The sequence below is a fragment of the Ochlerotatus camptorhynchus genome, unplaced genomic scaffold (assembly GCF_037179485.1).
Source record: "Ochlerotatus camptorhynchus isolate MF236.1 unplaced genomic scaffold, CSIRO-AGI_Acam_v1.1 ptg000031l, whole genome shotgun sequence".
In the NCBI taxonomy this organism is placed as follows: Eukaryota; Metazoa; Arthropoda; class Insecta; order Diptera; family Culicidae; genus Ochlerotatus; species Ochlerotatus camptorhynchus.
The window spans coordinates 705,939-827,947 of record NW_027040522.1 but is presented as its reverse complement, the minus strand read 5'-3'; the positions used below and the strand labels follow the sequence as shown (position 1 = coordinate 827,947).

The window sequence follows — 122,009 nt, the reverse complement described above, 5'->3', positions numbered from 1 at the left end:
TAATAATGGTTATATTACCAAGGAAAATGTTCGAAACTTCAAGGCAAATTAATAAATTTATGTAAAATTGCGGGTTCCTAAAAACTACTAATAAATTCAGGGCACTGTAGAGAACTTTAAAGAAATTTAGTAATCGTTTAGGCACCAGGAAAGTCTAGACTATTGAAGAAGATTTAAATTAGTGTCGATAATTTAAGGAAAGTGTTATGAACTTCAGAAAAAAAATTTCGAGAACTTCAGTGAAAATCAAAGAACTATATTAATTATTTCGTTCTAATTCCATGAAAATTGCGAGACCATAAAAGTTCCAGAAAATTTAGAAAAACTTCGAAAACTTCACAGGAAGACAGTGATCTTCAGAAACATTACTTCATAGAAATCTTTGAAGCTTAAGATTAGATCCGCGAACTTCAGGAAATTTTATGAATATAAGCAAAATGCGGGAGCATTTGAAAGATGTTTAGTTAGCTCCGAAAATTGGAGGAATTTCATGGGGAGGTCAGTTCCATTAGTTTAAGAAAATTAGTGGGGAATTTAAAGCAGTTCCCAGATGTTCAGATAACTTCAAAGACGTTAAAAAGTTATTTGAGGTCTTCGCATAAGTTCAGAAGTTCACTGAACCTTAAACATTTTTAGAACGATTTAATTAAATTCAGTGCAGTACAATAAGCTTCATGAGAACTGCAAAAACTTTAGAGAAGAACAGAAAACCTAAGAGCAGTTCCGTTAAAGAAGTCACATAAATTCTAAAGAAGTTTAGAGAACTTAAGTGAATTGTTAAACATTTAAAGGAGATCCATGATCGTTAGAAAAATTGAAGAAACTTTAGAAAGTCCTATAAAGTTCAGAATTTGAGGAGAAGTATTGTGAGCATCAGGCACTTCAATTGTGTCGAAAATTCCAAAAAGGACAAAATTATCATTAATACAGTGCACGAACTGACATTACCTTGCTTTTACTACATTTTTTTATTTTTGTGGACATAAAAATTACATGAGATTTTTGACATGATTGAAGTGCATCCTCTTGGATGTAATATTAAAATCAATTTTCAAATATTCAAACAGATATTTTCCGATCTCGATCGGGTTTTTAAGAGATATCTTTAAAAATCTTCTTTGTAAAAGGCACAAAAACACAATGTTTGGTGTAAACTTACATACCTTATATGCTGAAAATACGTGAGACAACGTGGGTGTATACACTTAAAAACATTGCAATGAAATTTGTAAAAATCTCAAATGGTTGGAATTAAGGAGTTTACGCGGATTTCCAATCCAAAAAATACCCGAATCTAACCTAGTCGCCTCCCGCATGGACTTGCTTTAGAGTTGCGGCTTTACCGACTGAGCTAAGGGAGGCCTATGATGGTAGGTTGTAATGTAGCTTAACACATGTTTGGCGACATACATACATACATACATATAAAAAGAGTAACCCAACAGTGTTGTATGATTTCGCTGTTTTCGACGTACCCTTTTATGACATGCAGAAATTGAATAATAGTAGTAAAAGTTCATTATAAAATATTCTGTTGTGTATTCCGTTGGTGATTTTTTTTTTAATAAATTGATTCTTACATACTTTGTTAAATGATGTTCAGTTCATTTGAGGTAAAACCAACACTTTCAATCCGGGTAAAATCGGCATTTTCAATATGCTTCAGAAACAGGATATGTCTTCTACTATTTTATCGCAACCCATAATTTTCATTTTTATTAAAAATCAAGTTTAATCAAAATATGTAATTTTAAGATTTTGTAAAATGGTGCATCTAGAGTCAATGTGAGATTCGGTGATGTTTGTAGATCGATTAATATGTAAATCCACTGGCGTGCACAGGGTGGGGCAAGGTGGGGCAATCACCCCCCTCTTATAAATAATATTTGTATTTCCACATTTACAAAATTATAATATAAAATAATTGATTTCTTGATAACTTGATTTGAAGGTCAAATAATTTATTGCGTTCAATCCTTTGAGATAGTGCCTGAAAATTGCACCACAAAGGTGCATGAAGGGACAAACCTCAATGAACTTTTTTGGTCAAAAATTTTCTGGTGTAATTTTTTTTAAGGGTTTTCATGGAGGGTTAAAAGAAGAGGGCAAATTTAAGGTTGAAAAAATTCACCTTCGTGGTGGTAAATCAATGAAAAAGTTTTTTTTATTGAATAATTATGGTGTAAAAATATCATCAAGGTGGTGCATGGAGGGACTAATCCAAATGAATAACTCTGGTGGAAAAATTGAATCAAGCTCAAAATTTGGAGGTGCACATTTAACTGAAAATTTCTGGTGGAAAGTTCGCAACACTGTGGTGAATGTAGAAGCAAGGTTTATTCATTTTTCTGGTGTTAATTTGCATCGTTCTGATGAATGCAAGCTTCATTGAAAATTTATGATGGAAAATTTGCACGATTCTGGAAAATTTGCACTATGAAGAGGCAAAGCCTGAAAATTGCACCACAATGTGGTGAAACAAACTTCACTTACAATTTTTGGTGCACCGTTCTGGTGAATGGAGGAGCATGCTTTATTGAAAATTTCTGGTGCAAAATTTGCATCGCTCTGATAAATGCAGTGAATAGAAAATTTCTGGTGGAAAAATTGCACTGGTCTGGTAAATGAAGGTACAAGCTAGCCAACTATATTGAAAATTTCTGGTGGAAAATGGAAAAGGAAATCTGCACCAATCAGAATATTGGAGAAGCAATTTTTATTGAACATTAACGGTGGAAAATTTGTATCGTTCTGGTCAATTGAAATTTTCAGTGTAAAGATTTGCAACAATCTGCTGCATGGAGGAAAAAGCTGAATTGAACATTTCTGGTAGAAAAACAACACCGTTTTGGTGAATGGACGGACAACTTGAACTTGACTTCCGAGAAGAACCTCAAGGGTATTGGATTCTTTTAATTCAAGTATATTGAATTCTTAGAGCAGTTCCAAAAGATTTCTGGGGAGAGTTCAAAGAAAATTATGCGGATAATTTTTAGTGCATCCTGAAGATAGTTCCAAGATAGTTTCGAAAATAATACCGAGAAAATCAAATTTAAAGTAAAATTCCAAAGGGATTGTTCCGAAAGAATCTACGCTCTGGAAAATAATAAAATTTAAATTATGTATAAAATACAACCACACTATACAATTATACCCACCTGATATTTCTCTACCTTTAATTGTAACCACACATTCATACGCACTCACTCGTATGTACACTCGTTATCATGCTCTAACACTCGTTATCATATATTCTCATCCCTGCACAATGTAAACGAGAGATCGAAATATACTTTAGTTACTATCAGACCAGCAAAGCCATCGTACGTTTTCTACGCTAGTCCGAAAAAATATCACCGTCGCAAATTTTAATATCGGTGTGACTTGCCGGTGGGCAAGTAGTTTCCCGAACAACAGGGATTTTGAGCAAAATTTCAAGCGATATCCGAGAATAATTTCTAGCTCATTCCGGGGGAAATTCTGAAACTCTAAAGGGATTTCTGTTTCAAGGTGTTCTGAGAAAAAACCATAAAGAGTTCCAAGTATAATTCCAGTGGACTTCTGAAATGAATTTCAAAAGAGCTCTTAGGAGAGTTCTAAAAAAATCTGAGAAGAATCTCAAGCATACTGAATTCTGAGGACAGTTCCAAAGCATTTCTGGAGAGTATTCCAAGAAAATTATTTGAATAATTTCTAGTGAATCCTGCAGATGGTTACAAGATAATTTCGAAAAGAATACCGAGAAAATTAATTTTTTTGCAAAATTCCAAAAGGATTTTGAGGCAAATTTCAAGGGAGTACCGATAATTTCTAGCTCATTCCGGGAATAATTTCTAGATAATACTGAGGTAATTCTTCTGAAACTCTAAGGGAATTTCAGTTCCAAGGTGTTCTCAGTAATAGTGAAGAAGAGTTCAAAATATAATTCCAGAGGACTTCTGAGAAAAAAAAAAAAAGAACTCACAGAGTTCATAAAATTTCGAAAAGAACCTCAAGGAATTCTGAGGATTGAATTTTGCAACTGTACAAAGTTTAAAAACAGCTTTTGGATTCCCTTATTGAAAAGTAGGTATTAGTTTGCCATTTAACCTTGGTCTAATGTTGTCTTTCTAAGAATTCGTCTGAGAATCTTCTCTGTAATTCTCAAGACATTGGTTACCGTGGTTAAGAAGTTACAGCTGTTTCTGTGCGTTGCAATAAGTTCGGGATTGTCCTTTATATCGTCTTTAAAACATGTTGAATGTTCGGCATCATTTCCTGTCCGACTGGCGGTTCTTTGGGACAAGGTTGACATGGTCAATCCTTCGCACAAGTCGTAATTCCGTTAACAATCCTGTACTCGCTTGTCAAAATAACTGTTGTGCGCTTTTGTTCCATATTGTACACATTGCTTAAACCTTTTCAATGATCCTATTAGCCTTGGCATTTAGTTCAAAATTTGAAAAAAATTAGAACTTCAATTTTCGCTGAAAATTACCAAGTTCAACGTACTCGTACTGTACTGTTGCGGAACATTGCGAAAACCTTCCGAGGAAAACCAGTGGCAATCATTGCAGATGAGACGAGCGATTGTGGCCACCACGAGCAGCTGGCGATTGTCATCAGGTATATTGATAATGATGGGATTAAATTGCCAATTTCATTGGCTGTCTGAAAGCAGTTTGCATTGAAGAAGATGAACCACCACCGGAGCAAAAAATAGATAAAATTAGTTAAATTGAACAGAAGGGAAACAGTGGTGGGTGGACAGCACCATCCACCACGTACTTTGGAGTACTCCCTATCCCCAGACTAAATGCACCATAGAAGAAAAAATTGCCCCTCTTTAACAAGATTCCTGTGCACACCAGTGTGTAAATCGTTAGGGTGTCGGTTTTAGCGCGATTTTTCCTACTCACTTTTGGCAGCCCACAGCCCTTGGTCGACACGGGAGAATCTATAGAAGAACGGTTTGTCCAAGCAGGCTCCACTGGTCAGCACCTGTCGTATCAGATCCGGATGAGCCACACCAATTACCGGTCGCACTCCAAACCACAGTTGAAACAATCGATCATATTTGTAGAATAACGAGTGGATCGTGCTGAAGAGTTCAACAGGGGATTTTCCAAGGAATAGACAGACATTTCCCACTAGTGGAAACCATGGACGAACGAGTGGTACTTGGTTCAAGTATGGTGGTGGTTTTATGTATTTTAAATAAACTAGAAACAGTGATAGTATGCCGAAAATTACAGATATCAACATTTTGATACTTGATTTTGCAACACTAGTAATTTTTGACAAATAAGATGCTACTGCAAAGAAGTTTGAAGAGCTACTGATGTTAAGCTTTCATATGCATCTTCTTTAGTTCATACAATCTAAGGCTGTATCGTGATTATTTTGATTGATGAGTTAATTTTGCGTGTCGATAACCTGATAAAGAGCCAGATCAACTAACACTATAACCGGATTCCATTATTTATGCGAACAACACATCGAAATACCCTATTGTCTACAAGTATAACATTTGGATTGTCCCATCAAATGCGCTTTTCACACTTCACACATCACATTAAAAGGCAGCCTTTCACTCAGGTAGGTAGGTATCAATGCAAACGACTAGGCGTTTAGCCTCCAATTATGAAAAAAGCACGTGTTCCAGCGAGTGATCATGTTCAGCGAAGGATGGCGTTTAAATTGCAAATTCCCACCGTCCACAGCACAACCATCACAGCAGAACAATCAGATAAGTTAAACCAAGGATCACAAACGGATCGGTATTCCGTGCCATATGCAACTTCACAGTTTATCGCCTTACAGTTGCGCTGCTGCACTTGGATTTGTGGGAGGATCGGACAGTCGAAATAGAACTAATTTTAAGTGATTCCCAGATAAGTGCACAACCTTGATCGAACTCATAAACCATTCTGAACAAATCATATCGGATAGATTTAGTGGCAACATTCTAAATCCAACTGGAAAAGTAACAGTTTTCTGATTGCATAATGTTGCTCAGTAACACCCGGTGCAATTGGCTGCGTACTCTGTAATCAAATTTACGAGCGGTCATAATTTTTACCTCTCGTAGATAATCACCAATCAGTCTTAGGTCGGAACGAATCAACTTAGCATGCAAGTATGCCTAAAGGTCCAACATTCTTCAGTAGCGTGAATGCTACCGTGCGTGCAACATATGAGTCGGGTTAGAGGTATTTATTACACTGAGCATAGCTTGTAGCTAGAAGCGCGGGCAATGTTAATTAATAATTATGAATGCACGGTTGATGGATGTGATAGCCAATGCGTAAGATTGGACAGGTCCTTTGATGAGTACAGGTTGGGAGATGCATGTGTACAATTTAGGTCATGCTTATTGTGTGGGAGAATGTTGTTGATCTTGTGTAGTTGGATGCTGGGTAATATAAGACTGTCAAGATTCTTCAAATCGCTCTGAGAACATGTGAAACATTCTCGTAATTGATTTTACCTTCTCTTATGACGGTGATGTATTACGAGGTGTGTCCCTTTGATTTTGGCAACAAGCCTGAAAATTTAATGTTGCCAAATTCAAACGGTTATTTGTTTTGTTTTCCTATTTTTATTATTAATTAATGATTGTTCCAACCTGCAATCAAGTTTTTGTTGAATCAGAGAACAGGAGAACATAAGAATGGAGCTTAAAAATTTAAAAATATAAATGTGTCGGACGATACAATTTTCTTCATTGTTCTTAAAATCTCGGTCATTGGTGGCCAACACGGAAATCTACACAGCTAAAAAAAGTAGTGTAAATTTTACGTTACTATGATGTACATAAATGGAGCCTTATATATCCTACAAGTTTACATTATAGATCGTGTAAATTTATGAGACATGTCATGCAATATTCCATATATTGCATACAACTGTCCACCTTTGTTTGCAACATTTCTTGCAAGCTGCTAGTTTACGTGAAAAGAAAGTTCACATGCATGAATGTTTGCATGATTGAATGTTTATATCACCCGTAAAATATAGATTTTTTTTCTATGTAGATTATCGGCCTCTGCACGTCATCCCTGATCCAAAAATACCCATATTGAAGGGTATTTATTAGTTTGGTTTATAACCAGAAGTTGTCATTTTGTCACCATGTTGGATTTCTGAATGGCATCAAACGTCAATTTCTGGCCTCTATACCCCGTCCTCGTTCCAAAAATACCCATATTGTTGGGTAGTTGACAGTTTTCACAGTTTGACATATCACCACCTTGGATTTAAAAATGGCGTCCAACTTCGATTTCCGCCCTTACTCATCTTCGCCGTTCCAAAACTACTCAAATTGGAGAATATTTGACAGTGTTACACAAACATTTCAAAACTCTCTCTAGCGATCCTCAAAAGTTAGAAAGCATTTTTGACGCGTTGAAGTTAGATGATTGCAGAACACATCTACATTGAATTCGCATTCAATTCTGATGGTCCGTATCTTTGGAAAATTCTGGATAAATACTGATATTTGACCATGCATCGCAACCCTGATCCGAACCTTTTATTACTTCCAATCTAAAAAAAAACTAGTTTGATAACCATCAACATGAAGAGCTTGGGTTCAGAGTTCAATGTGGTGGATCATACCCCAACAAACAATTCACAGTCACAAATAAGCATACACATTGAATAAATGCTGTATAACAGTGTACATTGCTGAATAAAACAGGATGTCGAATTATGTGCTGAAAAAAGCTCATTGAGATCGAAAGATGCGCCTTTATTCCGCCGTTTGCTCTGATATGACTAATTTACTTATTAAAAGCTTTATAAACGTTGACTGTCTTCCTGATTCAGAACCAGAAGTTTGATCTAATAACAAACTGAATAAGTGTAATTTGCACATACATTTACGCTTTAATTCGACTGTTTTCAATTGATTTAATAAAATGCTTTATTAGACGTCTTATAAATGTTTTATAGCTCCATTATTAGATTTTATTGTATTGCTTCACAATATTGCTGTATAAAGGTGAAAACAGTCAACAAAATTAGCTCTTATACCACTTTGCGTCCATGTTTTAATTGCATGCCTTGTAAATGCTTTATTCGACAAACCTGGTTCAGTCAAACTATTCAGAGTCACAAATAAGCATATAGCTTGAATAAATGCTTTATAACAGTGTACAATGCTGAATAAAACGGGTTGTCGAATTATGTGCTCAGAAAACCTCATTGAGATCGATGATGCGCCTTTTTTCCGCTGATTGCTCTGATTTGATTAATATACTTATTAAAATCTATACAAACGATGACTGTCTTCCTGATTCCACACCAGAAGTTTGATCTAATAACATACTGAATAAGTGTAATTTTCACATACATTGATGCTTTAATTCGAATGTTAAAAATTGATTCAATAACATGCCTTATTATACGTCTAATAATTGTTTTCTAGCTCCATTATTAGATTCTATTGCATTGCTTAACAATATTGCTGAATGAAGGTGAATACAGTCAGCATAATAGCTCTTATACCACTATACGTCCATGTTTTAATTTCATGCTTTGTAAATGCTTTACAAACGGCGTATTCATTCATTATTCCACAGCACTGCTTCAGGCTAACAACAAAACGAAATCGGTAGCATAGTGGTTACCGTTTCCGCTTTCCAAGTAGAAGGTCGCGAGTTCAATCCCAACATAAACGCTTTTTTTATATTTATTTTCTATGCCTAATTTATTTAAATCGTAATCAATCGTATAGGTAACATTGATCTCATGTAAAACAACTATTAATGATATAATAATTCTCACATCTCCTTGAATTAGCTATAGTTACGGCAGGGAGTGCTGATAGCTATTCATATTCAAGCTTTTATTGCTTATTTAGCTGCCCTTATGATGTATTCTAGGATAGCTCAGATGGCAAGGCAAGCGGCTGGTGATCGGAAGGTCATGGTTCGAATCCCATCAACGACATGCGTGTGTATGTATGTATGTATGCATGTAATAAATTTTCTATGATCTATGTGTGGAGGGGTGCGTAATTTGACAGAAATAATGACAACAACAATCACTCACACAAACAACCATGCTCTGTCCCGTTCATTTTTTCGGATTAATTATCCCGTAGTTGAATAATCGTTTAATAAATGTATAATAGTGCCTAATTAAACATTATTTCACATGAGAATTAAGCGTCTATATACACCTTTAATACCATCGCTGTTTAAGGAAATAATGATGTCTAGTAAACGCTGAATAATCAAAAATTTGATCGAATAAAGCTCTGTTACAACTTTTGTAAGTCGAATAAAAGCTTCTCGATATACCTTATTCAACACCAAATATTTCCATGTTGTTGAATAAATTCTCCAGCTTTGTGTGAACAAAGCCTGAACAGAAGTTATTATTAAAAATAGTACAAGTACCGTGCGGGACCGAAATCCATACAGCACCGAAATCCGTACACCCTGTTGAATTTTTTTTATTTATATGCATCATAACAATGTAAATATTATACATGAATGCATATTCATGTTCATTCATGCATTAGCTTGATGTTGACGTCAACAATGAAGCAGTATGTCATGCAATTAAAATAAGAAAAATAAAAACCTTATCACGTGTAGGGCATTTTTGTCAATTGGTTGCGTTCTTAACGATTTTCTAAGAAAATCTCTCGGATTTACTTCCAGTTGTAAAGCGTGTTTAAGTGATTTTTGCAAGTAGTTTCCTGAAGGTCGATCTGAAAGGTAAGTATTTATCGTTTTATGTCTCAATTCTAAGCAATGGATCATTCATATGGTATTTATTTATCAAAATTAGTACTGTACGGATTTCGATCCATGTATAACAGCTGATTCTAAATCCGTACACTTGTGTATTAACAATGATGACTCTACTTTATCCAATGTATTTTAGCAGATCATGGAAGCTAAATACACGCCGGAGGATCTGGAGAAGACTGTGGCATCTGCATAAATCACAACCATACGATTACCACATTGAAAATGGTTTATCTTCCTCTGAAAACCATAATGAGAAAGGTTCAGTCAACTTTAATCAAACCATACCTAGATAAAGTTTTGAGCATATTGATTAAGGTTTTCGAAGACCCAACCATACGAACAATGGGTGGTTAAGAACGTTCACCATACGAAATCTCGCTTTTTCCCATACATTTTTAGCAAAACAACTATAGCCTTACCACATCAGAAAAGGTTCTAGTTGAATATGTGAAACTATTTCCATTAACTTTCGAATAAGGTAGTACGGCTTAGAACCAACCATTGTTGTTAACTTCATGATATACCATGAAATGGTATAAATTACCATACTTATTGACGTTATAATAAATACTGTCGTAGCTTATCCGGAATACAGCCATCATGGGTTGTTCTTTAATTTTAAAGTGATTTACAAGATTTCTTTTTGTGGATACCTCCCTTGTTCTTGGTAACATGTTTATTGATCTTAATATAAAATGAATAGATAAATGAATTTGCCCTGCAAAACAAACTCCATTCCATTTCTGGAAGATAATAAGGCCCTGGCATAACGAACCTGCTTCGATTTCCTTTATGGATGATGTGAGCCACCAGCATCGAAATCTCCTTCACATGTAAACCGCTGTTAGCCCTGAATATTTGTGTAGAAAATGCAAGCGCTTTTAAAAACTACTTTATACTTTACACACTTAGAAAAATTGATGTAAATTTAGGTGCTCTGAGACTTACATATACGAGCGTCAATTTTAACATAAAATTGAGTCATAATAGACGAGAAAGCACTTAATTTTACATGACATGTTTGTTTACGTCTCATCCTTTATGTCAAAGATGGATTCCGTCACGTGTAAGATTAGGTATTTCTAAGTGTGTAAGCTAATATTACCGAGGATTATAAAAATAAAATAACGAACAAAACAACACAATGAACTCACGAGCACCGTCTCAATCAAAAGCGTTTTCTTCTGTTTGTACCAATTGTAAAAACATAAAGCAACCATAATCGAAACACGTAAGCGTTGTACAAGTTGTTTACAACTTTTATTCGTAATGTTTTGTAACAGTTCAGTACAGTTGATCAACCGTAACAAAATTTAGCTGGAGCATTCCAGAAACAGTAACAGTAGAAAGTAGTGTTTCTTTAATGTTTATTACATTCCATAAACCATAAAAAAATATATACAGGGTGCGTGACGAATTTTTGCAGTAAATTTCAAATAGTAATTTCTCATGCTTTTGCATCATGATTTAGATATATTTGGCAGCACTGGATAGTTTATACTGTTAGGTGTAAGATTTAAACAAACAATGTTGAGTAAACGTAAAGATGTCGAAACAAGAGAGCAATCTGTCAGCCGTTGTCGCTTTGTTGCGCGCCGGAGTATGCATGAAAGAAATAATTCGGTCGGTAAATGTGTTTGAAAGAACAGTTCTTCTTCTTCTTCTTGTTCGCATTTCAAGCTTATTGCTTAGCGCATATTAGCTCATTGCGTGCTCTCAACTTAGTGTTCTAAATGCACTTCCACAGTGATTAATTGAGAGCTTTCGATGCCAATACCAATGCATGAATTTGTATATTGTGTGGCAAGAACAATGATACTCTATGCCCAGGGAAGTCGAGAAAATTTCCAACCCGAAAGATTCCCTCGACCGGACTGGGAATCGAACCCGCCGCCTCCGGCTTGGTAATACCGTGCCTTTACTGACTAGGCTATGAAGCCCCTCTGAAAGAACAGTGTGTAATATTAAAAAAGGCTTGGGAAAGTGATAAGACGGAGCACCTGCTCATACTGCTAATAAAGCACAGAAATGGCTTACGGAAAATAGTTCGTAAATTTGGGAGGAAGAAATTTGGCCCCCAAGCAGTCCCGATATCAATCCATTGGATTATTTTGTATAGGGCGTCGTCCAACGGGATACCAATAGAACCCCTCACACCACACTTAAGTCGCTAAAAGCTAAAATCAAGGCAGTGATGACATCTATGGATCGAAACATTTTAAAACGTGCATACTGCAGTTTCCGGAAGCGTCTAACTACAGTCGTCGAAAGGGAAGGCAATTTTTTTGAATAAATTTACTTACAACTTCCATATGTTGCGAAAGAAAATAAATCGCACAAAATTCATTGCTAGAATAACTAACTGGTGTATTTTTTCTCAAATATGCCATTTACTGCAAAAATTCGTCACGCACCCTGTATATTTTGTGTAAAGTTAACATAGCTGGTAAGGTGTCAGTGAAGTTTGAACTGTTCTAGAAATGATAATTTTCTATGCGGGGATGAGTGCGGGGAAATCTTACCGAGAAGCTTCCAAGGAGTCGTTCCATTCACCACCATAAGAGATGCCGTATTGAATCGCTAATCTCTTATTTTATTCGTATTCTAAATGTTATATTATAAATAATTAATGAAAAGCGTCAAGAACCAGCCGAAAAGGAAAACAACACAGCTCCCCTACAGGATATCACCAACACGCATATACAAATTGCAGAGAGCAGACAGAAATGGGCAAGGGAGCATTCCCAGCAGTAGCCACCAGCGAGGAGTAGCCGGAAATATACATGAAAGTAGAGCGGGAGATAATTGATAAAGAGAACGCGAAGAAACAAAGGATTGAGGAACGACAAAAGAAAAAGGTTGAGTGAGAGAGGAAGAGGAGGAAGAAGAGGAAAGTAAGTTGGAAGCAAGAAAGCATTATAACTTGAAAAAGCAATGGCAACAATGGAGAAGCAGCAAAAGAAAGCTGCGGAAAAGAAGCAATGAAAGAACCTCATTTTTATGATTATTACTCTTTTGACATTTAAATTAAATTAAGTTATATAGTCATTAACTTACCAATTTTATTTTTCATGCACAAAACAAAAGACTAATTCTTGATGTCAGTTCATTTTTTTTTTGGTTTCTTAAGATGTTTCGGCAGTCTTCTTTTCAGTTTGCTATTATTGTTTCGACAACATTGTCCAAGCTACACCGCCCAGTTTAGTCCCAGTTAATAATGTTTTTTGCGTCGAGTACCCCCAAGTTCCAAAGTATGGCGCATCTTGCACGTTATCACATGTCAAATATCAAAGACCTCAAAGTTGTGATCGGAGGTAACCTCTAGTAAGAATATTTAACCCAAAGCACTGGTATTGAATAAAATTTGGAGGAAATGAATCCTTAAACATGATATTAGTTAGCATAAAGATCCAGAACAGTCACCTTCTTAAATAAAAAGAAATCAGTTACCTTTCCTTTGAATCGATTGGAGCATCAATTAATCTAACGCTGATATCACCAGTTAAACAAATAAAAGTAAAAATATGAACTTGAACCTTTGACGAATGATTCTTATGTAAATCCAACTGAATCCAACAATGTAGTCTAAAGAAATCTCAGTAGAATAGTTTTCGAGATACAGCTAAACAATTAAAATTCACTTTAAAAAAGTTTGTTTACTATAATACAAATATCTCCGGTTGTAATGAGATTATATCAATTATTTTAACGCTTAATTAGAGGTAAGAAGTTTTTCGTTCGATCAATTGATCATCAATTGTCAGTGAGATTAGTGATATTGTTGTTAGTTAATAGTTTGTTTTTTTTTTTAAGTTTTCCTAAGAAAAATTGAATTTCTGCTAAGTTTTTAAGCAATGTAATTAAAAATGTTTATAGTGGTTTTACCGTTACTCTCACGGAAAAATAGTGCGGCAACAATCGAAATCAAATTTGATCACGTTTAATTTGGCGTTAAAATAATAAATATTACTTCATTACAGCCGGAGATATTTGTGTTTTAGTAAACACGTTTTTTTAAAGTGAGATTTCATTTTTTAGCTATATCTCCAAGACTATCCTACTGAGATTTGTTTTGGACTACATTTATGGATTCAGCGCACGATTTTACATGGGAAATGACCATCAGCGTACAAAGTTCAAATTTGCTGTAAACTAGTGTATTTAAGCGAGTATAGCTGTTTTGGACTCCTAGCCAAGCAACTTCTAAACACATACTTTATTCAAGATAGCAACAAGTTTTTTTTTCATTGATTTGGATCGATTCACATTCATGTACGGATTTTGATTCATGACTGTACGGATTTTGATTCATCCTCAACACAGTGTACGGATTTTGATTCAATCGTTGAACGCTGTACGGATTTTGATTCAAGATATGTGCAATTTAAATACTTTTTTCTAATAATTAAAGGTAATTTTAAGACCTGCTGTTTGCAAATAATGGTAAAATAAAGATAAATATAAAGGAAAAAGATGTGATACAGAGCATAATGTGATAGCATTATTTAGTATTGACCGTTAATGATTCTCTCGTGCTTAGGTGTACAGATTTCGGTCCCGCACGGTATTATTAAGCATGAAGTGGAAGAAAACCGTCAAAAAGTCGTTTCTTCAATAGACAATTGTTTGTTGGGACATTCCGTATCGTACCACGAAAAGGTGATCTACCCACTTTATTAAAAATGCATTTCACATTATTGGGATAGTCCATGGTGTGTCGCATGATGGGTTTTAATTCAAGTCAGATTATGTCCACTACCTCGGAGGAACTCGGAACATGCCCTGGTTTGGACAATGTGGTCCTGGACAATGGTTTAGTTCATGGATTTTCATATCATTTTATGTGTCGCTTGATGGGTTTTAGTTCAAGTCAGATGCTGGACACTTCCTCGGGGGTAACCGGAACATGTCTGGGCGTGGCTAATGTGATCCTGGACACTCAATATGACTAGTGACAATCATCTTCTTTTTATGTTCTCTTGTAATTTGATGCGTCACGTTATTAGTTTTAGTACAAGTCAAATTCCCGGAAAAGCCGAAACATGCCCGGGAGTGGTCAATGTGGTTTTGGTAACTCAATATAACCACCAATGATCTTGTTTTAGAATTTTCAAGTGATGCGAGGTATTGCATGAAGGGTTTTGATTCAAGTTAGAAACTGGCCACTTCCCCAGGGTTGTCCGGGTGTGGCCAGTGTGGTCCTGGGAGGTCAATATCACCAACATTGATTTTGTTTTTGCAATCTCATATGATTTTTTATTGATGAGCCATCTTTTGAGGTTTGGGTAGAAATTATAGTCTGAGGGAGCCAAATCGGGCGAATACGGTGGATGCGGAAGCAATTGGAGCCGTAAGTCCTTGATTTTAGCCGTGGTTGCGATGCTCTTGTGCGCCGGCGCATTGTTTTGCAAAAACAAAATCTTTTTTTGCTTCATGTGAGGCCGTTTTGCAGCGATTTCGGCCTTCAATCGCTCCAATAATACACAGTAATACTCGCTGTTGATGGTTTTTTCCTTTTTCGAGGTAGTCCACGAAGAGTATACCATGACAATCCGAGAAAACCAACGCCATAACCTTTCCGACCCATCGAGCCTCCCTCGGCCGCTTCGGAGCACTCGTGCCGGCTTCCGTCCATTACCGGGCACTCATTCTGTTCTCTGGGGTGTAATAATGGATCCAGGTTTCTCAACAGTTACCAATCGACGCCAAAAGTCCGCCCGGTTCCGCATCAGCAAGTCCAAACACTCTTTCGAAGTGCTCTCGCGTTCGTGTTTTTGGTCAGGAGTGAGCTTGCGCGGCACCCAGCGGCAGGATGACTTTTTCATATGCAGAATCTTGCCCAAAATATGGCGTGTGCGCTCAGTACCTACTAATCTTTGCGGTATCTGCTAGCTCGCGTACCTTCACTTTTCGGTCAGCCAACACCATTTAATGTATTTTTTTTTTTACGTAGGACTACGTCTTTGATTTCTATATGGGGGTACACTTTGTGAAAACCGAAAATGGAACATGTAACAAATTAAGAAAGATTTTGAACGTTAATAACTCAGCTGCCCCTGGTCCAATTTCAATAATTTTATCACCAATCGATCAGAAATATGGCTACGCATCGATAACAATGCTTCCGAATGTTGAAATGAAAAAAAAACTATTGAAAAACTAGTAAATGTCCAGCATTGTCCAAAAGTGTCGAATTAACTAACAAATCCACCAATTACCTACATGCATATGCTGCTTCCCCAGCACAGTTGTCAGAGAGTAGTAAGTAGACGAAACAAGTCGAAGTGGCATTCGCCTCTGATCCTCAGGCGCATGCGAATAGGGAGGATGGAATTGCGTAATATTTTGCACACTCATCGCCATATTTAGAACCAAACGCAAATTCTTCGAGATAATCACCATCCGTCGTCTGGCTCGCCGTGGCGGTGTCTGACGTATCTCCGGTCTGATTTACGAGGCGTGCTGAAGGTGCTCCTGAAAAATGAGATCCGTGATGCTGTCACCTACACTAAACACGCCAAGCGTAAGCGGCCATGGATGTCATCTACGTTTTGAAGTGACAGAGACGCACTCTGTTTAGTTTCGGAGGTTAAATCATCACCAACGTTGGCAACAAAACGGCTCTTTTCAGGGTCATCAAGCTTATTACAGTAAAGAGTAGGAATAGAATTCATCTGCCTGTTTGTCCATATTCAGAACCAACGACCACACAAAATGCTCATGTATTCAAACTGGAATCAGGGGTACAAATTATTTTGATTTTTTTGCCTGTAGACTTGGAGACATACTTCAAGTCTCCGCGTACATCGTACGGGTTAGGCAAAAGATGTGCGTCTATCTTCAAAAAACTGTCACATTAATGGCCCTTCGCTCATTTTCAACTTCTATTCAATTTTCATACTGCCGTACTCTAACGGAACTATCCACCTACCCTCTTCTAAAGATCATTCTCTAGCTAATAAATCATCACACTAAAGCTTCATGTTAGCATTTCCAACCAACTCTGAACCGTGATCAACTTTGAATCGCTACGGCCGGATATTTTCGATGGAAGAAGCAACAATCTAGTGTCTAATTCGACGAAGACGGCAGGAAACATTTGTGAAGCCGAGTTATTTACGAAAGAGAGTGCCGATGGAGAGAATCGATCAGATAGATAGATAGGATAGATAGGACCTATTGAAAAGTGACGCGAGATTTGTTTTCCGTACTGAGCTCCAATGCTACCGACGCCAGGAAGGCAGCTCCCACACCTGGACCCTACATATCGACCCATCAACTCAACCGGGGACCAACGGCTTTACTTCCCGAAGGAAGGTGTGACCAGAGCTGTTATGCCTTAGAACATTTCGGTGGTGCCGACTTAGATTGGACCCAGGCCTTCTGGGGTGAGAGGTAATCACGCTAACCACCGGTGCCGATATCTTTCAAGGTGATATCACGGCGAATGAGATCGACCCAAATTTGAGTTAAGTTATCTCAGAAATAAGAAATAAAGTGCAGGAACTCAGCGATGAGTAAATTTGCCTCATGTTTTCTCAGGTTTTTCCAAGATTTTCTACGGAAAAATTCCTGAATTTGAGTAAAAGTAAAGATTGGATTTTCTCAGTCTATTCGTACTACTCCAAGACTGAATAAAATTTTCGTCAATTTCCTTATTTTATGGCAGATTTTTTAGGTTTTCCACAGGACACCATGAGACAAATTTACTCATCGCTGAGTTCCTGCACTTTTGGCGATTATGAGTGAACTAAACTTAAATTTGGGTTGTTCTCATTCGCCGTGTACGCAAAAGGAAAAGAGCCAGTGTCACTACTTGATAGCAAACTACTCATAATGGGAGGAGTCTTTGTAGCTTTTATACCACTTGGTTGCACATCATTCTGCTTTAACCTGAAAAGATATGAAGCAGCGCTGCTGTCTGGTATCAGCTCATTTTCACTCCGGACGGCGTAGTCAGCAATAGCAGCAGTAGGAAGGTAGTGGCTAGTCCACTCTGCTATAACCCAACAAGCAACAATTGACTGGTCGTGGCAAACGAGGTGCCAATCGTCATCGCAAATTCTTCGAGATAACCACCATCCGTCGTCTGGCTCGTATCTCCGGTCTGATCTACGAGGTGTGCTGAAGGTGTTCCTGGAAAATGAGGTCCGTGATGCTGTCACCTACACTAAACAAAGCGTAAGTGGTCATGGATGTCCTCTTCAATTAAAAACGGCCCTTTTCAGGGCGATCAAGCTTACATCAGTAAAGAGTTGGAATAGAATCAATCTGTACTTGTTTGTCCATATTCAGAATCACAAGCCCCCAACAACCACACAAAATGCTCTCCAGAGTTGTAATCTTGTAACCAAACTTGGAAGAAGGGGTGCAAGTGATTTTGATTGATTCTCTTATTCAACTTTCCCTTTGAAAAAATAACTACAAATTTGGTACGCCTACAATTCAAAAACGGAAAGAGTTGAAATAATAGATAATTGATCAAGTTCTTTTACTAAATGCTCTCACATTTATTCCATCCACTAGCGGTCCTACGTCAAGCTTCCGTTCGGGTTAACGGCGCCGGTGGTGTAGTGGTAAGCGTGATTAACTCTCACCCTAGCAGGCCTGGGTTCAATCCCAGTCGGCGCCGCCGGGATGTTCTGAGGCATAACATCTCTGATCACGCCTTCCTTCGGATGGGAAGTAAAGCCGTTGGTCCCCGGTTCATGAGTTGATGGGTCGATAGGTAGGGTCCAGGTGTGGGAGCTGCCTTCCTGGCACGTCGGTAGCATTGGTGCTCAGCACGGAAAACAAGATCGACGGAAAAAAACAAACCAAAGGAAAAAAAAAAAAGCTTCCGTTCGTGCCCCTAGGCACAGACCCTTCTACTTTTTACATTTTCCTTTGTAACCGCATCGGAGGGCCTGCCGCTGCGGACTTGATCGGTAGTGGAGTTGCGACCACCACGAGACTCTCAAAACCAATAATTGACGGTGTAATCTGACGGAGCATTAGCCCCATAATATTTATCCAACTTTTCTTTTGTTTCCTTCGCCGTTTGTTTTATGAGAGAACGAAAATCGTTTTTATCCATACTCAACATGATGCCAAACACGTCAACAACAATCAGATGTCAAAACAAAACAAAAGACAGTATCGCGCATAAATTTGGCATGTCTGTCTAGATAAGAACGGACTACAAGGCACCATAACCCTTTCTTGAAGTAGCAGCGCAAGGCGGTCAAGGAGGTAACTTTTCACCCTTCACGGATGATGACGTTGTTTGATCGGAATCGATAAATGACATAACTAAAATTTTCCATTAGCTTCGTGGAGCAGCTTGCCAACAATTTGGTCGTATCTTTCTTCCGGTCTGAGCGAGCTATATTGCAAAGGCAGTTTTTCATGACAAAAAGCAAGAGGATATCATTATTGCTTGCCATTTCGTTATCGTTCGGCTCGTTGATCACTTGTCATTTTGTCACTTTGAGATGTTTTTGATTCCTTGGCCATAATAGCAACAGAAAAACGAATCACTCAGCGCAAGTCATGGAGGTCAGTTCTTCTAACGCTTATAATAAACAGCAAAATAATCCACGGTACACGCAAAACAAATAGCATTAACATCAAATGCAAAGGGACACCTACATTAGATCCGTTTGCGTTGCGTTGGCGTAAATTTGGCAGTTAAACAATAGATTTCACTTTACCGCAACGCGTCAGGCCCGGATCTAATGTGGGTGGCCCTAGAATAAACATGTCAAAAGTAAATGTCACTATCACAATTTAAAAAAAAAATGCGGGATCATTTTAGATGTTTACATTTAATGTTTTCAAATAAAAAAAAAGCAGAGTTGGCAACACTGTAGATACAATATGATTACATAACTTTATTGCTCGTTTAAAATGTTTCAAAAATGGTACCAACTGTGGTTTGTAACTTTATTGGCTCCCGAAATATCTTAAAATGAAAATTATTACATTTAAAGTGATTTTTGTTACTTTATACGTGAAGTTTACGATTTTCAGAGTTGGTTGAAAATGCTATATTAATATGAATACGAAGCTTTTTTTTTTTCCTCTGTTCGGGACCTAACACTACTGCGACCAGTAAATTGATCTATTGTAGTATATCCCGTGTCCTTAGTTTAGTGCATGTCGTATTACTCCATCACTATTGAGAAATGATGAAGTATTCGATTTTTTTTACAGTTGTCACTCTTGCATTTATCGCAAGGATCCGACTCTAATTGAAAGGTCCCGCTATTTATACCCTTCGGAGTGTTGAAACACCCTTCAAAGGCGCGCCCCTTTGTCAATCAAAATTGGATTCCTTAGCAACAAAATTAAGGTGTGACACCGATAATGACCATGCATCAGAACCCTAGTCTTAACCACTTCAAACTAGGGAACAACGAATAGAATATTAGGAATCACATAGATGAAGACAACTAACTCATTTTTTCCTTCTTTCAAGATCATCCTCGGTAGACAAAGCCGAGTCTTGTCACTATCAACAAGGCATAAAAAGTAACAAGGACTATGATGTGTTCCTTGGATTACTGAAAAATCCTATTCCTCTAGTTTGAAGTACTCAGGACTAGGAATCGGTGGTAGATCTTACATCCCGTAACGTACCACGAAAAGGTGATCTACCCACATTACGGGGCATACGAAGCTTTTAGTGTGATAATTTATTAACTAGAGAAAGTTCCAAAGAGGATAGGTTGATAGTCCCGCTAGAGTACTGTTGTGTGAAAATTGGATAGAAGCTGAAATTGAGCATTTGAATAGTACTGTCGCATTAATGGCCCTTCCATTAAGTATTTCCAACCAACTCTGACAATTGCTGTTTATTAAAAGGGGAAGAGGAGGGTTATCTTCGATTGGCACAACACTTTTTATTTATTTATTTCTTCTTCGTCTCGATTTTTTTTTCTAGTCACTTTAACACTCTTGGGCCATTCGTGACGTGTCTGGGGATGAATTTGAACTCGTGATTTTGGCGTGATGGGTGTGGATGTTAATCACTACGCCGGAGTTGCCTCCGCCTCGAATTTGTAAAAATTCCACAGACTCCACAGACTGATGCTTAACCTTAGTTCCTAATTCTACTTTTAAATATAAACTTGGACAAATTAAAATCAAAGACAACACTAACATTGTTAAACGCCCTAACACAATTATCAATAGGGTTGTTATCCCGTACATGGATCTGACGAAAAGTAAAAGTATTCAAAAATAAGTCTCGTTCACGAAGCTGTCGAGCAGGTGCATAAAAGTTTATATTCTGCAGCAGTTCCTGGTTACCCTTGACAAGATCGAATACAAATAACCTCTGAAGTTTAGTGTGTCTATGAGCTAGAGTATCTCAAGTAACATTGCAGGTTCTATCGAGGTTTTATAGCATTCTACAAGTCTAGATTATGATCTACAGAACCCTCATAAAACCAAAATTGCTACTTGGGATGTCTATAAGTCTGCAACGGCTTATATAGTAAGGTAGATTTACTGGATCATCCACGGAAGTTGTCAAAGAGCATACCGTTTAAAGTTACGTTGAACCTTTTCCATTCTACTTAATGATCTGCTGTACATGTTATGGCGACCATACACTAACAGCATATTCCATGATGCTGCGAACAATTGAACAGTACAGTGCCTTTAGAGCATATATATCGGTGAAGCCACTTGTATTGCGACGAATAAATCCCAGGGCCGCAAAGGCCTTTGCGGTAATTATCCTGACATGCTCGTTCAACGTTTACTGTCCACAGTGACCCCTAGGTCACGTAATACTTGAACACGTTCTATAGCCTCTGAGCTGATGAAGTATTCAAACTCGAATGTCGGCGAGAAAACGAAATTACTTTGCACTTTTTGATATTAAGTTCCATTCCATTCTCACAGCACAATAGCAGAAGCTCGTCAACATCGGCCTGAAGAGCATAGCAGTCAAGATGCGATGATATAACTTTGTATATTTTTAGATCATCAGTGTAAAGCAGTAGGCTCGATTTCAGCCGAAAGCTCAAATCATTCACGAACAATATAAAAATCAGTGGTCCCAGAATGGCTCCTTGTACATGGGACACCTGACGTGATGGAAAAATCGCGGGAGCGAGTACCGTTTAATTTGACGAATGCCCTCCGACCGGATAGGTAATGTCAATTGCGAGGTCATGAGGAACCTTATCAAACGCCTTCGAGAAATCAAAGTAAATGGCATCAACTTGGTGCCGATTCTCGATTTCTGAAGGCAGGAAACTTACGTAGGACATCAGGTTCGTCGTCGTAGATCGCTTCTACGCGGGCGGGAGGCGACGTACAGAGCTTTGTGAACCAATTGTTCGAGCACTTTAGCTAGACAGCATAAAATTGAAACTCCTCTGTAATTTTCAACAGCATGATTGTTACCAGCTTTGAAGATCGGGGTTGCTTCCACTCACTTGCTATAAAAACGACAGCAGCACATATCGTGATAGGGGTAAACAATAGTTGCAATTTCCAAACCTACGACTGGATGCCTTCCTTCAAATAACAGCTGAAGTGCGGTAAAAAATCGGTAGAACTGTTTCAAACACATCGTTGGTACTTGAGCGGTCGGCTTTCATCTCTTTTGCCAGTGGTGACGGGGGGGGGGGGGAACACCCCTCAACATCCCTCTTCAAAAGGGGAGTTTGGTAAAGAGAGATGAAAAAACCGATTTGTAACTTCCTTAAAAGTTGTCCTAGCTCGCTATTCTAATATCTATATGCAATTCTTCACACTGCCGTACTCTAACGGAACTATCAACTCTATGCTTTCATCTACTCCATCTATCGTATAAAAATTACCACTACAGTCTGTTATTTGAAATTAGCATCTTCAACTATGCAAATCGTTGACTTCACGCAGAAGTAGTACTAAAACATATAGTCAAAGTATAAAAAAAAAATGTTATTCGGAATATTAAAATCATTAGATGTTATTATGATATTATTTGCTTGTAAGTTAAAAGAAGAGGTTGTAAAGTACGCGTTTGACACAAAAAAAAACCTGTCAATTTCGCTTTCAGAGTGTCACAATCAGCGATTGTATTATTCGTGAGCATTTACTCAGAGTGAGCGCTCGTGAGTCGTAAAATCGCTGATTGTGACTATCCGGATGCGAATTCAACAGGTTTTATGTGTCAAACACTTGCCTTTTAACCGCTTTTGGAATACAACAAGTTCAAAATATGATTATAACATCTAATGATTCCAAGATTACGAAAATCATTTTTTTTATAGCAAATGAGTGGAAGCAAGCCATGGAGGCGAACCAGCCCCAGGCTGAAAGCCTCCCTAATAAAGATAAATTAATTAATGGAAGCAAGCCTGGTTTTAGGACTATTTTTCAGTGTAACAAAAAGGAGAAAAAAGTGGTGGAAAGTTACGCTCATTATCCAAAGTTACACGCATGTACGGTTCCGGTAATTGGTTTTAGTCTGAACATATTCGATGTACATGTTCATAGTACCATTATAGAAGTATTAAAATTACATCTGAAATAGTTACAACGTAAGAATTGTTTTAGCCAGCTTGATTGATCAAATACCCCTCCGTGCGGCTCATGGCCATGCGAGTCGTGGGTGCGTACATAACCATTTCGATGGAGGCAGTATGTGTTATCGCCGGTATGATCCCAATCGGCATCACATTGGCGGAGGACTACGAGTGCTATATGACGAGAGAAACCAGAGTACGAAAAATGGTGAGAACGGTGTCGATGGCTAAGTGGCAGCAGGAGTGGGATGCAGCAGAGAACGGTAGATGGACACCACAGGCTAATACCGATTCATTCGACCTGGGTGAACAGGAAGCATGGAGAAATCAACTTCCACTTCGGAGACGAACCAGCCCAGAGCTGAAAGTCTCCTTAATAAAGATATAAAAAAGTAGAAGGGTCTATGCCTAGGGGCACGAACGGAAGCTTGACGTAGGACTGCTAGTGGACGGAACAAATGTGAACATTTAGTTCTTTTAATTGATCAATCATCAATTATCTTAACTCTTTCCGTTTTTTATTTGTAAGCGTATCAAATTTGTAGTATTTATTTCAAAGAGAAAGTTGATGAAGAGAATCCAAGGAACTGTCAACTTGAGTATTTTCGATTCATCTACCCGACTTTAAAAGATGTTTTTTGAATTTTTTGTTATTTATGAATTTTTTGTTATTTATGAATTTTTAAGTTTTGTGCATTTTGGTTCAATTCACCCCTCACAGGATTTCCTCCCGAATTATATGAATGGGGCGAGGCGGAAAGTATCGTTTGTATAAAATATGTGAAAAAGGAGGGACTTAGAGAGATTGAACTCGTGAGAGCTAATTTTCTCACAAATTTGATTTTATTGGCTTTCTAATTTTAAGCTAATTTTCTCACAAATTTGATTTTATTGGTTTTCTGGGGACTGAATATACACCCAAAGCGAATTATTCCCACTTCTCTCAAATTCTATATGGATTTTTAACACTTCCTATCAGCGTGTTCTGGAAAATGGTCGGACGATGATTAATCTCACCAATACATTCGGGCCTACAATTCCACACCTTCTATAGAGACCAGGTTGAGCCTTGATAGCTAGCTGCTCGCGGGAACTGATGACCTTGACAAATGTCCAAATAATACTCTTAACAAATTTATGGTGGTCCTGAAAACGACCGTTTTGTAGTGATGGTTGAGTAATTCTGAGCTGGGTGTTCAACACGGATGAGGCTGTCGAGCTGTATGTCGTTTGGAGCGAGGGTGACACGCTTGGCATAGATGACCGACCCGCAGCGACTCACGAAGAGCTACTGATTCCGATCCATAGCATAGCGGTGCAGCTTCTTCCTCCTTTGATGGTTGCTTATGTGGGCTCTGCAGCTCGCTGCTTGCAGGCAGCCTTTCGTTGTAACTGGAGAACAATTTTCAACGCCACACGCCGAAAGCACTGCTACTGCTGCTTCTAATTTCGACGACCGAACACCACCATACAGTGGTGTTGTCGTTGGGAGCGTGTGGTTCTGAGTATGGCGATGAGTGTGCAAAATATTACGCAATTCCATCCTCCCTATTCGCACGTGCCCGAGGATCGGAGGCGAATGCCACTTCGACTTGTTTCGTCTACTTACTACTCTCTGACGACTGTGCTGGGGAAGCAGCATATGCATGTAGGTAATTGGTGGATTTGTTAGTTAACTCGACGCTTTTGTACAATGCTGGACATTTACCAGTTTTTCTATAGTTTATTGTTGAAAATCAACATTCGGAAGCATTGTTATCGATGCGTAGCCATATTTCTGATCGATTGGTGATAAAATTATTGAAATTGAACCAGGGGGAGCTGAGTTATAACCGTTCAAAATCTTTCATAATTTGTTACATGTTCCATTTTCGGTTTTCACAGAGTGTACCCCCATATAGAAATCAAAGACGTAGTCCTACGTCAAAAAAAAAAAAAACTTCCACTTGACGCAGTTCTTGTCTGGTCATGGCTGCTTCAGGAAGTACACTCAGGTCTTTTTTTACACGGGGGATACGTACCGTGTAAAAAAAACCGTGTAAAAAAAGACTTCAGTGTACCTGCATCGGTTCGGAAACACAACAACGTCACCCTTCTGTCCGGAGTGTGGGAATGTGGAAGAATCACCAGAGCACGTGGTCTTCGAATGTCCTAGATTTGATGCTATGCGATAGGATATGCTCGGAGGGCAGCTTTAACGCCAACAGCAGAGCAGTAGCGCAAATCATGTCAGCGCTGCAGCGGAAATGGCGAGAAGACCAACTAGAAAGTAGTTATGTGCTCACACAAGTGCAAAGTGAAAGCCGAAGCCGAGAGAACTCTCCGTCAGAGTAGACTGAATCCACCACCGGAGTTAACTGATTAGAACGCGACGCTGGGAGCTAAATGGCTCGCAAAATTGATTAGACGATCAGCAAACTGGAAGCGCCAATTAGCTGATGTAAGTGAGGTGCGTAATGATCCAGGGTGCCCAAGGAGGTTTTAGTGCGGTAAGAATCCCACATCCTTTATCTAAGAGGTAGTAATTAATCACAAATTACTTTCTAACAGCCAATCCTTCTTAACAACAGTTTGGACCTCGTACCACCTACGACATTGTGCAACCTGGTTTATGCTAAGCTATGTTATGCTATGAAACATAAAGATTCCAAAATTGGTTAGTGGTTTTGTGCACACAAAAGGCATGTCATATTGTTGTTTATGTAGCCAAGCCATAGTGGGAATGTCTTTGCCGTGAACAGTGAAAATATTTATATCTACTGCACGGTCGATAAGAGTAACTCAACATTCAGTCGAATTCGACTCAAAATTGCAAAATGTGGATTTACTCAGTGGATGAGAAAAATATTCAAAGATTTTCCTTAAACATCGGTTCGAATATCCGGGGAAATCGATGAAAATTTTACATATTTACGTAGTATGCATATTGGCTGAAAACTCAAATTTGAGTAGCTCTCATCGGCCGTGTACTTTCGGTGCAGTTAATCGACAATCATCGGCACTGTTAACACAATCGATGATGATGAATGTCCCCATTATTGGAAGCATTTAAAACAAACGACATCGAATGATTTATGATCCGATTTCCCCTTCACTCCTTCGTTTGCCGAAGCGATACAGCTTCGATTTAGAGTTTCTTTAACTGCACCAGAAGGGCTTTTGGACTTTTGTCTACGTGCCTACTTACCGTCATATAAGCGGTGGCATTCTTCGTTTTCATTTAACGATAGCAATGCAATCCAGTGCATGTGTGGTCCACCTGGGTAGCTTTGAAAAAAAAAGTGCCAACCTTTCAAGCATAGTTTTCAACAAATCCTTTAGTATCGCCAATACTTAGCGTGCTTTGCCATGTTCGCATGCTACTGACCAAAAGAACGCAACGCAACGCAATTCAATAGCCACCAAGTTGATCCGACATCAATCAAAACACATTATGAGTACCTACGTTGTTGATGCACTGCCCGTGGGTAATTATAGGTGTTTAGTCGGTTCTACTAAGCTTTGAGTTGCGTGATTTCGTTCAGATTTCAACGCCGTTGTAGACATGGACACCTCAGCCCCTGCTTTGAGTGAGGTGATACCTATGGTGGTCTAGTTAGCGGATCGAACGGATGGTAATTAATTTAATTTCTGTCTGGTATGGATAAGACCGGTCGTAAGTAAATGTAAGCACTTTTCAGTGGAGTGTTGTCTTTATTGTTATTTAATAACGATTGCAAAATAGCCTACACATAGATTTTTCTCTAAGCTAGAATTAATAATCAGCAGCAGGCTGCCGCAGATTGATAACCGAGAACCTTTGTCAGCAGTGTGAAGCGATAAAGAGTGGTTCTTGCTTAGGATTACTCTGGTAGAGAGAATCGAACCTTTCCTGACAATTAACCGTAGAGATTCCGAGGTTCAATGAAGGTGCGATGTGGACCGGACAGGTGCATGGAAACTTTGAACTTGAACTCGATGCGTTCGTACTTGAGATCGGTGGACAGCTTGAAGTTTCGCAGGATTTCCGTTATCATAGTCTTCATGCTCATAATGGCGTACCGGTTTCCTGGTTTTGAGAGAGAGAGAGAGAGAGAGAGAGATAGAGGGAGATGATATGATTAAATACATTCAAAATCGAGAGACCGAGTTGAAAATAAATTGTAACTAAATTGCAGGTAGTGCCTTAGCTGTTCATTTTCAAATTGGTGAGTGGAAACCTTAAGACACCCGGATTTTTTTTTTTTATCAAAATCCAAAATGGCGGCCAACATCTATATGGCTGCAGAACATTTTGGTTATGCCGATTGAAAACCTAAAATTTACCCTTTCCAGTGGTTTGCAAATATTTGGGATTGTCTCAGCGCTGTGGATTTGAAGTCGGAGCCGGACGCATTTTTTGGAGTCTAAGTTGTAGAACAAGTTTCGACTCCGACTGTAAGATAATTAAGGTACACGTGCAACTTGATTGGCTCATTAGAAAGTCGAATGGGTTTGAGAGGTTATCATGATAACTAACATGAACCATAGTTGAGAGAGCTGTTGATTTGGGTCTAACAAACCTCTTCATTGCAACTTCATGGTTTTGAACTTTGTATTCTTTTAGGTTTTTAAATTTCAGATTTAGCAGAACTTATTCGGACACAAAAGAAAGACAGGTTAATGTGATAATGTTATAGCGTATTGTGCTGCAACTAGGAAGTGGAACAAACACATGCTCTCAAAGGAAGTGAATAAAAACAATCAGATTTATAAAAAAAAAATCCTTGAAAATTTAAATTTAAGGCAGAACTGTGCAAAAGTGATGGGGGAAAAAGCTTCAAAATATAATGTAAGAAATAAATGTTTTTTAAATTTCCTTAAGTTGTGAGTTACACCCAGCGTTGATTGCAAATTGGTTTGTTTGCAGTTTTTTCTTGTTTAACTTGTTTAAAATTTTGGCTTCGGAAAACATAAATCGAGAACAGTTGGGCCGATTTTGTTTTATGATGTGGCCAATTTCTTTAAGGGGTTACGCCTACCTGTAAACTTTAAAAAAATCGATTTTTTTTATTGTCCTAATCGAAAGTATATAAAGTTAAGAATATTTCCTCAAAAGCCCAACAAACAATTGAGAGCTCTTATAGAACACCTGAGTTGATCAAACGTTGAATAAAAGCTTCCAAAGTTGAACAAGAATGTAGTTGTATTGCCATTTGATTAAAAGTTTTAAAAGCTGTTGGAGCACTCTTAAATGATTGTTTACGTTCGGTTTAACTATATGCTTTATAAGACCAACGATAACTTTTAAAGCACCTTAGTTAAACTGATTCACAAGAGCTATACAGAACGTGGAATAAACGCATCAAAACAAACAATTGGGAGCTCTTATAAAACACCTGAGTTGATCAAACGTTGAATAATGGCTTCCAGAGTTGTACAAGAATGTAGTTGTATTGCCTTTTTGGTTGAACGCTTCAAAAGCTGCTTGGAGCACTCTTAAATGATTGTTTACGTTCGGTTTACCTATATGCTTTATAAGACCTACGATAACTTTTATAGCATCTTAGTTAAACTGATTGACAAAAGCTATATAGAACGTGAAATAAACGCATCAAAACAAAGCATTGGGAGCTCTTATAAAACACCTGAGATGATCAAACGTTGAATAATAGCTTCCAGAGTTGAACAAGAATGTAGTTGTATTGCCTTTTTGGTTAGAAGCTTCAAAAGCTGTTTGGAGCACTCTTAAATGATTGTTTACGTTCGGTTTAACTATATGCTTTATAAGACCTACGATAACTTTTATAGCACCTTTGTTAAACTGATTGACAAGAGCTATATAGAACGAGAAATAAACGCATCAAAACAAACCATTGGGAGCTCTTATACAACACCTGAGTTGATCAAACGTTGAATAATAGCTTCCAGAGTTGTACAAGAATGTAGTTGTATTGCCATTTGGTTAAAAGCTTCAAAAACTGCTTGGAGCACTCTTAAATGATTGTTTACGTTCGGTTAAACTGTTTGAAAGGAGCCATGTAGGATGTGGAATAAACGCATCAAAACAAACCATTGGGATCTCTTATACAACACCTGAGTTGATCAAACGTTGAATAATAGCTTCCAGAGTTGTACAAGAATGTAGTTGTATTGCCATTTGGTTAAAAGCTTCAAAAACTGCTTGGAGCACTCTTAAATGATTGTTTACGTTCGACCAACCACAATTTTGTTGCTAAAAATAGCACAAGTGATAGGCATGTTTATATGACCATAAGGCAATGATTATTCGACTGCAAGAGAAGTTACTCAAGATGAGCTTGATATACTTCTCTCATATGATCAAAATATGTATTCAAGAATAGAGCAGATGGAAACAGAAGCGGCTGGCAATCCGGGATCATGAGTTCGAATCTTGCTTCGAGAAACCTTTGGTTGAGTAGAGGTAAATTATATATAGGTGTTATTAATAAATGCAAACATTAATTTAAGACATGTATCATATAATCAACGATAACATTTCTAGATAAATTCTCTCAATTAATGATTAGAGAGATTAATTGAAAGAATATCAATCAATGATTAAACAGATGCTTGTTACTACTTCCTCCATGATCACAGAATGTGAATTATGGCATAATTGCATATTTTTTCAATGTGCACAAATAAATTAAATTAATAAAAACTGTACAAGCAATTATTTTGGCGTACCACGACAATTGTTAAACTAATTTTAATCTGTGAATATTGTGAGTACTTACACAACGGTTATTAAGGAGTCATTAAAAAGTGCTATATTTAAACGCTTTTCACCGCTTGCTGTATAGTGATTATTTAGGAGTCATAAAAGAGTGTAACAAACGCCTCTCTAATACATTTCGAAGCAGCTGTTAGGAGGTGTCTACAAACGTTGTATTAGAGCTTTCACCAAAACAATAAAGCTTGACTTTAAATATGTATCTATAAACGTTGTATAAAAGTTGCTTCTATCTGGTTGTTAAGGAGTCATTGAAAAGTGCTATAAACGCTTTTCACCGCTTGCTGTACAATGATTATTTAGGAGTCATAAAAGAGTGCAACAAACGCCTCTCAGGTTTACTCTCTACTAAATTTCAAAGCAGCTGTCAAGAAGTGTCTACAAACGTTGTATAAGAGCTTTCACCAAAATAATAAAGCTTGAGTTTAATATGTATCTATAAACGTTGTATAAAAGTTGCTTCTACTCCTATACCGCGTATACATATAATGCTGTAGTTGAACAGGTTCTCCAAACCAGTGTAAACAAGAGTTTTACAGAAGTTGTAATAAACAAATTGTACAGTTATTATTCAGCATGAAGTTGAATAAAATAACAATGGAAGCGTTTCTTCAACAAGAAATTGATTTTGGATAAACGTTTTACTGAATATGTTAGACAACACCTTTGTGTTGCAGTTGTATATGTTCTCCAAACCAGTGCAAACAAGGGTTTTATAAAAGTTGTGGTGAACACATTGTGCAATTATTATTCAACATGCAGCTGAACAAAATCAAAACGAAAGCGTTTCTTCAACTGGAAATTGTTACTTGGGAGATCAAGTTGATCCGATGAAAATTGTGAAAGTTATGCGACGTACAAGAGTGTGGACTTATAGTGGACTAAACCCAACTTGAAACTTTAAACGCGATTATCTCGGAATCATATTTTCAAAACCGGTGCCAAAAATTTCTCGAAATGTATACATTCGATTCGTCCGACTCGTTTTGATTTCTGTTCAGTACTATTTTGTGCAGTCCACGATCGTTCGGATTTCGTCTATCATTTAATTTCGATTTTTTACAGCCGATCAGACAAATTTTAAGGATCAAAAATTGGCACTTCAACTTTGCAAGGCCGCCATTTTGTCAAAAAAAAAAAAAAAAAAAAAACCGAACGATCAAGGACTAGTTTAACACATGCTTAACGATTTGGCATGGTTTTTTTTATTATTTCAGATGATTACATCACAAACCGCAGTTGGCACCGCAAAAAGCGTTTTTTCGAACATCGTCCACGGGGAGCAGCCGTGCGGGGCACCAGGACCTCGTTTTTACAGCATCGACTGATAAATGTACCATTTAATGTGTGTTTAATAAACGGCAGAAAACCGATTTTCAATATGTTGCGTCGTTTTCGAGAAGAAAAAAAAACACCAAACTTTCGCTTTTTTTTTGGTCTTGCAGGTAGGCGTAACCCCTTAAACTACATTAGGATTTTTTTTTTTGGAACCAGTGTTTTCACAAGTGTCGGCCAAGTTATATAAAAATGGTCAAAAATTTCCACATTTATAAAGTTTTGCCTATTATAAACGCCCAACAATCTTGAGGTTTGTTCAAAGTTCAAAATATAAAATTCCAAATATATACCAAAAATATAATTTAAACAAATCTCAGTCCAAAATTATCAAAACTTTCTAAAGTACGAAACATAAAATATTATCCAAATAAGACAAAGTCATAATCTTTCCATGATTGTTGTTAGCTTAATAACGTGTGAGGTAATTCGTCGAAGTTCCAAAATATTGCCAATATGTCTTGGTTATATGCTGTCTAGTCCAAAATAAAAACGCCCTTGAAAATTGACCCTAGAAGTCAAATGGCCTGTTAATCCCCTGCTAGCAGTACGGCCAGTGATCCCCCTCGGTATTACTAGTGTCAACAAATCTCCTTCCATACTCACCGATGCAGCCTCTGTTGCCAGCGCTGAACGGAAGGTAAGCAAAAGGATGTCGGTTCTTGCTTTTCTCCGGCAGGAACCGATCCGGATTAAAGAGTTCAGCATCCTCGCCCCAGTAATCTTTCCGCCGGTGCATGGCATAGATGTTCAGAATGAAGATGTTACCCTTGGGAATGGTAAACTGATCCAGGTGCAGATCTTCCCGCGTTTTCCGCCCGATGACGGCTGCTACCGGAGCCAGCCTCTGGGACTCTTTGATGATCCGTTCTATGTAGACCAGTTCCTTTAAGACTTCGGGCGTGATCTTGGACTCCGGCGTTGGAAGGAACTCCTTAATTTCCTTGGCAGCCTTCTCCTGCACCTCCGGGTGCATCGCCAGAAATAGACAGGTGTGGGCCGCCTGCGTGGCTGAGGTTTCGTTTCCGGCAGCGATCATCGTGTAAATGTGATCGGAGATATCCTGGTGCGAGAAAGGTTTTCCATCGGGCAGTGGAATCGTCAGCAGCTGGTCGATGAAGATCTGCGGTTTCTTGTACGACAACAGATCATCTTCCCCTTCCTCGAAGTTGTCGTTGCCGGAATCGTTATTGGCGTTGTTGTTCGAGTCCTGTTTTCTCTTCAGCGTGGCAAGCTCTTGCTGCTTTTCACGAATGATCTGTCACGAAGATAAATAAATAAATAAGTCGAATTTCAAAGTGGCACTGACTGCCAACAAACACACCTTATCGGTAAAAGCGTAGCAGAACTTGCGGGACTCCATTTCGGCGCGATAAAATCGAGTGAAGCGGTACACTATGTTCGGATGGAGGCCAACGTTGAACATCCGAAGGCCGACGTTGTGAAGAATTCTGCGAAATCAAACCAAGAATTTCTAGTTGCCTTCAAATCAGTCAGAGAAACACACTTACATTTCCAGTCCTTCCACGAACTTTTGGGTTCCTTCTCGTTCCAAAACCTTACCACCGAGGGACGTCCGACAGATCATGGCCAGGGTGCATGGCGACGTGAACTCGAGGATGTTTAGCACTTTTCCCGGTTCAGCATGCTGTTTCAGGCGCTCGATCATTGTTTCCACGCAATCGTTGAAAAGCGGAATAAAACTGTTGAGGATGCGGGTGTTGAAGGTCGGATTCAGCAGCTTCCGGTGAATTTTCCAGGTGTCGTCTGTGGTGAGAAATAAAATGGGGACATTGATTGACTAAATCATTCTTGGTCGATTGCATGTTTAAGATCCGTGTTGCATGTTAATTATTAAAAATAAAACTGTTTGTTGGTCCCAGTGGCAGGGCGTCACAATATCAGCTTCAATCTTGTGTGAGCTTGCTGAAACTACCGATACAGTCATAGTTTTGGGAGACTATAATCAGCCTAGACTATCATGGCAATTTGATGCCGACATGAATTCTTACATCCTGACCAACGCTTCATCTGAACAAGAAATCGCTTTGACCCAGTCTATCCTTGCATGTGGATTACAGCAGGTTCAGGATGTACGTAACGTAAACGAGAGATTTTTTTTTATTATTTATTATAGTCACTTTAACGCTCTTGGGTCATTCGTGACTTGTCCGGGGGTGAGATTTGAACTCGTGACTTTGGCGTGAGAGGTATGGATGCTAACCACTACGCCGGGGTCGCCCCCAAACGAGAGATTACTTGACCTGGCTTTCGTTAGTGATACCGATAGAATCGAACTTTTCGAATCGAACTTTTCGAATCACCCTGTGGAATTTTAAAACTCGACGCTCATCACAAATCTTTTATCATCAAATTTGACTACCTTGGTAATACTGACGACGTTGGGCTGGACCGCTGTTATTACGATTTCAACTTCTACAATGAACCCCTTATCAACGCCCGGATACCCGACCAGAACGTTATAACAAAATTATATCACGATTATATCAACTTCTGTTGTACATAATAACCGTTGATATAATCTTGTTTTAAGAGCTCTGTGGTGAAATGAGGAATAAAAAATCATCATGGTATTTGACATAAAATTGTTACATAATTTGTTAGAATAAAAATTAAAACAACATTTCAACTAAGTTTGTTAGCATTAGTAGCACGAAAAATTAAACGGTTTGTTTTATTTTAATTTTTGTTTTGTTTTAACCTTAAGCCGGTTGTAGAATTTAAATTTATTTAAGGGCTACGGAAAAGTTTTTCACATGGAATTGAGTTAATAGGGTTAATGTCCCTATTGTCAGTCTAAGTGTTCCTAATATTGGGCCCATAAATAAATTTCGACGGTAAGCATTTTTTGATAATGATAAACTAAAAATCAAACATATTCATTTGTATTGTCCAGATGATGCATTGTTCTACGAAAAATTTAAGAGCGGGAGATATTTATTAGATCCATAGGTCACAGTTAGTGCTTTTTCTTCTATTTTTTACTGCATTCTCTTCTGATTGGGATGCTAAGAATTAAATAAATTATTACATTCAACTCTCCTTTACTCGATCTCTCCTTGACTTGATTCTCCCTAACTCGATGGAAATCCAGGGGCCTTATTTCGCAAGTCGAATCAAACTACCTAGCCCAAAGCGACTAAGCTACTATATATTGATTCCGTAATACCTGAAAATATTACGGTGGTGAACTAGCATTATAAAATTGAAATTGTCACTGCAAGACGCTTCTGATCAAAAGGCTGCGCAATAATAGTGTGAACCAATTATATATTCGCTCATGAACGGAATCCAAAAACATAAATTATCAGTTCAGTTGCGTTCTTTGAATTTTGGCGTGCACCTTTTCAAATAAATATTTTGCAATTTGTGAAAAACAATATGTTTTTGATGATATACAAATTACAATGATCAATGGAAAATTGCAACACTAACCGTCGAACATTAGCAATCAAAACTAACCTCGAATATATCTTTAATTTGCAATGGTGTGGGAGACAGATCTCAACGTATAACCAAACAAAATGTGCAACTAACACTGTATTATAATTCAAATAGTGCATATGCAATCAATGAATCGCTTTCATCTTATTTTTGTTTTGTTACATATAGGGGAAATGTCTCTAATGTTGGCCTATGGATCTAAGATTGGGCCCATCGCTAAAAATCTGCTATTTATCAATTTTATCCAGATGAACGCGTTATTGGGACTTTACTTATGGATATTTTTGGTTGCTATTGAAAATTTAGTCGATTGCTGAATTTAGGTATGGGCCCAAATTAGGGACACTTAGGTCGACATTACTTGCATTTCCCCTACTTAAATTAATTACTTTCATAGAGCTAAGTTTAATGCTTATGCTACTTAATAATCAGAAAAAAAATGAAATTTCTTTTTAGCGAGTGCAATGTAAACGGCAATATTTGAGAATTATAACAAACTTTGTTACAAATATATTTAGCCGTTTACGTCAGTGCAGAAAGAGTGCAGAGAGTGAGAGGTGTTGGGAACACACGATTTATTTTTAACTCAGTTGCCGGCGCTAGCGAACTAGGAAGGCTCTGCCTGGCATACACAAAAGGTTAGCTTGCATCTACTCCTTCGTCAACAGTAGATATAGACTAGATGGTGAAGGCACCAGATTTTCCACTAGCCAAGATTGATAAACGTCTGGGTTCGAATCCCTGTGGCAGCTATATAGACGCTTTTTGTGTCTGTGAAGCAGGCTAAGAGGAAAGAGAGTGAAGGGGTGCTGGGGGGGGGGGAGCAGATGGTTTTTTTTTTTTAATATTTTAACAACAATCTAAAAATAGAAAACACTCAAAAAATATGTTACCCAAAAACCGTGTTAAAAAGTCCAGTTCATACCCTTTTTAGTTTTTACCCTAATGGGTTATTTTGTAACAAGGTGTGTTAAAAATATGATATAACCCTAACAATAGTTGTTATATTCTTGATAGTACGTAGAAGATTTCTTGTTATATTTTTTGTTATTTTAACTACAAACGGTACATGTTTTATAACAGACCATGTTACGAATAATTTTATACCTCAGTAACACAGTGTGTATTATTTCTGATACTTCCTTCTGGTCGGGTAGGCTCGATAGACTGGACGACGCTTTTGACTGATTGTGACGTTGGCGATGCTGTTTTCCGGTTTTATGGTGCCATTTTCGATATCATCTACGAATATACTCCTATTCGACGACATTGCCTCCGTGTTCACTACAATCAACCATGGTGGCCCAACTTAATGGTGTTTGTCAACTCGTTGATCAACTCCATTGAAAAACGACGACAAGTTGATGCGATCTACGTGGACTTCAGTAAGGCGTTCGATAGGGTTCCACATGTGCTTGCAGTGGACAAAATTAGGTGTATGGGACTACCTTATTGGGCCACGAAGTGGCTACAGTCTTACTTAACTGACCGCTCAGCCTATGTGAGCATTAACGGTGTTAATTCGCCTAGTTTCGAGATACCCTCTGGTGTTCCCCAAGGTAGCCATTTGGGGCCCTTAATTTTCATCCTGTTCGTGAACGATCTGTGTAGTCGACAGTGTTCTTCGAAACTTATGTTCGCCGATGACTTAAAGATCTTTCGTACAATTAAGTCAAGACTTGGCTGTTGTGCACTCCAGAAGGATATTGATTCCCTATTGCGCTGGTGTACATTGAACGGTATGCAGGTTAATGTCACAAAATGCTGCGCAATATCTTTCAGCCGTTCACGCGAGCCCTTACGACATGACTATAGGATAGGACTCAGTAGTTTGCTCTTCGTTTTCTCAGTTAAGGATTTGGGTGTTATCATCGACTATAAAGTGAGATTCAATGAGCACATCTCCATGATAACTGCAAAAAGCATTCGCCACATTAGGTTTCTTGAAACGAAACACAAACGCATTCCAGGACATCTATGCGCTGAAATCACTATACTGTGCTCTCGTCCGCAGTCTTCTAGAGTATGCTGTTGTTGTGTGGGCACCCTTTTACGCTATTCAAGCTAACAGAATCGAAGCCATTCAGCGAAACTTCGTAAGATACGCTTTACGTGTTCTGCCCTGGAACGATTCGGTAAATTTGCCACCTTACGAAGAACGGTGCAGGCTGATTGACCTGGACACGTTGGCAGCAAGGAGGAAACTACTTCAGGGACTCTTCGTGTTTGGATTGCTTAACGGTGACGTGGATTGCAACTCTCTTGTGAGCCAAATCTACATCAATGCTCCTCAAAGAGCTCTACGTAGTTACACGCTTCCGTGGCAACCTACCCATCGAACCAACTATGGATTCAACGAACCGTGGACTTTGTGCTGTCGTGTGTTTAATGAAACGTTTGATGTATATGATTTTAACAATAGTAAGTCTACTTACAGACATAGAATTCGACACCTAGCCTAGAAAATATCTGGACAACATTATGTTGAAGATTTAATTAAATAAAAAAAAATCGAAAAAATCGATGAGACAAAGAAACAGCTAGCTTTCTGTTTCTGTTGAAGTCGAGCAGCTTCGCAGCATTCTAGCAGCTCAATCGGCATCTACAAACACATGTTCAATCGTTTGTTTCTCTTTCTCCCGTCGCTTCATTCGTCTTTTTTTAAGCTTTGGTGAAGTGGACGAGTGAAAGAGCGTTTTTTCGTACATGAAACACATCAACCGAGGTTTTATGACGAAAATGGGACGTAACGCATATTAAACAAATTGAAAGAGCGGTGACAGACTGTCGGTGAAAGGGATCGAAAGCCATAATAAGGATTCGTTTGACTCGAAAATCGACGATGCTTTCATTGAAAGCCATGAGCTAAGCAAAGATGAAAAAATCCACAGCCACCCTTTTGTTCTAAGCGTGCTTCTTCTTTCATTTTCGTTTCGTGATGATAGTCTAGCTAGGCGTTATAGAAACGATGCAGTTAAACACGTTGTATGAAAGAAAGAAAACTCGCGTTCATTTTAAAGCTTCGAATATTTATAGCCCTGCTCAGTGCTGTGGTGTTCGCGGGTATTCATTGAAAACTAAGCACACTGGTTTACATCGAGATGTTTTACGGCACAATTAATATACGCTATAAGAATGCAATCAAGCTTTAGGAATACATTTATTGAAACCTTTATTATGGATTATTTAGATCGATTTTATACTGTCTTTAATTTCATACCGGGTGTCTTCTCATTTGGCTAAATTAAATTCCTTTTGTTTTCCATAACATTAAAGGAGGTTTACAATAAGAAAGCTATTTCATAAATACGATAAAAAAAACCTTACATTATCTTTCTTAATTAAAGAGACTGTCAGCCATCGGGTGGTTCATCTCTGAGAACCCCAGAAGGGACTGTCCCTAATAGCAGAGTTGAGTATTCGGAAGGCAAGGCTGGAAGAAGGCTGGCCTCGGAAGGAGGTTGCCCTAATACAGAGTATTTTTTACAAAGTAGGGGGCTCCTGAGGGAGTTTCCCAAGTACAGAGTAAGTCAAATAATAGTACAAATATAATAGCTAAGAAGTGTCGCAGTTGCTGGCTTAGTTTAGATAGTAATAAATTTGTCGAGGGTATCGGTTGTCAGTATCAATAACGGGTTTGTGGTGGTCGTGTCAGTCCTTGGGATTAAATACTTTTGTAAAGATTGGCGTCTTTACTGAAGCAGATGACCGCTCCTTCGGCTGATGGATCACTCGATAGGGCGTTCCTTATGCTGTTCGGTATACCGTAGATACTTCTTAGATTGCTGAACACTGGGCAATCCATCAATATACGTTCCACTGTCATGGTATGGTTGCAAGCGTCGCAAGTTTTCCGGAAATTGAAGGAGCAGGCCATGTTGTGTGTGTTGAGTCGACTTGAGGTGTCCTGCTATTCGGAGGTCTCCCCTTTCACCATCCGAATAAAAGATTGCCTTGTGGAGCCCACTCAAGGTTCCAGGTGTTGCTGATAATGAGCCCGACCCAGCACTTAATGTCAGGACCAGGGACCTCTTTACTGAAGAGTCGGCCATAGCGGCCGGTAGCTGCCAGATAATCTACTTCACAATTACCTCCAAAGTCACAGTGATCCGGTGTCCAGAAGAAAACTGTATTCGATTGTGTGTGTTCTTGGATGCATCGGGAACTGGTATGCCAGGGCCGAAAGGGCACTGGCAGAGTCTGATAAGATGCAGATGGGTTTGTTGGTGCTCATAGTAATAGCATGGAGAATGGCCACACTTTCCGTGGAGAAAACGGAACCGGAAAAATGGGTCTGCAATTCCAAACTCGACTTTCCTCTGGCTTTAGAGCCGTCCGTATTGGTGGTGGTGGTCGTGGTAGTTAGTCCCTAGAATTTCGGCGACGTAACCGCGCATCTAACTACAGAGAAATCGACGCAAAATCGAGGGTCCTCCCATCCCCTGGCTCCGTTCCAGTGGACTTCTGACACTGGGGGATGTTTCTCATCGGCCAGGATCCCGAGAAGTCTGTTCCCCTCTCTGAGGAGGTAGATCTCTTCAGCTCCGGTTGATTTCTCTAGGAAACTGAAAAACCTGGTACATGAAGGGTACTGGTACTGCGGGGTAGAAGGGAGCATCCGTGCTACAGTCCAGATGGCTTTGTTGTAGGTGGGAGTCATTCTGGTGATGAAGAGTTCAGCGGCTGGGCAAAAGAGCTCTATCCCATAGAAAATTCTGCTGTTTACTATGGCTTTGACGACCCTTAGGGTAAGTTCTCTATTGCTGTATCGATACGGGCCGCAGATGGTACGGATCAAATTAAGACTTCTACGGCAATTGAGCACTTTGTCAAGCAGTTTCAATTTCACAAAACTGGGCCAACACATTTCTATTGTTTTTATGAAACGCACAAATGTTGGCTACTTTTATTGAGGTTCTAGAAAAAAAATCTCAAAATAATGTTCGAGTTCAAAGTTCGAGTGGTAGTAAACGTCATTTTAACTGCTCGAATGAAGTGGTTAATTGTTCCGGATCTCCTTGAAGTGAGGGTCGAAGTTGAGTTTTCAATCCAAAAGTTCTTCAAGCATCCGAACGTTAATCGGGAAAGGGATAGGGACATTTGGTGGGGTCAGGGGGCGATGTAAAGAGCAGCTTATGTGTGATCTAACGTCTATGGACGGTGAAGACTGCGGCTTGTAGCTTTCTGTGGCCTGCTGCCAAGAGTACCATGTCATCGGCATGGACAAAGATATATAGGGAAAATGGCGCTAATGTTGGCCTATGGATCTAAGATTGGGCCCATCGCTAAAAAAACTGCTATTTATCAATGTTATATAGAAGAACGCGTCATTGGGACGGTACTAATGGATATTTTTGGTCGCTTTCGAAAATTTAGTCGATTGCTGAATTTTTGTATGGGCCCAAATTAAGGCCGACATTACATCCATTTCCCTTATATATATATATTTTTTTCTGGGTCCAAACAATACCCCGTTCATTGCGACCAAGAAGACGGTGACCGCAATTCCAGCGGGACACCAGTTTCCTCCATGCAAGTCGATGACCGATGGTTGCCCAATATTACCTGAAAGCGTTAAAAATATGATGTATTTTTTTTTTTAAACAAAAAATACGGCAATTAACTAATCGTTCTTAAGACATGAAAATCAGTTTTGAAGAAACAGCAGAGCAATCAAAATCATTATATGTTGAATTTTAATATTTCCTTAATTTTAGTAAGTCGTGGATCTCAAAATATTCAATGTCTTGCGATCCTGTTCAAATTTTCAGATCATGAAATGTAACCCATAAGTAAGCTTTTGGCATGTTTATTTTATTCAACTTCAATACCATAATCGTACGCTCGCACCTTACGCTTATCTCCACTCATTAGGTTCTGTACAACATCTGGCTGCAGCTTCTTCTGTCCGGAAACCCACATTTTCTTCATGTCTTCCTCAGATTTGACCTCCTTGGGACGCTTCCGTAGTGCATGCTTCATAATAGCCCAGTATTTTTCCATGGGCCTTAGTTCCGGTGCGTCGATGCACTCCTTGAGGTAGATCTCCCCGTTTACAGTCCCGGTAGTCACGAATGGCGCACTCCGTTTGCCACATGAGCAGATCGCTTGCCAAATCATGTATTTCTTGGTAAACTTTGAAAGTTTCTGCTTCCTTACTTCCTCCGGAACATCAAACTTGTGCTGGGCGGTGAAGAACAGTAGCCCCGGAAGCTGCCAGAAGTCCGCCTTGACGTAAGTCTCATCATCCATGATGAGACAATGGGGCTTCGTCAGCATCTGGATGTACAGTTTCCGGGCCCGTGACTTTCCCACCGTATTTTGCCGTTAGTCACGATTTGGAGCCTTCTGAACTTTGTACGTATGCAATCCCTACCGGTCCTTGGCTCTCTGAACGAAAGACTTGGACAGACTCAACTTTGTGGCCACATCCCTGACCGAAGCATTGGGATTCCGCTAAAACGCTTTTACGACACGCTTGTGATCCTGACCACTAATAGAACATCCATTCTGAGCGCATTTCTCCTTCCGTTCGATGCTCAGAGTTTCGTAGTAACGTTTAATTACACGACTCACCGTTGACTGTTCGATTCAGAGTTGTTTTCCGTTGTCCCGATGAGAGAGTTGAGGATTTTCCAGGTGCTTGCGCCAAATGAATTCGCGACGTTGCTTTTCGGGCGATGCCATTTTTTCTAATTTTTGAAAAACTGACAGCGATAAAAATACAGTGTTAACAATACACTCTAAACAACTTCTAACCAAATTTTCAAGAGAAAATCCCAATGGGTTATTTTCGACAGCGTTTTTCCGTGATGCAATTTGACGTGAGACACCCTTTATAATTAAATAATATGTAATTGGACAATAACAGTTCAACACTAATAACAGTTTTGTATTTAATAGATAGTCTTTCAATGATTCTCCAATGTATGGTGCTAATGTAGACAGATTAAAATATCCCTATATTTTAGTATTCATATGGCGCACTGAATGTATGCTCCTAATTTGAATAATTCAACAATTTTTGAAATGTGGACGATGGATGGTTCTCCCAGCAGTTGGTACAATCAGGGTTACTTCAACTCACTTGCTATAACAAAATGTTTTTCGGAATTATGTAATCATGAGATGGTATAATGATAATTAGTATTTGTAAGCTACAAGAAGAGATCGTAAAGTACGTGTTTGACACATCAAATCTGTCAATAATGCTTTAAGTGCGTCACAATAATCGCTCACTCTGAGTGAACGCTCACGAATCATAAGAACGCTGATTGTGACGCCCTGAAAGCGAAATTGACAGGTTTTATGAATCAAACACGTACTTTACACCCTCTTCTTGTTACTTACAAGTACAACATATCATTATATCATCTAATGACTGCATAATTCCGAAAAAATATTTTTTATAGCAAGTGAGTGGAAGCTACCCTGGGTACAATTCGTGGTTCATTTGCCTCCTCCACGTTCCGTTATCCATCTGCACTCCACCGTAGATGGTACGCAACACCTGCCGTTCGAAAACACCAAGGGCGCGTTGGTCCTCCGTTGGCGCGTTGGTCCGAGCATAGTCCAGGTCTCGTGGCCGTAGAGGACCACCGGTCTAATCAGCGTCTTGTACATAGTCAACTTCCGTGCGGCGGCGAATTTTATTCGCCCGGAGCGTCCTCCGGAGTCCAAAGTAGGCACGATTCCCTGCCATAATGCGTCTTTGAATTTCTCTGGTGGTATCATTTTCGGCGGTCACAAGTGAGCCCAAAATACACGAACTCATCGTCCACCTCGATTTCGTCACCGTCAATCTGAACTCGGGGTGGCAGGCTAACAGAATTTCTTCCTTTCATGTATTTTGTCTTTGATGCGTTGATGGCAAGTCCAATCCGTCTAGCTTCAGCCTTCAGTCTGATGTATGTTTCCGTCATCGTCTCGAAGTTCCGTGCCATGATGTCAATGTCATCGGCGGAGCCAAGAAGCTGGATGGACTTCCTGAATATCGTGCCACTCGTGTCTATCCCAGCTCTTCTGATCACACCTTCTAACGCGATGTTGGTTAGCAGACACGAAAGTCCATCACCTTGCCGTAACCCCCTTCGAGATTCAAAGGGACTCGAGAGTGTCCCCGATACTCGAACAACGTACATAACTCGATCAATCGACGCCTTGACCAATTGCGTCAGTTTATCCGGAAATCCGTACTCGTGCATAACCCAACAAACATTGGAAGCAGAATAAGAGCTTATTCATGCAAAAATATGCTTCTACAGCTAAAAAATTGCCTATTCAGCTTTTATTCCGCTCAAATTGTTTGCTGGGAATCTGCCATAGCTGATCTCGATCGATTTTGTCGTATGCGGATTTGAAATTGATGAACAAATGATGTGTGAGCACGTTGTATTCGCGGCATTTCAGCAGAACCTGCCGAATCGCGAAAATTTGGTCCGTGGTAGCGCGAGCACCCATGAATCCCGCCTGGTATTGCCACATATAGTTTTATGGCAGTCATCAAAAGTTTGTTGAAATTTCCAGATCAGGAGGAGGTTTTATGTTTTCGTATTTAACAACCACGTGTAGAGTGTCATAAAACTGACATGAAACCTATGCTCCTGAGGTAATTCGGATATCAAGTTTTAATGATTGCATTAAAACTGGGCCAATTGGCCATGACACGGCTGTATAGCGGTTCACAGGAGGTTGTTGAAGCAATGTGGTCGTCAGGAAAGGTTTTATAATTTGGTTAAATCAACTGCTTTAAAACTTCAATAAAACAAAACATGTTGCTTGGGAAGTGGATTCTAATGATACGCTTCGATGAGTACGCATAAATTCCGATTCGAAGCTATTCTACACCCTTTCACTGGGCTGAATTTAACCGTCTCCGTTAAAAGGGATAAAAGACGAAAATACTGTACTATGCAACGAAACATGTACGAACATGTCATGCATCGTTCGACATCAAGGCATTTTCTAACAATTGCAAAAAAATCACACATGCATATAAATTTCTACCACTGTCTACCCTAGTAGCACACTTGTGACAAATTGGTTAAGGTAGCTTCCATGTGACTCAATTTAGTTTCAATAAAGTTACTGCAACTTTTTGAGACGGTTATGCGCTGCTTGGGTAATGAAATGAACTATATTATCTCGTCCGATCTTTTGTTAAAATACAAAACGGCAATCTAGAGCACTGACCGTAAACAATAATCGGAAAAAGCAAATAATCAAAATGCACAGATTTCCGCGGCACATGTCTGTTTTCGACCGGGCTCCAACGCAAACTTACCATGTATTTTTAAAACTGTGCAAGGGATTAACTCCAATTTATTGAAAAATTCTTGAAGCATAATTAATTTTAGCCCAGAATTTCCAAAATATTTTCAAGTTAAAAAAATTTGCGGAATAAGGGAAATGGCTCTAATGTTGGCCTATGGATCTAAGATTGGGCTAATCGCTAAAAATCTGCTATTTATCAATTTTATCCAGATGAACGCGTCATTGGGACGGTACTAATGAATATTTTTGGTCGCTATTGAAAATTTAGTCGATTGCTAAATTTATGTATGGGCCCAAATTAGGGGCATTTCGGCCAACATTACATACATTTCCCCTATATGCATATTCCAGGACCAGAGAAAAAAGATTTAAAACCATGACATCTTTAAATTATATTTGTTACTGAAGAATTCTTCGCTCCAGATCTATTAAGTTCGAATACTGAATAAAAATAATGAGGATAAATAAATTATTGTATTATAGAAAGCACTGCCTTCTTAAAAAATCCTTGGTAAAAGAATTTGAAAATAATCTGTGCAATGATGAGATTCCCTGAAAATTCCAGGTATGTTCTGGAAAAATAAAACGCCCTGTGAAGTTGACGATTATGAACTTTTATGAACTTTTAAGATATTTCACTAGTTATACTATTGGAAATGTAAAAATGTACGTTGATAAATGATCGAACGATTCTAGATGCCACGATTTGATCACGTTAGCACCATTTTTATCCTGTATATGCGGTGCCATATGAAAAAAATGCGCCATCTCAGCTCAAATTTTACGAAAACAGCACTGTTTGATCTCATAAAATTATCACGTTGTAAATTGCATCAATTGTTTCAATCATGAGGTTTTTTGGATAGAAATAACTCAACCATAGAGAACCTCTTAATCCATTCGAAGCCGAGCCAAAGTTCGTGACAGTCAATAAAGCATAACATACAAAAAAAAGGCATTCAATTCAACAGTTTTCTCTCCATTCACTGAAACAATATGCAGACTCAACGGCCAATTCATTTGCATTTATCAGGCCATTTACTACGTAAAACGTTATGCTCATTCAATGGTTTTACCTTTCTACACTACCCCCCAGTCGCAATTGATACCCGTGCAAGAGCCGATAACTAACCTATAACAAATGATTACCTTAATGAGGTAAGCTTGTGGTATAACACCTTGTTTGGATATTATTCAGCTATTGAAATATTTTGTAAAATCAACATAGTGGAAATGGATTTAATGTCGGCCTAAATGCCCCTAATTTGGACCCATACATAAATTCAGCAATCGAGTAAATTTTCCATAGCGACCAAAATTAGCCATTAGTACCGTCCCAGTGACGCGTTCATCTAGATAAAATTGATAAATAGTAAATTTTTAGTGATGATCCCAATCTTAGATCCATAGGCCAACATTAGAACCATTTCCCCTATATAAAAATGAATTTATGTCTGTCTGTCTGGCCCTTATACACCGTGTCCAATATATTCTCATACAAATTCAAACATCGATTATTCACATCAGTTGTTCAGATTTTATTAGTAATTGTGCTTATTGAAAGGTACTATAGTATGGATCAATTACTGCATATGCTTCGGAATAACACCGCCTTTAACCTTTTTGACCAGCTTCAAACGTTTTTCAAACCCATCGCAAGCGGCACGCACGACTTCCATCGGCATTTCATCCCAAATTCGAAGGATTACGGCTTTAAACTGAACCAAAGTGGACACCTTGTGTTCGTTTATTTTTGACAGCATGTATGACCACACAAAATAATCCAAGAGGTTTAGATCTGGTGAACTGAGAGGCCATTCATCCTTGGCCAAAAAGTCGGTCAAATTTGCTCGACACCAGTTTTGGACCAAGTTTCCTGTAAGAGAAGGCGCGCCGTCCTGCTGAAACACGTAATCATCCTTCCCGTACATTCTTTTTAAGCTTGGCTTCACGACATTCTGCAAAACTTCCATTTTATAATATAAATTTCTCGATAAAAACAAGCGGTACACGCTATGTCTGAAGGCACTTTTTTTGCAACATTGTTGTACCTCATATTTTTCTTCACAAGATGTTAGCATTGATCCTAACAATCAAATGTATGATAGTTTTAAAATATTTCATCTTGGGTTTTAAGAGAAAAAGTGTTTTGAAGCATACTTAGTCGTTTAGAAAGGCGTATACGAACTATTGATGATACAGAACTGTTACGGATCGAAACAAATTCAGCTGAAAATGATTCAAAATGTCACTAAAGTTGTCAAAATACTGGTAAAGTAAGATTCCCTTTTCGGTACCGTAAGATATCGTAGCTTTGTCATGATCTCATAATGTTTAAATTAATAAAATAATTAATCAATTGTGTAGTCTCTAAATTTACTATTATTCAGCCATTCCATTGCAAAACGATATAGTGGTTCTTAGAATTTGGTAAAAAACTGTAATTTTATTCCTTATCGCAAAATATTTTTATATTATTTTGTGTCATCAAGGTGACCATTTCAACGTTAGAGTAGTCCAAAAAATCGTTTATTTTTTATTTTATTTTTTAAATGCCTCTTTTTTAAATTTATAACTTTTGAACTATTGGGCTGATTTCAATGATCAAAATATTAAATTAAAGGTAATTAAAAATTCGTGTAAAAAATGTTATTAGAAAACTGGAATTTTATATTGAAAAACATTGATTCCTGGTCTTCCTGCGACGTTTACAAAAATAACCTCGGCTAGGTTTTTGCCTGCTTTTGGCGAAAAAGTGGTTTGACGTTTCATAGGAGAAAGCTGCGTCAGACATAATTCGTAAATTTTTATGAATTTCTTTTTTTTCTGCGGTGATTTTTTCTAACAAATATCTACAAACTCGCACATCTTTGACTGTCGAGTTTTGTTTGAACTTCTTGTTAACATCGTTCTTCTGGATATTTGTGAACCTCAATTTTCATAAACTGCTCCCTTTTCTATACCGGTAAATGGCAATGTAACATGCGTGAGTCGTATTCACGATATTTGTTTAGGTGGCGAACTCTCATTTTTACTCTGCTCATGCCCTCGATCACATTTCATAAGGGAAGCGTAAAAGAGAAAGAGATATCACAAGAAATTATTTCTACTATACCTGTTTTCTAAGACATAGAGTAGGAGTTGTTCAATCAACGACCCGATGAAACAGCTTATAGAAGTTACATTCAAATTCAAAGCCCTGTTTTTCCTTGATTTCCTTGAACTTCGATGAAATTCTTCGAACTTTCTTGATGTTCTTTGACCGTCTCTGAGTTTGGCTTTTTTTTTCCTGAAATTCTCAGATATTTCTTAAAGTTCACAGTATTTCCTAATGTTATAAAATTTTCCCTGTGGTTCACATACCATCCTAAAATTTTCCAAAATTTCTTTACGTTCAATGAACATTTTGCAGAGCATCATTGAAATTCATATAATGTTGCTATAGTTCACAGAACTCTCTTGAAGTTCGTAGAACTTACCAGAACGACATTGAACTCCCCAGAAGCTCACAAAACATCCCTGAAGTCAGCAGAATGTTTCTGAAGTTTATAGAGCTTCTCTGAAGATCGAAGCACATCTTTAAAGTTTTAATAATTTTCCTGAAATTTGTAGAACTTCCCTGAAGTTCAATGAACTTTTCTGAAAATTGGTGAATTTCTCTGTTTTATTGGCGGAAATTATTTAGAGTTTGCAGTACTTTCCTAAAATTCACTACAGTTCCCTATAGTTCGCAGAATTTCCTAGAAGGTCGCTGAACCTTCCTGAAAATTTCCATGGACAAAATATGGGAACTGCAATGAAGCTCTAGGAGCTCTGTAGTAATTCAACGTGAGGGCTGCCTAAACTCCCTGGGCAAGAGTAACTAACCTCATGTGAGTTTCATTCCTGTATTATCGGCATTATCGGTTAAACGATTTTTAAAAATATCGTCATGGTTGCCAGAATTTATTTTCGATCTCGCCGTTTGAGTCAAACATATCTATTTATTTTTAAAAATCCAAGCAAATTTTCCACCCCTCAGGATGTTTTAGTGGTAAATGCCACCTTTGCCAGCTGCTGAGTACAAGACATAAAACTTTCGGATACCTACTATCTCCTTTATTTAACTCCGGTAAAAATCTTTCAACGATCGTCGCTACTAAAGTGGCTTCATTTTTTTACAGAGTCGCTTTTCGAAGCACGACAAGCGAGCTATCTATTTTCTTCATGAAATTTTTTAAATTTTTCCAGAATTTCTACACGATAAATCCATAAAAAAAACACTCGAAATAGGACGAAAATCAACGCCTACTATGATTACGTAGCTGTTTCGGACTGTCCTGCTCGCTTCTTTTTCTTTTACTATTATGAGGGAAGAGAAATTAAACAACACAGCTAACAAAAAGTAGTGTAAATTTCCGTTACTATGATGCACATAAATGGAGCGTCATAAATCATACAAATTCACATTATAAATCGTTTAAATTTATGAGACATGTCATGCAATATTCCATATATTGTATGCAACTTTCCACCTTTGTTTGCAACATTTCTTGCAAGCTGCTAGTTTACGTGAAAAGGAAGTTTACATGCATTAATGTTTGCATGCATGGATGTTTACATCACCAGTAAAATTCAGATTTTTTTAGTGTGAAGATATTGTGCTACGAACAAATATTAATTGATTTATCACAAAGTCGACAAAATCAATATGGATCTTACTTGGGAGTCAAAGAAAACTTCTTTAGCCTTATTTGACTGTTGTATGGTCAATAGGCCATATACGCCTTCATAATGAGCTTTGTAAACTTCAAAACACTTGTTCTCAAAAACCCAAGCTGAAATATTTTAAAACCATCACAGATTTGATTGTTAGAATCAATACTAACATCCTGTGAAGAAAAATCTGAGGTACATCAATGTACCTCAAAAAAAGTGCCTTCAGACATAGCGTGCGGTAGCTTGCCGCGCTTGCAAATACCTCCCCATACCATCACGGAAGCGGCGCTTTGGAACCGTGGAATGTTTCTGTCCCTATCTGGGATGTCCCTGAACCTAAACGCCCACAACCTGTCGTTTTTGACGTTGTGAGACTGCTGCAGGACAAATAACTTTTCATCGGAAAAGACAAAGTCTCGTCCAGCATGCCGCGATAGTAGGAGAGTTGCTCTTTCAAGCTGTTTCTTCTTGGAAGGTTCCGAAACTCCGTGAACTTTACGTTTCTTGAAAGCTTGACATCCCAGGTCCTGCTTGAGTACATTGTGCATGGTCAATTTCGATACATTGAGATCAGCGGCCATTTTACGTACAGAGCGTTGTGATTTTCGTCGAACTCGTTCCCTGACGGCCTTAATCACTCGTTCAGTCCTAGCTGAACGTCTTCGGCCGGATCTTTTCCGGTCATCTAACGAGGAAGTCTCACGGTACCTTCTAATGGTTCGATACATAAAATCCCGCTTTACTCCCAGATTCTGCAAACTCTTGAAAATAGCGCCAGGGCGCTCTCCTTCCAAAAACTCTTTTATTACCACAGCACGAAATTCTTTCATCGTTGATAAAAGATTGATACTGAATGAAAATAAGCAAACAGAACCGTCAATGGTTTGTGTAAACACAGTGCAAGATTACACCAATCCATATAAAGTGTATGAACTGTAGCTTCACCACTACAAGATGAAAAGGTGTATGAGAATATATTGGACACGGTTTAGACTCGGAAACTACTGAACCGATCGGCGTGAAAGTTTGTATGTTGGGGTTTTTGGGGCCAGGAAGGGTTCTTATGATGGTTCTAGACCCCTTATCCCACTGTTAGGAGAGGGGGGGGGGCGGGTAAAGTAAATGAAACAGAAAAATATAGCATGCTTTTTTGAATCGGCACATAAACTCAAGCTAGTATTGAATCCTGAGCAAGGCCGGGCACACTCAGCTAGTATCAAATAAATACCGAAATAACAAAACGTGATCTTCAGCTTTTAGAAAATAACACCTAAAAGAGTTATTAGATTGATATTAGAAGACCGTTTAAATAACAAATTATGGAACTCTCGCTTCAAAAAAAGCATCGAGTATCCGTTAGTTTTTTTATGTATTATTTTTTTTGTATTTTAGGCAGGCTCGTCAATACCACATTTAGATTGCCAGTTATGCTGTTACCAAACTAGAATTCCGGGTATTCATAAGTTATTGTCTTCTGCTCGGGTACAGTGCACACCACCGTTACACCGATCCCGCACGAGCACCCACGATCGCGCATACACAACGTGTAAACATTGGTCGTACCGTCATTACCAATTCATTACACCCCCGTGAGCAGTAGCAGATAATGCGAGCTGCCATTTGGGAGAATAGTTTGGGCCGGAAAAATTGCACACCCTCCCGAACACGAGATTATCGGGGGGAATATCGGTCCTGATCACGAATTACCTTGGAAAACATTTGCCTATTGATGTTGAGATTTTCAACGATACGGGATTGCAACAGATTTACATCGGCAGTGCTGCCCATACCAACAATTTGCAGGTGCACACCGAGATCATTAAATTATGCTGAGAACGAGAAGGTCGAGTGGTTGCAGGATGCTTTAAGGTTCTTTACGTAACAAGATTGCTACAGTTAGATACCTATGTCACTCAACATGGCACTGGGGAGGTCCAAATTGTTTGGTTTTCTTGGACTCATACACCGATTCAGCCGATGATTACCTTGGGAAGGGGGATAGAAACGAGAGCGCGTTGATTTTTTTCATTTTATGGTCTTTATCAAAATACCTGTCGGAAACTGGTTTGACGCGTAGGGTGCAGTGATGGTTGTTTTGAAAAATGTCTCAAAGATTCGCTGAGCGACCAAAATGCATTTGCAGGAAACTTGATCCAACTTCAACACTTGTCGCATATGGGCATCGATGGAGGTGCATAAATAAGAGAGAAACAGCCAGTGAATGCACAGTCTCTAATGACTCTAGGTTCTCTGTGATACGCCAAAGTGCTTAGCGTTGATGGACGTTCAGAAGCTATCGGTTGGTTCAGTGGCCTGCGAGGCTTTAAGCGATTACAATTTTAAAATAAGTGGGTAGATCATAGTTGTATGCTCTTATAATTGCCGTCGATAATTCAATTTAAACAGTAGAGATAATGAAACTAGGCCTCAACTGGTTGTTCTTTATGCACAAGGAAATTGTTGAAAATGATTAAGAGTTTGCTTATATGTAGAAGAAGATCTCTTTGGTTATCTTAGATTTCAAGCAGGGGAAATGGATGTAATGTCGGCCTAAATGCCCCTAATTTGGGCCCATATATAAATTCAGCAATCGACTAAATTTCCAATAGCGACCAAAAATAGCCATTAGTACCGTCCCAATGACGCGTTCATCTAGATTAAATGGATAAGTAGCAGATTTTTAACGATGGACCCAATCTTAGATCCATAAGCCAACATAAGAGCCTTTTTCCCTATATGTAATGATTCAGCGCTGATAAGGACTGATGAATAGTGGAGTCTGCACTGTTTGAAAAAAATCGTGTTAATTTCTGTCATCCGCATTCCAGGCCGATATTTCATGTACATTTAAGCACAATAAATCGCATAAATCAGCACTAGACACATTCTTTGTGATGGTACAACGGTGTTTGCCTGTTTATTTTTACAGTGTTTGTACTGCATCTAAAAAAATGTATCACGAAAAATGTTCCTTGTCCATTTTTTAATCAATAAGTTTCGAAAACTACCCCATAAAAAATAGGAGGATGTACCAATAATACTGATATATTGTTAATGGCACATTTCATACTTTTGAGAAACGTTTTATTTTTTTATTTTTATGCTTTTGAAAACTTTTATGACCGTGTTTTTTTGGGTCAAGCTTTCAACGGTTACAGCATGACCATTTTTTCCGTGCCTTTGAGTTTGCAATTTAATTGAACACAACAATTGCAGTAACCGTTTTTTTTTTTTATTATTATACCCAAGTAACAATTCAGTAACCATTTAGCATTCACTCTGATTTATGATGGTTTTATAACGGCAATGAACAATCCATTTAGTTAAAATATAGCATTTCAAAGTGTAAAACATTCCTGCTTAGTAAATCAGCTTTTTGCTGTTTTAAAAACCTTTTATAGTCTGGCAAGAAAGTCAAAAACTGTCTTGTTTTAAAAATAAATTTGATACAGTAATCAATCCCTCCTTAAAACTGCTCTGTAATTTAAGCATAAACGTCATTAGCAATTGTTTATTAATGTCATGATAAAATACTTTATAAACGTGTTCTATCATTATAAAAGCAACCATAAAACAATTAGGTTTTGCATTAGAGAAAAAAGCATTTATTGTTGCTTTTTAGCCTTTTTAAAGTGCATCATTAACTCCCCAATTACTTTGTTTACAAATGGAGCTTAAAAGATGGTTCCTCATAGTTAATAAATGCCAAATTTATGACAAGGAAATCTTGAAGGATTGACGAAGTAGGATGAAAAAATCAAGTCAATTTCAGATAAATTTACTTCTTTAGAAGAACCAGCACACCATCAACGACTGACCATCTGTCGGAGAAGAGTAAAGTGAGCGGGGCCCTCGAACTAATAAAACATTTTCTAAAGTTGAAAAACATACCAGCCTTCTCCAGATCTTGCGATGACAATTGAAATAACAACCGACAGCAAACCACTGAAACTGTTAGTTAGCGGAGATTAGCTGGTTTCCGATCCAAAGCAGCGATTTTGTTCGGCGAAAGACTCTTCGAAAATTTCATTCAACCGTACATCTCTGCATCATTGGATGGTGCACTTCTGTAACCATCCGGAAGAAGGGGATCTTTTTCGGGAACGATTGCGCTGTTCGAAATGCGAAATGTTGTATTGTTGTTTTGCTCGCAATCCATCGGGAGAAAATCGCCTGGAAGAATCCTGGATCTCACAGCGCAACTATCGAAAGATAAACAAACTTTGACGTTTAACTTTTTGCAGGCAGCTTTGCCTCCATAAATGCTGCCATAAATCTGATCGGGTTAGGATCAAGCAAAATGGCTTTAGATAAATACAATTCAGTCTACAAGTTTTCTTCATAAAAGCCAATTTAAAACCTTATTAATTTGTTAAGGAATTCTTTAAAGCAAAACAACTTTTTCACCAATGACCCTTGAAAATCAACTTTTATGCCACCGCCATGTTACAATTAGTGTTGAGAATTAGTAGAAACCAGCAATACTGGCAACCCGGACATGTTCCACAGCAATGAAATAGTAGTTTCCCGTTCTCTCCCACAGCCATCGTTATCAGTTTTCCTTATCACTATCTAGGGCGCAAGCTAGATGAGGATAGGACTGATCGTACGCGATCGGTATTTCTCTCGGTTTTTATATTCACCACTGACCCTAGGTATCGTTTCAATATATACCAGGGCACAGTCAGTTAGCTCTCGATTGTGCTCCTAATAGCAGTAAATAAATTAGCCTTTTTAATTCGATCTCCGTCGGTTAATAAATTGAAATTTTGGTTACACAAAAGGGTGTTCATCTTCGTAACTTCGACGCGAGTGTTTTACATGTGTCCGAACTAAGGGTCTCCTCCACGGTACCGGTAAGAACAATTAGTTTGCTTGTTTTTTTACAATCTTCGATTTTCAATCAATATTTCCTTAGATATAACTATATTTTGGTAAATTTAGCAATGAGCAAACATTTAAATGCGAAAATTATAAAAAAAAATCTCGGCCTAGCTCGATCTGAAGAATATTTTTTTTTTTCATGTTAAATAATTAGTCAAATCGACGTTTTACGAAGGTGGGCTTAATTTTTTCGATGTTTTCACGTACATTTCACATAAAAGTTAATATGGCACTTAAACCTAGGCCACTTAATGAGAACTATTGCAATAAACTTGGATATTTAACAAGATTTTTATACCATCAGTTTCTATTTTAATTATTTTGATAAGATCGGATTCATAAATCCTTTTCTATCTTGATTGATGCTTTCCTAGTGGATTCAGCATGCGGCTAGGGGAAATGGCTCGGAAAGGGTTTTTATTGTTCCTAAATAGCTTTTATTGTAGCTTTCAAATGGTTCTCAATGCGTTCGTCATACAACTTATTGCAGTGAATCAATCTTGAAGAACTTCAAGAATACACCCTTACGAACCTTTTCCAGGGTGGGCCAACTAGACATATTCTAGTATTAATGAGGTTTTGGTCGATGCATTAATGACAAAATAGCCTTGACCAGGGTTTTATGAATGTTGTTTTATAGTTGCTTTGTAGTATTTCATAAAACTTAAAATGTTACTTGGGTAGTCACTTTAACACTCTTGGGTCATTCGTGATTTTTCCGGGGGTGAGATTTGAACTCGTGACTTTGGCGTGAGGGGTATGGATGTTAACCACTTCGCCGGGGTCACCCCCAGCAGTAACCGTTATTGCATGCTAATCTTTATGTCAAGTTGTAGCCATTTAAGGGCCAACCGGTGGAAGCTAATGCATTGGTTCACAAAGAAAATTAAGCAGTAAATTGCTTTTATTATACAAAATATAGTCATCTTTTACAGGTCAGAGGCATAAAAAAAAATAAAATCATTTAAATAAAAACAGGGAAGAACAGATACCTCAAAAAGGCCTTACATTTTCATTACAGAAACAGATCCTAAAAATGACCTTAAGCAAACCAAATAAAATTTTAATAAAATTAAAGAGCGTGGTTTAAAAATCACAAGGAAATTAACTTTGAAAATGTCCATTTCATGAAAATAAAATAAAAGAAATAAAAAAAAAAAATTCAATAAATGTGTGGAATTTTTGGTGTGTACAACAAGGGTTTTTTTTTTCAATATGGCGTATTCTGGTTTTTTTTTAACTTTCAAATACCCTAAAACGGATAGGAAACGGCATGTAGAGGCCAGAAATCGGTGATTTACACTATTTTGGAATCCAAGATGGCAGCTTCTAGATTTCTTTAATCTGATTTTCGGTTTCTAAAAAACTCAGCTACCATACAAAATGGGGATTTTTGGAACAGAAACAACTTGTAGATCCAAGAAATTGATTATTGACGCCATTTAAAGATGGGACTTCTGGTTTAAACAAAAAATTCAGATACCCTACAATATGGGTATTTTCAAAATGGAAACCGCGTATAGAGGTTAAAATCGATTAATACCTCCATTTTGAAATCCAAGATGGCGGATTCCGGTTATATTTAATCCAAGATGGTGGTTTATGATATTCGAATACCCTTTAATATATGTAATTTTAGAATGGAAAATTGAAGATGGAAATCGATGATTTTCATCATTAAACAAATGTTTGTTCAACTTCATGAAAAAACTGAAATTATAGTAATTTACAAACCAGTTTTCCAAAGTAAACCAAGAATTTGGTTATTGTTCAATTTGCAACACAGGACTCTGGTTAAAACATCTTAAAATATAATTATTTCACCATGCTTTCCTTTCCGCGATTTCATCGTACTACTTTCTGTGCTGACACCAATTCCCAGTGCACCAACAAAAGATCTTGCGAAGGAAAAACGATTGCAATTGCCATGCAAAATAACTAAAATCCTAACGAATGTAAGTTATTAACATTTTGTTTGCAATGCTTATTTCAAATGCAATATTATTATCAAAAATTATGTCTTTAAATTTTCCACCGTTTTCTTTTGTTGTAAAATAAATTATTTTTATTTCGATAAACATGCAACCCAATGAAACCCAATGGACATTAAAACCAAAAACCACATGGACAGTATTTTTTTTTAATTGTACGAGGAAATCCAAAATTATGTATTGCTGAAAACGGGAAAACACTGTTCATATATTTCCAAAGTCGTTGCTTACCCTGTTCTTAATCTACAGGGTGATTCGGAATAATTGTTACTTTTAAAAATGGTCATATCTATTGAACGCTTGCAGGTATTTTTGATATCAGTATATTCCAGATATACTACATATATAACCTTCAACCTTAATTACCAGCCACATTTGTCAAGAAAATTAACCACAGTTGGCACACACACTTTAGTTTCAGCACTTTTTGAGTACTGGCGATGCATCTTAGCTCTGATATTGAACGAATTGTACCTCAATAATGATGTGGAAAATAAATGTTTCATTCTTTCGAAGAGATTTCTGTTCCTAAAAGATAGCACACGATTTTATACAGATTTCTGACATGATCCATTTTCACGTCCATGGCTGCTTGAAATCGCAGACGGATGAAATTTAAAATCCTACTTTCAATACAAGCTGACATTTATACACACTTTAAAACAAAAATACTTGAACATATACCCATTTTACCCATTGAGAATTGCATATTTGTGAAATCAGTGTCAGTTATTCTAAATCACCCTGTAAGGTTATTTCTTACGCAAAATAAAGGAAATATGATTTACTTGACCAATAAACACAGCTTGTATTTAACATTTACTGAGACAATCACCGACTATCGAAAATGTGAGACTTTTTCGATTTTAAAGTATGGCGAGAAATCATAAAATAATATGCAACTTTTACTTCTGAAAAACAAGAGCAGTTCTTTTGCATTGTACTTTAACTCGTAGCACTTATTTTCAAAGGTAAATTTTATTCGAAATATATAAAATTGTTTAACATTTATTAAAACAGTGGTAACTATACGGCCACCAAAAACATATATTTTGCTCTGCTTACCCACAAAATCTTTATATTTCGTCCTGAACGTATTTTTGTAAAATTGAAGACTAATAAAATATCTATCCATCATCATCCAGTGTGAGCACCCGTTTCTACATCTACATCGTTAATCAATCATCGTACGCCTGTGTACGCTGAGTACTGAGCTTCGATCAAGTGCACCATAACGATGGTCATCCACGCTGCGCGTCCCTTCCAGCCTTCTGTATAAACGCCTACACATATAACGCTCGGTGGTAGTAGTATAGGATTATCAGATAAGTTTTTGTTTCTTTTCCTCCCCCATTAGTTAAATTTTCATTTTGTATTTCTGTGTATTGTGTCTGTGCGAGTTTAAACATCAGTTCAGTGGGAGAGCATCCCTAGTAGCACGCTTGTCACAAATCAATTGTAGAAACTTGTATACGACTTATTTCAGTCATAAACAAGTTGCTGTAACTTATTGTGATGAAAGTGTGCTACTCGGGATTTTGCGCTCCCACTAGTGGAAGAAAATGGACGTTTTGTCGGAAGACGACATGGATGATCATTCATCTCAGAAAACTGATGATGTCATCCCTGGTTCGTCGTCTCAGTCTGTCAATGGGCAATATTTTCTTCACCGCGCGGCATTCTCCACATCATTTTCAGTGACGAACCTCTCCAATGTCCGTGATCTGTGGTCGTCTAATCTACGTTTTTAACAGACTATATGAAAAAAAAACATAATTAATAATAAAATACAAATAGGGGGAACACATTAATTTTAAAATATAAGCTTTAAATTAAAGAAAGGTTACATAACAAAAAATAAGGCAACTTTCGAGGTTAGTGATCTGTAGATGTCGATCCGCTGTATGGTTGGCTAGGTGCATTACACACAGAAGCTGGCCTTGTATTACAATTAACAGATACATACCAATATTCACTTGCACACTAGCGCTGCGTGGCGAACTAATTCTCAACTGATCTCCCCACCATCTGGAAGGTTTTGGTCACCTGATCAACTTTACCCAGTACATGAACTTTCTAAATGGTCAGGATTTCAAAAAATTGCTTGTGCTGGAGTAACCTAATCCTACCCTAGCTACGCCACTGTCGTTTATACAGAAACTCTCCTCAACTCTCACCACCTAAAATTGGACAATCTCTCCTCTCGTACAGACACTACCACGGAACCGATAACAGATAGGAGAATTTTAGGTAGCGATAACGATAGGCTGGTAAACGGCTGGACATAGCGACCATCGGTACTTCGCGTATCTGCAGGTATAAAATATCCTCCTATCTCTACCTCCGCACGGGGGTACAAGTAATCCCGTAACGTGGGTAGATCACCTTTTCGTGGTACGTTACGGGATGTAAGATCTACCACCGATTCCTAGTCTTGACTACTTCAAACTAGGGGGACAGAATTTTTCAGTAATCAAAGGAACTCATCTTAGTCCTTGTTACTTTTTATGCCTTGATGATAGTGATAAGTCCTTGGGTTGCCTGGACCGAGGATGATCTTGAAACAAGGAAAAAATAAGTTAGTTAGTCTTCACCTATGTGATTCCTAATCTTATATTCGTTGTTCTCTAGTTTAAAGTGGTTAACGTTAGGGTTCTGATGTATGGTCCGATAATGACCATACTGAATGTCATTGCTTATTTTTGCTGCTAAGGAATCCAATTTTGGCTGACAAAGGGGTGTGCCTTTGGAGGGTGTTCCAAAACTCCGAAGGATATAAATAGCGGGACCTTTCAATCAGAATCGATCCCTTGCGATGAAGGCAAGAATGACAACTGTATCAAAACCGAATACTTCATCATTTCTCAATAGTGATGGAGTAATACGACATGCACTAAACTAAGGACACGGAATATACTACGATAGATCAAATTATTGGTCGCAGTAGTTTTATGTCCCGAACAGAGGAAAAAAAACCATAGGAAATATCGGGTAGCCAACCCCGATGGTTCGACATCGTAGCGCTGCAGGAGGTTTGCTGGAAGGGATACTCGATACATACGTATAGGGATGGTTATACCATCTACCAGAGCTGCGGCAATACACATGAGCTGGGTACAGCTTTCATCGTGATGGGCGAAATGCAGAAGCGTGTGATTGAGTCAATCGATAGCAGAATGCGCAAGTTGAGAATCAAAGGCCGTGTCTTCAATGGCAGCATAATCAACGTGCACAGTAGACTGACGCAAATTTTGACATTTTCGCTCCACAATGCTCAAACGGTTCCAAATCGGGTCCTGATTGTTCTTCCAAAATTTGAACTCATTCGATAAGAAACTGACTTGGCACAAACCATTTCAAGTTTATATGGAAATTACTATAGGAAAACCAAATGTTTCGTTCATATCCATCTAACAATTTACCATATCGTTCTACTTTAAAAAATGATAACTGGGCTCGTAGCAAATTTTCTCAGCTACAACATTGTCCAAAACCACTTTTCAATATAATGTAAGCATCAAAAGTTATCAATAATTCAAGCCACTAATGTCTTATGATTATGCTCAATCAACTGTTCAGCAGGCAACATTTGTGTTTCTGGTGCTTGGAATAGAGCACAAAAATCATGGCTACTACATATGTCACACAGCAAGATACAGTGTTGCTCACAAAACAGCTGCTTGATCATGCCATAAGATTATCAAGCTCTTAAACAATTAATAACTATTTTATTTGACGTTTGAACAGTGCAATATGGAAAAAGGTAAGAAGACAATGAACAAAAAGTTTGGATTTCCTATAGTAATTTCCAAATAAACTTCAAAAGGTTTGTGCCAAGTCAGTTTCTTATCAAATGAGTTCAAATTTTGGGAGACTAATGTCAAAATTTGCATCAGTCTAGTGCACAGCCTTAACTTAGCAAGTGACGATGACGATAAAGACGTTTTTTACGTGCAGTTGGAACGGGAATACGACAGCCACCCAAGCCATGGTTTTAGGAAAGTTCAGCGCCCACCAGCTAACGAACGCCAATGGCCACCTCTAAGAACATGGTCATACGTAGTACCAACATCCAACAAAACCTCCCATATCGGTAAACCTGGAGATCATTGCAGCAGACAGAATCGCAAATCGACCACATTTTGATCGACGGAAGGCACTTCTCGGACATTATCGACGTCAGGACCTATCGCGATACAAAAGACATTCGGGGCAACATTCGGTACCGACGCCCGCCACGGTACAATCTGGAGCGACTGATGCTGCCCGAAGTCGCAACTGATTACGCGCAATGCTTCGACGCAGCGTTGCCGGATGAAGGAGAGCTCACCGAAGCCCCTCTTAAGGACTGCTAGAACAACGTGAAAGCAGCCATTGACGAGGAATGTCAGACGGTTTTTGACAAGAAGAACGCAGCGCGGGCGAGAATGCTGCACCAAGCAACCCGTCAAAGTGTGGAGCGATACAAACAGAAGCGAAGACAGCACAACCATCATTTCCGGGATAAGAAGCGCCGTCTCGCCGGTGATGTAGTGGTAAGCGTGATTACTTCTCACCCTAGCAGACCTGGGTTCAATTCCAGTCGTCGTCGCTGGGATTTTCTGAAGCATAACATCTCTGATCACGCCTTCCTTCAGAAGGGAAGTAAAGCAGCTGGTCCCAGGTTCATGAGTTGATGGGTCGATAGGTAGGGTCCAGGTATGGGAGCTGCCTCCCTTGCGTCGGTAGCATTGGTGCTCAGCAAGGAAAACAAGATCGACGGAAAACAACTAAAAGGATCAAGGATAAAAAAAGAAGCACCGCGTGGAAGAGCTGTAGTGCGAAGAAATGCAGCAGCTGTACCGTTTTCACGAAACGTGCAAGTTCTACCAGAAACTCAACGCATCCCGCAAAGGCTTTGTGCCGCGAGCCGAAATGTGTCGGGATAAGGAAGGGGGTATCTTGACGGACGAACGTGAGGTGATTGAAAGATGGAAGCAGCACTACGATGAACATCTGAATGGCGCAGAGGCAGAGGACCAAGGCAGCAGGATGAATGACATCGTCGCTACAGCGGATAAGGGAGACATGACAGTTCCCACGATAGATGAAGTTAAGGATGCTATCCGACAGCTTAAGAACAACAAAGCAGCTGGTAAAGATGGTATCGGAGCGGAACTTATTAAAATGTCCCGGATAAGTTGGCCAATTGTCAGCACTGACTGATAGTCAGGATCTGGGAACAGCTACTGGAGGAGTGGAAGGAGGGAGTAATATGCCCAATATATTTAAAAATGTGACAAGCTAGAATGTAAGAACTATCGAGCGATCACTATTCTCAACGTGGCCTACAAAGTGCTTTCCCAGATCAGCTTCGCCGTCTATCGCCGCTAGCAAGCAGATTTGTGGGATGTTATCAAGCCGGTTTTGTGGACGGGAGATCGACAACGGACCAAATCTTTAGGATGTGGCAGATCCTCCAAAAGTGTCGTGAATATCAAGTCCCTACGCACCAGCTATTCATCGATTTTAGGGCCGCTTATGACCGTGAGGAGCTATGGAAGATTATGGGCAAGAACGGTTTTCCCGGGAAGCTGACTAGATTTATTAGGGCTACGATGGATGGAGTACAGTGCTGCGTGAAGATATCGGGTTCATTATCGATCCCGTTTGAAACTCACAAAGGACTTCAACATGGCGATGTTCAACATTGCGCTAGAAGGTGTTATAAAACATGCGGGCTTTAACATGCGGGACACGATCTTCTATAAATGGAGCCAGTTCATCTACTTCGCCGTGGCCGTGGTGAAGCAATATTCCAAGCTGAAACGTGAAGCAGAGAAGGTTGGATTAAAGGTGAATACGTCGAAGACAAAGTATATCACATAAGCTGAAGCGTGACGGAGATGAGTTCGAGGTGGTGAATGAATGTGTGTACCTCAGATCATTGGTGAAGTTGGATAACAACTACAGCAGAGAAATTCGTAGACGCATAATTGCCGGAAGTCGTGCTTACTATGGACTCCACAAGACCTTGAGGTCGGGTAAACTTCACCCCCGTACTAAATGTACCATGTACAAGACGCTGATAAGACCAGTAGTTCTCAACGGGCACAATATATGATCGACGCTCGAAGAGGACATGCGTTTAAGAACTGCGAGTGAGTGCTTAGGACCATCTTTGGCGGGGTATGTGAGAACGGTGTGTGGAGGAGAAGGATGAACCACGAGCTGGCGTAACTCTATGGCGAACCTAGTATCCAGAAAGTCGCAAAAACTGGACGGGTGCGATAGACGGGACACGTTGTAAGAATGCCGGACAAAAACTCCGCAAAAATGGTGTTTTCCTCGAATCCGGCCGATACAAGACGCAGAGGAGCACACCGAGTAAGGTAGTTAGACCAAGTGGAGCAAAATCTAGGAAATGTGGGACGTTCAAGAAATTGGAGACAAGCAGCCACGAACCGAGTTAGTTGGCATTACATTGTGACACAGTTGCAATCCTGAGGGACGTTTGACCAGGAAAAGTAAAAGTAAAGTAACGATCGGGATCAATGACGTAACAGGAGTGATCGTCTAGCAGTAAAGGGAACGATAGTTATAATATAATTTAGAAATAGGCAGTCGGCTCTTACTCTTTAGGAGGATGGTTAGAGTAGAGCCACAATGGTTTTAATATGTTATATGTGGTGTAATGGACCTTGTAAATATGTGAATAAAATGTATGTTAATAATATGAACTTGACATTGAAATATATGTGATGTGTGATTTAAGTGATTGTAGAAGGTCCCACCTCAGTAAATTTTGTACACCCCCACCCCCTAAACGGTGTTGGGAAGGGACCGGTTACCCAACATAGCTTAAGCAAGAAATACACATGTGCGCTAGCGCCGCGTAGTGAGAAAATTCTGAACTCCTGTCCACCAACCATAAGGCAACTTTTTCGAATTCAGTAACATTTTGTTCCTCTTCGATCCTTAACTCCTCCGGACATGGAGATGACGATGACATCTACGATGATGACGACGATTATGAGGACGGCATAAATGTGACTCTGTTGTCGACAGCTGCTACTACTGAATCCAACAAGGAAAATGTTGGAATCAAGAAGACGGAAAAGGAGGTAAATGCTCCTCTTATGCTTGCTGCTAGTGGTAACTCTGCTGAAGTTGATACCGAATCACCGATTGAGGCTACAGTCCCAAAAAGGCCAAGCGTCTGAATGGAGCTGCTAAAAAGAGGCTCAAATACTTGGTAGCTCATGGTCATTCCTATGATGATGCACGTGTATTGGCTGAGAAGCCTTTCAAAGTACCGTATTCGGATCCAAACAAGCGTCGCAGAAATGCAGAGCTAAGCGAATCCAATTGTAGCGATACCAATCCACCTAAAAGGATTGCTCTAAACGCTGATAGAGGAAATGCAAAGTCCTCGGTTCAGTCTCGGCTGGAGAGAGCCAGACAACAAGGCAATGGAGAATCGTCAAACATAAAGGAGCCAACAAGTAACAATGGCTCCCCAAAACCGTCTTACAGTGAGGCATTAAACTTTGTTAGGATTGGAATTCTGCCCGATGGCTATCCAAGCATTGAGTTAACCACACAACAATTAGTTGCCACCCAAAAGGCAATCTTAACAAAAGTAGCTGGACAAAGGAAGTAAAGGCTACGCCAAGTGGTTAAAGGCTACAATTCACAGTATTAAGCCATGGGAAGAAGCTCGTCTCATTGCAGTTGATGAGAAAGATATTCCTCGGCCTGAAATACTACTTGGCTTCTTTCCACGCAGTGTTGAGGACATAAATGAGGACATCCTTGCATATGTGGAAAGTCAAAATGAAGGGTTAATGGTTGATTCCTGGAGAATTATTAAGAGATACACGGTCAAACAGCATCACCTGGAGCTTGTCTTCACTGTTGATACTGTTTCTATGAAGAATCTGGAAAACTGCAAATTTACTGTGGATTACAAATTTGGAGTTGCCTATATAAGGAAAAAAGCCACGAAATCAGATGATACAAGAGATAAACAAGGTCTCAAAGAGGAAAAACCTGATGACAATAAGGGTAAGGGCAATGCAGAACAGTCCTGTTCAAGTTCTACAATCTGTGTAAATACTAAGGACGCTGATATGCATGATACTAACCAACAAAGAACAGAAGCTAGCGGTGAAAGCTGCAATGCTTCTGTAGATGTTGAGTTTAGTTTGCACAACGCTGATCAGTGCCCTCCTGGAACTAGTGGAGCAACAAATAATGGAAATTCTGTGTTGCCCACCTCTTGCTTCAAGTCCTGATTTTGTAATAAAGGCATACAATAATGCAAGTTTTGGTAAAAATAGTAACTCACAGAAATAGAAATGACCGGAGCAAGTATCAAATTTATACAAGAAAACCTTCATCATGCAAAGGCAGCTTCCGCAATTCTATGTAAGACATTCATCAAAGGCAAACTGGACGTAGCGCTTCTTCAAGAGCCTTGGACATATAACAGTAGGATTTTAGGAATGCCTACACAATCGTGTAAGTTAATCTATGACAATACTCAGCTTGTACCAAGAGCTGCAATTCTTGTGAACAGTAATGCTAAAATTACACCTATTACAAAATTTATCAACAGAGACATTGCTGCAATTTCATTAGAGGTGCCAACTACGAAAGAAAAAACGGAGATTTTCATTGCATCCGCTTATTTTCCTGGTGACGTTTATGATGTACCTCCTCTTGATGTTGCAGCCTTTGTCTCATACTGCAGAAGGCAAAATAAAGCCTTTATCATCGGATGTGATGCCAACGCCCATCATACGATATGGAGTAGTTCGGGGATCAACAAAAGGGGTGAGTCACTTTTTGATTTCATTTCTCAGCGAAATATTGATATATGTAATAAGGGTAATTCGCCAACATTCATTAATTCAATACAACAATACAGTCCAACAATCTCAGATCGTATAGTAAATTGGCATGTATCGGATGAAATTTCTTTATCTGATCATATGAAAATTATGTTTGAATTCACGGTTAATGATGTATTAAAGGAAACTTACAGAGATCCTCGTAAAACAAATTAGGAGCTATACAGCTTCAGTCTTCAGAGTCAAAATGAGCCTATTTTACAGGATTTTGATTAAGCAATATAAATCAGGCTTATAATATTAGTTGCCCTGCAAAAGTGCGCACGACTAACAGAAATGTGCCATGGTGGAATGATAGATTAGAAAAACTAAGGAAAAGAGCTAGGAAACTATTCAATTCTGCCAAATGCACAGCAAACTGGTCTCAGTATAAACAGGCTCTAAGTGAGTATAACAGAGAAATAAGAAGATTCAAGCAAAAAGACTGGAGGCACATGTGTGAAAACATAGAAAGCACTCCTGAAACTGCAAGGCTTCATAGAGTTCTCTAAAAGGACCATTCTATTTAACGGCCTGGGAGCTCTTAAAAAAGCTGATGGCTCTTTTACTATAAATGCAACAGAAACTTTGGAAATGATGATGCATTCTCATTTTCCAGGGTCTAGTCCTACTACTGACTGCATACAAGATACATCTCTAAGATGTGAAGAACAAAATGGTACTACTAGAATGAATAACTCTTGTGAACTAGTAGTGTTCAACAAGGAGGCTGTCAATCTAGCAAACATTCTATTTACAGACTCTAGAATTGAATGGGCAATAGACTCTTTCAGCCCATTCAAATCCCCAGGTGTAGATGGAATTTTTCCAGCACATATCCAAAAGTGCAAAACTTTAATAATTCCTATTTTAATCAAGCTCTTCAAATCGAGCTTTCGTCTAGGTTACATACCAAAAATATGGAGGCAAGTCCGGATGGTGTTCATACCTAAGGCAAACAAAAAAGACAAAACTTCATCGAAATCATTTAGACCAATAAGTCTTTCATCAATATTTTTTAAATTAATAGAAAAACTTATAGATGAATATGTCAAATCAGATGTTCTTCATGGTAACCCACTATGTAGAGCCCAATTCGCCTATCTATCAGGCAAATCCACCATAACAGCTCTTCATATGCTAGTTATTAAAATAGAAAAAAAACCTTCACAGCAAAGGAAATTCTATTAGCAGCGTTTCTGGATATTGAAGGTGCATTTGACAATGCGTCTTTTTCGTCAATGATAAACGCCATGAGAAATCGTGGCTTTAATGAAAACATAATTAAATGGATTGTGGAGATGCTATCCAAAAGAGAAATATCAGCTAATCTTGGAGATGCACTAGTAAAAGTAACAGCTGTAAAAGGCTGTCCTCAAGGAGGAGTTCTTTCTCCACTTCTGTGGTCTCTGGTAGTTGATGAGCTTCTTTTAAAGTTAAAGCATCAAGGATTTGAAGTAATCGGATTTGCTGACGTCATTGTTCGCGGAAAATTTGATAAAATTGTATTTGATACAAAAAGCATTAAAATTCACACTATCATGGTGCACACAAGAAGGACTGAACATAAATCCTACGAAAACATCAATTGTACCCTTTTCTAAAAGACGTAGAGTCTCTACCACTGATCTTAAACTAGGAGATGTTAAATTATCACTGTCGTCAGAAGTTAAGTATTTGGGAGTAATCCTAGATAGTAAACTCTGCTGGAACAGACATATGAAACAACACATAGAGAAAACAACAAATGCTCTTTGGGTCTGTAAAAGATCATTTGGTAAAAAATGGGGTCTAAAGCCGAAGATGATACATTGGATCTACTCGGCTATTGTTAAACCCAGAATCATTTATGCATCACTAATCTGGTGGCCGAAAACCAGACAACAAACGGCACAAGTTAAATTGAACAAGTTACAAAGAATTGCTACTCTTTCCATTACTGGAGCAATGCGTAGTACTCCTTCGAAGGCATTAGTTGCTCTACTCAATATTCTTCCTTTACATCAATTTATTCAAATGGATGCAATGAAAAGTGCTCTGAGGCTCAAACGGTCCATGAATTTCTTTGATGGAGATCTTATTGGACATCTGAGCATTTTAAAAGAGTTTCAAATAAGTCCACTAATTTTAATGAATGAAGACTGGATGTTGAAGCGTAACAACTTCAATCACCAATTCAAAGTTCCTGAAGTGACTCGTTATGACTGGAATACAGGAGGGCCATCTTTTCGTCCTGGGTCAATAGTATTCTATACGGATGGATCGAAACAAGATTATATGGTTGGGGCTGGAATAAGTGGTCCTGGGATCAGCCTATCGGTGCCGATGGGAAAATGGCCAACAGTATTTCAAGCTGAAATATATGCCATCCTAGAATGTGCCACAATTTGCTTAAAAAGAAATTATAAAAATGCAAACATATGTATTTGTTCAGATAGCCAAGCAGCGTTGAATGCTCTAAAGTCCAAAACTTGCACTTCAAAACTGGTTTGGGAATGCACTAAGCTATTGCAGCATTTGTCCTACTGTAATAAGGTTAACCTATACTGGGTTCCTGGTCATTGCGGAATCAAAGGGAACGAAAAAGCTGATCAATTGACTAAAATGGGATCATCAATGCAATTTATTGGACCTGAACCATTTTTAGGATTATCTTTTTGTGCTCTTAAAATGGAGTTCAATAACTGGGAAAGAATAAAAGTACAGTGCAACTGGAATAATACCTTAAATGCCCGGCAATCAAAACGTTTCATAGAGCCCAACGCTTTGCACACACAAAAACTGCTGACCTTATAGAAACACGATTTGAGTACATATACTGGTTTGGTTACAGGACACTGTCCTAGTAAATATCACCTTAAACTTATCGGAAAAGTTGATGAAGACAGATGCCGTTTTTGTAAACTAGAGAGTGAGAGCTCTAAACATTTGCTGTGTGACTGCGTTGCACTATTTCACAAACGACGTATATATCTAGATAAGGGGCATATGGAACCCTGGGAAATCTGGGCTGCTTCTCCCAATCACGTTATACATTTCATAAGGAATGCATTACCTGTTTGGGATAATTGCCAACAACAGAAGTGGTGGTTGCTCATATAAATAGCATCTTGCCATTGCGTTACGGCAAAATCAAAAGAGGATACACCACAATAGATCAAAGTTATGGTCGCGGTTTAATACGTCCATAATCACGATATATTCCGTGTTGGAACCAATTAACCCAAATCTTCCGCACGAATGTAATCAGGCAAAAATTGCATATGTGGAAACCGAAAATACCGAAGCCACATATATGGAGGGATAGCTGTAGTTCCAAGATAATTCCGAGAAGAATACAAATGAAATTGAATTTTTCTGTTATCAATACGAATGAATTCTGAGAAGTGACTGAAAGGAATTCCATGAATAGTTTCGAGGAGCATTTCTAGAGAATTCTGAGGAGAATTCCGAGTGATCTTTGAAATTATTCATAGCAGATCTTCCTGATAAATTTGAGGAGAATTCTTGGGACACTCTTTTTTTATAGTCACTTTCAGTGTTGGCAAAATCATTAATCAAATTACATTTTTTCGCTCTCATACGCTCTCAATATCACGGAACAAAATATTTTACAAGCTCCTTTGATATTGCGAGACTATTCACAACGTGCGAAAATCAAGTTGAGAGTTGACTTGACAGAAAAATGATTCCGTTGTACATCGTTTTCTTAGAAATAGAAAGTATGGCTTGCTATCTCTTTTTACTTTTCACCGATGGCAGACACGAAGTAGCTGCTGCCAGCCGTTATGGAAGTTTGGGTTGCGTTCGGGTGTAAAGCAAAAATCATGAAACTCAATCTCACCACAGTTTGGCGATATTTGCAGCCGCAGTTGAGTGCTTGTTGATTTTTGTCTACGAAAATCAAGCGCTATCTTGGGTGAGATTTGATTTTTTGATATTTTCCCAACACTGGTAACTTTAACGCTCTTGGGTCATTCGTGACTTGTCTGGGGTGAGATTTGATCTCGTGTCTTTGGCGTGCGAGGTATGGATGCATACCGCTACGCTGGGGATAATCATAAAAAATTAAATAAACCTGTAGGTGAGTTAAGAGCAATCATAAAAACAATGCTGCGTCATCTGAAGATTATCTTGACTGATGGATGATTATTAGACTGATGAAAAATTTTACTTTTCCGCTCCACAGTGCTTGAATGGTTTCAAATCGGGTCCTGATTAGCCTCCCAAAGTTACAACTCATTTGGTTGGAAACAGACTTCGCACAAGCCATTTGAAGTTTGCATGTAAATTACTATGGGAAATCTCAACTTTTTGTTCATTGCCTTCTAGTCTTTTTCCATATTGAGCTGCGAAACAGTTCGATAGCCAATCTTATAGCTACAACTTTGCCCAAGATCGTTTCTATGTAAAACGAGACATAAAAAAGTTATTAATTATTTAAGAGATTGGTAAACTTATGACATGATCAAGCAGCTGCCCTGTAGGCAACACTGTATTTTGCAGTGTGACATAGTAGCCATGATTTGTGTGTCCTATTCAATGCCCCAGAAACACCAATGTTGCCTGCTGAGCAGTTGATTGAGCATGATCATAAGACATCAGCGCATTGAACCATTGATAACTTTCGATCCTTGCATTTAATCAGAAAGTGGTCTTCAGCAAAGTTGTAGCTGGTTTCCTACAAGTACAGTTGAAAGCTTTTGAAGCAGATCGATATGGTGAATTATTAGATAGACATGAACAAAAATCTTGGTTTTACCATAGTAATTCCCATACAAACTTCAAATGGTTTGTGCCATCTCAGTTTCTCACCAAATGGGTTCAAATTTTGAGAGGTTAGTCAGAATCCGATTTCTTCTGTGGAGCGAATTTTTAAATTTTGCCTCACTCTAATGATTATTCATTGATTAGTTTGTTTCCAATGATTATGATTACAATAATTTACATTAATTTCCTGCATTCATTTACATTCATTGGCCTCTAACATTTTTCATCAACAAAGTTTCGTTAAATGACCTATGAAACATTGGTAGGGTTTGATATTAGCTACAACTTTTGTCAAGAACTCAAATCTGTACCTCTTATGCCTGACGAACTAGAGCGAACATAATCCACCATTGGTTTTCAGTGAATGTAAATTATATTCACTGAAAATTAATGACAAGTTCTGCCCGCTCTAGTTCGTCAGGCCCAAAATTTGTAGTTAATTTTAAAACCTACAAAATCTTCACTTCTCACTTCAAGGAATTCCGTTGATGGAAAAAGTTTGAGGCAAATGAATGTAAATGGTTTGCCATACCTGTTAATGAATAATGACTATATTCTGTGAGTTAGGGGAAATGGCTCTAAAATTGGGCCCATCGCTAAAAAACTGCTATTTATCCATTTTATCTAGATGAACGCGTCATTGTAACGGTACTTATGGATATTTTTGGTCGCTATTGAAAATTTAATCGATTGCTGAATTTATGTATGGGCCCAAATTGGGGCCATTTCCCCTATATGATTAATCTATGATGGTGATGATGATTGATTAATATCTAAAAATGATGATCAGTAATTATAATTAATCATTAATCTTAATCATTTATCGTTAATCATGATTAATTTTATGATCAATCACTAACGCTCTGAGGTAAGCTCGGTGCTCTCCCAAGGACCGCATGGACGTGGCCGGTGCCGTAATTGATTTTCAAATGATTTGAATCCCTTGAACCGAGTGGACTATGTAGTTTCACTATTTCTGGTCAATCATAGAAAACCAACTACTACATGTACTGGTTTTCAAGTTCAGGCTTACGGTTAACAATAAATCTAATGATAACGTGTCAGGCGCTTCTTCGAAAAGCCAACATTTTCCACATGTTCTGACTTCGATTTCCACTATCAAACAACGTTGCTTATTGCCAACAAGTCAATAATCGTGTTATATTGCGCTTCACCAAGCGTTGTGTTTTCATGCGTGCGTGCATGAGCGCTTCTATGCCGGAAAATTACACATTATGGTGTACCTTTAAATGTCTAGCATTTGTTGAAACACTTTTGAGCATCACAGTTTTCATAATTGTCTTCATCATTTTAGCTAGTGGCTACACATAACAAATTAAAAGAGGTGCTCAATAAATTAAAAAGGGCGTTTTGAGGTCTTCAGAACGGATGTAGTGAGTAATAACATTTTCAGTTTTGTGGAAGGAGGTAGTAAGTGGCAGCAAAGTGGTTTCTGGCACAGTTAATGCGGTGTTGATGGCTTAAATCGAATTTAATTTATCAACTGAACTTGACGTCGTTGATGCTGATGCGTATGACCTTTTTCGAAGATAAGTGTGTTGATTAGATGCAGCAACAACTTAGATATGCCTTAAGATATGGATTAATACTTGTTTCACACACACGTAAAGCAAAACTTTAAAAAACCTATCGAAAACAGTTTGTCAACGAAACAAGAAAATGAACTTAAAAGCATCCTCGAAATACCTCTTCGTGCAACCGGATCACATCACCACTATACTACCATCGATCCCCAACCCAAAAATCAACACCTACATTCCGAGGTCAGCAGTCCGGAGCCCATCCGCGTGAAATCGTACACATACGGCTTGTTCATGCTGGCACTGTTGGTCAGCACCTTCTGCACCAGATCCGGATGCGTTGGGCAGATCACCTCGATCGGTCCAAAGCTCAACTTGAAGATCCGCTTGTTCTCGCGCCAAACCTTGTTGATGCTGACACAAATTTCGTACGAGTTCTTCTGGAAAAAATCCAACCCATTTCCGAAGAAGAACTTTCGCGGTTCCACGCCCGGGATGTTCCTGGCAAAGCCGAACCGTATCCTGACGTACACGTAGTACGTCAACCAAATGGCTGCGAACAAAGCCAAAGTGATGGACATGGTGTGTTTCGCGGCGCACAATTCGTTAACTAAGGATCACCACGCGCACGTTGTTAATTGGTTTGAAAAATGGTTTTACCGCGCCGAAGACCGAGGAAAAACTAACTCGAGAATCGGCTGGTCCGCCGACTTGGGGCTCTCAGTGTGAAAGCACAGAACTGGAAAAGTGCGCGATGGTGCGGGTAAAGCTTGTCGATAGGTAGAACGCGGTATTTTCGCTGCCGTTTGTCGATGGAGAAATCTCTTGGTAGGTCGGTACCTGCTTGAAAGACTGGGCCAAGTGACTCAATTGGATCGCTGGGGACAAAACCAAGAAGTCGATCGTTGCCCGCTGCTGGCCTGGCCCAGTGCTGTAGGTTTGATGGATGCATGCGTGTGAAATGCGAAAAATGATTACGGGCTCCTCGTGAGCGGTGGGTTGGTGCTTGTAAAGGATGGCCGGCAATCGGTTTCATCCAGTCTTGTGTTGAAAGGGCCGAGCGAGCACGCGCAGACTTGGTAATGAGGTAAGCATTCAGTTGAAGGTTTGCATTAAGTTGGTGTTGATTTATAGAGCAAACATCATTAATCAGAAGATTTTCAACTTATCACATTATGATTAACTCTAAAGGATCTAAGGGAATTCAATTTAATGTTTTGTCGATTCCGCTTCGATAAAAATCATCGAAAAATCAATATTATAAGGTTTCAAAATGTGGATTTGACCTACGCTCAAAATTCCTGGAACACAACTAAATCTCAGACTTACAAGTACCGAGTTGATTCATATAGCAGACAAGTCTCAAATTATTGTTCAGACACTTTTTCATGAACGGAAAAATCATTCATTGGGGTAATGTCGGCCTAAGTGTCCCTAATTTGGGCCCATACTTAAATTCAGCAATCGACTAAATTTTCAATAGCAAACAAAAATATCCATTAGTAACGTCCCAATGACGCGTTCATCAAGATAAAATTGAGAAATAGCAGATTCAAGCGATGGGTCCAATCATTAGAGCCATTTCCCCTACATACGCTTTTTTCATTGAAAGCACCTTGTACATAATTAATACGAAAAATATTTAAAAAATTGCCCAAATTTAAAGTAATTTCCTGGAAGCATTTGACGAAAATTTGATTATTACTTTTGTAGGGTAAGCGAGCCAGTTGTTGGTGCAAATGGTCTTATAGTTATTTTTTGAAGTTTATTAGAGTGATTTAAAAAAATATATATATTTTTCCAAATTTATGTCCATACACGGTTAGAACATATATTCTTCTATTATGATTAATGTCCCTTATATTGGGTCCATACATAAATTTGGAAGGAAATCATTTTTTCACAATTTTAAATGTCTATTTTTGTTATCCAGATTATGCGTTCTAAGAAAAATTGAAGAACTGGAGATTTGTATCGATGGGCCCAATCATGATCCATATACCAACATGCGAGCCATTTTCCCTTTAAACGCATATAAAACCATACAAAACCATTTCAAATTGGATTTAGATCCTGTCAAAAACTGGATCTCTAGTGCCAAAACTAGCGTATCTTCTTCTTTTATTTGTACAGTCAACAACATGTTCAAACAACCCCAATGATTAACTTAAATTAAGGGGGAAATGGCTCTAATGTTGGCCTATGGATCTAAGATTGGGCCCATCGCTAAAAATCTGCTATTAATCAATTTTATCTAGATGAACGTGTCACCAATGGTACCAATGATATTTTTGGTCGCTATTGAAAATTTAGTCGATTGCTGAATTTATGTGTGGGTCCAAATTAGGGACGCCGGCGCCGGTGGTGTAGCGGTAAGTGTGACTGCTTTCTAGCACCCCAATGGGTCTGGGTTCAATCCCAGCCGAGGTCGGTGGGATTTTTCTGAGGCATAAAAATCTCTGGTCACGTTTTCCTTCGGAAGGGAAGTAAAGCCGTTGGTCCCGGCCCATGTGTGTTGAATGGGTGCGATATCCTACGCAGGTGTGGAAGCTGCCTTCCTGCACATTCGATTGCCGTCAATGGATGGCAATCGATGTCCGTCGGTGATTGGCACTAGATTGCGGAACAGAGACCGACGTTAAATAAAGGAATGAAGACAAATTAGGGGCATTTAGGCCGACATTACATCCGTTTTCACTAACATCTAAAAATAACATCACACAGATAGGTCTCTAGACAAGTTACAATCGAAACACTCGAAACAATTATCTAGCACACGACACATACACTTGATGCATTCGTTCATTCCATAATTAGTCCTAGATCTAGCTATATTAAGAAACGTATGGGAACGAAGAGCACGTCTGCGGATGTTCAGTTGACTAAGAAGCTCTGGGCAATCGATATTGGATGTTAGTAAGTCACTGATCAATGAAGCTTTGGCTACATCTCTTCTAACGTTGAGTGAATCAAGATGAATGAACCTGCATCGATCAGTTTAACTGGGAAGATTAGTATAGTAATTCCATTTCAGGTGACGAAGTGCGTAACGTACGAACTTTCGTTGGATGGCTACAATTCTATTTAAAGGGTGTCCACAGTTCGATTGCATCACTTCCAAAAACAACCGATTGTCATGAAATTTTTAAGGACTGTAATACTATGTATGAGCTAGGTTTCTTTTTCTTCATATTCGCATTTCAAGCTTATTTTTTAGCGCATATTAGCTTATTGCGTGCTCTCAACTTAGTTTTCTAGATGCACTTCCACAGTTATTAATTGAGAGCTTTCGATGCCAATACCATGCATGAATTTGAATATTGTGTAGCAGGCACAATGATACTCTATGCCCAGGGAAGTCGAGAAAATTTCCAACCCGAAAAAATCCCTCGACCGGACCGGGAATCGAACCCGCCGCCTCCGGCTTGGTAATACCGTGCCTTTCCTGACTAGGCTATGAGACCCCTAGAGCTAGGTTTACTTATTTTTATTTCGCAGTGTTTGGTGAAGCATCGCACGACCCCAGCATGGAGAAACCACCGCGTGTTGACGTGACTGCTATTCCGGCCGGGAAACGATCCCGATCGGACATCGCCCGTGCTCAAATGCCATCAAAGAAGCTGTTGATGGAAACGGCGATGAACCAAAGGTGGAAAAGAAGGAGAAAGTTCCACCGTTCTTCGTGAATGGATTCCCGGCAGGCTTGTGTGATAAAATCGTCTTTTACATCGGTATAGGTATCAAGTGTACCATGCACCTGTGCACTGACGGCATCAAACTGATGGTCCCAGCGATGAACCACTACAAGGCCGTCGAGGCGTTTCTGAAGCAGAAAACGTGGAGTATTTCTCCTACGATATTGAGGCGACCAAGCCGCTCTAGGTGGTGTTGCGTGGTCCTCCCGACATGGAAACAGCCACATTGTCGGATGAATTGAAGCAACTTGGACTCAAGCCAATCAACATCTTCAAGATTAATCGTAATGACGCTTTACGTAAGTACCGCGACCAGCTGTATCTGGTCCACCAGGAAAGGAATTCATCATGCTTGATGGACCTTCAGAGCATTTGTACCCCTTTCCACATCGTGGTGATTTGGGAGCGGTATAAGCCAGTCTGCCGTGATGTCACTGCATGCTGTTCGGGCATGGAACGAGAAAATGCCACAATTGTGACAAGCAGCACGCACTTGAAGCCTGCGAGCTAATGGAGGTCGCACATCCCAAATGTGCCAATTGTGGTGCAGGACATCGGGCAACAAGCAAGACATGTCCGCAAAAAAGCCTCTACGCAGAATCAACATGGCCGCAGAAGGGGGCCGGAAAACAACGGGCAGAACTTTCCTGTCATCTCTCAACGGCGCCAAATTCCGGTACTTCCGCCACTTCCACTCAACAACCGTTTTGCTGTTGCTGCATCAATCCCGCCAACAGCTGAGGTGCCTAACGCTCCGGAAAACTCAAGACGTCAGTCATATGCGGCAACCACTGCATCCCGAAACACCTCTCCATCTCTACCGCATGAAGGTGCTCCCCCGTTACCAACGATTGAGAACGCAGACACTCTGCTTACAACGGCGGAACTTGTTACACTCGTGACAGAAGTCATCATGATCCAGAGCACCTGCAGGACCCGAAAAGAACAGCATCATGCTACCGTATCCCTCATAAATAAGTATGGACCGTAAAGCCATCAAAATTTCCAATTGGAACGCTTGCTCGCTCAAGAGTAAGAGCATCGAGTTCGTTCATCAACGAACGAAACATCGATATCGCCATCATGACCGAAACGCACCCGACATTAACGTCTTCCTTTCCGATTTCCGTCTTTTGAGGCTGGATCGAACCAGCTGTGGGGGAGAAGGATTGGCCATCGCTCTAAGGAGGAACATCTACTGTCGGCTGCTGCCGAGCTTCCAGCTGAAGATAACTGAAGCCGTAGGGGTTGAAGTTTCTACTCCTGTCGGCCCCATCACCATCGTTTTGCCTTACTGTCCCAAACAAGTCAACACCAGGGACGGGTCGGCAGCAGACCTAAGAAGAGATATTGTCAAGCTAACACGACGGTGGGAAATTTTAATCATCGCTGGCGACTTGAACGCCAAACATCAATCTCGAGGCAGACAGTCTGCGCAATCCAAATGGCACCATCCTGTACAATGACCTGCAGGAAGCGCAGTACAACTAGTTAACCTCTGAGTTTCCGGAATAAGCTCCGGAATATGTTTTCTACAGCAAAATAGATTCGTACATGTTAATGTAGCTAATTTTGTTACGGAAGGATAGTGTGTTAGTGTTATAACTTTATCTTTGGAAGGAATAAATCATGTCAAACAAATTTTAAAAGACAGACTCGACTCGAACCATGCAACTTACGTTTGTCGGACCTGTGCTTTATCCTCCGCTCTATCTATGCTGAGGCTAAAGACAAATAAGAAGCGTTAGCGCTATCGTTGTTATGATATATTTCGTAGATTGGATACCAGCGACACTCACGTCTCTTCTGAAATTTTCAGTTAGACTACTTTCAGGAATATTGCCGGGGAGTGAACATTGGTTCCAATCGAAACAAGAGTAACAGAAGCATGACTGTCGCTATTCCCGGCCACGCCCATCTTTACCATAACTAGGGATAGGGAAGGAAATGTTGATGTAGTACTTACTTAACGAGAGGCCACCGACTTAGCGACACCCTCATAAGTGCTACGGAGTTGGAGGGTTGCGTAGGGTATTCGGTTAGGATTCACCTCAAGTTGGCGATGCAACCAAAAGTACACTCCCGAGCATAATTTTAAGGACACCCCCAAAAAAACATGACAAATTTGTTATGTGCATATCTCTGTCATGTCGTGTTCAATTTTCGTTCTTTTTAAATCATATGAAAGTTATTGAATGGAACTTTCCTCGTAGGCAAATTGTTCAATATAATTTTCAAATTTCTTGTGCTAAAAGTTCACCCAAAGTTACAATATTTTTGAAAATTTACTCTGAAAAATCGTGACTGATTTTCTCAGATTTGGATTGGTCAAATTTTGAAATAAAAGTAGTAGTAGAACACTTAGAGATCGTCCATTAATTACGTCACACTTTTAGGGGGAGGGGGGGTTTTGGAAACTGTGACGAGCCTTACAAAAGACAATTACGGTCCATATAAAAAATGTGACAGAGGGGGAGGGGGGTTGAAAATGGGCCAAATTTGAGTATCATAATTAATGGACCTTCCCTTATGCTATACCATTCATACCATACAAATAACATTTGGAGATCGAAAATTGAACAAAACATATTTGCATGGTTTTTTGGAGTGTCCTTAAACTTATCATCGGTAGTGTATGTATTGTTTATTTGTTGATTATTTAATCTCTCGATAGCCAGCTATCTAGAGAACATATTCATTTTGCTTAGTGATCATGAATTTTAAGAGTCATGACGGAGAGCTTGGGATTAAACCCATGATTTTCTGCTCAGTAAGCAAAAACGATCCCTCCGAGGTCATCGAGCATCTCATAATCCACAGCGCTTCGCGTCAAAGTACGAATAGATAGATGAACTATCTATTATTGAATAACTATTATTTACGATAATTACATGAAAGAAAAAAAAATATAAACTACAAACAAATCGTGACTACTAAAACCTCAAAAAGATATTCTCACAAATTTATTCCACACAACCAGGAATATCAAAACCATTAAACGCTATAATGATACTCTGCACATGTTAGACACAAGAAGATGCCAAAAATCAAGCGTCTGACACACAAAACCCGCACACAGTCACAATCAACGATTCTACGAATCGCGAGCGCTCACGAATCATAAAACCGCTGACTGCAAAATTGACAGGTTCTATGCGTCAAACACCGGCCCTCCAATCTCCTCCCGCATCCAACAACACAAATCTCCAATACAACATCTAACGAATTCAAAACTCCGAAAATCACTCATCTATAGCAAGTGAGTGAAAGCAACCCTGCATGCAACCATTCTTCATGATACACTTTTTCTGCCTATCTTTCTATTGGGCCTGTGGACATGCGTTAGCTTCGAAACTTCAACCCAAACTGGGAAAACTTTCAGATCACAAAAACTTGAAAAAAACCTTCAAAGATAATTACAAGTAAAATAAATATTGATTATGTTACGCAAAAACGAGCAAGTAATATTATTTCTATTGACGCATTTCGCGCCAAATCGAATCGAAGCTGGCAGCACCCTCTCAGATTTCAATAAAATTTTCTGGATGTGTAGACTTTGACTAAATAAGCACTTTTGCATACTCATTTTTTCCAAAATTTATCTAGACTAGCATTTGAGAAGGGCCAAACTTTTTTTCCCGTTTTTTTTCAAAAAAATATTATGGAAAAATGACAACTCCAATAAAAATATGTTGTACGGATGACTTTTAGGAAATTGACCAAATTATCGAAAAAAAATACTGAAAAAATTTTTATTTGAGACCTACACTGAAAAAAATAGATTTTTAAAATTTAAAGTCGATTTAAAAAAAATGGCCATGTTTGATTTGGATGAAACTTTGCCTCAAGATAGGTAATTATGTTTACTACCATCCGTCCATACATCGCGAGATGAGCACTGTTAAGGAAAAAAAGTTTTTCTTACAAAAACTTTTTCATGTCTGAAGCTCCATTTGTGATTCAATTTTGTCTAATCAGCAACTAATCACTTGGATTAATCGAGAATTCCATATGAAAAGGGCTTATATCATTAGAAAATAATATAATTGATTATATTGTCTAGTACTGAGGCAAAATCCGATACTCCTATAGCAACTAAGAATTCTTAGCTCAAATTATCCATACAGAATTAGGTATGAATAAAATTTAAATTGAGATCTTCTTTCGAATCAACAACGATTTGGGAAGTCAACGTATCGCATCATAATTCTATATGCCCTTCTGTTATTTATACCTAAACCATTAACATTATAAACCTACCACTTTATTCTACCTATGAGCACTATAAAACTAAAGTTGATTACATACAAGCAGCAGTCAATCTGATAACGAAAGTTGTGAAGACAATTTGTAGTAAAATTATTATCATGGACCAAAGTAGTAAATTAAGGCTTGAAATGTTGTGCAAATATAAATAATCCGAGATGCAACCGAAATAAGTTACGGGTCATATCGTCAACTATGGTAGAAAAAATACATTCTATGGTATATAACCACGAAATTGATGAAACGATGAGCATTTGTGAGTCATGCCGTAGCGTGATATCTCATAATAGAAGTCCAGTTATGAAAAAAACGCCGATCGGTTGGAAATGAAGTAAATATCCAACCGTCAACTAGTGGGCAGCAGCATAGTGATGATCCAGGTCCATCAATGAGTGGCCATCAATCCGTAGATGAGCTAGGTTAGAACAGTCATCCTGATGATTCTATCAACTTTTAACTGCAACCTCCTAATTGCGCTTATTAATTATTTTTTCTTCTTCTTTCCTCCACATACAGTACCATCGGTTCCATCATTGGAGTCAGTTCCATCAGCAGATGATCTGCAACGCCCATACAATGTTGAGAAGTTTAATTGCTTTGTGGAAACGTTGAATTTATCTCCAATTTCATCGAGGAACATGAGGAGCATGGATTATCGTTCAATAAAATCTCTAGAAATTACACAAGCAGTGCGAAAAAATATATTTGGCCTACACCCAACCGGTGGATGTAAGATTCGCTTACAATTATGTGGGATTCATCATCAGAGGATGTAAGTGGAGACCGCATGAACCGAGGATGCGATATACCTAGCTGCGGTCCATTGCAAGAAAATTGGAGACCGAAAAATGAAGAGTGTATTAGTGAGGTAAATTAATTATGTCGAAAAAATAGGATAAAGGTTGCCGACTGGACTCGAACAACGAACGTTGCGATTATCAGACCTGTGCTTTCTTCACTGCTCTCTCCATGCTTCTGAATATGGATAGCCTTAAAGCAAACATGAAGCGCTCATTCTCTCGCATACTCGACTTCGTATGCTTTTTCTGCTGGAGAGATTCGAGACAAGTGTGTGCGTCTTTCTACAATGTTCTACAATGTGCGTCGTTCTACAAGCTTACTGGTATTGTCGAAAGCGTAGATAGAACACGAAATAAAAAAGACAAAAAACCATTACATCGCCTGCATGGTCAATTTCTAACATTCGTTGCGATGTTCATGAACAGAGGATGATAGGAAACGGAACTAACATTCGTTGTAATAGATTTTTGGTTTGCGTGTAGATACAGCAGACATTAGCAAAGTAGAGGCATACGAAGAAAGGAGAAGTTCACTACAGCTGACAGAAAAGATCAGATAACAGTATTATCAGTATTGCCAAAGTCTTGGTCCGTGAATAAAGTTGTAGCAGAATTCAACGCACCAACGTACATGGTGAGGCAGGTGAAGAGCCTTGTTAATGAGCAGGGTATTCTAAGCACACCCAACAAAAGAAGTGGGCATGGGATCAACGATGATACAAAAAAACTAGTTAGGGAATTTTTCGATGACAATGATATTAGTAGACCTATGCCCGGAACAAATGATTTTGTTTCCGATTTTAGAAATGGACGAAAAAAACACGTCCAAAAACGCCTGTTAACACTCCGAATACGATGCCTCCGAAAAACGTGTAACGGCAAGTTTGCAATGGCACAACTTAGCCATTACTTAATAAATTTCAAAAATGGTGGTACCTTTAGAATTCCTAGGGTTTCTAGATGATTTTGATTGCAGAAAACTCGAAAATAGAGTCGTCTAATTTTTAATAAACCGAAAAGAGTTGTTACACGTTTTTTTGAAAGGTGTGTTTGTAGGGTTTTGCAAGTGGCGCAAGATCTGTAATTTAGATTAATGGGCACAAATGTTCCCAATTAACCAGAATACAGTCATGGTTCCTATATATGGATCCTGGAGACAACAGAATGGTCCTCGAAAAATCCGGAACATCCGTAAAAATGGTCAATCCATGATCCTGATCCTAGAGCTCTGCGGTTTTTTTTTAAAACATTAGGAACTGTGATATAAACAAATATTTGGGGTCGTGACATAAAATGAACCTGGATGGCCATGGGACCGTCCTCCGGAAGATCCGGAACATCCGTAAAAGTGGACAATCCATGAATCTGATCCTAGAGCTCCGTGTTTTTTTAACATTAGGATCTGTGATATAAGAATGGATTTGGGCCATGGACCCAGATGGCCATGGGACCGTCCTCCGGAAGATCCGGAACATCCGTAAGAGTAGTAAATCCACGATCCTGATCCTAGAGCTCCGCGTTTTTTTTATAAACATTAGGAACTGTGATGATAGAAAGAATTTGGGCTTATGCCATAAACATGAACCTGGATGTCCATAGGACCGTCCTCCGGAAGATCCGGAACATCCGTAAAAGTGATCAATCCATGAAACTGATCCTAGAGCTACGCGTTTTTTTTTAACATTAGGATCTGTGATATAAGAATGAATTTGGGTCATGGACCAAGATGGCCATGGGACCGTCCAGCGGAAGATCCGGAACATCCGTGAAAGTGGTAAATCCACGATCCTGATCCTAGAGCTCCGCATTTTTTTTTATAAACATTAGGAACTGTGATGATAGAAAGAATTTGGGCTTGTGACATAAACATGAACCTGGATGTCCACACACTTAGATTTTTTTTACAGTATACTGTAAATTTTTACCGAATATGGAACAGCTGAACTTTCGGTAATCCATTCGGTAATTTTTCAATTTACAATCCGTTCGGTAACTTTTCTTCGCTTATGGGCTGTCAAAATTTACTGACCTGTGGACTGTACATTTTACCTAACGATCAGTAAAGTTTACCATAGCGTTCAGTATATGTTTTACCGAATCTACTGTACTTTTTTTTCAGAATAAATCATAAACATTAGAATTTGTATTGATTAATTATTTGTTTCTTTCATTCACCAACCAAAAAATTCATTCGACTATTTAGTCATATATATTTTTAATAGGCATTTCCATATTGCGTTAGTACAAACATAATAAAAAAAAACAGTAATGAAGCCGGACTCAGCAAACCGTGGACTTTTGAGCCGAACTCAGCACTTTTGAAGAGGATATTGAGTTGCCTAACGTCCATGGCGGCTCAAAGAAATTGACCCAAAAATGAAAACTAATTAAATTTTCGGTGTAAATTTAACACTATCTACACGCAAACCAAAAATCTATTACAACGAATGTTAGTTCCGTTTCCTATCATCCTCTGTTCATGAACATCGCAACGAATGTTAGAAATTGACCATGCAGGCGATGTAATGGTTTTTTGTCTTTTTTATTTCGTGTTCTATCTACGCTTTCGACAATACCAGTAAGCTTGTAGAACGACGCACATTGTAGAACATTGTAGAAAGACGCACACACTTGTCTCGAATCTCTCCAGCAGAAAAAGCATACGAAGTCGAGTATGCGAGAGAATGAGCGCTTCATGTTTGCTTTAAGGCTATCCATATTCAGAAGCATGGAGAGAGCAGTGAAGAAAGCACAGGTCTGATAATCGCAACGTTCGTTGTTCGAGTCCAGTCGGCAACCTTTATCCTATTTTTTCGACATAATTAATTTACCTCACTAATACACTCTTCATTTTTCGGTCTCCAATTTTCTTGCAATGGACCGCAGCTAGGTATATCGCATCCTCGGTTCATGCGGTCTCCACTTACATCCTCTGATGATGAATCCCACATAATTGTAAGCGAATCTTACATCCACCGGTTGGGTGTAGCAAAAAAAGTAAAGTTCTTACATTCCACAACATAAAACCGAAGAACACTCAACATCGAAATGGCAGCAAAGGTTGTGTTTGACAGTACAAAGTTTACAAATCGAAAGTAAGTTTTACGAAAATGCTGTACTTTATTGCAGTTTGTTTTTGTAAAAGTTTATTTTTACAGTACATTCGTTAACATTTTTACAGAATTGCGGAATCGCAACCATTTACAGTTTCAATCAGCAAATTTGATTAACAGTTTTCGGTAAATTTCTGCAAATTACGGAAATTCAGCAGTTATGATTGCGGAAAATTGGTAAAATAATATTGATTACAAAGCATTCGGTAAAAATATATTTCACCGAAAAAATCCAGCAAAAAAAGTACCGAACAATATTTAAGAAATTTGGTGTGCATAGGACCGTCCAGCGGAAGATCCGGAACATCCGTAAAAGTGGTAAATCCACGATCCTGATCCTAGAGCTCCGTGGTTTTCTTGAAAACATTAAGAACTGTGGTGATAGAAAGAATTTAGGCTTGTGACATAAACATGAACCTGGATGTCCATGGGACCGTCCTCCGGAAGATCCGGAACATTCGTGAAAGTGGAACTGATCCTAGAGCTCCACGGTTTTTTTTTCGAAAGCACTTGGAACTGTCATATATAAATTAATTTGCAGTCATGACATACACATGTACCCAGAAGGCCATGGGACCGTCCTCCGCAAGATCTAGAACATCTTCAAAATGGTCAACCCTCGAAACTGATCCTAGAGTTCTACGGTTTTTTCGAAAGCATGTGGAACTGCGATATAAGAAATATTTTGGGGTCATGACATAAACATGGACCCAAATGGCCATAGGGCCATCCTCTGGTAAATCCAGAACATCCGTAAAAGAGGTTAATCAATGAAACTGATCCTAGAGCTCCGCAGTTTTTTCCAAAGACATTAGGAACTGTGATATAAGAATGAATTTGTGATCGTGACTTACACATGTACCTAGATAGCCATGGGACCGTCGTCCGGAAGATCAACAACATCCGTAAAATGGTCACTCCATAAAATTGAGAGGTGGAAGCATTACTATGACGAGCACCTCAACGGCGATGCAGCAGAAAACGAAGGTGGCACGGCAACAGACCTTGGAGCACGTGCAGGAGACGACAGGCTACCGGCCCCTGATCTTCAAGAAGTTGAGGAGGAGATCGGTCGACTGAAGAACAACAAAGCAACTGGTCTAGATCAACTACCAAGTGAGCTATTAAAATACGGTGGTGAAGCACTGCCAAGATTTGGGAGGAGGGGATATTACCGAAGGAGTGAAGCATGCCCAATCTACAAAAAGGGCGACAAGTTGGATTACTGCAACTGCCGCGCGATCACACTGCTGAGCGCCGCTTATAAGGTACTCTCCCAAATTATACGCCGCCGCCTGTCACCATTTGCAAGAGATTTCTTGGGCAATACCAGCAGAAATTCATGAGTTCATATTCGCGATTCGGCAGGTTCTGCAGAAATGCCACAAATACAACTTGCTAACACATCATTTGTTCATCGATTTCAAATCCGCATACGACACAATCGATCGAGATCAGCTATGACAGATTATGCACGAGTACGGATTTCCAGATAAACTGACGCGATTGGTCAAGGCGACGATGGATCGAGTGATGTGCGTTGTTCGAGTATCGGGGACATTCTCGAGTCCCTTTGAATCTCGAAGGGAGTTACGGCAAGGTGATGGACTTTCGTGTCTGCTATTCAACATCGCGTTAGAAGGTGTGATCAGAAGAGTTGGGACACGAGTATCAAGACAGCTTCTTGGCTTCACCGATGACATTGACATCATGGCACGGAACTTTGAGACGAAGGCGGAAAAGTACATCAGACTGAAGGCTGAAGCTAGGTGGATTGGACTTGCCATCAACGCATTAAACACAAAATACATGAAAGGAAGAGGTTCTAGGGAAGACAATGTTAGCCTCCCACCCCGAGTTCAGATTGACGGTGACGAAATCGAGGTGGTCGTTGAGCTCGTGTATTTGGGCTCACTGGTGACCGCCGAAAATGATACCAGCAGAGAATTTCAAAGACGCATTATGGCAGGAAATCGTGCCTACTTTGGACTCCGGAGGACGCTCCGGTCGAATAAAATTCGCCACGAAGTTGACTATCTAAAAGACGCTGATTAGACCGGTGGTCGTCTACTGCCACGAGACCGTGACTATGCTCGTGGAGGACAAACGTGCCCTTGGATGACGGAACGTGGAGGAAGCGAATGAACCAAGAATTGCACCAGCTGTTGGGAGAACCATCCATCGTTCACATTGCAAAAATTGGGCGACTACGGTAGGCTGGGCATGTCGTAAGAATGTCGCACGATGACGCAGTGAAAATGGTTCTCGAAAGCGCCCGAACAAGAACAAGAAGAAGAGGCACGCAGCGTTCAAGGTGGATCGACCAAGTAGAAGGTGACCTGCGGACCCTTCGCAGACTACGAGGCTGGCAAAGTCTGGCCATGGATCGAGTAGAGTGGAGACGACTTCTTCGGACAGCAGAGGACAACAAGGCCTTAGCCCGATTGCAAGCCATAAAATTGACCAAGAACGAAAAGCCGTGGAACTGTGATATTAGAATGAATTTGGAGTCTTAACATAAACATGGAACCGAATGACCATGGGACAGTCCTCGGGAAGATCCGTAAAAATGAACCTGGATGGCAATTGGAACGTCCTCCAGAAGATCCTGATCATCCGTAAAAGTGGATCATCGATGAAACTGTGAAAAAACCGTGGTTTTTTTTTCGAAAACTCTTGGAACTGCGATTTAGGATAGAATTTAGGGTCGTGACATAAACATGGATCCGGATGGCCATGAGACTGTCCTCCAAAAGATCCGGAACATCCGTAAATTTATCATACTGTGAAACTGATCCTAGAGCTCTGCAGTTCTTTTTTAAACACTGTGATATAAGAAACCTCTGGATCACTTTTACGGATGTTCCGTATCTTCCGGAGGACGGTCCTATGGCCATCCAGGTTCGTGTTTTTTTTTTATCTTTATTAAGGAGACTTTCAGCCCTGGGCTGGTTCGTCTCCGGTACGTGTTTATGTCATGACCCCGAATTCTTTCTTATATCGCAGTTCCACATGCTTTCGAAAAAACCGTAGAACTCTAGGATCAGTTTCAAGGATTGACCATTTTTTAAAGATGTTCTAGATCTTGCGGAGGGTGGTCCCATGCCCTTCTAGGTACATGTTTATGTCACGACCGCAAATTAATTTATATATGACAGTTCCAAGTGATTTCGGAAAAACCGTGGAGCTCTAGGGTCAGTTTCATACAATGACCACTTTTACGGAATTTTCGGATCTTCCGGAGGACGGTCCGATGGTCAGCTGAGTCCATGTTTATGTCACGATCCCAAATTCATTCTAATATCGCAGTTCCTAACGTTTTCACGAAAACCACGGAGCTCTCGGATCAGTTTCGTGAATTTTCCACTTTTACGGATGTTCCGGATGTTACCCATCAAGTTCCATGTTTATGTCACGACCCCAAATTCATTGTATCTTCTCAGTTCTTAGTGTTTTTTTTTTCAACTGCGGAGCTCTAGGATAAGTTTCATGGATTGATCACTTTTACGGATGTTCCGGATCTTCCGGAGGACGGTACTATGGACATCCAGGTTCATGTTTATGTCACAAGCCCAAATTCTTTCTATCATCACAGTTCCTAATGTTTATAAAAAAAAAAGTGGAGCTCTAGGATCATGATCGTGGATTTACTACTTTTACGGATGTTCCGGATCTTCCGGAGGACGGTCCCATGACCATCTTGGTCCATGGCCCAAATCCATTCTTATATCACAGATCCTAATGTTAAAAAAAAACACGGAGCTCTAGGATCAGGATCGTGGATTGTCCACTTTTACGGATGTTCCGGATCTTCCGGAGGACGGTCCCATGGCCCTCCAAGTACATTTTATGTCACGACCCCAAATATTTGTTTATATCACAGCTCCTAATGTTTTCAAAAAAAAAAAACCGCAGAGCTCTAGGATCAGGATCATGGATTGACCATTTTTACGGATGTTCCGGATTTTTCGAGGGCCGTTCCGTTGTCTCCAGGATCCATATATAGGAACCATGACTGTATTTTGGCTAATTGTGAACATTTGTGCCCATTAATCTAAATTACAGATCTTGCGCCACTTGCAAAACCCTACAAACACACCTTTCAAAAAAACGTGTAACAACTCTTTTCGGTTTTTAAAAAAGTAGACGACTCTATTTTCAAGTTTTTTGCAATCAAAATCATCTAGAAACCCTAGGAATTCTAAAGGTACCACAATTTTTGAAATTCATTAAGAAATGGCTAAGTTGTGCCATTGCAAACTTGCCGTTACACGTTTTTCGGAGGCTTCGTAGTCGGCGTAAAGCTTTTTACCCACCGTATTCGGAGTGTTAAGCCATTTTTAACCAAATTAGCTATCTGTGCATTTTGGAAGTGAACAAATGTTTCAAATTGCAGTGATGTTAAAATGTTGTGAATCGAATTAGATGCATGTGTTCATGATTATCGATGTCAGACAATTCTCATAGATACGTTATATAATTGAAGAAATGTAAACTGTGCGATGTTTATCCAATAACCGTGCATATTCATTGTTCAATTTGTAAAAAAATACTAATAGGCCTTTTTAATGCACCACCAAAGTAGAGTGTGCCCCGCGAGTTCGAGAGCAAACGTCAAGCAAACCGTTTGTTTACATCAGAATGAGGATTTATCTCAGCGCAAATTAAAGCATTTTTCATTCAACATCTTGCCAATTTCCATCGGTAATTGTCTTATTGTATGATTTTCCACTGATCTGAACTAATTTGAACTCAAACTATGTACACACACGAAATCCGGAAGATCAGAACAACTAAGGTACTATTCTAAATTACCATTTTTCTCAACAAAAATATTACTGAACACCAGTAGGATCCTTTCCAAACCGATACAGAATTAAATGTTTCAACTGTAGATCAAGTTTTGGAGCATCTCTGATAAATCAATTTATCAGGAAAAGTAAAAAATTGTTCCGCTCCTGTCCCACGGTAGAAATTTCTGCTCTCAACACTCTTTTTGACGTTTTCCTATTCATCACCAGAGGTTGAATCGATCGTTTAGTTTTTATTAAAATGGCGTATTGGCGCAAAAAAATTCCATGCCACGCCACCGCCACCGCCGCCGCCTAAAAGTGCTATCGGCTTGACGCCACCGCCGCGCCGACCATTTTTGAATCGGCGCACACCTCTGATAGCCATACACGGCTAGAAAAAAGTACCCAAAGGCCAGTTCACTTTTACCTACTTTTGACTAGTTTGTCTCCTTTCCTCCTTCTAATGTTGTAAAAAACGGAGGAGCAAAACTACCCAACAAGGATAGTAAAGTGTGGGAACCCAACGTTGAGTATAGTCATATTTACCTACATTTGGGTACAACTAACAACTAGAAGGAGAAAAGCAGACAAACTAGTCAAAAGTAGGTAAAAGTGAACTGGCCGTTGAGTACTTTTTTCTTACCGTGTACCTTTCGAATGGTGGCTGAATCATAACGATTGATCATTGCATTGCCGATAACCAGCCATGTCAACATGCATCGAAACGCATTTTGCAGCCTTAGGGTTTTTCAGTTTATATATTTTTTGAATCCCCTTTAAAATAATATTTATAACAACAGGTTTCCACAAATTATTGCACATTCACTTTGTTTAACCACATAGTTCACTAAAATCCTTACGTACAAGCTGCGTGCAGCATATCAATCCGGGTGAACTCGTAAACGTACGGCTTATCCATACTGGCCGGACTGGTCAGCACTTTATGCACTAGATCCGGATGCTGTGGACAAATGACGGCAATCGGTCCGAAGCATAGTTTAAAAATTCGTTCATCATTATCGAATGCTCTTCCCAGGCTCTGCATAATCTGCACAGAATTCTTCCGAGCAAACTCCAGCCCGTTGGCGAAAAACGGCGTCCGCGGTTCGATCGACGGTATCTTATCGGCAAATTTGAACTTTATTCTACAGTACACGTAGATTGCGAGCCAAATCGCTCCCAGCAACGAAACTGTGATCAACATGATTCGGACTTGCACAAACAACGGTCACGCGCTAGTCGAGAACCTAACGGGTATTGTGATGCGGTCGCTTCGGTCGCCTTGAAGTTCGCGGATAAACTAATTCGAGGATATAACTTTAAACATTGGATTGGCCTGTCTTCAAAAAGCAAAATAGCGCCAAGCGATTGGTCTTTCTCAAGTCTTTCCGCGTGGTAACTGATGTGCACTCATTGGAGGCATTAACTTTTAAATTAATTCAGTTATGAGTAATGCTTTGAAATTCGAAATCGCTTGTACTAATTCACACCCTAGAAACAATCACCCATACACTAAATTCACCCAAAACCTCTACGTACAGCTCGAATACAGCAATCCTTTGGGAAACCGCATAAACTTGTACACGTACGGCTTGTCTATACTGGCCGAGCTGGTCAGCACCTTTTGCACCAAATCTGCATGTCGCACACAAACTGCCACAATCGGTCCAAAATTCAACTTGAAAATCCGTTCTCTGTTGTCGAACGCCTTGTTGATGGTCTCCATGATTCGAGTAGGGCTGGCCTGGGAAAATTGCAGTCCATTGCCGAAAAATGGCACCTCCGGTTGCACGGCCGGAATGTTCTTGGCAAATCTGTAGCTTGCCCTCCAGTACATGTACAGCGAGAAGGCAACTGCTCCGACCAGTGCCAATGTGGCTGCTATCATATTTCACTCGAACAAATTCCACTCGCGTTAGAATTAGCAGTATTTACCGGAACGTATTGAGCGCGGTGAGGGTTGGGACTGAACTGATTCTTTATTTTAAATTCGTCTTCCTAGAAAGATAAAACTCAAAGGTGACCATGTTAGGCTTTCGAATGAAGCGATTGCAGGTTGTATCTTCAAGAACATGGAAAACATTGCGATTCTGACCTTCCACGCATTATTGTGGTGGGTGGTGAACTGAAGTATGAAGGGGCAAATAGGGCAAAACGCTCCCCTGCGATATAAATTAACTGTTGAAATCCAGATGGTTAATATAAAATGTGTAGAGTGAGGTGAACTTGTTTGCCAGTCAAATTAACCTGAGAAATTTACCACATCAAAATACAATTGATCATTGGTTGTGGTACAGATCTCTGGTAAAAGTTCTGTTTTATGTCATTTCTCTTTATGGTCATGACACTGAGCAGTTCCACGCAAACTGGCGAATCGGTTTATTTTTTCCCTCTCCGAATTCTATGAAACTTCGCATAAGTATTCACTAGGGGCAATCAAAAACGGCTCAACTTATCAAAATTATGTTTGAAACATAATTGTAGGAAACTGGATTGATTTTTCAAAAAAATAATTCATACTTTTCGTCAAAAAATATAAGAAAATCTTGCAAAAATATCAATAACAATAAAAGTACATATTTTAGATTATTTAACTTATGTTCATTTGAAAGCTTATCTATGCACAACTATGAATAAATATGCGAAAATCACAGATTTCTGAGAGATAAAATCTACACAGCAAAAAAATAATTTTGATATCACATCAAAGTGGATGCACTACAATCATGTCGAAAATTTCATGTAATTTTTATGACCACATAAATAAACAAATGCAGTAAAAGCAGCGTAATGTCAGTTCATGCATTGTATTAATGATAATTTTGTCCTTTTTAGCAAGTAATATTACACCATATTTTCGACATGATTGTAGTGCATCCACTTTGACGTGATATCAAAATAATTTTTTTGCTGTGTAAAATTTGATTATTTTTCCGTTATTTGGCCTGTAACTGATCCACTTTGATCTCGGAATAGTTTTAAAAAGGCCGTTATGTCCCTCTTGCCCCTACATTGAAAGAGCACAAATGAAATTCATAGACTTCAAAGTGAATCATAAATATGAAGCATAGGCGATGGTTGCTTTCTAAGTGCCGTTTGTAGCACGTGCAGATAAAATGTGCGTCTAATATGACATTGAATTGAAGGGAACAGCTTACGTTGTGCACATCGATTTGTGGCGAATACGTAAAACTACCCGTGTTAAAAACTAATCTTTGTTGTAGGGGAATCTTTCATCAATTTTATCTAGATGAACGCGTCATTGGAACGGTATTAATGTATATTTTTGGTCGCTATTGAAAATTCAGTCGATTTCTGAATTTAAGTATGGGCCAAATTGGGGGCATTTAGGCCTAAATTACATCCATTTCTCCTATTTTTTTTTTTCATTTGCATGTAACACTATTTAATATTACTAACCATATCAAATTTATAATGCATTGACCGTTCATTCCGGGTGGTGAGCGAAACTAAACAAGAAGAAGCTGACTATACAGTATGAGTGGTACTGTAAAGCCCTTTCTCGGAACAAGTGTACAGTCAAGATTCCTATAGTGCGGATTCGTTCTTGCCGGATTCCTATAGTATAGTACACTGTACCAAACCACCGTCCTCTGCTCGAATGAAACCTCAGACCATTCAAATCGAAATATCGAAATCGTCTTTTCGAATGATAGCTGCACCCGGATGACGTTTTTTTTTTTATTTAAATAAGAAGATTTTCCTCTCGAATACAGGATGAACATTGTTATCAAAAGAGATAGGGCCTTCAGATTGAATACGTTATGCTCTCCGCAGAATTATAGTCATCTTAAAATGAAATGCATTTGGTATTGATTCAGCCCCTTGACGCAAATCATTCAAAACGATGATATAAATAATTCTATCGAACGTCATTTGCTGCTCTGAGTAGACAAACGAGGTGGAAGAACAGCCATCGCTATTATAGGTGGTAGGAACATTGCTAAAGCGTGGAAACCGTAAATTGGGTTGTTTAACTTTGAAAAATATACCGATTTTTATACATCATCTGATAGAGTTTTGTTTTCGGAGCACAACGATGTTTTTATCGATCTTGTAGACATTGATCTCGGTTTTTAAATCAATATTAAAAAAAAAATGATCGTTGGCACTAAATCTTTTCGTTGACAGCTCGCTCCCATACAAAGTCTCACCAAGGGGCGCTAAGATGGTGATTTTTGCTAATGTAATCATATTTATTTAAAATAGTTCCAGTGTACCAAAATTGATTAAATTTTGGAGTTCGGTTCCATTTTCTATGCAGATAACGAATATGTATTTACCTCAATACCCTTAAACAACCCAATTGCCTATTTTGTGGTGGAGGTAGTTTCCTTTACCAACACTACATTTTTGTATCCATGTATCCATAAAGCATTTGCAAGTCATCCTATCCTTAAGTTGTTGTCCTCTGAGCCCTGTATGTTTTACAGCCAATTTTCAAATAAATATCATCGACAGCATATTTTTTTTTTTTTTTGATCACCATCTTCGACTACGTCGTACAGACTCATTACTTAAAACCTAATTTAATCTAAACGCCTTATTCTAGCACTAAACACATGTTTGGTCAAAATAAAATCAAACTCGCTACAAACATCATTAAAGGAACGCAAACAAGAATTAAAACAATTATTGAATCCAAAGTTCGTTCTGTGAAATGGAATTGCAAGTAACGGGGAATTACGGAATCGTCGAGGAGGAGTATTCCATGGAATCAGTTCCAGAAGTTCAGGACAGTCCACGTTTCCTGTTATGAGGTCAAAGATAAACAGTCGTTGCAATTTGAGACGCCTGGCAGAGAGGGATTCCAAATCAATCAGCTTGCATCGGTCGGGATAACTTGGAAGATTGACTGGATCATTCCAGGGGAGCTGACGCAATGCAAACCTTATAAAACTTTTCTGAATCCTTTCAACTGCAAGGATATGCGTAACGTAAAATGGAGACCAAACCGGGGAAGCATATTCTAAAATGCTGCGAACCAGCGAGCAGAATAGCGTCTTGAGACAATAAACATCGGTGAAACCAGAAGCATGACGACGAATAAAACCAAGCACAGTATAGGGTAACCAACTTGAATTGGACCCCTACATATTTTGGACCCTATTCATCTATTTTCCTCGCTTACTGTCTAGTTTCTTCAAATTCATCTGGGTTGATGTTGTAATTACATTCTTTCAATTACTTGCTATGTCTCAAGATCATTAGTTCACCTCAAATTGCTTACAATTGATCAATTTAAGCAGTTTTAGAAAATATTATCGAAAAAGTTCAAAATCAAGTGGAAGGGTCCAAAATATGTGAATATCATGATGTGAAAAGAATTATTTTTCGAGTATATATCAATAAATAAAATATCTAGTGACATTTTACATCCAAGATGAGTAGCTTTCGAACACAACCGCATGTAAATTGCATAATAATAATAATAAACAAATAATATTATTTTGACATAAACGTGATCTCACTTCCTCTAGGGGTCCAAAATCAGTTGGTTACCCTATGCTTTAGCAGTTACGATGTTTATGTGTTCGTTAAACCTTAGCTTCGAATCGATCGTAATGCCTAGATCACAGATTGAAATTGAACGTTCTAGAGAATCCGGCCCCATGTAATATTGATGGTGAATAACGTTGTTGCAGCGAGTGAAGGATATTATTTTGCACTTTTTGCTGTTTACGCGCATGCCGTTGTCACCGCACCAGACTATCACACGATGGATATCTTCTTGCAACGCGACACAGTCAGTGGGAGAAACAATCACACGGAAAAATTTTAGATCATCGGCAAAAGAAAGTTTGGATGATGAGAGCATGTCACACAGGTCATTAACATAAATGATAAAAATAAGAGGACCGAGAACACTGCCTTGTGGCACGCCAGATGGTATGTTGAAAGTCCTGGAGCGTGCGGAATTCACCATAACGAAAGCATTGCGATTAGACAGGTATGAATAGAGCCATTCAGTGATCCATGTCGGAAATCCAAAGTGGTTCATTTTGGCAGCGATGAGATTGTGCGGTACTGTATCAAACGCTTTCGCAAAATCAACATAAACCGAATCCACTTGTTGCTTCGATTCTAAGCTACGGGATATCGCTGATACATAACACATTAAGTTCGATGTTGTTGAACAATGCTTCATAAAGCCGTGCTGACTGTTGAAGATGATCGGTGCAGCAGCTCTGTACAAAACGGTGTGGATCAGTTTCTCAAATACCTTACTGAGACTACAAAGTATGGATACACCTCGATAATTGGTGACACACTTGTAGCTTCCGGATTTATGGATCGGTACTATGGACGCCATTTTCCATGCATTTGGGAACGTTCTGTCTTGGAGCGAACGGTTGAAAACAGCAGCGATGGGCGTCGCCAGCGTAGCGGCGCAGTTCTTCAAAAACACAGGAGGCAAGCTGTCTGTTCCGGGTCCTTTCTTTGAATCAAGCTCATCGAGAACTTTCTGTACTTCGTCTGGAGAAAACTGTATACACGGTAGATTGATGTTATGGGACGGTATCTGTTCAAAACAGTTTTGACGTTGCACGGGTGATGCTTTACTAAACACGCTCTCGAAGAAAGTAGCAAAAAGATTGGCTGCTTCTGAGCTTGACCGAGAAGTAGTTCCATCGAAGTTGACTGAGCCAGGGATTCCATTTCCAGCTTTCCGTTTCTTGATGAAGTCCCAGAAGCGTGAAGGATTTTGCTTGATGGTTGACTGAATACTGAGCAAATAGTTTTCATGTGTTGCAGAAAGAATGACTTTGTACTCCAACTCAAGCTCACGGAGTCTAGCTTTGTCAGACCCAGTTTTTGTAAGGAAATATCGGTTGCGCATCTTACGTACATTGTTACGAAGGTTACGTAGCTCAGGAGTCCACCACGGTTGGTTGAAAACAGATATCGATTTTTGTCTTTTTCGAGGTACATGACGGTTGATAACTTCTGAGGGAGATTCGTAAAAAGCTGATAGTATCTGATCTACCGTACCATTATTCGATAATCGTTCCCACTCAATATCCATAAAAGTAGAGTTCAACAAGTCAAAGTCGCATGCCGAATAGTCAAATTTGAAACAATGATCATGATCGTCAAGTAGTGTTGGTGCGTCACTCTCGTCAAGTAGTAAAATAACTGGTGTGTGATGGTTATCTATAGGCAACAGCGGAGAAGATGGTGCAATCAGGTCAAGATATTCCAGTAGATTGGTAAAAACAATTAATCTGTCTCAACCCGTTGGCAAACATTGCTTCTGTAAAGTTCAACTCAGTATCAGTAGATATTTACATTCGAAGGAATGAATCCATTAATGTCCTCGTCAAGATGCCATCGCAAATTAGGAAGGTTGAAATCGCCAACCGACAAGATTATGTCAGACTCCGATAGACGATCTGCAACAAGTTGCACTGCATTAGCATGAGCAGTATATAACTCGGTACTCGAATTAGGTGGGAGATAGATAGCAACTACGTAAAGCGAACGAAGTTGTGACTTTATGCAAACTGCGATTTGTTCTAGTTCATTACAGTTAGCCATCGAAACAGATTCACACTCTAGTGTGTTCTTGGCCGCAATCAGCACTCCACCACCCCGCAAATGGCAACTGGTCAATTCATTGCGATCACAACGGAAAAAAACGTAATCAGACGAGATTTCACAGCTATCAATATCTGCACGGAGCCATGTTCCCGTAAAGACAAGTACGTCATAATCACAACTGGACAACAGCAAACGCAGCTGAGCAATTTTTGTGCGCAAACCCCTGACATTCTGGTAGTACACAGAAAACATGCGATCTGAAACACGTTTCGTTGCGATGGGCACTTCGAGATGCGACGCTTGATGGTATGTTGGCATGCTGGGTGAAACGACGCTTGTTGCAACAGCTTCGGTCAGAGATGTTTCAACAATTTCAATAGCTTCGGTTGGAGTGTGGCAGCTAGAAGCGATGGACATTACTGGAGGAGAAGTATTCCAAATGTGTGTATACTTGCCTGCGATGACGGTTTGGAAGACCCCTTCTCCATTCTCATACACAGGACCGGGATGACTGCTGAACGCTGGCAGAAGTGGCTCGACTGTAATGAGGGGATTAGGGGCTTCCATGAGGATTGCAGGCGTGCATCCTGGAGCCGGAACAATTGATACAGATGGTAAAAAACGATCGTGAAGTGGTTGACTGGAAACGTCGGAAGTATCAGGTATATCATTTTCGATATTGAATACATACTTGCCTGTAGTAGTGGCTTGGAAGACCCCTGCTCCATTCTCATACACAGGACCGGGATGTCTGCTGAACGCTGGCAGGAGTGGCTCGACTGTGTTGAGGGGATCAGGGGCTTCCATGAGGCTTACAGGCGTGCATCCCGGAGCCGGAACGGTTGGTCCAGATGATGAGAGACGAGCGGGAAGTGATTGACTGGAAGCGTCGAACGTATCAGGTACAACATTTTCATTAATGAATGCGTACTTGCCTGTAGTAGCGGATTGGAAGACCCCTTCTCCACACCCAAATACAGGACCAGGACGACTGCTGAATGCTGGCAGGAATGGCTCGACTGTGATGGGGGGATCAGGGGCTTCCGAAATGCTCAAGCTAGTGCGTCCCGGGACGAAGCAAATTAACTCAAGTCCATTACAGGAGTGGCTGAAGAAGATGTTTGAACTAGCAGCAACGGTGTTATTGGTTTCCGGTACTTCAAAGGAACCCGAAATTTTTGGGATCCGTAATCTTCAAACTCCCGGAATAACACACCCTCAGGCCAAGTTTCTGGATCCAAAGCCTTAGATTTCAACGATGGATCAAGACCAACTTTGAAGGACACAAATGAAAGAGTTGTGATATCCTTGTCTTTTGGAATCAGTTTTATCACAGCAGGATCACTGTCGACATTGAGATTGGCTTTGACCATAGCCGATACAGCTTCAACTCCAACATCTGGTCTAATTCTGGAGAGATACAACCAGAATTTCTGATCCTCGTTCTTAAAGACAGGTACCGACACGACATTATCTAACGGCTGCTTACTACCTACACGACAGTTTTCCGTGGGTCGTGCTCCTGCGCTAATCTCGAGTGATCTTTCGTTGGGCCTTCGTTGTGTTACTGTGGGCCAATTGACAGCTGGAGAAAAACCAACATTAGGCTTCGAGTGAATCTGCTTGATCTCAGCACGCAGCTCCGTAATTGCAGTGGTGAGTGAGTTTAGTGGTGATGTCTGGACAGCTTTAGCCGAAATAGAACGGCTAATTGTTAATGGACTCGATCAATACAATAATCAGTTTAAGTATTGCGGATGTTTTCGTCCAGTGTACTTATACCACTGGATTCCTATAGTACGGTCGATCCGACATTAACGAATACACGTACCATAAGGGATTTGAGCTAATTGGGACCAAACACTGATTGTACGGCAATTTAAGTTGTTAAGCAGATTCTTTGCAAGCTTTTTGGAAAAATAAGTTTCTGGTAGGACACAAGTCTTGACCTGTCGAAGATACGGAACATCTGTAAAAGTGTTAAATTTATGAACTAGCTTTAACTTTTCAAATAAAGGAGATAATAACTTAACTTCTCCAACAAAAATATGCGCCATCAAAAGTTCTAAAAGTATATAGAACAAAGTTTTTACAAGAAATGAACGTGTAAAAAGATATTCAAAGAAAGCCGATTTTCTAGGAGCCATCCTAAGCTGCTTGTTTTAAATAATTATAACTCTTGAACCATAAGAGATAGAAAGTTTATGTACTGGGCAAAGTAGATTTAAATTAATTGTTCTACAACTTAATAGAACATTGTATTGGTCTACCTCAAATAATAAAAAAGTTTGTATTTACAATTCATCAATTTTATGGACCACCTTAATTTCACTAGCATAAAAATATCGCCCAAAAATACAAAGAAACTTTTCCGAAGCCATCATATACCTAAAAGTGATGGTTTTGGCGCAAATATTTGTGTCTTCCTAAATACAGATTTGGGACCATTGAGCACTTGTTCCCAGGTTCAATTTTCTGGTCATTACTTCAAATTAATTCTGATAAGACGCCAATGAGTGGTTTTTAAAAAAAAGCGGACTTCTAAGCTCAGTTTCAAGAACTGAAAACTTTTATGGATGTTCCAGATCTACCTGATACACCATCTTGTGGTCCCAAGGGTCCATTTTCCGGTCACAAATCCCATTTGATTCTGATGAGACATCTATGAGCGATTCCTAAAAATCAGAAGATCTCTTGGATCAGTTTCATGAATTCACATTTTTAAGGGATGATTTGAATCTTCTGGAGGTCCATTCCCTGGACTCAAGGTTCAATTTTCCTATCACAACACAGAATTCATATTGATGAGATGTCAATGAGTGGTTTTGAATGTAAAAATAAAGCGTGGAGCTCTAGGATGATTCATGAACTGATTTATCACTTTTACGGATGTTCCAGATCTTTCGGTGGACCATCGCGTGATCACCAGGGTCTATATTATCACAATATTGTGGAGCTCTAGGATCGGTTTCATGAATTGATCATTTTACGGATGTTCCGGATGATTTAGTGGACCACCTCGTGGTTTACAGTGACCAAATTCCGGTCATAAAATAACATTAATTGTGATAAGGGGCTGTTCATTAACTACGTAGACCGCTTTTTGGAATTCTTGCTCCCCCACTCCTCTCCATGCATAGACAATTCTCCATACTAGATTTTTTAAATTTGTATGGGCCGTGGATAATTACCAACCTCTCCTCTCCCTGAACTGTCTACGTAGTATGAACAGCCCCTAAAAGTTTTGTGAGACATTTAGAAGAAAAAAAAAACCAGCGATATTAAGGATCAGTTTCATGAATTTACTACTTTTAAGGATGTTCTGGATTTTGCAGTGAACCATCGTGTGGTCTCCAGGGTCTATATTCCGCTCACAACTTCGAATTCATTCTGATAAGAGGTCTATAAGTGGTTTCGAAAAATAAGCGGGGCTTTAGGATCAGTGCATTGACCACTTTTATGGATATTCCGGATCTTCTAGTGGACCATCCCGTAGTCCCCAGTTTCTAAATTTAAGTCAAAATTCCAAGTTAGTAGTAATAGAACGTCTATGAGCGATTAAAAAAACGGAGCTCTAGGATCAGTTTCATGAATTGTCCTCTTCTACGGATGTTCCGGCTCTTCCAGAGGACCAGATTTCTGACTTTCCGGATGCAAAATTGTCTGAAAAGAAGGTTATCTATCTTGTTAATAACTTTTCAGGAGACACCAGGAAGTTATCTCTTCAAATTACCCTTAAATAAGTGTCAATCCCCAATTAGCTCTAATCCCAAATGCAACGTGTATTCGTTAATATCGGATCCTATGGTGCGGTTCCTATTAACCGTACTATAGGAATCTTGACTGTACACTCCACTGAAAAAATTCACACATTTCTTTGATAGTGCAGACAAAAAGCAGTACAGAAATGTTGAAGAGCTCAAACGCGCAATCTTTACAACGTGGAACGGAATTCGAAAATCTACGTGCCGCAGCTCGGTTGAACTGGAACTGGTTGAGAACAAAGGAGGACCTACGAACTATAAACATACTGTAATTCATGCTGAATCGATGTTAATCTTACAGAGAAAAATAAACTTTTATCTGGCTCTATAGGATTGAAACACAGATTAATTTTTGTCGCACCTTACCAAAATAATTTGATGTATGAACAAACTCCAGTAAATACAGGTAGTACCAATCTCTCCTTCTATGAACCTCATTTTCAACAAGCTCTCCTACATCTCTGAAATCTCATAAAAAAAACTACTGGCTCTATAGTTATGACACGAAGTGTATTGTTGATGGACCTTGTCCACGATTCAGAGCTGGCTTCGTTTTTTTTCCTTCATTTGTTTTCCGTCGATCTTGTTTTCCGTGCTGAGCACCAATGCTACCGACGCCAGGGAGGCAGCTCCCACTCCTGGACCCTACCTATCGACCCATCAACTCATGAACCGGGGATCAACGGCTTTACTTCCCTTCCGAAGGAAGGCGTGATCAGATATGTTATGCCTCAGAACATCCCGGCGGTGCCGACAGGGATTGAACCCAGGCCTGCTGGGGTGAGAGATAATGACGCTTACCACTACACCACCGACGCCGCTAAGAGTTGGCTTTTGTTTTATTTGATATGTAATTATTACTGACAATAATCATAACTAGATGAAATGCAAAATATGATATATGACTGGGTCAACTATATTTAAACATGCGCACATTTGACTCTACTTTCTCTTATCCTTCCTCTAAGCAACTACGCTTCTATGTTAAGAATTAATTTAGTCCACATTTATTTTCGGTAGTTTTCAATCGACTCGCATATATGATTAATCATTATATATAAAGGGTGTCCCACATCAAATTGCATCACGGAAAAAACGCCGTAGAAAATTACCCATTGGGTATTTTCTCTTGAAAATTTGGATAGAAGTAGTTTAGAGTGTATTGTTTACACTGTACTTTTATCGCTGTCAGTTTTTCAAAACTTAGAAAAAATAGCGTCACCCGAAAAGCAACGCCGCGAATTGATTTTGCGCAAGCACCTGGAAAATCCTCAACTCTCTCATCGAGACATCGGAAAACAACTCGGAATCGTGCAGGCAACGGTGAGTCGTGTGATTTAACGTTACTACGAAACTCTGAGCATCGAACGGAAGGAGAAATGCGGTCAGAATGGATGTTCTATTAGTGATCAGGATCATAAGCGTGTCGTGAAAGCATTTAAACGGGATCCCAATACTTCGGTCAGGGATGTGGCCAAAAAGTTGAATCTGTCCAAGTCTTTCGTTCAGAGAGCCAATGACCGGAAGGGACTGCATACGCACAAATCGTGACGAACAGCAAAATACGGTGGGAAAGTCACGGGCCCGGAAACTGTACACCCAGATGCTGATGAAGCCTTATTTTCTTATCATGGATGATGATACTTACGTCAAGGCGGACCTCCGGCATCTTGCGCGGGTGCTGTTCTTCACCGCCCAGCACAAATTTGATGTTCCGGAGGACGTAAGGAAGCAGAAACTTTCAAAGTTTGCCAATCTGCTCATGTGGCAAACGGAGTGCGCCGTTCGTGACTACCGGGGCTGTAAACGGGGAGATCTACCTCAAGGAGTGTCTACAAAAGCATCTGCTTCCTCTGTTGAAGCAACACGAGGGCCGATCTTTTGGCCGGATCTAGCTTCATACCACTTTTCAAATGTTGTTCGGGAGTGGTGCGAAGCCAACGGGGTCACTTTAGTACCCAAGGACAGGACCCCCCCCCCCCCCCCCCGCCAACGCACCGGCACAGCAGACACTACGGAAGCATCTAAGGAAGACATGAGGAAAAAGTGGGTTTCCGTACAGAAGAAGCTGCAGCCAGATGTTGTACAGAACCTAATGAGTGGAGTTAAGCGTAAGGTGTGAGTGTACGGTTATGGTATTGAAGTTGAGTGAAATAAATATGCCAAAAGTTTACTAATGGGTTATATTTTATTGTATGAAGGTTTGAAAAGGATCGGTCAACTAGGTAATTTTCTAAACCGTTTTTTTTTTTTCGTGATGCTATTTGATGTGGGATACTCTTTATTTGCTGCTGTTATCGTCAACTTAACGATCTCGAACCTTCATCAAAATTTACCTTTGCTCGCGTTCTACTCTCTTTATGAAATTTTCACACTGCCGTACTTTAACAGAACTATCAACTCTATAATTTCGTATAAAGTGACCACTTCAAGTCTGATATTTGACTTTAAGCATCTGCAACTATGTAAATCGTTAACTTTACACATGAATTAATTCAAACATGATAAATTAATGATTCGTAGAGTTATTTACTAACGATTGGCGTATTTTCATTTTAATTTCACCTATAAATGACAAAGTTACAAGCGTCCAATACCTAACCCTATTTTGCCACACATTGGTTTTTGCTTACTTACTTACTTAAGTGTCCTGAGCGCCATCCCTGGCGCAAAGGGCCAACGTGAAAGATCTCCATCCTGGGCGATTGTTTGCTTTCGCCTTGACCTGGGCCCAGGTCAAATTCCGGTCGACTTGCTTAATCTCCTTGTTTAGGCTTCGCCGCCATGAGCCCCTGGGTCTGCCTCTGCTGCGATGTCCGGCTGGATTCCAATCCAGCGCTTGTTTGCAGATTTCATTTCCGCTCTTCCGTAGAGTGTGGCCAACCCACCTCCACTTACGTTCCCGAATTTCTGTCGATATCGGCTTCTGGTGACACCGTCGATGGAGCTCGGCATTCGAAATCCAGTTGTGAGGCCACCAAGCACGAATTATATACCGCAGGCATCGGTTGATGAACACCTGCAGCTTCTGTGTGATCTCCGCTGATACGCACCATGTTTCGCTAGCGTACAGCAGTACAGATTTCACGTTAGAGTTGAAAATTCGGATCTTCGTGCGGAGACTAATCTGATTTGACTTCCAGATGTTTCGTAAACTCGCAAAAGCAGCCCTTGCCTTCTTGATCCGTGCACCTATGTCACTCTTGGTTCCGCCGTCCGACGCTATCTGGCTGCCAAGATATTGGAAACTTTCAACCTTCTCCACTTCCTGACCAGCTACCGTAAAATTGGATGGATTTCCCGTGTTGATATCCAACGATTTAGTCTTGCTGACGTTGATGTTGAGACCTGCCGCTGAGGAGCGTTCGGCGAGATCGTCGAGCTTACTCTGCATGTCAGAACGCCGTTGTGATACTAAAGCAACGTCATCCGCCAAATCTAGGTCGTTTAGATGCTCCATTGTAATAGACTGCCAGAGCAACCCACGGTTCGGCACACGGTCGATCGCACCAACCATTATCTCGTCGATTACGATGAGGAACAGTAGCGGTGATAGAATACATCCTTGCCTCACTCCAGCGACTACCCGAATAGGGTCAGATAGGGCTCCGTTGTGCAGCACCCTGCACGTGAAAGCCTCATACTGAGCTTCGATGAGGTTGACGATTTTATCCGGAACTCCCTTGCGCCTTAGGGCGCCCCACAGGTTTTCGTGGTTGAGTCGGTCGAAAGCTTTTTCGTAGTCAATGAAAACCAAGTAAAGGGACTCTTGGAATTCGTTGACCTGCTCCAAGATTATGCGGAGTGAGACAATATGGTCCACACAGGATCTTCCAGCACGGAATCCCGCCTGCTGCCGTCGGAGAGTCACGTCGATCTTCTCCTGTATCCGGTTGAGGATAACTTTGCACAGAACTTTGAGAACACAACACAGTAACATAATTGGTTTTTGCGCCCTGTATAATTCACAAAGACGTAGTTCTACGTCAAAAATCGTGAACCAGTATATGCTCTCTAAGTGTTCAAATCAGGTTCGGAAATACCATTTTGGTCTAGTCATAGTTGAACGGTCAACTTTAGTTTTCCTTTTTAAAGTTATTTTAATCACAGACTAGCCATTCTCCATTCACTCGGATTTACTCCAGATTGTATACGGTTCCGTGTGGTCATAATAGCCAATTGGCAGCTAGATTCCATTGAATGGCAATATGGAACATGTATCTTGCCAGTCGTGCAAGTAGATTGATAATCTTAGCAAAAATAATAATTTTAAAACAATAAAAATCTTGGGTCTGAAAGACCTAGATGGCAAAAATGCGACTTTTTTAGGAAACACTTAACATGCACCTAAAATCCTGAAACTTTACCAGAAGGTTCAAATCCTAAAGTAAGGAAAACTCATCAAATTTCAAGATCATTCAGCTTAGGGTTCTTGAGATACTGTCAATTGAATAGTGAGTTTTGATCGAAAAAGACCGTCGCAAGGTTAATGATGTCTATAACATGTTCCTCTGTAGTGCTACGCAAAGTAATTATAACTTACCAATTCCTGATTTGTGAAGGCAGTGAAACATGCCAAACGAGATAAAACAGTAATTTAAATGTTGGCTTATCAAGTGCGTTAACTCTAATTGGCGAAAGTATTTTACGTCTCAGATATCGATAGCTAACGAAACGAATTAGTGACATTTTAAGAATGTGTATATTACGCGTACATGCAGTTATACATTCCTATATCACAATTATAGTTGATCTTGAAAGGGGTACATGCTTTTGAAGTGGGCGAAGCGTTGACATTTAAAAATCGGTGAGTAACCAGCTAGAGCTGGTAAATATCACGACCGTCATATGACAATGAGTAAACAGGTCTTCTCACTATTACGAGACGAAACTACCAATCATGAGATTTCTTGTCATTTTCCTTTGACCTAGCATTCATGAGAATAATTATCATACGGCTTTGACATCAACATTTCTAATTTAGATGAACTTAAGCAAGCAACAGTATGTAATCGGCAGAGTGTTTATATTTTTAAAATTTCCGTGGTACAAGTAACAATTATATCAATAAATGAGCTAATAATAGCGATGCTAACAACACTGTCCGTTCTGTCATGGCAAAAAAATCGATGAGATTTTGATGTTTTCTCATCCGATGATAGTGACAGAAGTATCTTTGTAAATATCACGTGAGATCTTTCATTGAAATTGACATTTGCCAGCCCTGTAACCAGCTCTAAATTTACAATGACAGCACTGCTTGTCACTGATAGTCACTATAATTTGCACGTACACATAACCATACAGAGCAAAAAATTAATTTTGATATCACATCAAAGTGGATGCACTTCAATCAACCGGTGGAAACTAACGATTTTAAATTGGCTCACTACTTGACTAGCCTTTTGGTCCCAAGCATATCCATTAACGTACCCCATTATGGTCGAAATTCTAGTACTACACTATGTTTGTTTTGATTCGCTATGAAAGTTTGACAGATAAAATGAGGGGCTCGTGGATTTTCCTATGTTTCGAGTGGTGCATTGATTAGCTTGGGTCCGAAGTGAGTACCAGAGCTGAACCTAAAAGTTGAGCACATTTCTTCGAGACTTCTGGTCTTAGAGTGGCCTATGCTTCAATCGTGTTGAAAAATATGGAGCAATATTACTTGCCAAAAAGGACGAAACTATCACTGAACTAACATTACGCTGCTTTTACTGCATTTTTTTATTTTGGTTTATTTTATTTTTTTGGTTAGTTTAAAATAACATAAGATTTTCGACATGATTGAAGTTCATCCTCTTGGATGTAATATTAAAATTTATTTTTTGCTGTGTATACAAACAAATCACTTCACTTGCAACGGCAACACTTTCACTAATTTAGACTTAATTTTGATCATCGTATTGATATTTCTCGACTGTTTTCTAGTCTATAAAACACTTTACTAAAACACTACTAAACAGCTCACTCTCAATTTTTTTTCAATGAAACACTTGCACACAATTTCCTTACTAAAAAAGCATCCTTTCACTTACATTTCGCCGCCAGCAGACCCAAATTCACCCGCATAAATTCATACACGTACGGCTTCTCCATGGTGTGCGAGTCGTTTATCACCTTCTGAAACAGATCCGGATGTGTCGGACAAAGCACAGCAACCGGCCCAAAACTCAGCTTGAAGAGCCTATCGTGTCTATTGCTATGAAACACTCGCGATAAATTGGCAAAAATCTCATACGTATTCTTCTGCGTAAAGTCCAGACCATTTCCGAAGAACGGCACCAACGGTTCCACGGCCGGTATCTTGGCGGCAAATTCAAATCTAATTTTCAAATACACGTATATCGCCCCCAAAAATACTCCTAGCAGAGCGAAAGTGATCGCGATCATCTTGTTGTGCGAATGCAAGGAAAATCCTTGGAATCCAGCCCGAACGAAACTGATCAACCGGGATCCTTTGAACCGAATTTAATTCTGACCACAGCCTCCACCGTTCCGGTTGATGCTTGCTTCAGAACTAATCCGATCACCCATTACCTATGACAATGGTAGCATTCTAGAACGCAACTCAGCTGAGTCGATTATGTTGCAGCCGGTGTATCCAACTCACCGGATAAAAGGGGTATGTAAGCGAAATTAAGATAAACAAGTGCATTTCCAATCTCAACAACAAAGTGATCGTTGAGCTACCACGTGGTAGCCAGCCGTTGACTGTTGTTACCGTATCCAGCTATTCAGCTGTTGCCTATTTTATGGCGCATGGCTTCCATATTAGGCCAACTCGAGTTCAGCTCGATTTGGATGGGTTTGTGATTGTGGTTTTTGTGTGCAGTACTGGAATAGGCAATAACTGGTAGCGAGATGTTTTTATGACAGGTGGCCAGGAACTCACGGTCTCCCAGTGTTGGTGAGTTCTTTGCCGTTAATGTTCACGAAAAGTTCACTATTTTGCCAAACAGAAATTCAAAACAAAAGTTGTTATGGGCGGATTTGGACAGTTTTTGACCTGTTTCATACGACCGGAAGGTGTATGCTGGTCACAAATGCCGTGCCAAACTGATTTCCTACGCAATTAATCAATCTTTGATGTGAATTTCGCTAATAAACACAGTTCATTTTAGTAAACAAACTAACACTTCTTCCTACTGTGTCACCTACGTATTAGACGCCTAGGACTGGTAGAATGCCTTTGTTGTTGTTCAAGTTGAGCGATTACGTTGTACATCGCCATGCGAAAATGGTTGTACATTGCACACACAGGCTGTGTCCCAGCAAAACATTAATTTTAATATCACATCAAAGTGGATGCACTTCGTGTTGAAAATATGGTTTAATATTACTCCCTCCCCATGGACATGGAGGTTGACGGTACTGAAGCAAAGGGTTATGTTTAATTTCTTTATATTTGCAACGATGATGATTTCCCATAGTGACACATATCACCTTCTTAATGCTTCAGTATACCTCAAACGATTAATTCTTGGTTGTTAATAGAACTTCCTTGATGCAATCGGCTGCTTCATGCAGACTGAGCAATTCTGATTATACTATCAGATTTGTTCTGTATACAGAGGAACTGGGAGGGCTTGTTAGAAACTTCTCACCAATAAAGTAATGACCTTCTAGTAAATTTTGCATATCATTTTATTAATATTTTATTTTATTTAAGCATATTATTTTTGTTACAGTCAATTAGCATTAGCATACAATACAAGAGATTTAATATTACTTGCTCGGTTTTGCGTAAATAATCAATATTTATTTTACTTGTAATTACCTTTACCATGTCCACAGGCCTAATAGAAAGATATGCAGAAAAAGTGTATCATGAAGAATGGTTGCATGCAGGGTTGCTTCCACTCACTTGCTATAGATGAGTGATTTTCGGAGTTTTGAATTCGTTAGATGTTGTAACGGAGATTTGTATTGTTGGATGCGGGAGGAGATTGGAGGGCGGGTGTTTGACGCGTAGAGCCTGTCAATTTCGCTTTCAGAGTGTCGCAGTCAGCGGTTTTATGATTCGTGAGCGCTCGCGATTCGTAGAATCGTTGATTGTGACTGACGGGTTTTGTGTGTCGGACGCTTGATTTTTGGCCTCTTCTTGTGTCTAACATGTGCAGAGTATCATTTGTGAGAATATCTTTTTGAGATTTTAGCAGTCACGTTTTGTTTGTAGTTTATATTTTATTTATTTCATGTAATTATCGTAAATAATAGTTATTCAAAGCGCTGTGGATTATTAGATGCTCGATGACCCTCGAGGGATCGATTTTGCTTACTGAGCAGAAAATCATGGATTTAACCCCAAGCTCTTCCACAGCACAATAAATCGCCACCATCATTTGTATATTTGATATTGAACATTAACCTCGCAAACTATTTGCATATCAAGCGAAAACGTAGTCCTGTATTGTCGCGAAGCGTTATGGTTCTGAGATGCTCGATGACCCTGGAGGGATAGTTTTTGCTTACTGAGCAGAAAATCATGGGTTTAATTTCAAGCTCTCCGTCATGACTCTTAAAATTCATTATAACTAAAAATTAATATCTTCTTTCGATAGCCGGCTATCGAGAGATTAAATAAACAACAAATAAACAATACATACTTTTGGTTGCATCGCCAACTTGAGGTGAATCCTAACCGAATACCCTACCCAACCCTCCAACTCCGTAGCACTTATGAGGGTGTCGCTAAGTCGGTGGCCTCTCGTTAAGTAAGTACTACATCAACATTTCCTTCCCTATCCCTAGTTATGGTAAAGATGGGCGTGGCCGGGAATAGCGACAGTCATGCTTCTGTCACTCTTGTTTAGATTGGAACCAATGTTTACTCCTCAGCATTATTCCTGAAAGTAGTCTAACTGAGAATTTCAGAAGAGACGTGAGTGTCGCTAGTATCCAATCTACGAAGTATATCATAACAACGCTAACGCTAACGCTAACGCTAAAATATGGTTTAATATTACTTGCCAAAAAGGACAAAATTATCATTATTACAGTGCATGATCTGATATTATATTATATAGATTTTCGACAAGATTGAAGTGCAGCCTCTTGGATGTAATATTAAAATTAATTTTTTGCTGTGCAGATGTGTAATCCGTGTGTTTAATTAGTGACTATAAAGATGGTGCACAAGTTTAAAGGGTGAGGCAGAGTAACTGTCACCGATTTAACATGTACGTAATTCTCAAAGGGTAAAATTAAAATAGGGCTAAGATCTATTTTTGCGCCTACTAAGCGCAACGCGCCTCTGTTTTTACAAAATGGATTGACAAGGAAAGAGATGCAGCATTGAATGTTCTTCAGAGAAAGGTGATGAGAATTGTCGTTTGAAAGGTCGTTGAACTACTTCGGTAATTTGACGTACTTCCGGCCACGATGACCGTTGAAATCACACCTATCTGAGGGTATCTGGAACTTCTACTCGTTCACTTTGACTTGAACCGTGGAAGAGGCGGGAGTGCGAGTAATCAGTACTTAAGTGTACTTAGTGTCGCGGTGTGTTTTTCGTGGTATGTGTAGTGAAAAACTGTGAGCAGTCTAAAAGACTGAATTTAATGTTACATCTCTCGTTCATTTCCGTTAGCCTGTAGAGTACAAACGATAGGTCATAAGTTACGTGCGGTCAACTTTTTGTGTGTGCAAATTGAGTACACGCAAACCAAAAATCTATTGCAATGAATGTTAGTTCCATTTCCTATCATCCTCTGTATATGAACATCGCAGCGAATGTTAGAAGTTGACCTTGCAGGCGATGTAATGGTTTTTTGCCTTTTTTATTTCGTGTTCTGTCTGTGCTTTCACCTACACAAGCAAGCATTTGCCTTGATTTTTACGTATAACATGGTAGAACGACGCACACACTTGCCTCGAATCTCTCCAGCAGAAAAAGCATACGAAGTCGAGTGTGAGAGGAAATGAGCGCTTCTTGTTTGCTTTTAGGCTATCCTTATTCAGAAGCATGGAGAGAGCAGTGGAGAAAGCACAGTTCTGATAACCGCAACGTTGGTTGTTCGAGTCCAGTCGGCAACCTTTTTCCTATTTTTTTTCGACATAACTAATTTACCTCACTAATACAGTCTACATTTTTCGGTCTCCAATTTTCTTGCATTGAACCGCAGCTAGGTATATCGCATCCTCGGTTCATGCGGTCTCTACTTACATCCTCTGATGATGAATCCCACATAATTGTAAGCGAATCTTACATCCACCGGTTGGGTGTAGAAATGTAAGGTGAAGAATGTGGTTTGTGTGGAGATTTATTGTAATGTGTCGAATAGCCGTTCGACGGCTTTCTGTGCGGGATCGGTTTTTGTGTGGAAGTTTGCACCGCATTCATGGCTTTGCTCGGCACACCACACCCATGAGATTTGATTGCACTTTCTAGACCCCACGCTTCAGTGTCAAGGTTCCCGGTTTGGGGAAGAATCCGGAAGAGAGACACCGTGACCCTGTTCTCCCACAGAGCGTTGGCCAAATCTGCCAAATCTGCCAATATCCACCACGACCCCCTCGTTGACATTTGCGCCACCGGCAATCGGCGCTACTTCAGCACCAACTCGAAGATCGATTGGGAATTTCTGCACCACACCAGCCCAGGGTGCAATGCGCAACACCACCAATGCTGAATAGGGTGCTACTTTGCCGACCTCACTTCGGCAAAGGGATGCTACTTTGCCAACACAGGTAAAAGCAGCGACGACATCGATGGTACCGTGAGCAGGCTTCCGGAAATCTCACGCGTACACAAATGCGACAGCGAGCTGTGAGACAGAGCGTCGCATGACTCTCAAATCCATGGTGTGCTACATTAATTGTACAAAAGAGAGACCAGAACGATGCGCGCGACAAGCTACACGCTCTCAACAAATTCAAGCGTTTCAATTTTTTTTTGTCTCATCGCATTGCTCTCTCAATGCGACGCATGCATTCAATCACATGCGACTGTTTCATTGCAACATCTCTATGCGCTCTCTCAGGGCGCCATCGCCGTGCGCTGTTTCGCATGCCTTGACTCTCGCGGTCCCATCATATGTGATGTTGTCGGGTGACGAGAGAAGGGACTGGAAGGGTTTGTTCACAGAAGACTTGTGTGCCCTTTTCAAATTTGGTGAAGTTTTTAAATGGTTCCAGAAATATCTTCTAGTATAGATTCAAGCAGAGTTATACTGGAATCACCGTAAGATCACCACCAGTCTTGTAAGCGGTCACGGTAGTCGACACATTTTCTGTGATAATCGACTGCCTTTGCCTCCGACACTTGCAAAACAAGCTATCATAGTACAGTACCAAACTCAAATGTCATTTGATAGGCTCTGTCATACGACACTGTCGCCGAAGACCGTCACGAATGTATGTATTTTAGTTTCTCTCATTGTGAGAGCTGCTGATGTTGTGCTTGTGTGAATTCTGAAAAAATCAAGCAATGGTGTCCTAGGAATAACATTTCTGATCAGAAATGGTTTAACTTACACCAAACTGAGGAATTAGAACAAAATCACTCATATCATATTATAGTTATTTGATCATTTTCTTTTTGCTCGAATGTTATTCTACCGGTTGTGTTGTGTGAGAGAGACGACGGTAGAGCATGAAAGTACGAATAAAAACAGACTGTCGCGCATGACAACGAAGCGAGTGTCGTAAAAAACGTCAACAGTTTCAACCTCTGATCACCACTCATGATCCTAGGAAGACGCAATTGCTTGCCGAAAGGATGCTAAAGGAAGGTAAAGGAAGACTACGTGAGCGGTGGATGGCAACCTTACGGTAGTTGGGATCAGGGATGGAAAATCATTTACATTCATTGCGTGCATTCATTTACATTCATTTGTCTGTAACTTTTTCCATCAGCAGAATACCGTAAAATGATGTATGAGGCTTTTGTGTCTTTTGATATTAACTACAACTTTTGTGAATAGTTAAAATATGAATCTCTTATGTATGACGAACTAGAGCTGGCAGAACATGTTATTGTTTTTCAGTGAATGCAATTTACATTCACTGAAAAACAATGGTGGGTTCTTATCGCTCTGATTCATCATGCATAAGAGATACCGATTTGAGTCATTTACAAAAGATGTAGCTAATATCAAAACCTTCAAAAGCTTCAAACACTATTTTACGGAATTCTGTTAATGAAAAAAGTTAGAGGCAAATGAATGTAAATGAATGCACGAAATTAATGTAAATGATTTCCCATCCCTGGTTGGGATACCGTTAGCATGTTAGCACCCCAAATAATACCGGAATATCTGTGGAACTATGTGTCCTTCAACAAGTCCTTATGCGGAAATCTTCTAAAATACATTTTTTGGAAGCCTCTGAAGCTTTCAGCCCATTTGGTGGAAAAATAAACAAGCTATTGCGCATTTGCACCAAATTAGAGTCAGAATCCATCAGAATACTCTTACTCAGACCAGTAAAATATAAATGGACGATTTTGAATGTAAAATAGCACTACATTTAACTATACAAGATCATATAGTCGGCGTTAAGTCAGAAGCGACTAAGTAGCAAAATAAAAACAAAAAATGAGTTAATGATATCATAAGATCAAGAATTCTCTCAGCTATATTTCACTTTTTCAGCCAGATTTGAAAAATTAGAGTAGCAAGAGAAAACGGTCAAATGATTTGTCCCATTACATAAGACACAATATTGAACAGCCAAGTTTAAATTCGTTTTTCTCGAAATCAAAAAAAAAAAAAAATCACAGTTCGGTCTGACTTGATCGATCATATCAACACGCTAGTAATGATAGAACTCTGAAGATTAATATTTGTATTTTGTCTTGCTTGAGTGAACACTATTTTAAGGGATTATTTTCAACGCAGAAGTGTACTTTGCTGCAAAAACGTTGGTGGTGACTTCTTATTACATACACACAAATCTACACTTAAAAATTAACCAAGTTTAACATGTTCTAAATTTGTTTTGTTATGATCAATTGAGTTGAAATTTTGACTCAAAACTTGCTTTTCCATTGTCCTTTGTCCGATCAGCTATGCACACATTTTAATTTTATTGTCACCTTCCAGCAGGTTCCTTAAAAAATTTGGTATTTCTTACACGTGAAGCTCAACATATTTGTAGTTTTGCGTCAAAATTTCTGCTCAATTGATCATAACAGAACACATTTACAACATGTTAAACTTGGCTTGTTTGTATGAAAACGACCTTTGTCCGATCAACTTAGCACCTCAGTGTACGTAGGTACGAAATGCTGGATTAAGGTTAATGTAATAAATTTAGGAAAAAGTTGTGTCATATCTGTATTACGGATTGTTACTAAGCCTCTTGCTTCAGGAATTGTATTGAATACCTGTCAATCAACAAACTTACTACGGCAGCAACTGAATTCTTCAGATGTGTTAGTACTAACAGGATAGTTCATATCCCAAGCAACAATTTTTGTTTTATTTAAGTTTTATAGCAGTTGATATAACCAAATTATAAAACCTTCACTGACGACCACATTGCTTTAACAATCTCCTGAGAACCGCAATACAGCCATGTCATGGCCAATTGGCCCAGTTTTAATGCAGTCATTAAAACTTGATATGCGAACTACTTTAGGAGCATAGGATTTATGTCAGTTTTATCACACTCTAGACGTGATTGTTAAAAATGAAAACATAAAACCTCCTCCAGGTCAGAAAGTTTTAACAGCCTTCTAATGACTACCATAAAACTATATTACAACCGCATAAATCGCTCCTGAAGAAGTTGATAAAACATGATACGCAAAACATTTTGACAACTTTGAAGGTTTTAAGTTGGGGTTTTTGGATGATAGTTAATATTGAGAAATATTTTATTGTGGTTTTATTCTTTCGATGTTTGATGTGAAATCATGATCCTTGTCAGTTGGTAATAATGGCTGATATTATTGTACATTGAAAATAAGACGACTTTATTATAATTTTAAGCCAATCTGTATATGCTTCACAGCATGCCGTGCAATATTTATGGTGATTATTATACCAAATAGGAGCATAAATTTAGTGCGCCATATGAATACTAAAATATAGGGATATTTTTAATTTGTCTGCATTAGCACCATGCATTAAAGAGTCATTCAAAGATTATCTATTTAGTACAAAACTGTTCATACTGTTGAGCAATAATCAGTCACATATTATTTAATTATACATAGATGTATGAAAGTGTTTTATTGCCTGTCAATTAAAGCGTAATTATTCATACTGTGTGAAATTTGTTCATACGGCGACATTTTTTTTCGTTATAACTTGCTACTCCTTAAAAATACCTCAATATAACATATTCTCCTAGATTGGAATTCTATAGCATAACATAAACCTAATGGTTGTATCTTAGCATTTCGTAGTCCAAATTGAGAGCGTTAAGTTATATTTAAGCTATATAACTAGCTTGCTGGTTTTATTCGGTACAGCGGATCAAAACAAAACAAAAACCATGACCACCTGTCAAAAAGTCAACATTCCAAGCGATCCTCCTATTTTCGCTTGTAATCAAGATGTAAGAAATGCTTATTGGATCCACTAAAAGCTTTTTCAATACAAGGTTTAAAGCCGTGATGTCAATACTGGCCATCTCCAAACGGATTTAGTGAAACTGTCGGCGTTGCTTTAAGAAGGGTTCGTGGATCTTTCGGAAGTGTATCGGAAAGCCGCTTGTTCATTATTTTTAAGAGCTCCTTCACCGCGCTGTGCCTTATGTAGGGATCGTATAACTGTAGTTCCTCCAGGAGTTTCATATTGTCGATCGTCTCATCTTCATCGTGTTCAGAAGCACTGAAGGGGTTTTCATTTCATATATCTGAATAGATTTGTTTTTTATAATGACAAAAAATTTCAGAGTACTTTTTGTTGTAGCAGTATATTTCTTATCTGTGAATCTTAGGCCTCTGATAAAGATGATAGTTGTAATGAAGCTTTAATGAAGGTCTAAGACTGCTTCAAGTTTTATATCGGTCATAAAAAGTGTACCATAAAACATAATTGTATGTTTTGTTTTGGTTTTATTCTTCAGTTATAAGTAGTGATGCAGAACCACCTTACAGCTACCGTTAAAACTATGAAGTCTGAGTTTTAATTTAGTAGTCATAAAACAGTTTTATAGACGACTTGACGGCCTGATTTAATGACAAGCACACAAAACCGTAATACAACCACAGGCTGGAAGGGATGCTATGATAAAACAATGATAAAATAAGAATAAATCTTCCAAGCATTTAGATTGTGACTTGGGATCAGCCACCATGATGCTGAATTGAAACAATCAATTTGCGACGACAGATTTCTAAATAGTCCTAGTGTTAGTACCGTGGACCCTCGGTGAAATTAAAAAAAGCATATGTATTAACGAGCAAATAAACCACAACTTGATTGTACAGTTCGCCTACCAAAGCCACATCTCTTCCTTCGTTCGTTATGAATGGGCTATTTTTCAAGTTAATCCTTTAATCAACGAAAATTGCCGCTAGGAAAACTTTGTTGGTCATAACCATCCGACACCTCTTCTCCATGTTCGATAAGAGTGTAGTAGCTATAGTTTTCATCTTCCAGCAAAATGGTTTGCTGAAAATGATCCAGCAATACGATTTTTGCTGAAACAACAGCAAACAACTTTTTAATTATTGAAAACCCAGTAAATCAGCTTTTTTGCTGGAAACCAGCAAATCATTAACTGTCAAAAAGACATGTGATTTTTCTCATTAGTTCGACGACCGCTTACAAACAAAATTCTCCAAAAATGTACTGTATTAAGAATTCCTGGTTTCTTATTGAAGAAGTTCACTATTGTTCGTAACAATAACGGTAAGACGGGAATACATTTAAGGAAATATTATCTTTTAGCAAGTTGTGTTTAATTTTAGGTTATTCCGGTGGAAAAGATTCTTTCGGAAAAATTATCATCCGGTGCTAGTGGAGATGATCTTGGATATATTTGAACGTTTAGTGCTTAAGGGTAGATATGAACTGAATAAAATAGTTTTTAAATGAGTTCTAATTCTTTTTGCATTATTTTGTTTAATAAAGTGAGAAAAACGTGCGTTTAGAATTGCTGAACGATCAGCAATATTTCCACCATAATTTTCAGAAAAAAATGCTGGTTTTCCAGCAAACTTCTGTCAAAAAAGATTTGCTGGAAAACCAGCAAAATTTATTTTGCTGGAAGGATTGCTGGCTTTCCAGCTCAGCAAAATCCAGCAAAATTTTGCTGGTTTCCAGCAATAAAAAATGAGTGTGTAGGTCGCTTTTCATCGTTTTCAAAACAAAACAACACCTTTCCCACATCAAGAACACGAGTTGGTCTTCCAGTTGAGTTTGTTATTTCGATGTTGCATTGAAACGTCGCTTAGCGACGTCTCATTGCGAAAAACGCATGAGCTTCGGCTCACGCGACGTCGCATGATACTCGTTCTCATGAAACGCATACATCCGGAAATGTGCTGTGCTTACAAAACAGTGCACAGTGGTCCAGAATGCAGATTTAGGTGGAATGATATGTTTTGAGCCTGACATTGGAACTTTAGACTAAAAGTCTCTTCTACAAAGTTGTTCCTTATAGTTAGGCCCTCATTTTTATGACAATGAATTGTAGGGTGGTTCCTGTTATCATTAAAATCAAAAATCTAACTTTTTTGTTTGAATAAATTAAGGTATACATTCTTCGGCAAAGTTATAGCTGAGCCAACTTTTTTGTATCTCTTAAATTGGCCGATTTAGAGCTATTTTCTTGAATTGAGTTAGGGTGGCTCTAGAAAAAACAGTTTTTTTGCTCTATTTGTCTTATTTCGAATTTCTCAGCAAAGGTGTCTTTAGATAACTTTTAGATCTTAAGAAGGCGCAAACTTTTGCTGCACAAAGCTTGTCAATATCTTTCGCCGATCAAGAGTTATTGACGTTTGTATACTAAAAATATACACTTTTCAAATGTTAATATCTCTGGTTGGGGCAAATAAAAAAAAAGTTTTTTTGCAGCATTTGAAAGGTCGTATGTTATTCTCAATAATATGAAAAAATGGAGGTATGTTATTTTTTAAACTCGTATAAAATCAATCTGAATTTATTCATATTTTTTACTATATTTGAGTATATCTTTTTTATTAGAAGAGATACAGGCAACAAATTCAGCTATAAAACATTCGTCTTAAAGAGTTTTAAAAGTCTCTAGAAGATAACATTCAAAAGAATTTTCAAATAAAAAAGTTATTGCTAAAAAACTATTTTTTCCAGGAACACCCTAAGTCAATTCCGAAAAATTACTCTAAAATGATAACGTTAAGAGATAGAAAAAATTTTTCTCCGACAAAGTTGCTTGTAAGTAACTTAACTACAACTTTGTTGAACAACACATGTTTATATTTTGTAGAACAAAAAAGTTAGTTTTAAAAATTCCCTAATTTGAGGACCACCCTGACGTTTGCAAACACCAAAAGCAGGGGATTTTTAAGAACAAAAACTTCTTCGAAGACACTAAATGTCCAAATATTGAAACAAATGTACTAGCACATTTTATATAAATTTGTCATTAGAGTGGTCCTATGAAATCCATCTTTTGACAATAACTTTTTTATTTGAAATTTATCATGAAAGTCATCTTCTAGAGACTTTTAAAGCTCTTTAAGACAAATGTTTTATAGCCGGATTTGTTGCCTGTATCTCTTCTAATAAAAAAGATATACTCAAATAAGGTAAAAAATGTGAATAAATTCAAATTGATTTTATACGAGTTTGAAAAATAACATACCTCCAATTTTTTCATATTATTGAGAATAATATACGCCCTTTCAAATGCTGCAAAAAAACTTTTTTTTTTTGTTTGCCCCAACCAGAGATATTAACATTTGAAAAGTGCATATTTTTAGTATAAAAACGTCAATAACTCTTGATCTGCGAAAGATATTGACAAGCTTTGTGTGGCAAAAATTTGCGCCTTCTTAAGATCTAAAAGTTATTGGAAGACACCTTTGCTGAGAAATTCGAAATAAGACAAATAGAGCAAAAAAACTGTTTTTTTAAGAGTCACCCTAACTCAATTCAAGAAAATAGCTCTAAATCGGTAAGTTTAAGAGATACAAAAAAGTTATTTTCACCAAAGTTGCTTGAAATTAGCTCAGCTATAACTTTGCCGAAGAATGTATACTTTAATTTATTCAAACAAAAAAGTTAGATTTTTGATTTTAATGATAATAGGAACCACCCTAGAATTCATTGCCATAAAAATGAGGGCCTAACTATAAGGAACAACTTTGTAGAAGAGACTTTTAGTCTAAAGTTTAAAGGCTCAAAACATATCATTCCACCTAAATCTGCATTCTGGACCACTGTGCAGTGCGACACACTGACATTATGAGAATGTGAGATGCGATAAAACTGAAGAGAGAGAAACAGAGTGCTACAAATCTCTTGCGCATGAGACTGCTATGACTATGAGACTATTCGTATTGCGTCTCTTATACGGTAGCGCGCGCACTGGAAGCCTGACCGTGAGTAAACAAACGCATGCAAATCTCCTCACACACAAACACATGAGCTCGAAGACAAGACCAGGATATGCTAGCAATCACTAGAACTAGTTTAGGCAACCGCACACACAATAAGGGAGAGATATCATGCAAAGCAACAAATGGGAAAGGAACAAGTGCTATGTATAAACCTAGGTTAAGAAACACTAATAAAAAATGATCCCCGTTATTTGGCACTGAAATAAATGTTGTTCCCTGAAATTAAAGCTTTCCCCGTAATGTTAATTTTGGTGGTCTAGATTGTTCACATTTACCGTCGTTCTATTTTTGTGTTTTTTTGTTGTAATTTTTATTATGTAGCTGAATTTACTCCAGGTTGGACTGCCTGGGAAAACAGTCTCCGCACTCACGGGTCAGGATCGGTAGAGGAAATTTGAAAGGGAAGTTCCTCCAGTGATGATTAACGTGAGTGGGGTTGTTGTGTTTCGGTAGAACGACGGTAAGCACCAACTTTCGCTTAAGACCGTTTGATGATGATGATGATGGTCCCACCTCTTACCCCTACAAAGGTTTGAGCTGGACGATTTATCTTTAAGATAATTGAATATGACATTTTAACCAAGTTGGCAAACAAAATCGAACTGGTTCCAGTTACAGATATAAATTCCCTCTAAAGTTTACAGTTGCTTCACAGCGATATAAATGTGGAAAAGCTCAGGCGTCCACCTCTTAGTTCGCCTTTTTGTCCACCTAAAATATTCATAAGTATTACAAGCAATCAAGAGTTAATGTACAATCAACAAAGCATCCTATTACACTTGCAACCCCGCAATCTGATGCTATCATAATTTTCAGCAATGTCAGGAATGCTCACGAACCCCTAACATTTGCCAGAAAACTTACTATTAACTCAAGGTATCTTTCAAATAAGCTTCAAAATTGCATTTTTTTTTTTATCAAATGTTAAATTCAGTCCTCTATATCCGTAATACGCGCGCGAGGCTCAAACCTTTGTAGATTACTTTTTTTTTTTAAATTAATCTACTATAAAATCAAATATTAAAAATCCATCATCACCCTCGTGGCGAACAGAAATAGTTTTTGCAGTGCTACAATAATTATTAAAAAGTCGTTATGACAGCTCCCAACTAACAATTTTAGCTGCAGATTAGCTTATACAGCCAAATATTGGCTTATACAGCTAATTTTTGCCTGTATAAGCTAGTCTGCAGCTAAAATTGTTTGTTGGGCTATCCATATAAAATAATCCGTTAGAGATAACTTCGTCAAGATACATAATTTGTCAATTCATAAAAAAAATCACTGGATAACTGTTCAAAAGACAGTTTTAACGTGTGAAATGCAGTGTCTTTTAAATTCTGTAAGTGTTGCTGAACGTTTGATATGTCTAGGCATCGAATTGAAAACATTTATTCCTTTATAATATAATGAATTTTGTGAAGCACAAGTCAAGAAATGTGGTGTTCTTATTTCAACCGCGTTTCTAGTATTATATCTATGAAAGTCACTTCCTCTTTCAATTCGATCACACAAATATCGAGGCAGCAAACCGTTAACTACTTTAAAAATTAACACCATAGTCAAATATACAATTCTTTGCTTCACTGACAACCATTGTAAGGCGTCTAACATCAAAGTTGAGGAAGTGAATCTATTACATCTCAAAATCAAACGCATTATTTTATTCTGCAAGCGCTGTTATCTCGATATTTGTGTTGCATTGGCCAGAAATAAAATGGAAGGGCAAAAGTCAAGATGAGGAGAGATGATTGATTTGTATAGCTGTAGTTTACTGGCAATAGTTAAATCGTTTTTCAGTCGACATAGAATTCCATACTTCTTGGAAATTTTCTTGATTACATTGTCAATGTGAGAGTTGAACTTAAGTGTGTCATCAATAATCACACCAAGATATTTAATCTCCCGAACGCGATCAATAGTCTCATCATCAATTACAACAGAGACGTTCTCATTTACTCGATTCCGCGAAATTACCATAAATTTAGTTTTACTTGCATTCAATTTTAACTGCTTATACTTCAACCATCTACTAAGAGAACGCAAATCTTCATTCAAGTGTGAAACGGCATCATCTAAATCCTTAGCGGCCTCTATCTGTGAGGATCTCAATCCCTCCTGAGATTTCAGTCTACTGGATTGCCCTAACCTAAATCTCGGTCTCTTTTATACATAAACCCACCCTGAGGTTGGGTTTATTGGCGGGCAAACTAAACCTAGACGAGTGGTCCTCTTCGGAGGTGATGCTTAAGCCACTTGTTATCGAGACAGGAAGCGCATTCAGTGGTCAAAAATCTCACAGGTAGCGGGCGTGCGTTGCAAAGTGACCTGCCATTCTCACTGTACAAGTGTCAGTGACTCCAAATGTTAAAGATCAATAACGGCACGGTATGCCCTTGCAATTAATTATATGATTTGAGTAGTAGCTATACTGAAGATCCGAGAGATGTCGCCCCTTTAGTGGTAGGAAAATCATTTTTGCAGTATGGAGAATATCAGAAAATCCACGATTTGTGACTAAACATGCGTTCACAGAAGGAAACAAATAAACGAGTGTTTACCTTATCACCATAGTAATGTACTCGTGCAATTTTTGTGCATCTAAAACTACCCATAAAGATGATAATGAATAAAAACTGAAAATTTTCATGCATTTCCAAATGGTTTCCTAACTGGTCAAAAACAACAAAACATGATTAATTAGGTGGGAGTAGGGAAGGAATATTAGAGCGACCTTTGTTGTTTTGGGGACCGTGTTTACCTCTGATATTTTGTTTGTAGGTTGGGTTCGTTGGATCAGGATTCCCCTTGATGAGTGATGCGATCGTAGTTTTGATATAATATATTGATTTCTGAAATTAACGCGAATAAGAGTTGCAATCTTTGGAATGGCTGGAAGGCAAATGAGTCGACCCTATCAATTCAGTAAAGGGGCTTGGGTTCTAACCCACGTTATTCTCAGTGAGCAAAAACAGCCACTCTATGGCTACCGAGCTCCTGACGACCAACGATCTTCAAGTCAGGATGAAATGAGTTATTTAAATGAAATTAAGTCCCTAAAAACAGTTAACAAGGTTTTCCAAAGCTCATCCAACGTGCGACATATAGTTTTCTAAACAATATTTTTCTTTTTTTTAGTACCGTTCCGCCCGAATTATATCAATAACGGCTTTCTACAATACAGGCCCGCAATTGATCCACTCAGTAATGCAAAAAGGCTTGGGTCGGGTTAGCACAGAAGAAAATAACAAATTAATACCTTATTATGAACTGATACCAAAATTTGGTGTTGAACAGCATGACATAAAGGTAAAATACCAAAGAATAATACCAAAAAAATGCTGGAAAAATACATTATAAATAACACAACATTATATTTGGTTGCCAGTAGAATATCGGTGTGGTAAAGGGTGATACGGTCAAAATTTGGTCAATATCAACTTGACGTATTTCTTTCAATTTTGCATTTAAAAAACCTGAACACCCCTCATTTTGAAGGTGTGTGTGTGTAGAATGTTGCTCCTATTTTGATTTTGGAATTCACTCTTCAGTTGTCAAAATGCCGTCCAAGCAAGAAGAGCAGCGTATCAAAATTTTGCTCGCGCATCGCGAAAATCCGAGCTACTCGCACGCAAAGTTGGCAAAATCGCTAAAAGTTGCCAAATCAACCGTTACAAATGTAATTAAAGTGTTTGGGGAACGTTTGTCGACAGCCAGGAAGTCTGGATCGGGGGGAAATCGAAAACCGGAAGCCGCTGAGACGACAAAGAGAGTTGCCGGTAGTTTCAAGCGAAACCCTAACCTCTCTCTCCGAGATGCCGCAAATAAGCTGGGTGTATCGTCTACAACCGTGCATCGAGCCAAAAAACGAGCCGGACTATCGACTTACAAGAAGGTAGTGACTCCAAATCGCGATGATAAACAAAATACGACGGCCAAAGCGCGATCCCGGAGGCTGTACACGACGATGCTGACGAAGTTTGACTGCGTGGTAATGGACGACGAAACCTACGTCAAAGCCGACTACAAGCAGCTTCCGGGACAGGAGTTTTATACGGCAAAAGGAAGGGGAAAGGTAGCAGATGTTTTCAAGCACATGAAACTGTCAAAGTTCGCAAAGAAATATCTGGTTTGGCAAGCCATCTGTACCTGTGGCTTGAAAAGCAGCATTTTCATAGCTTCCGGGACTGTCAACCAAGAAATTTACATAAAAGAGTGTTTGAATAAACGTCTGCTGCCTTTCCTGAAGAAACACGGTTGTTCCGTACTGTTTTGGCCGGATTTGGCATCTTGCCATTACAGTAAAAAGGCCATGGAGTGGTACGCCGCCAACAACGTGCAGGTGGTTCCCAAGGACAAGAACCCTCCCAACACGCCAGAGCTCCGCCCAATTGAGAAATACTGGGCTATTGTCAAGCGGAACCTAAAGAAGATCAAAAAAACTGCTAAGGGCGAGCAGCAGTTCAAGGCAAACTGGCTTTCTGCGGCGAAGAAGGTGGACAAGGTGGCTGTACAAAATCTGATGGCAGGGGTCAAGCGTAAGGCCCGGCAATTCGGATTTGGAAAAGCGGAAGCCTAACTGAATATTTTTCCTGAATTTTATACTAATTGAACTTGAAAAAGAAATTTAATTTGATTTTTTAAATAAACGATTTCACCGATTTACACGCGTTTTTCCTTGACCAAATTTTGACCGTATCACCCTTTATTATTT

General features: G+C 39.1%; 1 protein-coding gene across 1 annotated transcript; it reads right to left on the bottom strand.

Annotated features, from left to right (window-relative positions):
* Positions 1 to 27,132: 27,132 nt before the first annotated feature.
* On the bottom strand, positions 27,133 to 105,186 carry LOC135708539 (cytochrome P450 4C1-like). The gene is made up of 5 exons (XM_065230644.1): positions 104,832 to 105,186; positions 32,816 to 33,071; positions 32,629 to 32,755; positions 31,911 to 32,562; positions 27,133 to 27,302 (listed from the first exon to the last, which is right to left on the bottom strand). Exons 1-5 carry the CDS (start codon positions 105,184 to 105,186, stop codon positions 27,133 to 27,135), a joined length of 1,560 nt encoding a protein of 519 aa, XP_065086716.1.
* Between the last annotated feature and the right edge of the window lie 16,823 nt (positions 105,187 to 122,009).

Coding starts and splice junctions, on each gene's coding strand:
- LOC135708539 (XM_065230644.1), bottom strand. CDS start 105,186: ATGATCGCGATCACTTTCGCTCTGCTAGGAGTATTTTTGGGGGCGATA. Junction 33,072..104,831: donor GGGTCTGCTGGCGGCGAAAT/GTAAGTGAAAGG, acceptor TTCTCACCACAG/ACGACACCTGGAAAATTCAC. Junction 32,756..32,815: donor TTCGTGGAAGGACTGGAAAT/GTAAGTGTGTTT, acceptor TTGATTTCGCAG/AATTCTTCACAACGTCGGCC.